The sequence below is a fragment of the Bos mutus genome, chromosome 11 (genome assembly GCF_027580195.1).
Source record: "Bos mutus isolate GX-2022 chromosome 11, NWIPB_WYAK_1.1, whole genome shotgun sequence".
Lineage (NCBI taxonomy): Eukaryota > Metazoa > Chordata > Mammalia > Artiodactyla > Bovidae > Bos > Bos mutus.
Window position 1 is genome coordinate 61805888 of NC_091627.1, and position 121679 is coordinate 61927566.

General features: G+C 45.2%; 4 protein-coding genes across 6 annotated transcripts; all 4 read left to right on the top strand.

Moving 5' to 3' along the window:
• Nucleotides 1-14471: 14471 nt before the first annotated feature.
• On the top strand, nucleotides 14472-29120 carry SULT1C3 (sulfotransferase family 1C member 3). Its single transcript, XM_070380156.1, has 7 exons — nucleotides 14472-14643; nucleotides 17438-17566; nucleotides 19080-19177; nucleotides 25214-25340; nucleotides 27115-27209; nucleotides 28592-28772; nucleotides 29008-29120. The coding sequence occupies exons 1-7, from the start codon at nucleotides 14472-14474 to the stop codon at nucleotides 29118-29120; spliced, it is 915 nt and encodes a 304-aa protein (XP_070236257.1).
• A 16277-nt stretch (nucleotides 29121-45397) lies between these two features.
• SULT1C2 (sulfotransferase family 1C member 2) lies at nucleotides 45398-50613 on the top strand. The gene is made up of 7 exons (XM_005889973.2): nucleotides 45398-45545; nucleotides 45820-45945; nucleotides 46866-46963; nucleotides 47473-47599; nucleotides 48040-48134; nucleotides 48281-48461; nucleotides 50501-50613. Exons 1-7 carry the CDS (start codon nucleotides 45398-45400, stop codon nucleotides 50611-50613), a joined length of 888 nt encoding a protein of 295 aa, XP_005890035.2.
• Nucleotides 50614-62311: 11698 nt separating this feature from the next.
• On the top strand, nucleotides 62312-74554 carry LOC102278117 (sulfotransferase 1C4). Of its 3 annotated transcripts, none has more exons than XM_005889972.3 (8): nucleotides 62316-62677; nucleotides 65616-65746; nucleotides 68196-68321; nucleotides 69810-69907; nucleotides 70198-70324; nucleotides 70858-70952; nucleotides 72230-72410; nucleotides 73310-74554. In XM_005889972.3, the coding sequence occupies exons 1-8, from the start codon at nucleotides 62646-62648 to the stop codon at nucleotides 73423-73425; spliced, it is 906 nt and encodes a 301-aa protein (XP_005890034.2). In that variant the 5' UTR covers nucleotides 62316-62645; the 3' UTR covers nucleotides 73426-74554. The 3 variants fall into 3 exon arrangements, with proteins under 3 accessions (XP_070235600.1, XP_005890034.2, XP_070235599.1); XM_070379498.1 differs by having other exon boundaries at nucleotides 62317-62677; nucleotides 64934-65746; XM_070379499.1 differs by lacking the exon at nucleotides 68196-68321 and having other exon boundaries at nucleotides 62312-62677.
• A 3731-nt stretch (nucleotides 74555-78285) lies between these two features.
• On the top strand, nucleotides 78286-115762 carry GCC2 (GRIP and coiled-coil domain containing 2). The gene is made up of 23 exons (XM_005889971.3): nucleotides 78286-78385; nucleotides 78481-78537; nucleotides 79926-80010; nucleotides 81084-81148; nucleotides 86685-86789; nucleotides 87795-90266; nucleotides 90901-90970; nucleotides 93095-93195; nucleotides 93290-93388; nucleotides 97470-97589; nucleotides 98241-98405; nucleotides 98740-98844; nucleotides 99645-99807; nucleotides 102382-102482; nucleotides 102570-102647; nucleotides 103104-103241; nucleotides 104021-104142; nucleotides 107261-107437; nucleotides 108335-108552; nucleotides 110075-110269; nucleotides 110819-110958; nucleotides 111112-111313; nucleotides 111645-115762. The coding sequence occupies exons 1-23, from the start codon at nucleotides 78380-78382 to the stop codon at nucleotides 111713-111715; spliced, it is 5055 nt and encodes a 1684-aa protein (XP_005890033.2). The 5' UTR covers nucleotides 78286-78379; the 3' UTR covers nucleotides 111716-115762.
• Nucleotides 115763-121679: the final 5917 nt, after the last annotated feature.

Sequence of the window (121679 nt, forward strand, 5' to 3'; positions counted from 1 at the left end):
AACTTGATAGCTTCATTAACCTCAGTGACTATATTAAGAAAATCAATATGCGTGAAACACACTTTCCCAGCTATACAGAGAAACTGGAATATTCTGTGGAGACTTCCCTGGTGGTTCAGTGGCTCAGACTCCAAGCTGCCAATGCAGGGGGCTTGGGTTCGATCCCTGGTCAGGAAACTAGGTCCCACAGGCCACAACTAAAGATCCTGCGTGCAGCAAGTAAGACCCGGTGCAGCCAAATAAATATTAAGACAGAGTATATTTTGTGTTCTAATGCCAAAACCCAAGCAACCAGACTGATTCCAGAAAATGAAACAGATTCTTTATTTTTCTGTTTTCATTCATTACCCTCTTAGCCTGTGTTTCTCAAAAACCTGAGCCTTAAGTGGATAGTATGAGTCACTGTTTTATTAAAAGGATAATCCTGTCAGCTGACGTGAGGGATGAGGTGACAGGGGCACGGAGGGCGGCAGAGCCAACACAGTGAGCCGGCCCCACGCAGCCCACCCAGCTCTCCTCCTTGAATGTGACTGACAGCTTGATCCAGGGAGACACACTGGAAAAAGCCTCAGTTATAACATGTGAGAGGGGCCCTCCGACGGGGCAGAAGGAGGACAATTCATCCATGGTTTTCCCACTCCCTCTGGCTGGAGGTCTACCTCTTACAAGATCAGCTTCCCATGCTTCTGGGCTACACACCTGGGCCGGGACGCAGAGGGGTACAGCTGGGCTGCAGGTGAGGGACGGCCAGATGGGACCTGCAAGAAGGCAGAGCTGGAACCAGAGACTGGGAGGGTCCAAGGAGATCCGGCGGAATCTGATCCAAGCCACTTGCCAGGTCTAGAAAAATACATGTGGTTCCTGCAATTCTTTAAGGCAAAGTCAAGGACACCTTTAAATATCAGCACCATCTGCTAAATCTTGTCCTAGAAAATGTAACATCCAATCCGTGCAGATTTATCTCAAGTCTGGGTGGGTTTCATCTGAGCATTCTTTTTGTGTGAAAAAAAATCAAAAAACAGAAACAAAATTAAAGTCTCCCTCTAGTGTCCAAACTGCTATCTCATGATTCTGTTGGATATTAAGTGGAGAAATAAAATCAGATGGCAGAGTATTGTTTAATCTTCTAGAGAAAAAATTTCAAGTTTCTGAGGTGATAATGAGTTGTTTAATGTAAGGCAGGGACAGTGAACTTTTTCTGTGAGGGCAGAGGGTGAATATTTAGGTGTTCAGAGAACATGCAGTCTGTTATATGTTTTCCTCTGTTTTTTGTTTTTCTTTGTTTTGCTTTAACAACCCTTTAAAAACATAAAAACTACTGTCACTTCATTGACCACACAAAAGCAGATCACACCTGGTTTACTGCTTGCTGATCCCCAGTAGAGGTGCCACCTATTATTAAAAGATATAATTTTTTATTTTTATGTTTATAATAAATACTATTTAGTTAATGCATTATATGTTTTATATACATATGCTTATAACACTGATACAGTTTGTCTTCAAAGGGAAACATTTATAATGCCAAATGTTTTACAAGTATTAATTTATAATGTTTATGCTTGTATTAGCATTCTGAAGAAGAATCATGGTATTTTGGTAGATTTCCAAGATTTACAAGAGCCTATGTTTCAGAGCAGAAATCCTTAGCAAAATTTCCCTAAAAAAATTTCCCTAGGTCTTTTGCTCTAACCAGAATGTTTCCATTAGACTTCTTTTTAAGACTTCCTGCCTTACAGCCAGATGGTGCTAATTGTTTTTGAATTACACTGTCTGTTGAAATTTATTTAAAACTTTAATCTACATGTGGCAATTCTGTTCTTTGGAGACAAAAATACTTAACACACAGCACTATTCAAAATAGCTAAGAAGTGGAAACCACCCAAATCCACTGACAAATGGATTGACAAAGTGTGTGCAGGAACTATTACTCAGCCGTGAAAAGGAGGGAAGTACAGATGAGCTCGGTCAGCATTGTGATCAGTGAGAGAACACACGCTCCCTTTGTGTGCAATGTTCAAAACAGGCAAGTCCACAGAGATATTGATAGAAGGTAGGGTCACGGTTTCTGGGATGAGGGGCTGAGTGTAGTGACTGCTGGTGTCTACAGGGTTTCTTTCTGGGATGATGAACCATCCTGTATCAGATGGTAATAGTGGTTGTACAATTCTGTGAATGCTTTAAAAAATACTGAATTGTACCTTTAAAATGGTGGATTTTATGAAACATGAAGTACTGTTGATCTTTAAACAATATGATGGTTGAGGGCATCAACCACCTCCTCCCCAACATCTAGTCAAAAATTGAATATAACTTTACTGTCAGCTCTGCTTTTGCTACTGAGTCCAGGCTCATTCTGGTCAGCCCACAACAGGGCAATAAATTGAGATGAGTTGTTGGGACAAGAAATAGTGACATTATCCAGAAGACCAGTAGACCCAGGAGATGGTGCGCTTGTGCGTCAAAGAACCATCATGTCTGAGTTAGGATTCAGAGCCCATTTATACTAAAGGGTGTTTATACTAAAGGAGTGAGGAAAGTCAGACACTTCTGGGTTCCCATCAGCCTCCAGGAGAACAGGTTAATTTCTTCGGCCTACAGGCACTCACAGGTGGGCCTCATCAGGAGGATTCTTGGAGCTAAACAAAGGTGTTTTAGTTTAATGCTCACCACCTGGGAGGCAAGGGTCCCCAAGATGGCCACCGTGTAGAATTTAGGCTGACAAGCAGTGTCCCTTTAGTGACTAACCTGTAATGGGTATGAAGGTTCTTCCCTGTTCACTTCCTGCCATTGCTTCCTGACAAAGTTTCACACCTACTGGTCATGTGGTGCTGCATGACTTACTATTAAACAAAATCCGGGGATAAAAGGACCATACCCCAAACCTGTGTGGTTCAAAGGTCAACTGTATATCTTAATTAACTGCTATTTAGAAATGGCTGCACACCAAAGAATTGATGCCTTCAAACTGTGGTGCTGGAGAAGACTCCTTGGACTGCAAGGAGACCAAACCAGTCAATCCTAAAGGAAATCAACCCTGAATAGTCATTGGAAAGACTGATGCTGAAGCTGAAGCTCCAATCCTTTAGACACCTGACTTGAAGAGCCAACTCATTGGAAAAGACCCTGATGCTGGGAAAGTTTGGGGGCAGGAGGAGAGGGGGGCAACAAAGGATAAAAGTTGGGTGGCATCATTGACTCAAAGGACATGAGTTTGTGCAAACGCTGGGAGACGGTGAAGGACAGGAAGCCTGATGTGCTGCAGTCCATGGGATCACAAAGAGTCAGACACAACTGAGCAACTGAACATCAAGGATTTGACAAGAAGAAAAGAAACAAAAACGCACAAATCCTAAGTGTAAGATAATGAATCTTAAGGGAATACATCCTCATCATCAGCACCCAGATCAAGAGATAGAATATTTCCACCACATCAGAAACAACCATCCTCTTCAATATTCCCCACTCTCCTGACACTGTGCATTAGGTTTTTTTCCCCTATCTGGCATTCAATTATTATCTTTTGTATAGAATTACAAAAGATATACCCGTTTGTGTCTGGCTTCAGCATAATATCACCCAACATAACATACATGAGATTCATCTGTATGGTTGCATGGCCCATTCATCCTCAATGATGGATATTATTCCATTGGGTAAATATAGCCAACTTCATACATTCTACTGTTGATGGATATTTAGGTGGTTTCCTCCTTTTTACTGCATAGCTACTGCATTGCTGTGATCATTCATATAAATATATGGATACTTTTGATGAATGTGTGTGCCTTTCTGTTGTTTATATTCTTAGGAATGGAAATGCTGGGATCCGAATTATGCAAATGCTGAGATTTAGTGAACTCTGCGTTTTCTGACAAGAAGTATATAGAAATTTCAGTCACTCCACTCCATCTTTGCAAATGCGTTTACATACCCATACGTGCGCACGCATGCACGTGAGCCTCAGCTAGGATTTTGATCAGGACAGCACTGAATCTATAGATCAGTTCTGAGGAACTGACATCTCAATATTTCATCTTTCAAATTATGAACATAGTGTATCTCCCCGTTTGTTTAGGTCTCTTTAATTCTCTCAAAATGTCTTACAGAAATTAACATTAGTCCTGCATGTCTTTTATTAAATCGTCCCTAGGTGTTTCATGTTGCAGGTAGTAACAGTCCTGTGTATTAGGCAAGACACCCCCAAAAAGAATGAGAATACACCCTTGAATTAGGGACAAGTGGGTTGTTTTCCACATGCCTGTTCACAACAGTGGTTCCCTCCACTCACCCCAAGAGGGCATGCGCAAAGAGCAGTTATGCAGCCAAAGAGTAATGAGGGGAGGGGCTCCAAGACCCCCAAACAGATTTTGCCAGGACTAGAGCGGAGAGTGTGGTCCAGGGACCCAGCGGGCGACCTCAGTCCACGGGGAACTGCTCCTACATCCCTCCCCCCGAACCTCATCTCCATTCTCTTTGTTTCATCTGTGGAGAGTTTTAGTTTTAAACCAACGTCTCAGTTCCGCTCAGGATTTCTTCAAAACTTGCCCTTGAACTCCATCCTCACTGTGCACAGTCTCTATCCTCCTCTTCCAGGTCTTGGTCTCACTGGGGACATTTGCCCAGAAAGTTCAACACTGCCCTCTGCTGGCCCCCATCCCAGACGTGAGCGCTGAATTTCTGAATTGTCAATCTAACTGCCTACTTAGGTCTCTGCTTCTATATCTGACAGTTGACCCCACAGGCAAAGGAATGAAACGGGACCACTTTCTCACACTGGACAAAAATCAACTTCAAACGGATTTTAAAGACTGGAATGGAAGAGCTGGAACCATAGGACCCCTAGAAGAGAACACAGGCTGTACACTCTTTGATATCAGTTTCAGCAATGATTTTTTTGGATTTTACATCAAAAACAAAAATAAACATGTGGCGCTACATCAAACGAAACAGCTTCTTCACAGCACAGCTGTGGTGCAAAAACCACCAACATAAGAAAAAGGCAACCTAATGGAAGGAAATATTTTCAAATCCTATATCTGATAAGGGGGTAATATCCAAAGTATATGGAGCACTCATATAACTCAATAGGAAAAAAATGAGCAATTTATGGCTCTGTCTATCAAAATTGTGAACATACCTTCCTATAGCCTGCAATTCACAGGGCATACCAGTTTACAAAATTTTCCAAAACACTTTTCCCAAAAAAAAAAAAGCCTTTATAGCAGAGGAGGCTCCTTAATTATGGTGCATCTACGCAATGAAATAGAGTCATCATCCAAAAGAATGGGTAAGAAGGAATAGATTGTAGATAGATGGATGGATAGATTGTGAAGAACAGTGAGGTGAAAAAACAAAAAATAAAAAACAAGTTACAGAGTAGTGTGTTTAGAATAAACTCTTTGAGTAAATAAAATAAAATAGTAAGAGGATAGATGATAGATGGATGATAGGTCAATAGACAGACAGTAGACTCACGCATAAACATGCATAACTTTTTAGAGGAAAGATACTAGAAATCTAACAACTTTTTTCCCTTAAGAAAGAGGAGCTGATAGTGGGAAACACAGGGAGAAAGACTTTATTTTCCATCCTATATGCCTCTGTGCTTTTAAATTTTTTCTTACTTTCAATTTTCAATTAATGCCAGCAAGTTCATCAAACCATTTAACAGTGTCCATTTTTTTCCCTGTGTCCCAGAAACTTCAGTAATTCTGAAAGAATCTACCAAGGAATTTGACCCTGCTGCTGCTGCTGCTGCTGCTAAGTCACTTCAGTCGTGTCCAACTCTGTGCGACCCCATAGACGGCAGCCCACCAGGCTCCCCCGTCCCTGGGATTCTCCAGGCAAGAACACTGGAGTGGGTTGCCATTTCCTTCTCCAACGCATGAAAGTGAAAAGTGAAAGTGAAGTCGCTCAGTCGTGTCCGACTCTTCGCGGCCCCATGGACTGCAGCCCACCAGGCTTCTCCATCCATGGGATTTTCCAGGCAAGAGTACTGGAGTGGTGTGCCATCGCCTTCTAGGGGAGTGAATTTCCGGAGGGTGGGACTCTGTGTCTCAGAACAAGTTTATTTTTCTCCCTTGGAATATTTTTTGTTCTGTTTGGTTTTCAGATACAGACTTACCCAAAATTATAGTCCTCCTTTGTGAGAGATGAATTTCACTGCATTCTTCCTCCTCACCTGACAAGGAAGGAGGAAGCTGAGGGGTGGTCCAGACAAGCCCTCTCCCCATGGCCCACACACCTGCTCTCAGGCCCCGTGTGCACTTGGCCCCCTCGAAACAGTAAACACACTCCTAATCCTTTTGTGACTGCACATGATTGAGCTTATGTCCACCAATGATGAGATTCTGTTATGTCCCCAGGGAAACTGAGCAGTGAGTCAGGCTTTCCCTGAAAAGATTTCTATTGTGGAGAGAAATGAGTGCCCGCTGCAGGGGTCCAAACTGTAAACCAATACACCCAACAGGTGTTCAGGGGGTAGAGAGCTGGCCCTGGGACTGGTTCTTTCTCCAAGGACAACATGGGACTGGTTCTTTCTCCAAGGACAACACAGGTCTGTAATAATATCAACCAGGGCCCACGTTCCCACAGCCATTGCCAAAATCTACCACCCAGGACATGCGTATAAAGTGCACACCTTTTTAGCACTGTTCCAAGGCTGAATAAATCCCAGTGGGCAGTGGTTTGAGTGCAGAAGAGTTTCTGAGCTGCTCCTGCTGTTGGCATTCTGCCCCCCACAAACCACCCTCCAGCACTAGCCAGTGTGCTCTCTGCCCGTGTCAATCAGAGCCTGATGTAAACAGGAGATGTAAGCCCCCCAGAGGGGCCCTCTCAGGTTAGAACAAAACCCAAACTCACTTCCAGACCCAAAGCATCTTGACCTGATCCTCACCTATGTTTCTGACCTTGCCCCTGATCATCAAACTCAGAGGCTCAGGCTCCTATAGTTCCAAGAGCTGCTCCAGCCCCTAGTCTTAGGACCTGCAGCCCTTTCTGCCCAGAATTCCACTGCCAAGTCTCCAAGCCTACCTGGCTCCTTCGGGTCTAAACCCACTCCCTTGGAGAGCGTGTTTGTGAATTGTTTCTTGGCCAGCATCCTGCTGCATCCCATCACTAACTCTCCTGGTCTTCCTCATGACAGAGCACCTTCTATAACCTTGCTTCCTATTTTGTTATTATCTGTGTCACCGTACCAGAAAGCTTCATCCTACAGCACCAACTTTTCAGCAGAGCCTAGCACATGGGAGGTGCTCAGTGACTCTTCTTTGGACAATGGATAGATGAATGGATAGAAGGATGGAAGCATGCACGCATAGATGGATACATGCAAGGATGGATGGATGGAGGAATGAATGGATGGAGGGATGAATGGATGGATGATGGATGGAGGGATGAATGGATGGATGATGGATGGATGGAGGAATGAATGGATGGAGGAATGAATGGATGGAGGGATGAATGAATGGATGATGGATGGAGGGATGGAGGGATGGAGGGATGAATGGATGGAGGGATGAATGGATGGAGGGATGAATGGATGGATGATGGATGGATAAATGGATAGAAGAGTGGAGGGATAGATGGAGGCATAGGTGGATGCATGGATGGAATTCATGCATGAACATGAACAAATAAGTACCATCTATCTACCTAGCGCATTCAGACAAAAAGCTCCATAGTGACCTAGTCCTCAACTATCTAAGTGCTTGTACCCTGTATTTCACTCCATGGATCCACAAACCCACCACCATTTTCAAATGCAATCCAGACATGAACAGCAGTCCAGCCTTCTCTGGCCACTTCCTCCTGGGGAATTCACCATCCTTCCCATTGACTAGTCCAGCTAGAAATCCTAAGGCATTTGAACATTGGTAACAGAAGCAATATAACTATTTAACATTTTAGCTGTGATTGACAATTAAACACACATCATTCAGATAATCATGATTTAAATTCTGGGTGTGCTCTTCAAGAGGTCATGAACATTAAGTGTCACTGAAACTCCAAATTAAAATTCCAGAAATTATCTTTCCTGGTAAAGAGAAATATTCTGTTTCTCGCATCTCACTCTTTTCCTCCAGAACAAACAGAAGCAAACGGACCTCATAAACTTTAAGTTTAATGCTACAGATTAGAGCAAGCATCTTTGGAAGACACTTGAAAGTGAAAGTATTGATCGCTCAGTGGTGTTCAACTCTGTGCGACCCATGGACTGTAGCCAGCCAGGCTCCTCTGTCCATGGAATTCTCCAGGCAAGAATACTGGAGTGGGTAGCCATTCCCTTCTCCAGGGGATCTTCCTGACACAGGGATCGAACCCAGGTCTCCTGCATTGCAGGCAGATTCTTTACCATCTGAGCCACCAGGGAAGCTCAAGGAGACACTTGGTGTAGTAACATACACATATGTAACTTGGTACACTTTTTAGATGACCAGTTTAACATATAATAATGTTATAGCTTATTTGGACCATTATAAATTTGCTAATCTAATTTCATAATCCAATTTATCAGTCACTCAGTCGTGTCCGACTCTTTGCGACCCCATGGACTGCTGCACCCCAGGCTTCCCTGTCCATCACCAACTCCCAGAGTTTACTCAAACTCATGTCCATTGAGTCGGTGATACCATCCAACCATCTCATCCTCTCTTGTCCCCTTCTCCTCCTGCCTTCAATCTTTCTCAGCATCAGGGTCTTCTCAAATGACTCAGCTCTTCGCGTCAGGTGGCCAAAGTATTAGAGTTTCAGCTGCAACATCAGTCCTTCCCATGAACATTCAGGACTGATTTCCTTTAGGATGGACTGGTTGGATCTCCTTGCAGTCCAAGGGACTCTCAAGAGTCTTCTCCAATACCACAGTTCAAAAGCATCAGTTCTTCAGCGCTCAGCTTTCTTTATAGTCCAACTCTCACATCCAAACGTGAGTACTGGAAAAACCATAGCCTTGACTAGAGGGGCCTTTGTTGGCAAAGTAATGTCTCTGCTTTTTAATATGCTGTCTAGGTTGGTCATAATTTTTCTTCCAAGGAGTAAGCGTCTTTTTATGTCATGGCTGCAATCACCATCTGCGTTGATTTTGGAGCCCCCAAAAAATAAAGTCTAACACTGTTTCCCCATCTATTTGCCATGAAGTGACGGGACCGGATGCCATGATCTTCGTTTTCTGAATGTTGAGCTTTAAGCCAACTTTTTCACTCTCCTCTTTCACTTTCATCAAGAGGCTCTTTGTTTCTTCTTCACTTTGTGCCATAAGGGTGGTGTCATCTGCATATCTGAGGTTATTGATATTTCTCCCAGCAATCTTGATTCCAGCTTGTGCTTCACCCAGCCCAGCGTTTCTCATGATGTACTCTGCATAGAAGTTGAATAAGCAGGGTGACAATATACAGCCTTGACGTACTCCTTTTCCTATTTGGAACCAGTCTGTTGTCCCATGTCCAGTTCTAACTATTGCTTTCTGACCTGCATACAGATTTCTCAAGAGGCAGGTCAGGTGATCTGGTATTCCCATCTCTTACAGAATTTTCCACAGTTTATTGTGATCCACACAAAGGCTTTGGCATAGTCAATAAGGCAGAAATAGATGTTTTTCTGGAACTCTCTTGCCTTTTCAATGATCCAACAGCAATTTGATCTCTGGTTCCTCCAATTCATAATCTAATCTAAATTCATAATCTAAAATCATTGCTATGAAATATGGAGGATCCAGTAAATCTAACAGATCTGATTCTGTATATTCAAAGCGAGCATCTTGCAACTTACCTGCCCACACCTCATTGTGGGAAGAACAAAGTAGTGGCTATGAGGTTTTGAACCTTGACCAGCTGGATTCAAACCCCTGAGTTATTCTGGGCTCTGGTGGGTTACTCTCCAGGATTCTTATTTCTTCCCTGTAAAACAGGTAATGATGGCAGCTATCTGGCAGGACTGAGAGGAGGATTTTTAAATCATAGTGATACAAGTAAAAATATCAATGTGATACATTGATATCAAATGTATCAAAAAAATTGATATCAAAAAAATCAAAGTGATACAACTTAAAAATAAAGAAAACAAACAGATTTTAGCAAATGTGTAAGGGCACAGGCAGTCTGACTGCAAGGACACTTTTTAGATATTTATTTATTTATTTGGCTGTCCAGGTATTAATTGTGGAATGCAGGAATCTCATCCCCTGACCAGGGATTGAACTGAGGACCCCCTGCATTCGGTGTGCAGAGTCTTAGCCACTGGACCACCAGGGAAGTTCCTGCAAGAGCATTTTATACAGCAGTTCTGTGTAAGCACCCAGGTAGTTCAATTAAACTAGCAAAAGGAAACAAAAAGCCTTGGTTAACAATAGTAAGTAGATGGAATCCTAAGCAAACAAAATCAATCCCATTGCTTTCTTAACCTTTTGACTTTTAGCCCATCGGAATTCTATGTACACTCTAGACCAGGGATGGCCACCAGGCTCTATGTTTTAGCAAACCCTTTTCAGTGTGGGGGTGATACACTGGAAAAAGGTTGAAAGAATTCCTTGGACTCATCTGGGTGCATTGGGAAGGTGTCCAGGCAGTTATTGAGGTCACTCCAGGAACAGGAGAAGCCACTGCAGCTGCCACAGAGCCACTGCTCTTTGTCCTTGTAATTCCAAATGGCTTGCTGGAACCAGGAAATAGGCAGCCATGGAACCAAGGGCCAGGCTGTAGTCTGGGAAGACGGACCATAGGGGATGACCAGGGTGCCCACTGGCCACTTCCCTCACCTCCTCGCCTCTGCCTGAACCCTGAGCGAAGCCGCATCCCCGCCTACCTTAAGCAGGTCCTATTTCAAGGGAACCAAGGGGCAGGACCAGAGAGGAGCTGCTCCCCAGCCTCCTCCACTGGCAGGTCCGGGCTTCAGGAAGCAGGTGGGAGAAGAGCCTGCAAGAGGGAGTCCTCGGGGCCAGCACACAGGAGCAGAGATCAAGGTTGGTGAGCCACCTGCCTGGGGTCCTTCCCCATCAGCTCAGCCCCCTTGCAAGAGGACAGAGCAAGCATCCAGGAGGGGGATATGCTGGCTGCTTGCTCCTGCTCATACAGAAATAACATTTTTCTCAAAGATAGGAGGCAGAAAATTACTTTCCACCCCTCATCCTAGACTTTCCTGAAGCCTCTGTCCCTGGATCCCAGGAGGCCTTCCTAGGGGTTCACCTGGGATCCCCTGAGAAAACTCCAGGTCTATCCTTCCCTGCAGGGGGCCAGGCCACCACCTCCACCCATTGAAGCAAGTCCCCGGGGAACACGGATGTGTTTCCAGTGTGGGCCCAGATCCCCCAGGAAGTTGGGCCAGGCTCTTTGCCCAGGGTCTTAGCCCAAACTCAAGTCCCTGCTGTTAGCTGGAAGTGTTTTGAAAAGAACAGACAGACAAACTGACGGCAGATTCAGGGCCCAGGCGGGCAGTCCACAGAGCCGGGTGACCAGAGGCCTTCTCAGCTTTGCTTGTGGCTTCAGGAAGGGGCCCCACACCCCAGGCCAAGAAAGGGCTGGGCAGTGGCAGACACAGAAGGTCAGGAGAGCCCTTTGTGGGGGGATGGGGAGAATGGCCAACAGGAGGGTGTCCCAGGACCCCCAAGCCTCAGCCCAAGGGGACGGATTGACCAAGGCCTCAGGAGATAAGGAGGCTGAGGCAGTGGTTTAACAGCTGTAACCAAGTCAGACTCCCATCATGTGAGTCCTCAGACCAGCACGGGAGGCCCCAGGTGAACGGGAAGGGGCTCCTGCCATAGAAGCTCAAACTAGTTCATTTCTGGATTTCTAGATTTCCAGAGCAAGGTTTGCTCAAGTTCCGCTATTTCTGTATGCCACTGAAATTGCTTTTTGCTAAACTGAATATGTGTAGATTACCTTTTAATTTCAGAAAGAATGTGTTTTTTAGGTTAATGTTTTTCTCTTTTGACTCAGTAGAGAAGTTTACAAAGTTTAAAACATATCCAGGGAGGTCTTTTCTGCCAATTTACAGGATAAAGAAGTTTTACATTAAGCCAAAAATAAGAGCTTAAGGAACTTCCAGTTCTACTGACAAAACCAGATTACTTGAAAACCTTCCCAATAGAAACAGCAGAAATTTCTGGATGCAGATAACAAGCAGCCCTTTAAATGTGCAGCCACATGTGGTGTGGGGACAGGATGACCCCTCATGTGCTCGGTGACAGCTCTCGGTCCAGGTGTCGCCTGCATGTCACTCCATCACGAAGGCACATTGTCCATCTGTAACCTCTGGGGTGAGACTCTGAGTCTGTGAAGAGCCTGTTTCTGCCCCTAGCTTATCCAGGGGTGGTCCGCATCCACTGGTGGGTTTTTTCTATCACTCCTCCCCCGTTTGTTAGCAGGCCTTTTTCATAGAGGTCAGCTAAGAGTCTTCAGCGCAGTCACAGAGCCGGGCAGGAGCCCACTATCTGAATGAGCAAAGAGCTCCCATGCGTAAAGGGCCGCCGGTCATGAGTGCAGGATGAGAAACTACACAGCACTTGGGGAAAGCGCACATGGAGCAGAGCTGGCTGAGTCCCACCTGCAAAGTACTGAAGTCAGAAACGCCAGCAACATGCAATAGTCCACTAAGATGTGTAAGAATGAGGTCATAACCCATGGGAAATAAGAAACAGACAAAATATCTACGAGTAAAAAATAATGACAATAATTGAAACTAAGAACGAGTTAAGTAACAGATTCAATACAATTCATACAACAGAGGCAGGCTGAAAAGAATGACATTGACTATAGCCAAAGACAGAGCGAGTAAAGGCTAGGAGATTTGAGAACAGAAACTGAAGGTCAGACACAGAGCTGGCTGGAGTTCCAAGGAAAGAACAGAGAGAAGAGGAAGAAGGGCTGAGAGTGTTCCAAATCGATGACACTCGTGATCCTGAAACCAAAAGTGCAAGTTCCAAGAAAGGTAAATAAAAACTTACACCAGCCTAGATAAACAAAGAGAAAATACTGTTTTTAAAACTAGAGAAGAAAGACATTCTACTTAAAGAACTGAGAGCAAAATTCTCAATAACAGAAAGAGGCCAGAAAACAATGGGATAATTAGGTTGACAATAAAAGGAGAGCAAAATGTATACCTGGCAACACTACCTAAGAGCCATGTGGGTCCATCAGTAAGGGAACAATATACCCATACATACTGGCTGCCCGCATGGCTCAGTGGTAAAGAACCTGCCTGCCAGTCCAAGAGATGTGGGTTCAATCCCAGGGTCAGGAAGATCCCCTGAAGAAGGGAATGGCAACCTATTCTTGCCTGGAAAAGTCCCACAGACAGAGGAGACTGGCAGGCTACAGACTATGGGGTCACAAAGAGTCGGACACGACTGAGTGACTAACACTTCTCAGACTGGCTTGTTTTGCTTGGTATACTCATTGAAGCTTCCTCCATGTCCTTTCATGGCTTGACAGTTCATTTCTTTTTGGTGCTGAGTAACAGTCCATTGTGTGAATGCACCATGGCTTTTTATCCCTTCCCTATAAGGGCTTGGATTCCAGGTTTGAGCACTTGTGAATAAAGTGCCATGGATGTCTGTGTTCAGGTTCTGTATGGACACAAGCTTTCAACACATGCTCACGCGTCATCTGTATCTTTGGTGGGGTGCGGTTTAGCTCTTTTGCCCACTTTTTGATCATGTTGTTTGTTTTCTTTCTGTTGTGTTTTAGGAGTTCCCTGCATAGTTTGGATAACAGAACTTTATCAGATATGCCTTCTGCAAATATTCTTCCTAAGCCTGTGGCTTGTCTTTTGTTCTCTAACAATCATTATATTTTAAGACAGAATATTTGATACTGGCTATGCCTATTGTCCACCAAATCCAGCTGGGTGTAAATGGAAAAAATGAGCAAGATAAAAATAAAAATATTGGCAGAAAAACAAAACAACAAAATATGCTAATGGATACTGTCATTCAAAAAATAGCTTCTACTTGTAAATAGACTGAAAAAATTAGGAATCCATTTGAACTCAGAAAATTGACATTATTCTTTAGCAAGTCAGATTTTTCCATGGTAGACATCCCAAAGTCATGGGGCACAGAGTAGCAGAAAGATAGCACGTATGGAAGCAGAATCACACAATACTGTTTGATAGTCTGTTGCCTGCAACCATCTTTTGAAAATTATTTTTAAAAATTTTCTAATTTCTTCCTAATGAAGAAGATTGTCTGCTTTATATTTGGGGGAAGATGTGAAGAATCAGCTTTAAATAAAACATTCTGTTCTTTCCAATTTATACATTTTAAATAATGAAGTTATTTAAAATGCTCAAGGTCCCACAGTTTTTACTTCTCTCACTTCTTAGGTTAACATTAAACATAATAATGAATTTCCAACACATCTCTCCTAAGTTTCTCGGAGAATCTTAAATTTAAAAAAAGGAATGACTGTTCAAAGCTTTAGAAATGACATAACCACCCCTTTCTTTTATATACCAGTGAAATAGTCTCACCGACAAAGATGTCTTTGGAGGAGATGAAAGATCTCCACCTGGAGGAGAAATACCTGCAACCAGAAACCAAGGAAGTGAACGGAATTCTCATGACCAAGATGATAAGCGATAACTGGGACAAAATCTGGAATTTCCAAGCCAAGCCTGATGACCTTCTCATTGCAACCTACGCAAAAGCAGGTAGCTTGAAGAAAGTTGAGGTGGGGGGCTTCAGCAGAGCCGGGATGCCTGGAGGTTCCTCAGATTTTAAAATTGCAGGTTTTCACCAGGGTCAGACGCTGGCTTCCCAGGTGGCACTAGTGGTAAAGAACCCACCTGCCAATGCAGGAGACAAAGGAGATGTGGGTCCAATACCTGGGTCAGGAATATCCCCTGGAGGGCAGGGCAACCTACTTCAGTATTCTTGCCTGGAGAATCCCATGGACAGAAGAGCCTGGGGGGCTACAATCGAGGGGTTGCAGAGTTGGACACAACTAAAGTGACTTAGCACACAGTTCCTGAAAAAATGAAAACCACTCTTATTGATGCACTCCAAACCCCCAGAGTCCATGAGCCTCCTTTTTATTTCGGTCCCTGATAGAGGAAGAAAAGGCCAGCCTCCCACAGAATCACATGAAAGCGCAGAGTCTTAGGAACAGCAGGAAGCTCCTAGGGGAAGCCTGTCCTCCCCAGGCTCTCCTGCACATGGAGATGGAGCTGGAACTGAGCGTTTTGCCCAATGGGAAAAGCGCAAGTGGTGTTAGTCCAAACCTGCATGCATACAGAGGGAAGGAATGGGGAGTGGGGAGGCGGTGGGGGTGAGGGAGGAGGTGGGCGTGGGGTGACACTTACAGAATCCTACAAAAGGGAGAGAAGCTTGTGGGGAGAACCAGAAGGGAAGAAGCAGAGAGGCCAGGCTCTGAAGCTAGAGGAGCAGAGACCTCACAACCCGGAGGGCTGGATGGAGTGTGAGATGGAACCCCCTGTTATGTATGTATCGTTCAAGCAGTAGGGCCAAGGAAGGCAGAAAATTTTTCAGCTGTAGCCAGCCTGGGAATGTCTCTCGGTGGCCAGTAGACGCTGCAAGAGGAGTCGGAGATGCTCAGAACCAGGAAGACTGCAGGGGGTGCCCCTGCCCCATGGTTCCTAACTGGCCATGTCACCATGCCTGTCTCTCCTCTGTAGCTCAGGATGCCTTCCCTAGCCTCACACTGCTCCTACCACACAGCACTGCCAACCAGGCCTGCTCAGAAAACTAGATGGTGGGGAGAGGGTGGGGTGGGGGGCCAGAAGTGGGGAGTGGCTCCTGCTTACTCCTATTGGAAGCTCTCAGTTTCTCAAAAATCATCTTTGTCTGGCTTGCATGTCTCTTGCTCAGATCTGAATTCAAATTGGCACTGCACCTCAGAGCAGAAATTTGTTCTCCCTTCACCTTGGAAATTATGCAGTCAACCCCCCAGACTCTCCCAGAACTCTCTCTGTAGCTGTGTTCTCCCACCTCCCCCACAGCCTCTCAATCCTCCCTACACCCACACCCCATCCCCCATCCCCTGCTTAAGCTTTCTAGCATGGGAATATGCCCACCTTAACCCTAGCTCTGAGGTTTCCTCCCTTGGATGCCCTGGCTTATTAACACAAGTGGACGCTCTCCTCCCCCTCTGACTGTTTCTCTCCAAAAGACCAGCTCAGCTGAGCCCACCTACCCATCCAGAGTGGGCTCCACTCCTCCTCTGAACTCCCAGGGCCCTTTGTACGGTCTTCATGGCTCTTACTGGAGACCTCTCAGTTATCTGTGTATTGTCTTATGTATCAGTGAGCGCCAGGCTTAGCTAAGAGTCAGGGGCAATAAATGCCTTTGATGTGAAAAGGAAAATGGACATGTGGTGGGTAGGGCACATGGGCTAGCTCTTTGCCCACCCACATGTCTGCATCCGTTAGGATTCAGTTTGGCTATATGTATCAGGAAACTCAAAAGTAAAAGCACTCTGGAGGTTAAAAGTCCAGGGCTAAAATGGCGGCTGTGCTGATCCTTAGAAACCCTGGGTCTTTGAACTTTCTGCTCCACCATCTACAGGCTTAGCTTTTGGTTTCATAGTCCAATATGACTGCTAGAGATCCAGCCATCACATGCATGTTCCAAACAGCAACACGGAGGCAGGAAGAAGGGAATGAGGTCATGTTCCTGCCCTTTAAAGACAGCTTCCCAAAATGTAATGGCATGGCCACCTTTAGCAGTAAGAAAGATTGAGAAAATAATCTTTTTATACAGTCTTTGGCTATGTGCTTGCATGCATGCTAAGTGGTTTCAGTCATGTCCAACTCTTTGTGACCCCATGGACTATAGCCTGTCAGCTCCTCTGTCCATGGGATTTTCCAGGCAAGAATACTGGAGTGGGTTGCCATGCCCTGCACCAGGGGACCTTCCCAACCCAGGGATCAAACCCACGTCTCTTGAGTCTCCTGCATTGGAAGGCAGGTTCTTTACCACTAGGACCATCTGGGCAGTCCAACCTTTAGCTATATGCTCTGCTAAAAATTAAGCATCTATTAACTTGAGAAAGATGGGGAGAATGGATATTAACTAGGCAAGAAGCAGTCTTCGGTGTATCGTATCTCCTCCAACAAGACTGGAAGCTTGTTGGAGTATGGACAGTATCTGCCTCAACTTTGTATCTCCTGACATTCCTTTGAGTCAATATTCTTTCTCTCAGGTTACACTTTTTAGGTTCAAAACCCTATGCCAGGTATGAGGTCTGAGGGACAAAGGGACAAAAGGCCAGCCCCTACTCAGTGGAGCTCTCAGTCTCACAAGAAGGCAGGTGTGGGGGAGACCTTGGCAGTGGGGACAGGGGCTCAGAGCAGAGGCCCATCCATCATGGGGGTCACGCAGGTGCTCAACGTAAGCAGAGGTAGGTTTTACTGAATATGGGAATAATTGACGAAGAATGGAGTTGCCCAGAGAGCAGGCAGAACTGAGGTTAAGTAACCCTTCCAGGCACCACCTGGACCCAGGAGATCGTGGACATGATCCAGAACGACGGGGATCTGCAGAAGTGCCAGCGGGCCAACACCTTTGACCGGCACCCTTTCATCGAGTGGGCGCTTCCCCCGCCCCTCAGCTCAGGTATGTGCCGCCTGGGCCTGTGGGGCTGTGGCCTCTGCTGGGAAGGAGTCTGAGGATGGTTTAGGTCAACATACCTCCGTCAGCTGTGAGAAAAGACCCCTCAGTCCCTCTGCTGAAATACGGACTGGGTGGCTTCAGACAGCACATCTCCTGCGATTTCTCAAGGACTCAAGACTAGGCAGGAACATTCCACACAGGGGAGGCAGGGTTGAGGACAGCTGGCCTCCAGTGACCAGGAACCTCACCCCTGGGTCAGGTCTGCCCACTCCGGGAGGACTGGCTTCTGCTGTGTTACAATTCTGACCTGTCTGCCAGGGATCCAAGTTAAATTATACATAGTCCCTCTGTTATTAATATCAACAAATGGTGTGCTTCACACCAAAGATACTAAGAAATGTAGGAGAGTGCACACTTGAAGAGCCGGCAACCAGTTAGGAATGGAGGGTGTGTTTTTTTAGATTTTTCTTCTAATTGGAGCATAATTGCTTTACAATATTGTGTTGGTTTCTGCCATACATCAGCCTGAATCAGCTATATGTATACATATGTCCCCTCCTTCTTGAACCTGTCTCCCAGCCCTATATCCCACCCCTCTAGGTAATCATGGAGCCTGGAGCTGAGTTCCCTGTGCTAAACAGCAGCTTCCCACTAGCTATCTATTTCACATATGGTCATGTATACATGTCAGTGCTCTCTCACTTCGTCCCATCCTCTCCTTCCCTCACTGTGTCCATAAGTCTGTAAGGGATTGCTTTTATAGAGTAAATAGCAGCAAAGAGTAGCTTTGCAGTAGGACCCAACCTGATGGTGAAAAGACAGAGACTTTGGACTCAAACAGTTCTGATTTGGATTCTTATCTGGACAACCTTGAGCACATTATTAAACCTCTCAAACTCTAATCATCCCTCATTTCTAAAAATACTGCCTGTTGAAAACCCATGATTGATTGAGCCAGTTATTCCAGCACCATCAGGCAAAAAAATTATCTTTTCTCACATCGAATTGCCTTGGCCCCTTCACAAAACTTGAATTTTACCTTCTACGTATGGGTTTCCCTGGTGGCTCACGTGATAAAGTATCTACCTGCAATGCAGGAGACCTGGTATCGATCTCTGGGTTGGGAAGATCTGCTGGAGAAGGGTATGACAACCCACTCCACTATTCTTGCCCGGAGAATTTCATGGACAGAGGAGCCTGGCAGGGGTCGCAAAAGAATGAGACGACTAAATGACTAACACACACACGCATATGGATGCATTCTGGATTTTCTGTTCTGCTCTTTTCCATTACGTGTCTCTCTTTGTGCCAATACCACACTGTTTGATGACTGTACTGTAGCTTTATATGAAAACATATAACTTGATGACACTGGGTGGGCCACCAGCCTAGGATGTAATTTGCAATGTGGAGTCGGGTGGAGGGTACCTGGCACATGGTGAGTGTGGCTCCAGATGCTGGCAAAACAACAGAAATATGGATGAGAAGTGTTAGTTGAGCAGTGCCCTTGTTGCAGGTCTGGATCTCGCCAACAAGATGCCTTCTCCGAGGACTCTGAAGACGCACCTGCCTGTTCAGATGCTCCCCCCTTCCTTCTGGAAAGAGAACGCAAAGGTAAGGACAGCTACACACACACACGAACAGAAGTCGCTCAGTCGTGTCCGACTCTTTGTGACCCCATGGATTGTAGCCCACCAGGCTCCTCCGTCTATGGGATTTTCCAGGCATGAATACTGGAGTGGGTTGCCGTTTCCTTCTCCAAGGACAGCTAAGCTTGATCCAAATACTCAGACTGTCTCCATCTAAGAGGAAACAACCCTGGACCTCAAAAGATAGGTGCCCGGTGCAGGTTCCAGTTGGGCAGTGAGCTGAGACCCCTCCCTGTACCCACCACTCCAGCCTGGATCCATCTTTCTCCCAGAATATTCCTTCTGGGTACCAGTAGACTAGACTCCAAGCAGCGCCATCCTCATCAACCATCAGCTGAGCCACGTTCACAGACAGTGAGCAACGAGGCAGGGCCCCTGCTTCCTGGGGAGGCAGTCATATCAGTGTGAATCCTCCAGGAGCCAAGCCAGGGCTGAGTAAGATGTGAAGGGGGTTTATTTAGGGAAAACCTGTGAGGGAAGAGGGAGATCCCAGAGGGTGGGGGGCCCAGGACCACATGTGGTGTCTGGAAATCATCTCCGTCATGGATAAGCTCCCAGCAAGAGCCATGCCTCTGTCCTCTATTTTTAAATTTTTGTTTTAGCAAATTGAGATCCTATAAATGCAGTGTACACTGAATGTACTAGTGTTTTGTTTTGTTTCTGATGTCAGCTTCATCAGTGAGTCTGAAAATCAGGCTTCTCCATCCATGGGATTTTCCATGCAAGAGTACTGGAGTGGGGTGCCATTGCCTTCTCCGAATGAAATACAGAATATACCCCAAATATCAGCTAAGAGATTTGCAAAGAAAAGTGTAACAAACATTTGCAGACTCAAATGCTTGTCTCGGCTGGACTGTCCATCTCTCTGTGGGCAGGCTACTTTGCAGACCCAACCACAGACCCTTCCATGCTCTGGGCTGAGCCCTTTCCAGGGGAGCTACACAGTCAAGGCTGTTTAGCCAAAACACTCTCTACTTAGCGCAAAGCTCGGAGATGCAATGTGAGTGGCTGCTTTTGAGTTTCTCTGCTCTGGTTTCCGTGGTGCTCCATCACCTCATCTCATCCATCTCCCATCAGAGGTGCCATAGGTTTCCATATATCAAATGCTATCACCTTATTTGCTGCCCTGAGATTACACCCAGATCACCATGACTTCGAAAACATCTTGATTTATTCCTACAGAGAGTTAACGTAATTTCAGTGCTCTAGAACGAATATTATTTCCAAATGATGTTTTTAGACTCAAAGTCAGAAGACACGCTAACATGTATTTTGTCATCAGATTAACAGCTTCTTTTTGAAACCAGGCCTTCTAAAATGTCACAGTCTCCATGACAGCACATTCTTTTATCTGCTGAGAACTGTGGATTGTTTGAGTAGGAGAAAGTGCGGGCGAGCTTAGTCCGAGCTTTTCCCATTATGATGGGGCAGGGAGCTAAATGGAGTTCCCCAAAGACACCTGCATCCCAGCCCCTCCCAAACCCTGCAAATGCACCTCACCTGTAGAGTGCACTTGGCAGGTGTGATTAAATCGAGCATCTTGAGACCGAAGATCTTATGGTTACCTGGACAGCCCTGAGCATCGTCACAAGGATCCTGATGGGAAGGAGGTGAGAAGGTGGAAGTACAACGTGAAGGATGTGACACCTGACACAGAAGTGGGGGCGATTCCAGGGCAGAGTTCATGCCCAGGCACACAGATGGCCTCAGGTTCCAGGAACTGCAGGGAAGTTTATCCCCTGCCCTGGAGCCAGCCCCACGGCCAGCTTGAATCCAATCCAGTGACCCTGAGCTCCAGACTGTAAGAGAGCCAACTTCTTGCTGTTTTAAGGCTCTCCACCTGTGGCAATTTGTCACAGCAGCAGCCAGAGACTCGCACAGATGGATTGCAGACTCAGAACATGTGAGTGTGTGGCCTTTGCTCCCACTTGGACATCTGACTCCAGACCGGATGCATTTCAGCAGGTCCCCATCCAGCTGGAGCTTCCCCGATTCTGATTACTCAGCTTCTATTTGCTTAAAAAAAAAATAAGTGATAACCAACATAAGCATTGAGAAATGTGTTTACTTGATCCTAAGACCTTGATGCTGGGCATCCCTTTGGGTTTTCCGAGAATGTTCATGGACACTGGAGGGCTGTTCAGTGGGAGGAAAGAGGCAAAGGGCAGGGTTCCTGCAGTGCTGGGCTCACAGGAGGAGCCAAGGCTGCAGGACCTGTGCTAATTTGATCAGATGGAAACACCTCCCCTCACCCCCTACCCAGGGGGACTGGTCTGCTGAGTATGCACAACACAGGGAACACGCTTGAGAAACCATCCATGGGCTCATCCCCCAGAGCGCCCTGCCTACTTTATGTCTCTACTTCTACATCTGACAGTTGATCCCACATGCAAAGGAATAAAATGGGACCACTCTCTCACACCAGACAAAAATGAACTCAAGATGGATCAAAGATCTGAATGGAAGACCTGGAACCACAAGATCCCTAGAAAAGAATACAGGTAGTACACTGTTTGATATCAGTCTCAACAATGATTTTCTTGGATTTGACATAAAAAGTAAAAATAAACAAGTGAGACTACATCAAACTAAAAAGCTTCTGCACAGTGAAGGAAACCACCAACATAAGAAAAAGACATTGTACAGGAGACAGAGATCACCATTCAGGTATGACCTAAATCAAATCCCTTCTGATTATACAGTGGAAGTGAGAAATAGATTTAAGGGCCTAGATCTGATAGATAGAGTGCCTGATGAACTATGGAAGGAGGTTCGTGACATTGTACAGGAGACAGGGATCAAGACCATCCCCATGGAAAAGAAATGCCAAAAAGCAAAATGGCTGTCTGGGGAGGTCTTACAAATAGCTGTGAAAAGAAGAGAAGTGAAAAGCAAAGGAGAAAAGGAAAGATATAAGCATCTGAATGCAGAGTTCCAAAGAATAGCAAGAAGAGATAAGAAAGCCTTCCTAAGCTACCAATGCAAAGAAATAGAAGAAAACAACAGAATGGGAAAGACTAGAGATGTCGTCAAGAAAATTAGAATACCAAGGGAACAGTTCATGCAAAGATGGGGTCAATAAAGGACAGAAATGGTATGGACCTGACAGAAGCAGAAGATATTAAGAAGAGGTGGCAAGAATACACAGAAGAACTGTACAAAAAAAGAGTTTCATGACCCAGATAATCACAATGGTGTGATCACTCACCTAGAGCCAGACATCCTGGAATGCAAGTCAAGTGGGCCATAGAAAGCATCACTATGAACAAAGCTAGTGGAGGTGATGGAATTCCAGTTGAGCTGTTTCAAATCCTGAAAGATGATGCTGTGAAAGTGCTGCACTCAATATGCCAGCAAATTTGGAAAACTCGGCAGTGGCCACAGGACTGGAAAAGGTCAGTTTTCATTCCAATCCCAAAGAAAGGCAATGCCGAAGAATGCTCAAACTACTGCACAATTGCACTCATCTCACACGCTAGTAAAGTAATGCTCAAAATTCTACAAGCCAGGCTTCAGCAGTACATGAACTGTGAACTTCCAAATGTGCAAGCTGGTTTTAGAAAAGGCAGAGGAACCAGAGATCAAATTGCCAACATCCGCTGGATCATGGAAAAAGCAAGAGAGTTCCAGAAAAACATCTATTTCTGCTTTATTGACTATGCCAAAGCCCTTGACTGTGTGGATCACAATAAGCTATGGCAAATTCTGAAAGAGATGGGAATACCAGACCACCTGATCTGCCTCTTGAGAAATTTGTATGCAGGTCAGGAAGCAACAGTTAGAACTGGACATGGAACAACAGACTGGTTCCAAATAGGAAAAGGAGTCCATCAAGGCTGTATATTGTCACCCTGTTTATTTAACTTATATGCAGAGTATATCATGAGAAACACTGGGCTGGAAGAAGCACAAGCTAGAATCAAGATTGCCAAGAGAATATCAATAACCTCAGATATGCAGATGACACCACCCTTATGGCACAAAGTGAAGAGGAACTAAAAAGCCTCTTGATGAAAGTGAAAGTGGAGAGTGAAAAAGTTGGCTTAAAGCTCAACATTCAGAAAACGAAGATCATGGCATCTGGTCCCATCACTTCATGGCAGATAGATGGGGAAACAGTGGAAGCAGTGTCAGACTTTATTTTTCTGGGCTCCAAAATCACTGCAGATGGTGACTGCAGCCATGAAATTAAAAGACGCTTACTCCTTGGAAGGAAAGTTATGACCAACCTGTATAGCATATTCAAAAGCAGAGATATTACTTTGCAACAAAAGTCCGTCCAGTCAAGGCTATGGTTTTTCCTGTGGTTATGTATGGATGTGAGAGTTGGACTGTGAAGAAAGCTGAGCGCTGAAGAATTGATGCTTTTGAACTGTGGTGTTGGAAAAGACTCTTGAGAGTCCCGTGGACTGCAAGGAGATCCAACCAGTCCATCCTAAAGGAGATCAGTCCTGGGTGTTCATTGGAAGGACTGATGGTGAAGCTGAAACTCCAATACTTTGGCCAGCTCATGCGAAGAGTTGACTCATTGGAAAAGACCCTGATGCTGGGAGGGATTGGGGGCAGGAGGAGAAGGGGACAACAGAGGATGAGGTGGCTGGATGGCGTCACTGACTCAATGGACATGAGTTTGAGTGAATTCCGGGAGTTGGTGATGAGCAGGGAGGCCTGGAGTGCTGCGATTCATGGGGTCGAAAAGAGTCGGACACGACTGAGCGACTGAACTGAACTGAACTGAGTGGGAGGAAATACTTGAAAATCCTATGTCTGATAAAAGGGTAATATACAAAGTATATGGAGAACGCACTCAACACAGAAGGAAAAAAGAAAAAAGCGAGCAATCTGTGGCTCTATCAAAATTGTAAACATATCTATCTGCGTCCTGCAATTCACAGTGCAGACTTGGTCACAAAATTTTCCAAAATACCTTTCTGGAAAAAAAAGGCCTTTACAGCACAGGGCAGCCGGGGTGGGGGGTGGGAGGAAGGGGAGTGGGACAAGCCCAGAAACAGCTCTGCCTCTCCCAGGAAGGGACAGGTCACCAGCAGCTCCAGTGGTAGATGTAGCACTGCACTGGGATCCCGCAATCTTATCAGGGATGATGGTCATTGTGAGGAGGCAATTCCTCGGGTGCTCAGAAGGCAGAGGCAGCCCTGCCCTACAAGTAGAGTAGACACCCTGCTCAGTGACAGCCAACGGGACCTTCCTCTCCTCACCTGAGTAACACCTCGGGGCCTCCCCTGTCCCAGAAATAGCAGAGGTAGCGTGACTGCAGCACTTGTCATGCTAAGCAGGACACCTGAGAGAAAGCGTGTGTTGTCCCTGACTCTGCTAAGACCACAGCTGTAATCAGAACTGTGCCAGGCAAACTGGAGACAGTCACAGAAAGCACAGGTCTAGTCACTCAGACAGGATGGTCCAAGACAGCAGTCCCTAGCCCTTCTGGAACCAGGGACCAATTTCGTGGAAGACAATTTTTCCACGGACCAGGGCGGAGAGCGGGGACGATGGTTTGGGGATGATTCAAGCGCATTACATTTTGTGCACCTTATTTCTGATCTAATGCTACTGATCCGACAGGAGGTACCAGTCTGAAGACCTGAGGTTGAGGAAAGTGAAAGTGTTAGTCGCTCAGTGTCTAGCTCTTTGCAACTCTATGGACTGTAGCCCCCAGGCTCTTCTGTCCATGGGAGTCTCCAGGCAAGAATACTGGAGTGGGTATTCATTCCCTTCTCCAGAGGCTGTTTCTGACCCAGGGACTGAACCTGAGTCTCCCACATTTCAGGCAGATTCTTTACCATCTGAGCCACCAGAGAAGCCCCCAAGAATACTGGAATGGGTAGCCATTCCCTTTTCCAAGGGATCTTCCCAACCCAGGTCCATCTAACAACACAGGCTAAGGTCTACGGTCTAAGTCCTTCAAACAACACGGGCTCTTCCCGAACAGTGACCTTTCCTGTATTATTTCCTCTGTGTCCATCCCTTTCTTGGCTGACTGCAGATCATCTACGTGGCCAGGAATGCCAAGGACTGCCTGGTATCCTATTACCATTTCTCAAGAATGAATAAGATGGTGCCAGACCCTGGCTCCTGGGAGGAGTATGTTGAGACCTTCAAAGCTGGGAAAGGTGAGCGAAAGGAAACTGAGGTCCACGCCTCCGTTTTTACCCTCCCACATATCAGAGAGGCATGGTTTCTGCTGAGCGACTGGGCTGCTCGAGGTTCTGGGAGGACACAGGTGTCGCCCAGACAGGGTTACTGTTCAGGGGTTACTGTCCCGAGGTCACAGTAAGATGCTACTTAGAACACTGTGGGTGGAGGGTCACAAACTCACAGGTGATGATGCAGGATCCAGGGGCGTGGCCAGGTGCTGAGGCAGTTCCTAGGGAGACAGTCAGCCACAGGGAGCTGCAGGGAAAGAATCACCCTGCACACCCCCCTGGCCCTGGGTGGGACACAGAAGACAGAGGATCCAGTGACACTGACCACAGGGTCAACCTCGCAGGGGGAGGAGGGTGGGGGTGGCTCGGGGGCCAGGGGAGGACACTGTGCACCCCCTCCCCCCATTCTCCATCACAGAGACTAAAGGGGCCCAAACATCTGGTCACTGGGATTCTTCAGAATGGATTCACAGCTTCTCTTCACAGTCAGCCTGTGTTGTTCAGTTGCTCAGTCGTGTCTGACTCTTTGCGATCCCATGGACTGCAGCATACCAGGCTTCCCTATCCTTCACCATCCCACAGAGTTTGTTCAAATTCATGTCCATTCACCTGGTGATGCCATCCAACCATCTTATCCTCTGTCACCATCTTCTCCTCCTGCCCTAAATCTATCCCAGAGTCAGGGTCTTTTCCAGTGTGTCAGCTCTTTGCATCATGTGGCCAAAGTATTGGACCTTCCAATGAATATTCAGAATTGATTTCATTTAGAATTGACAGGTTTGATCCCTTTGCAGTCCAATGGACTCTCAACAGTCTTCTCCAACACCACAGTTAGAAAGCATCAATTCTTTCGCCCTCAGCCTTCCTTATGGTCCAACTCTCACATCTGTACATGACTACTGGAAAAACCATAGCTTTGACTATACGGGCCTTTGTTCCCTTAATCAGTATGTTGGGGAACAGTATTTATCTCAAAACGCTGGTCTGGCCCCACGCGGTGATGTAAGGGGAACACAGACCTGCCCCCTGCCCTGGGGACAGTTTCTCATAGGGGAATAAGTTCAAGGGTGGGAACAGAAGCCACAGAATCCAGGGTACTTTTTATCAACTCCCTAAATATATCAGATCAGATCAGATCAGATCAGTCGCTCCGTCGTGTCCGACTCTTTGCGACCCCATGAATCACAGCACGCCAGGCCTCCCTGTCCATCACCAACTCCCGGAGTTCACTCAGACTCACGTCCATTGAGTCAGTGATGCCATCCAGCCATCTCATCCTCTGTCGTCCCCTTCTCCTCTTGCCCCCAATCCCTCCCAGCATCAGAGTCTTTTCCAATGAGTCAACACTTCGCATGAGGTGGCCAAAGTACTGGAGTTTCAGCTTTAGCATCATTCCTTCCAAAGAAATCCCAGGGCTGATCTCCTTCAGAATGCACTGCTTGGATCTCCTTGCAGTCCAAGGGACTCTCAAGAGTCTTCTCCAACACCGCAGTTCAAAAGCATCAATTCTTTGGCGCTCAGCCTTCTTCACAGTCCAACTCTGAAATCCATACATGACCACAGGGAAAACCATAGCCTTGACTACACGAAATATATATATACATATAAAAAAAAATCCCTGTCTCTGCAAATAAGAATTCTAGTTGTGTTTTTCAAATGTCCTCTTTTATTTGAGACGCCAGTGCTTATTTCAGAAGCTTCAGGTTAATACTGACACCCACTTCTGTCTCCCTCCCGTCAGTGCTGTGGGGCTCCTGGTACGACCACGTGAAGGGCTGGTGGCACGCCAAGGACCAACATCGCATCCTCTACCTCTTCTACGAGGACATGAAGGAGGTGAGGGCCATGAGACCACCGCCGCTTCCAGCCGTGTCCTTGAGGGGATCAAACTATAGTCACACCTACTGACCACACCAGGCCTCTCTCCCTGGTGCCCTGTCCAACTCAGCTTTATCCTCAAATGATGCAACTACTTTTTCTTTTTTTCTCTCTTGTTTTCTTTTTTCTTTCTCCAATCTTTATTTTTTCCTTAATATATTTATTTTATTGAAGTAGAGTTGACACTGTTCCAAGTGCACAGCAAGGTGATTCAGTTATACATATACACATATATTATTTTCAGATTATCTGCCATTATAGGTTATGACAAGATATTGACTACAGTTCCCTGTGCTATCCCTCTGTTGCTCATTGCATCTCTGTTTTTTACTTAGAAATCTAGCATTCTATTCATACTAAGTCATATAATACTATTCATACTAAGTCATATTCATACTAATAAGTGAAATCAAAATGTCATACATTTTTTCCTAAAAAATCTTCCAACTTTGTTTCTGATCACAATTTTCAGATGATCCTCCACTTAGGAAGTCTCACGCACTTTTACAATTTGATTAATCCTGCCACTTACGAACCATGTTTCTTCACCTACAAAATGCAAATCAGCTCTTTTTGTGCCTCAGGATATTACCGGGAAGATTTAGAAGATGACTTGTAAAGCTCCTGGCATCCACACTCCAAACCCACTCCACACACTGAAGTTTAGTCCACACACATGCTGGCAGGCCTGGTCCCATGTGGTTCCACTCATCGAGTGTCAAGGGCATCACCCGGTCACTCTCGCACCCAGGGATCAGTGCCCTAGAATTACAAAACCACCCCTGGGCCCTTGCTGAGAGGTTCTCTGGAAGCTAGTCAGACTCCAAAGGTCCTTCCTCTGCATGTCTGTGATTAGAAAGAACAGGCCACAAGGGCTTTCGTTCCTGGGTCAGTGTGAGGTCCCCTAATTCAGCCTCTGACAGACCTTGTGTTTAACTTGCAGACACTGTGCCATCTCTGGTCCTAGAGTCACTCCCCTCTTTCTGTCCCTCTGTGTTTCTTCCTCCAGGGGACATACTCCCTGCCCTGAAGCCCGTGCTCACCCTGCACGTGTGCACGCGGGCAGGACGTTTCCGGATGGGTGTCACAGGGCTGTGCTCATGTTTCTCTCCCCTCCTTCTCGGTCAGCCTCCCTGGGGCTAGGAGAGCCCTCATGTCTATGTCCTTCCTTCCCAAGACCGTCCAGCGCCATCCACAGTCATTCCCCCAAGGAAGACACATCGACTATAATTGAGCTGCTCCCTTAAGTCGTCCCTCCCCAAACAGTTTGCCTAACAGAACATCACCCCTTCGTGGAAAACCCCCAACTACTTGACTTTTTGTGACTGTTCCACATACAGGATCCAAGGCGGGAAATTCGGAAGATCCTGAAGTTTCTGGAGAAAGAGGTGTCAGAGGAAGTTCTGGACAAAATCATCCATCACACGTCCTTTGAGGTCATGAAGGAGAACCCGATGGCCAACTATACCACGCTGCCCACCAGCATCATGGACCACTCCATCTCCCCCTTCATGAGGCGAGGTACACAAGGGAGGGATGGAGAGAGGGAGCGAGGGAGGCCACACGCTCAGAGGTTGGACAGGACTCCAGCCCCTTTCTGTTTCCCAGTCATGCTTCCGGCTCCCGCACTTGTGCTGTTGGCAACACTCCCAACAGTGTCTGAGGAGCAGACCCCATAATCCGCCCTGTGCCAGCCCCTGGGTGCATCCTCACCCAACCCCCTCCCCAGACTCACTGAGGTTTCGCCTCCTTGCAGGAATGCCTGGGGACTGGAAGAACTACTTCACGGTGGCTCAGAATGAGGATTTTGACAAGGACTACGAGAGGAAGATGGCTGGGAGCACCCTGACCTTCCGCACGGCCCTCTGAGTTTCAGGACCCAGCGAGGCCTCCTCACTGACTTTAGACATGTGAGCCTCACCATCAGGATGCTGAAAACAATGACTCCCTCCCTTTCGTCCTGACCTTTGCATGCTGTCTGCAGATCCCATGTCCCAAGATACACAAAATGCAATCAAACGCTGAGTAGAAAGAAGTTTTAAGTTAAATTGCTCGGTGGTTCACAGAGGCTCAGCCATGTAAGGAGCTGGAGCAAAGTAAATGCACGACTTAATCCCAACATTAAATCACAGCACCTGGTGAGCCTCCCAGGGTCAAGGCTGGAGGAAAGAGAAAAAAGGGCCAGCCCAGAGCTTCAACACAAGAGAGATGCAAAGAGATGAGGAGTGGGCCCTGGAGAACATGAGAGGGATCAGGTCTTATCCCCTGAGGTCCAGAGCGAGAGCCTGAGAGGGCCTCACTCACAGAGACTCCAGGCCTCGAGGCTCAGGGCCTAGAGGGGTGCGAGGAGTGGGGTCTGAGGCTCAGACTGAGACACAGATGGTCCCAAGTCCAGGGACCGAACCATAAGGATCTCAGAGCAAATATAGGCCAGAAAACCAGGGAGGCTTTATTGATAAATTCCAGGTAGACTTCTTGGAGAGAGGAAAGAAGCCCTGAATTAGCCCAAGAGAAATGAAATAGAAGAGAACAGCCAGCACCATGGGCACCTACCTCCAGGACAAGGTGATTGTCCTGTCTCTGGAGGAATCAGCACCGTGTTATTCCTTGTAGACAGATGCTCTTAGAATTTTCAGGAAGGCTGAGTCTTTTAGTTTCATATGTCCTGATTCTCCTTGTTAAAGCCTGCTCAAGGAAGCGTCCACCCTCATTCACACAGGTTGTACTAAGGTCAGTGCTTTGTTTTAAAAGAGAGTCAGGAAATAGATAACTAATGAGAACCTCCTCTACAGCTCAGGGAGCTCTACTCAATACTCTGTAATAGCCTATATGGGAATATAATCTAAAAAGAGTGGATATATTCCCTTTGTTGTGTACCTGAAACTAACCCAACATTGCAAATCAACTAGACCTTAATAAAAAAAATTTTTAAAATAGATGTGTCAAAAAAACAAGTAAAGAAAAGAAAGAAAGTTGGGAAGTTTCCCTCTGTAGGCGTGCCGCTTTCACGTCAGGTGCCACCTCCTCCTCCAAGGACCTGAGTCAGCAGCCTGTGCTCTTTCACCTTCTAAGCAAGCTTGCAAATCATTAACCACAGGACAGATAATCCTGTGTGTGTGTGTGTGTGCCTGCTCCCCAACACATGGCCTCTCGGGTGGAACCACGGGGAACCCACTCCCCGTGGGGCAGAGGGAGGGGGCCCAGCTGGTGGGGGTCCCAGGATAGCACGTCCCCTACTCAGGGCACAAGCCCTTCTGTGATGGGGAGGACAGGCACAGACCTGGGTTAGGTCTGAGCCGAGGGACTGAGATACAGCACCTAGAGAAGACAGAGGTGAATGCCCCCATGCCATGAGAATTCACACTGAGGTTTGCTGAGCCCCTCAACCCCCAGAAGCATGTTTAGTTTTCTGAAGATGTTCCTTTATAAACAGCTCTGGGGCATTCAGGTTGGTATGCAGTTATGTCCATGAAAGTGTTAGTTTCTCAGTCATGTCCGACTCTTTGCAACCCCATGGACTACACTCCACCAGACTCCTCTCTCCATGGGATTTTCCAGGTAAGAATATTGGACTGGGTTTCATGCCCTCCTCCAGGGGATCTTCCCAACGCAGGGTTTGAACCCACATGTTCTGTGTCTCCTGTATTGGAGGGCAGGTTCTTTACCAATGAGCCACCTGGGAAAACAGTTTTCTCTACATGGATCTAAAATTGAAAAAACCACTTTGAAATCATGAAGCAATCTGAACAATCTTCACACAGGACGGCTGTCCACTTCCAGTGAGAGGTCTTGGACGTCAGCATTGTTTCTGGAAATCGTGACCAGTGTGTCAGCTGTCAGCAGGGAGAGCAGGTACCACCGTCAACTAGTCCCCAGGCATTTGCTTTTCTATTCTCCACAGGTGAATTCCACCAAACATTTATTTTGCTTACTTTTTTATTTTATATTGGAATTGATTAATGGGGCTTCTCAAGTGGTGCTACTTATTTATTTAGTAAAGAACCCATCTGCCAATGCAGGAGACACAAGAGGCACAGGTTTGATCCCTGGGGGAGGGTACAGCAACCCACTCCAGTATTCTTGCCTGAAGAATCCCCTGGACAGAGGAGCTACAGTCCAAAGAGTCAGACACGACTGAGCGAGTGACCATGCACCTGGCTGCGTGGGCCCAGGAGGGCCTAGAGGAGCTGTCCCACGTTGAAGGTCAGGAAGGGCAGCGGTGAGGAGATACCCCTCGTCCAAGGTAAGGAGCAATGGCTGCGCTTTGCTGGAGCAGCCGTGAACAGATACCCCACGCCCAAGGTAAGAGAAACCCAAGTAAGACGGTAGCTGTTGCAAGAGGGCATCCGAGGGCAAACACACTGAAACCATACTCACAGAAAACTAGTCAATCTAATCACACTAGGACCACAGCCTTGTCTAACTCAATGAAACTAAGCCATGCCTGTGGGGCAACTCAAGACGGGCGGGTCATGGTGGAGAGATCTGACAGAATGTGGTCCACTGGAGAAGAGAATGGCAAACCACTTCAATATTCTTGCCTTGAGAACCCCATGAACAGTATGAAAAGGCAAAATGATAGGATACTGAAAGAGAAACTCCCCAGGTCAGTAGGTGCCCAATATGCTACTGGAGATCAGTGGAGAAATAACTCCAGAAAGAATGAAGGGATGGAGCCAAAGCAAAAAGAATACCCTGCTGTGGATGTGACTGGTGATAGAAGCAAAGTCTGATGCTGTAAAGAGCAATATTGCATAGGAACCTGGAATGTCAGGTCCATGAATCAAGGCAAATTGGAAGTGGTCAAACAAGAGATGGCAAGAGTGAATGTCGACATTCTAGGAATCAGCGAACTCAAATGGACTGGAATGGGTGAATTCAACTCAGATGACCGTTATATCTACTACTGCAGGCAGGAATCCCTCAGAAGAAATGGAGTGGCCATCATGGTCAACAAAAGAGTACGAAATGCAGTACTTGGATGCAATCTCAAAAACAACAGAATGGTCTCTGTTCATTTCCAAGGCAAACCACTCAATATCACAGTAATCCAAGTCTATGCCCCAACCAGTAACGCTGAAGAACCTGAAGTTGAACAGTTCTATGAAGACCTACAAGACCTTTTAGAACTAACACCCAAAAAAGATGTCCTTTTCATTATAGGGGACTGGAATGCAAAAGTAGGAAGTCAAGAAACACCTGGAGTAACAGGCAAATTTGGCCTTGGAATACGGAATGAAGCAGGGCAAAGACTGATAGAGTTTTGCCAAGAAAATGCACTGGTCATAGCAAACACCCTCTTCCAACAACACAAGAGAAGACTCTATACGTGGACATCACCAGATGGTCAACACCGAAATCAGATTGATTATATTCTTTGCAGCCAAAGATGGAGAAGCTCTACACAGTCAGCAAAAACAAGACCAGGAGCTGACTGTGGCTCAGACCATGAACTCCTTATTGCAAAATTCAGACTTAAACTGAAGAAAGTAGGGAAAACCACTAGACCATTCAGGTATGACCTAAATCAAATCCCTTATGATTATACAGTGGAAGTGAGAAATAGATTTAAGGGACTAGATCTGATAGACAGAGTGCCTGATGAACTATGGAAGGAGGTTCGTGACATTGTACAGGAGACAGGGATCAAGACCATCCCCATGGAAAAGAAATGCAAAAAAGCAAAATGGCTGTCTCGGGAGGCCTTACAAATAGCTGTGAAAAGAAGAGAAGTGAAAAGCAAAGGAGAAAAGGAAATATATAAGCATCTGAATGCAGAGTTCCAAAGAATAGCAAGAAGCGATAAGAAAGCCTTCCTAAGCGACCAGTGCAAAGAAATAGAGGAAAACAACAGAATGGGAAAGACTAGGGATCTCTTCAAGAAAATCAGAGATACCAAAGGAACATTTCATGCAAAGATGGGCTCGATAAAGGACAGAAATGGTATGGCCCTAACAGAAGCAGAAGATATTAAGAAGAGGTGGCAAGAATACACAGAAGAACTGTGCAAAAAAGATCTTCACGACCCAGATAATGACGATGGTGTGATCACTCACCTAGAGCCAGACATCCTGGAATGTGAAGTCAAGTGGGCCTTAGAAAGCATCACTACGAACAAAGCTAGTGAAGGTGATGGAATTCCAGTTGAGCTATTCCAAATCCTAAAAGATGATGCTGTGAAAGTGCTGCACTCAATATGCCAGCAAATTTGGAAAACTCAGCAGTGGCCACAGGACTGGAAATTGTCAGTTTTCATTCCAATCCCAAAGAAAGGCAATGCCAAAGAACGCTCAAATGACTGCACAATTGCACTCATCTCACACACTAGTAAAGTAATGCTCAAAATTCTACAAGCCAGGCTTCAGCAATATGTGAACCGTGAACTTCCTGATGTTCAAGCTGGTTTTGGAAAAGGCAGAGGAACCAGAGATCAAATTGCCAACATCCGCTGGATCATGGAAAAAGCAAGAGAGTTCCAGAAAAACATCTATTTCTGCTTTATTGACTATGCCAAAGCCTTTGACTGTGTGGATCACAATAAATTGTGGGAAATTCTGAAAGAGATGGGAATACCAGACCACCTGATATGCCTCTTGAGAAATTTGTATGCAGGTCAGGAAGCAACAGTTAGAACTGGACATGGAACAACAGACTGGTTCCAAATAGGAAAAGGAGTCCATCAAGGCTGTATATTGTCACCCTGTTTATTTAACTTATATGCAGAGTACATCATGAGAAACGCTGGACTGGAAGAAACACAAGCTGGAATCAAGACTGCCGGGAGAAATATCAATAACCTCAGATACGCAGATGACACCATCCTTATGGCAGAAAGTGAAGAGGAACTCAAAAGCCTCTTGATGAAAGTGAAAGTGGAGAGTGAAAAAGTTGGCTTAAAGCTCAACATTCAGAAAATGAAGATCATGGCATCCGGTCCCATCATTTCATGGCAAATAGATGGGGAAACAGTGGAAGCAGTGTCAGACTTTTTTTTTCTGGGCTCCAAAATCACTGCAGATGGTGACTGCAGCCATGAAATTAAAAGATGCTTACTCCTTGGAAGGAAAGTTATGACCAACCTAGACAGCATATTCAAAAGCAGAGACATTACTTTGCCAACAAAGGTCCGTCTACTCAAGGCTATGGTTTTTCCTGTGGTCATGTATGGATGTGAGAGTTGGACTGTGAAGAAGGCTGAGCGCTGAAGAATTGATGCTTTTGAACTGTGGTGTTGGAAAAGACTCTTGAGAGTCCCTTGGACTGCAAGGAGATCCAACCAGTCCATTCTGAAGGAGGTCAGCCCTGGGATTTCTTTGGAAGGAACGATGCTAAAGCTGAAACTCCAGTCCTTTGGCCACCTCATGCAAAGAGTTGACTCATTGGAAAAGACTCTGATGCTGGGAGGGATTGGGGGCAAGAGGAGAAGGGGACAACAGAAGATGAGATGGCTGGATGGCATCACTGACTCGATGGCCGTGAGTCTGAGTGAACTCCGGGAGTTCGTGATGGACAGGGAGGCCTGGCGTGCTGCAGTTCATGGGGTCGCAAAGAGTTGGATATGACTGAGTGACTGATCTGATCTGATCTGATGTTGATTAATACATTAGTATGTTGATTAATACATTTCTTTTTGAGACAATGGGCTTTTTTATAAGGAGGAGACCAAAGACTATAGGCAGCCAACCTGTCTAAGCTTCCTGTACCTGGAACCTATAGATTTGGAATTCAACGTGAATACACACTCCACTCTCTTCTGAAACTCTAAATACCACCTCTGTGGATTGCTCCCATACCCCCAACCTTCTCTAGGGCTGTTCTTTCCAGCTTCTAGGGAGACAGTCCCACTGTCCGACCTCTGGCCCCTCAGACTCGGAGACGTTTATAGCCTGAGTCCCTCCTGACTCGTCCCCACCCCATCCTCATATACCGTCTACTGCCCCTCAGGTCTACCCCTATTCATGGAAGCATGGCTTTCCTGGGCATTTTTCTCCTTGATTTCTCATAACTTATGTACTCTGATGTTCAGTTCAGTTCAGTCTCTCAGTCGTGTCCAAATCTTTGTGACCCCATGGATTGCAGCACACCAGGCTTTCCTGTCCATCACCAACTCTGGAGCTTGCTCAAACTGATGTTATAATATAAAATTAATACTTAAATAATATGATGGAAAGTCAATGCATCATATGTTACATGATAAAGGACACAGTAGGGAAGGAAATAAAGATATTTGTATGTAAACACACACATAACACAAAAAGGAGGAACTCATCTGCTGACCACAGCCCTTGTCTCTGTAACTGCCTCTCCCACCACCCACTCTGATGCCACTTTGCCTCCAGCGAGGAGTTCGCTGCCATGATTCTGACCTGGGGCCTCAGGGTTCCATGCTGAAATGTCTGGGTCATGAGCTGTCCTCCTGGGAGAGGTTGCTGTTGTTTTCCATTGACCTTGAGCATGGGGTGTGGTAACACTGAGACACCCCACAGGGCCTCCTGGATCCAGACTCCCTCTTCCTCACCTTCCATGTGGATGGATGGAGGGATGGATCGATGGACAGATGGCTGATAGATGAGTACATGAATGGATGGATGGATGGACAGATAGGTGGATGGGTGGATGATAGATGGGTGCAAGAATGAATGGATGGATGGTGGATGGATGGACAAATGATGGACAGATGATGGACAGATGGGTGGGTGGATGAATGATAGATGAACAGATGATTGATGGATGGATGGATGGGTGGATGGATGATAGATGAACAGATGATTGATGGATGGATGGATGGGTGGATGGATGATAGATGGGTACATGAATGGCTGATGGATGGATGGATGATGGACTGATGGTGATGGCAGCCCCCAGTCTACTACAGAATCTCAGTACCTCTTTTTGTTCTCTCTCCTTGGTTTCTGAGGGCCCCTCATCTTTGTACAGAATCTCCAGCTTCCCCTGCCACCTCCCCAGCACTTGGCATCTTCCTAAAACCTTATAGAGATTCTAGGAGCAAGTATTCAAGCTAATAGTCATCCGCAGTGGCCCCTTAAGTCTCCCAAGAAATGGAGAGAAGGCTCGTCCTCTTGCTGTGGCCTGATGTCCACAAAGCTGTGCTCTCAGTCCCATCCCCCTACACTGGAGACAAGGCACCTAGTGGCCACTGGTCCCCAAAGGACAGAAGCCCGGCTCTGTACCAGGTGTGTCAGTGCTATCGAGAGTAAAGGCTGAGTCAGAGCCCTGATGAGAGGAGGCCAGTCCCTGGACAAGGAAGCTGTGTCAGGCCCAGGCGGCAGCAGCGCTGAGCATGAGCCCACGTGCCTTGAGGAGAGGCCCAAGGTCACCGGACCTCCTGCTGCCAGTCCTCAGCTGAGCTCAGATGGCCTGCGGCACGCTCAAGTCTCCCTCTGCCAAACCAGGACCCAGTCCCCAGTCTGCTGGAGACGCCAACTGTGAGTAATAAAAACGCAGAGTGGATGGACTTACGAATCTTCCTTCAGTTAGTCCTTCAGATGAAATGGATTGAAACATTGAAAACAAAATGGTATTAATTTGGATGGTGGTGGGATTGTTAGCCCTTAAAAAGCAAGAACACAGTTAGATGATCTTGACTAATGAAAGATGTTTTTTTTAACTTATTTTCTAGATGTGTTCATATATAATTAGTATGTTACATGGTGTAAGTTTAAGGTATAGAATGTGTCCATTTGACACAGGTACACATCACAAAATAACCCCCACCAGAGTGTCACATAATTACAATTCTTTGCGGTGAGAACGTTTATTATATACTTTCAAGTATATGACAAGTATTGTTAACTCTAGCCACCATGCTTTGCATTAAATCCCACAATTTATGGGCTTCCCAGGTAGTACTAGTGATAAAGAACCCGCCTGTCAGTACAGGAGACATAAGAGCCGCGGGTTTGATCCCTGGGTTGGGAAGAGCCCCTAGAGGAGGGCGTGGCAAACCACTCCAGTATTCTTGCCTAGGAAATCCCATGGACAGAGGAGCCTGGCAGGCTACAGTCCTGGGGTTGCCAAGAGTCGAACACAAGTGGCACGACTCAGTACACACATTCCTCTTTTAACTGGGAGTTTGTATCTTTTGACCAGCATCTCCCTATTCCTCCTGGCACCACCATTTTACACTTTGACTCTGTTGTGAGTTTGACATTGTCTAAAGATCCCACATGAAGTGATTCCATACAGCGTTTGTCTTTGTGTGTCTTACCTGACTTCACACAATTCCCTCAAGATCCACCCACGTTGTACAGTGTTGTGAACATCTAGTTTATGGTGTAGAATGAGGAGCCATACATCCTGCGGAACAGTTCTGCTTACTGGAAAGGTGCTTTCCTCCGCTCCATCATGGAGCCACTGCTATCCTGGAGCATTGAACCAAAATCAAAATACAATTACGATGAAACTAATATAACATTGCATGTCAATTATACTTCAATCTTAAAAGTCCAATCATGGAATTGCAGAGTTCTCAGTTAAGGTAGTAAGAATCCTGTCAATTAACTAAAAGGGAGCAGAAAAATCATGGCAACTGGCCCCCATCCCACCCAGGATTAAGGTAAAATAATCCCAACTGAAGAACAAGAGCCAGTCTCATCACACACTTGACATAAGACAGGTTGCTGTGAGCTTAGTCGTTTAGTCATATCCAGCTCTTTGTAACCCCATGGACTGTAGCCTGCCAGACTCCTCTGTCCATGGAGATTCTCCAGGCAAGAATACTGGAGTGGGTTGCCATGCCCTCCTCCAGGGGATCTTCCCAAACCAGAGACAGAATCCAGGTCTCCCACACTGCAGACAGATTCTTTACCATCTAAGCTAGCGGGGAAGCCCATAAGACAGGTTAACAGGAGAAAAAACTAATTTAATTTTTACACACAGGATCCCATAGAAATATGAGACTTGAAGAAGTGACAAATTGACAGCTTTTACAGCTTTAGACAAAGAAATAAATTTGTGAATAACAAACAAATTTGTGAGTAACTGACAGAGAGTTTGGGGCATGCAGTAAATTGATGAGAAAGTATCACCATCAGGAAGAAGGAAGTAGGTTTATTTACCCAGCCTTCTTGGCCCTGAATCCAGGTCTCTGGAGGTAAGGATGCTTCATCCTCTTATATGGGGAAGTGGAGGGCCCTTCATCCGGGGGATTTATCTTTAAGGGGGACAGAGTGAGTCAGTGTCTTTCTTATATCACCTATTTCTTAAGTAACTTTGACTAAAAAATTCTGGGGCAGCTGCTTGTGCCCCTGACAGCAAAAAGTTCCGGGTTACCACATGGGGGACACGAGCCCCCCACAAGGTCCCCACCTCCTACAAGCCCTAGGACCCCTGACTCAGGTAATTTGAGCCTTGGCAGTTGCCATCCGGGCAGCTGGCCACATCCTTGGAAAGTGTCCTCTGAGCTCCCTGACCCTTGGTCCAGCCTCTGGGCTCTGATTTTCAGCTGAGACTTGAAGGTGAGGATATGGCTTAAAAGAAATCCTTTACTTAACTCATTGGTTTACTTTTTTAATCTTTACTGTTAGTAATGTAGGTGTGGCTATGTAGACAGGACTGATTAGCTCAAGCCAGAAAGAATTTTAATGAACCTAAAAAGGTAGAGATATTTTTGGTGCTGGATTTTGAGGCTTAACCAGGTTCATGTTTGGGGCAGAACCACATCGTAGGATTCATGTCCATCACCAAGGGGTGCAGTGTCTGCTTGTCTTTCTTTCCGGGATGTCAGAAACCACGAATGTTAAATGCCTAGCTTCTTTCACCACTTTGGGCTGCAAGGCAACATTACAATTCTATGATTTATTATTCATCTATTGGCTAGAATGATTCTATGAAGAGAAACTTCTTTTATCTGCTATTAACTATTCAGCAGAACAGTCATATAGAAAAGTCAGGAAGAACCATTTACTCTTTCCCTCCATTTATGATTTAAAACTAAACAGTTGGTTTCTAAGCTTCAGCAAAGACCTTTGTCATAGTCCCCTTGGGCTGTCGTAACCACATACCACAGACTAAGCAGGTTACACAACAGAAAGGTGTTTTGTCACAGCTCTGGAGGTGGAGGGCCCGGATGTGGCCGGCCTGGTCTCTCCCGAGGTCTCTCTCCTGGGTACGCAGGCTGTTCCTCACCCAGCCATCACTCTGTGCAGCGACAGCCCTGGCTTTAATCTCCAGCTCTAACAAGAACACACTCAGGTTGGAGAAGGGCCACCCTACTGGCCTCACCTTAACTCAGTCACCCCCTTAAAGTCTTGTTTGCAAATGCGGTCACACACTGAAGCCCTGGAGATTAGAGCTTCAGCATATGAACCTGGTAGGGACGGCATCCGTCTATAAAGGTGACCAGTGAGTGAATGCCATTGCCACAGAGACAGAGCACCACAAACTCGGCCACTTGAGAGGGCACACACTAATCATCTGATGATTTTGGAAGTGGGAACTCCAAGCAGGCATCTCAGGTCAGAACCATAGTGCCAGCAGGACCATGACCCTTCCTGCAGGTCCTAGGAGCACTGGCTTGGGACTCATGCTTTCTGTTGGCAGAATTCAGCCCCTATGACCATGGGCCAAGGTCCACGTCCCTGCACTGTCGGCTGGGAGTCCTTCTCAGCTCCCTGGGACCGTCCCTGGGCTCCTGTCCCCTCCCGCTTCAGTCAGTGGTGTTCTGGGTGTCCCGCCAGGCTTTGAGTCCCTCTGGCCTCCTGGGCTACTGCATCCCTCAATTGGCTTTTCCATGCCTCCTGCTCTCTTCTATCCGTCCTTGGGATCATGTTAGCCCCTCTGCCTGAGATAACCCAGGACAAGCCTATGGCTTTCGTATCCTTAACCCTAATTCCATCTGCCAAGTCCCTTCACCAGACAGTGGAAGGAGCAAAAATTAAGACTTGGATACCTTTGGGGCTATTATTCTACCTAACACAATATGTATTTAAAAAAAGAAATATATCAAAATAATAACAACTCATGCAATAGGTTTTTTTTCCTTGTGTATCTGGGCTTATTTTAAATTTTATGTAACATATATGTTTATATTCATAATGAAAAGAGTAGTTCTTTTTTTATATTTATTTTTGGTTGCACTAGTCTTCGTTGCTGTGCACAGGCTTCTCTAGTTGTGGTGAGCGGGAGCTACTCTTTAGTTGCTGTGTGCAGGCTTATCATGATAGTGGCTTCTTTTGTTGCAAAGCACAGGCTCTAGAGCACATGGGCTTCAGTAGCTGCAGCAAATGGGCTTAGTTGCCTCGTAGTATGTGGAATCTTCCTGGACCAGGGATTGAACTTGTGTCCCATGCATTGGCAGGTGGATTCTTAACCACTGGACCACCAGGGAAATCCTAGTAATTTTTTTTTTTTAATAACTGAAGTGTAATTGATTTACAATGTGCTAATTTCTGCTGCACAGCAAAGTGATTCTGATAAGCATATGTATACATACTTTTTTTTTTTTTTGCATATAAGAGGTAATTCTTAATGAAGGAATGTGGATTACCAGGCAGGCTTTGGCTGCATTCCTGAGCAAGTATTGTTCAAGAGGCTCTGAGCAGCCTTACTTGTGTGAGGGTGTTAACACTCCTTCCTAATAAATCCTTGATTCATTTACAAATTAAAAGAGAAAAGTTTGTAGAAGACCTACCGTGAAAGGCCCATTAGAAGCTTTGTTCTCTTCCCTCCTCCCTCCTGAAACCTACCATAATCTCAGGACTTTTGTCCAAACTCTACCTTCTCTGACACTTTGCAAACACAGCTGCCCCTCAGTCTCCATTCTGAAGGGCTGGGCTTGCTCTGAGGTCAGGAACCCCTTAATGGCAGGCCTGGGTGTGGTGAGCACTAGCCTCCCACCAGCTCCCCAGAGCAGCTGCACCAGGCCCCCACTCAATTTCCAATAACCGTTTATAGGCTCATCTTCAGGAAGGAGATGGCAGGAAGAGAAGGCAGCTTCTCCTGCCTTTCATTTCTTTTAAACTTTTTATTTTGTACTGGGGTATAGTGGATTAAAAATGTGATCATTTCAGGTGAACAGCAAAGGGACTTAGTCATACATATACATGTATCCATTCTCCCCAGACTCCCCTCCCATCCAGGCCACCACATAACATTGAACAGAGTTCCCTGTGCTAGACAGTATGTCCTTTTTGGTCATCCATTCTAAATATGGCAGTGCATACATTTCCATTTCAAATTCCCTAACTATCCTGGAAGGACCCTTTCATTTTATTCAAGAGTCAGAATGAGTTAACAAGTACAAGGTATTCAGCCAAGCACATGTGAATCTAAGTATCCAGTGACTGTTGCTGCTGCTGCTGCTAAGTCGTGTCAGTCGTGTCCGACTCTGTGCGACCCCATAGACGTCAGCCCACTGTTAGATCCTGACTATTGCCAGTGTCCCTAGTGGCAGCAGACAACATCTCTGGAATCACAGTAGCCAGCTATCCTAGGAAATAGCAGCAGCTCCTCCTGCCTTTCTCATTTCATGCATTTAAGACTCTTTCAACAGAACAACAAAAACAAACAACGTGATTCTAAATCGGCCAGAGAATTGAAATAGACGTTCTCCAGAGGAAACATACAAATGACAAATGAGCACATTTGGGGGGAAATGAAACTCAAAAGCACAATGAGATGTCACCTCACACTCTTTAGGCTGGCTGCTATTACATTAAAAAACAAAACAAAACAACAACAGAGAATAACAAGTGTTGGTGAGGATGAAAAGAAATCAGAAACCTCATATACCGTCGGTGGGGATGTAAAAGTGCAGCCACTGTGGGCGATGGGATGGCAGGTCCTCAGAAGAGAGAATATAGACTCATAAATGGTCCAGCAATCCCACTTTTGGATATTTACCCAAAAGGACTGAAAGCAGGGTCAGTTCAGTTCAGTTCAGTTCAGTCGCTCAGTCATGTCCAACTCTTTGCGACCCCATGAATCGCAGCACGCCAGGCCTCCCTGTCCATCACAAACTCCCAGAGTTCACTGAGACTCACGTCCATCGAGTCAGTGATGCCATTCAGCCATCTCATCCTCTGTTGTCCCCTTCTCCTCCTGCCCCCAATCCCTCCCAGCATCAGGGTCTTTTCCAATGAGTCAACTCTTTGCATGAGGTGGCCAAAGGACTGGAGTTTCAGCTTTAGCATCATTCCTTCCAAAGAAATCCCAGGGCTGATCTCCTTCAGAATGCACTGGTTGGATCTCCTTGAAGTCCAAGAGACTCTCAAGAGTCTTCTCCAACACCACAGTTCAAAAGCATCAATTCTTCAGCGCTCAGCCTTCTTCACAGTCCAACTCTCACATCCATACATGACCAATGGAAAAAACATAGCCTTGACTATACGAATCTTTGTTGGCAAAGTAGTGTCTCTGCTTTTGAATATGCTATCTAGGTTGGTCATAACTTTCCTTCCAAGGAGTAAGCGTCTTTTAATTTCATGGCTGCAGTCACCATCTGCAGTGATTTTGGAGCCCCCCAAAATAGAGTCTGACACTGTTTCCACTGCTTCCCCATCTATTTCCCATGGGGCAAAGTGATGGGACCGGATGCCATGATCTTTGTTTTCTGAATGTTGAGCTTTAAGCCAACTTTTTCACTCTCCTCTTTCACTTTCATCAAGAGGCTTTTGAGTTCCTCTTCACTTTCTGCCATAAGGGTGGTGTCATCTGCATATCTGAGGTTATAGATATTTCTCCCGGCAATCTTGATTCCAGCTCGTGCTTCATCCAGTCCAGCATTTCTCATGATGTACTCTGCATATAAGTTAAATAAGCAGGGTGACAGTATACAGCCTTGACGTACTCCTTTTCCTATTTGGAACCAATCTGTTGTTCCGTGTCCAGTTCTAACTGTTGCCTCCTGACCTGCATAAAGGTTTCTCAAGAGGAAAGCAGGGTATTGAAGAGATATTTGTACACCCATGTTCATAGCAGCTTCATTCTCAACAATTAAAAGTTGAAAGGGTCCATGCATGAATGAATGAATAAAATTCAGTCGTAATCAGCTTGTTTGTTTACAAACAGTTCTGTTGTTATTTTTACTGGGAATGTGTTAAATCCCTGATGTTGAGATTTTCTATGCAATTTTCTTTCCACTTATGTACGTCTTTTCTTTTTTTTCCTCTGCATCTCACGGGAATGAAAAATTTCATTTATTTGTATGAATAAAGATTTATAATGACTTCCCTGATAGTCCAGTGATGAAGACTTCACCTTTGATGTGGGTTCGAGTTCAATCTCTGGTCAGAAAACTAAGATTTCGCATGCCTCTCAGCCAAAAAAAAAAAAGACAAAATATAAAACAACAGCAATATTGTAACAAATTCAATAGACATCTTTAAAAATGGTCCACATAAAAAATGTATATCTTTAAAAAAAATTTATATCTTATAGATTCTTTGTGAAACTCAATACCTGTGTTTATATACATAATTTATATGTATATTTACATTTATATTTGGATTTTTCTTTTCTGTTGTTGTAAACAAGATCTTTTCTACCACCATATCTTCTAACTAGCTGTTGAGCTTGTATATGAACAATGTTCATGTTTTACATAATAAATTGGTACTCAGCCAAAAATAAATAAATAAATGAAATGCAGTGCTTTCTGAGGATGAATTCACTCTCAGAAAGGAAGGAAATTCTGACATCTGCTACAACATGGATGGATCTTGAGGACATTATGGCAGGTCCTCAATGGACAAGCATTGTCTGATTCCTCTTGTGTGAGGTCCCTGGAGGAGTCAGGTCCACAGAGACAGAGCATAGAATCATGGGGGCTGGGGACAGGAGAGGGGATGAGGAATTAGTGTTTAATGGGTGGTTTCACTTTGGGATCATGGAAAAAGCAAGAGAGTTCCAGAAAAACATCTATTTCTGCTTTATTGACTATGCCAAAGCCCTTGACTGTGTGGATCACAATAAACTGTGGGAAATTCTGAAGGAGATGGGAATACCAGACCACCTGATCTGCCTCTTGAGAAATTTGTATGCAGGTCAGGAAGCAACAGTTAGAACTGGACATGGAACAACAGACTGGTTCCAAATAGGAAAAGGAGTCCATCAAGGCTGTATATTGTCACCCTGTTTATTTAACTTATATGCAGAGTACATCATGAGAAACGCTGGACTGGAAGAAACACAAGCTGGAATCAAGACTGCCGGGAGAAATATCAATAACCTCAGATATGCAGATGACACCACCCTTATGGCACAAAGTGAAGAGGAACTCAAAAGCCTCTTGATGAAAGTGAAAGTGGAGAGTGAAAAAGTTGGCTTAAAGCTCAACATTCAGAAAACGAAGATCATGGCATCCAGTCCCATCATTTCATGGCAAATAGATAGGGAAACAGTGGAAACAGTATCAGACTTTATTTTGGGGGGCTTCAAAATCACTGCAGATGGTGACTGCAGCCATGAAATTAAAAGACGCTTACTCCTTGGAAGGAAAGTTATGACCAACCTAGATAGCATATTCAAAAGCAGAGACATTACTTTGCCAACAAAGGTTCATCTAGTCAAGGCTATCATTTTTCCTGTGGTCATGTATGGATGTGAGAGTTGAACTGTGAAGAAGGCTGAGTGCTGAAGAATTGATGCTTTTGAACTGTGGTGTTGGAGAAGACTCTTGAGAGTCCCTTGGACTGCAAGGAGATCCAAGCAGTGCATTCTGAAGGAGATCAGCCCTGGGATTTCTTTGGAAGGAATGATGCTAAAGCTGAAAGTCCAGTACTTTGGCCACCTCATGCGAAGAGTTGACTCATTGGAAAAGACCCTGATGCTGGGAGGGATTGGGGGCAGGAGGAGAAGGGGATGACAGAGGATGAGATGGCTGGATGGCATCACTGACTCGATAGACGTGAGTCTCAGTGAACTCCGGGAGTTGGTGATGGACAGGGAGGCCTGGCGTGCTGCGATTCATGGGGTCGCAAAGAGTTGGACCCGAATGAGTGACTGATCTGATCACTTTGGGAAGATAAGACATTCTGGAGATGATGGTGGTGTCAGTTGCACAACAATGAGCTTGCGCTTACAAGTGGATCAAATGGTAAATGTCACGTTATGAGTACTGAACCACAATTTTTCAAAAACCTCCTCTATCTCTGCCCATAGGGACTGCCATCTCATCCCCAGACCCCATGGCCCTGACCACGGCGGGGACACAGCCCTTACTAGGGGAGGTGGCGGGGATCCCCCTGCCAGCCACCACCGTGGACAACTGGCACCAGATCCAGGGCTTCAAGGCCCAGCCGGACGACCTCCTCATCTGTACCTACCCTAAGTCAGGTAGCTGTGGGCTGAGTCAGTAGGCTCCCTTGGGGTCACGGTCCCTGGAGGGTTGCCTGTGGGGATCAGAGGGCCCTGCTCTCCTGCCCCAAGGACAGGCTCCTTGGGGAGCTTGAGCCCCTGGGTTTATGGGCTTACAGCTCTGGGGGCCCACCTGCTGGGCTGTCAGCCTTTGGGTGGGGGAGAGGTTGACTTGAACACCCATCAGTCTACCAGGGTGCAGGAGGCAGTTGTCTGACCAGTTCCTGCCTCTCATCTCTCCATCTGGCCGCAGGGACCACGTGGATCCAGGAAATTGTGGACTTGATTGAGCACAGTGGGGATGTGGACAAGTGTCAGCGGGCAGCCATCCAACACCGCCACCCATTCCTCGAGTGGGCCCGGCCGCCCCAGCCCTCCGGTGAGTGCTCCTCCCTGCTGCCTCACCCCCGGCCAGGGCCCTGGTTATGACTAGTGACACTGCATTGACCAACAGGTCATCTCCCAGAGCCCAGGGTCACCTGCCAGCTCCTCCAGGGGGTTTGGACACAGGTGCCAGGACATGTGTACTCTTGCCTGGAAAATCCCATGGACGGAGGAGCCTGGTAGGCTGCAGTCCATGAGGTTGTTAAGAGTCGGACACGACTAAGCGACTTCACTCTCACTTTTCACTTTCATGCATTGGAGAAGGAAATGCAACCCACTCCAGTGTTCTTGCCTGGAGAATCCCAGGGACGGGGGAGCCTTGTGGGCTGCCGTCTATGGGGTCGCACGGAGTTGGACACGATTAAGCGACTTCGCAGCAGCAGCAGCAGCAGCAGCCAGGACATGTGTCCTCATCACAGTATCGTCCGGTTGGCTTAAGAATGCAGAGGCATTTGCATCAGCATCTGATTCCCACACAGGAGCAGCTGCTTCTAGAGAGAAGGTCACGCCTTGTTGATCTCAGGGACGCACTCTCCCCCCACCCATAACATGTTGATCACACAAAGGCAGGTGACGGGTTTGTGTCTCCAGGAAGTGAGTAGGAGTCAGGACCCATAGGCCATCAGGGTCATGGTTCTCAGAGAGGAAGAAAACAGCCAGCACACCGGGCAGGTCGGTGAGGATGGGGGCATGTGCTCTGGGACCCCTCTCCCCTGGAACTCAGCTCCTCATCCCCAAACTGAGCTCCTGCAGCTGAGAGTGTGTGTGCCACCTGCAGGTAAAGGTCATGGTCCCCCCACAAAAGGCCCCAAGAGCAGAAAGGTAAGCAGGTGACCAACACTCTGGATAGAGCCCTGGACAGAAGTCCCCCTGTGATGCTTGTGGGACAAGATCCTCCTCTTGACCTCTTTAAAGGTGTGGAGAAGGCCAGAGCAATGCCCCGGCCCCGGGTGCTAAGGACCCACCTCCCAGCCCAGCTGCTGCCTCCATCCTTCTGGGAAAGCAACTGCAAGGTATTAACATCTCAGGACGGAGGGGGCGAATGCTCCAACCCCAAACATCCTCCGTCATGCGTGCTTCCCCACCTCCCGGGCTGAGGATCCAGGGTCACGGTTGAGATGAAACCCATGGGATGCCTGGTGGAGACAGCAGAGGTACTGAGCGCAGGAACAATAGAGCCCGTGAGGCCTAGAACGTAACCACACTGTTACCATGAAGCTGACCTCCAGGGAGACCAGGATGAAGGCATTTGGGGGCCATCACAGCCCTTATCACAGCTTCTGTCTGTCGGGAGGTCCTGGTTTCTGGATAAATATTGTTCTAGGAGATCAACGGGGCCACAAGGAATCAGCTTGTGCCTTGTGGGGAGGAGCCAGGAAGGGAGGTGGGGGCCCCGGGGAGTGTGAGCGGCACAGGCCAGGTGAGCAGCAGGCACAGGCCCCCGGGACAGCTCAGCATTGGTGACCCTGTGAAAACCACCCTCTATGCCACTTCACCCCCTCTCTACACTCTTTCCTTCAAGTTCCTCTATGTTGCTCAAAATGCCAAGGACTGTCTGGTTTCCTACTACCACTTCCAGAGGATGAACCGGACACTTCCTGACCCAGGCACCTGGGACCAGTACTTTGAAACCTTCATCAGTGGAAAAGGTAGGGGGCCCCCTCCCATCTCGCCACCACCACCGCCGTGCGGCTCAGCCAGGTCCCCGACACCACGTGACCCCCCAGGACACTGAGTCCTCCCACGGCCACAGCAGACGTCCCCACCAGATCCGGAAGCTTTTATTCCTGGCCACCCGACCGGCAGGGTCTCCCATTTCCAAAAGCATCCCTGTCCCATCATAAGGGCATTATGATGACAGATAATATATGTGAAGCCATATTGGTAGGCAGGTTGGGATAAATTCCCCTGAGGCTGCCCCATTCCGCCTCACCCCCCACGTCAAACAGCTCACAACTCATGGATGTTTCTGGCTGGTAATCTGTTTCCCTCTCTCTCCTATGCACTTGAGGTCAATCACATCCCTGAGCATTGGAAGGCTTTGCAGGGCCCCGCATGGGCTCTCTGCTGTGTTCTCTGTGTCTTACAGTCGCATGGGGGTCCTGGTTCGAGCATGTGAGAGGCTGGTGGGAGCTGAGAGACAACGTCCAGATGCTCTTTCTCTTCTATGAGGACATCAAGAGGGTGAGTAGAGGCCACGTGGGTAGAGACCATGTCAGACCCAGCTCTGAGAGACCCTGGGCTGCTTCCAGGCTGCACGTTTGGCAGGGGAACAAGTGTGACCTTCTGACATGATGCGCCCTTCCACTGCCATGTTACTCTCCCCACAGGACCCAAAGCAGGAAATTCAGAAGGTGATGAAGTTCATGGAGAAGAACTTGGATGGAGCCGTGCTGGACACCATTGTCCAGGAGACGACGTTTGAGAAGATGAAGGCAAACCCCATGACCAACCGTTCCACGGCTCCCAAGACCATCCTGGACCAGTCCATCTCCCCCTTCATGAGGAAAGGTGGGTGGGCTGCACAGACTGCACAGAGATGGGTGTAAACCAAGTATTCTATCTGCCCAGTAGCATGGCACCTGCCCTGCTGATAGGAGGGCGCTGGGCTTTACCAGTCCCAGGACAGTGCATCGTGCATCATGCCTGCTGCTGGAGGCCCTCAGAGAGGAGAGCTCGCTGGTCCTTTGGGGGCCAGTCCAGACATCTTGGGGATGCCTGGCCTGAGGCCTGGGACCCCAGCAGTAGCAAGGTCTGGGTCTTTGCTCCGAGGTTCTACACAGAGAAGATGAGGGCTTTTCTCCACCAACCAGCTTCCTGCCTTACTGCCCGTTGCTTTTTCTTCCTGCTTCACAGTCTGCTCATCAGCCAGTCTCATCATGGCTGAACAGCATAACTTTCAATGGCAACTACTGCTCAGATCTACCTCCTTCCATAATACTTCTTCATTCCAAATCCTAAGAGAGGGATCCTAATTGGCCCAGCTGATGTTTTTTATGGGGGCTTCCCAGGAGGCTCAGCGGTAAAGAACCCACCTGCCAATGCAGGAGACCTGGGTTCAATCTCTGGGTCAGGAAGATCCCCTGGAGAAGGGAATGGCAACCCACTCCAGTATTCTTGCCTGGAGAATCCCCATGGACAGAGGAGCCTGGCAGGCTACAGTCCATGGGGTCACAAGAGTCGAACATGACTTAGCAATTGAACAACAGCAACGCCACAATGTTTTCAAAGGGAAAAAATAAAACCCTTTATCACCATTTAATTTAAAAAGTAATATATGTGATTATAAAAACATAAATTCGCATTTTAAAAGTTCTCTTTACCAAAACCCTGCTCCACGAAGCCCCTCTGTAGCAGTTTTATCGGCACAGTCTCAGCTGTGGTGACCGTCGCTTTGCAACTTCTTTTCTTCTTCTTTCTTCACACACAACTGGATTTCTTTTGCTGCATTTTCCAGTCTACAACAGCTTCCCTGTTACTGAAACAAGCCAAGCAAATCCACTTCTCTCCTTGGGTAGTCTCAGGTAAGGATCTGGTGAGTGGCCCAGCTTTCCGCAGCCCCTCCCCTCAGCTCTGCAGAAATACAGGCACCACGGTGAAAGCCAACCCCACAAAATTCAGGCAGGTCCCCTACACACATTCCTCACTAGAGTCTCAAATGCGCCACAAGGGCAGGGCACAGTGGGACCATGAAGCTCTCTGGGGGCTCATGTCCAGGTGCATTATAACTCATCAACTCTTCCCCAGGAGTCAGACTCTCAGCTCTGGCTGTTTTCAGTCCTTGTCTTTGTGAATCACACTCCAGCAAACTGCTCTGTGCCTATGTTCTCACATCCTGATACTCTTCCTTCTCTTGCATAATTTTCCAGAAGAGGCACTGTTGGGGCAGAGTATTTCCCTCTTTTGAAATTATTTTCATAGTTACTGTTGGGTGAAAAATAGTACTTCATTCATATTTTTCCCCCAAATCTTTTTCCTTTGGGCTGGAATTTACCTCCAGTGAACTGCAGCATACAATTAACAAGACTTGATAGATGAGTGCATACATGCAACCAGCACCTTAATCAAGCCTTAAACATCTTCCTCCTCACAAAGTCACTTCTCCTGCCCCTCTCCAGGCCATCTCTGCCCCAGAGACGATCCCTGTGCTTGTCCCTATCCCCACACCCATTGTGCCTGATCCTAGGCTCCCTTGAACAAATCAGGCAGTGGACTGTCTTGTATCTGGAGTCTTTTACTCAGTGGACATTTGGAGATTCTCCCAAGTGGCTGAGTGTTAGAAGCGCATGCTTTCTCACTTCTCCATGGTTGCCCTTCATGTGAACAGACCTCGGGTGGGTCCCAGTTGCAGCTCCTTTGGGTTGATGGTCCTCTGATTTAGGGGCCCTGACCTCTGATCAGGTGCTCCGGGGCACATCTCAGCCAAGAGCAGCAGGAGGAGGGGTACCACCAGGGATGTGGGTGAGGCAGTATGCAGGCACACATCCCTTCTTCACTTGGGTCACCAGGACTCCCAAGCAGTGATGTTCGTCTGGGCTTTCCCCTTCCAGGAATCATGGGGGATTGGAAAAACCACTTCACGGTGGCTCAGAATGAGAGATTTGATGAAATCTACAGGCAAAAGATGAAAGGAACCTCAATCAACTTTTGCACGGAGCTCTGAGCCAAATAGCAGTAAAGAGGCAGCTATCAGGATACAGCCTTATCCTTCATCCTGACCCAAGAGCCTCGGAAAGCAGGCTGTCCACCAACTCTGCAGTCATCTCAACCATTCTTTCCAAAGTAAAAAACTAGATAGCTTTATAAACTAAGTCAAATACAAGACTCGAATACTGCAAGGACTGTTAAAATTTCCATTATTCTGGAAAGCGCATCCTAGTTCTCTAGTCTGTAACATAATTATATCTTCAGTGTCCGTGTGCAAATACTTGGCTACATCTCTATTGAGAGTATGAAACCTCTGACGTCAGGAACTCCAGTTGTGCTCGGTCCTGGGTCCCACCTGGTCACTGTGGGAAGGGACACCTGGAGGATGGGCCAGTGCGCAGTCCCGAGGGTTCACATTCTGACGTCCTTCCCTGGGACAAAGGGGAGGGGCAAAAGGGAGGGACCAGATGCTAATGCCTGACCCAAGGAGTCCTGGTGCTGAGTTGCATAGGAAACAGAAAGCTCAGGCAGTGAATTTTAATGGAAGAGGGACCTAGGAGACAGGGGAGTGGCATCAAGTGTCAGCCCAGACACGGTGGTCAGATTTGGAGGCACCAGAGTCTCACTCCAAATGCCGGGCCCTCCGGGGACCCCGTCAGCATCCGGGCCCTTCACGCTCCCACATTAGCTCTGCTGCTCTGTCCACACTCAGCAATTCACTTGTCTGTACCCACACTAGATCGTAAAGTCTTTTGTGTCTGGTCCCACATATTAGTCAACATTCACTCCAGCACTTAAGGCAGCACCTGGCCTGGAAGGTGTGTGCAGAAAGTGCTTGAGTGCCAGTGGATAGCATGAGGGTGAATGACCACAGGAAAGTAGTTACATGGCAGGTCACCAGTTTCCAGCTTTTAGTCCCAACTTCTGTCATCTAAAGCTGAAGGCAGTGGGGACATTGACCTGGGGACCCAACGGTGAGGATGCATTAAGGCAAATGAAATTCTAACTTTTCATTACCACCCTTCACTGGCAATTCTCAACAATGTCAGGGATAAAATACTCTTACGCAGCTGCGGGCATGGTAGGGGGAGGGCGGGGCAGGGTCTATTGGCCGAAGTTCTAAACAACTGTTTGTTTACTACTGAGTTTTTAATTGGAAGATAATTATGATATTGTGATGGTTTCTGCCATACATCAACATGAATCAGCCAAGGTATACATATGTCCCCTCCCTCTTGAACCTTCCTCCCACAGCCCACCTTATCCGACCCCCGTAGGTTGTCACAGAGCATCAGCTTTCAGTTACCTGTGTTATCTAGCAAATTCCCACTGGCTATCTATTTTACATATGATACTGTATATGATTCAATGCTACTCTCTCAAATCATCCCACCCTTATCTTTTCTGACCACAACGCTATAAGACTAGGTATCAACTACAGGAAAAAAAAAAAACTAAAAACACAAACACATGGAGGCTAAACTACACACTTCTAAATAACCAACAAGTCACTGAAGAGTCCAGAGAAGGCGATGGCACCCCACTCCAGTACTCTTGCCTGGAAAATCCTGTGGACGGAAGAGCCTGGTGGGCTGCAATCCATGGGGTCTCGAAGAGTCGGACACAACTAAGCAACTTCACTTTCACTTTTCACTTTCATGCATTGGAGAAGGAAATGGCAGCCCACTCCAGTGTTCTTGCCTGGAGAATCCCAGGGACGGCAGAGCCTGGTGGGCTGCCGTCTATGGGGTCGCACAGAGTCAGACAAGACTGAAGCGATGTAGCAGCAGCACTGAAGAGTCAGAAAAGAAAGTAAAAAATACCTGGAAACAGATGACAACAAAAATACAACGACCCAAAATCTATGGGATGCAGCAAAAGTAGTTCTAAGAGGGACGTTTATAGCAATACAAGTTTACCTCAAGAAAAGAGAAAAATGCAAAATAAACAATTTAAACTTACACCTAAAGCAACTAGAAAAAGAACTACGAGAAGATAAGATGGTTAGATGGCATCACCAATTCAAAGGACTTGAGTTTGAGCAAACTCCAGGAGATAAAGAAGGACACACGAGCCTGGTGTGCTGCAGTCCATGGGATCACAAAGTCAGATACAACCCAACAACTGACAACAGCAACTGAGTTTTAATCATGGGTACGTAAACGTCTATGGGGTCGCACAGAGTCGGACACGACTGAAGCGACTTAGCAGCAGCAGCAGAAACTTCAAAGCAGTGGCTTTTTATTACATTAAAAAGTTGTCTCTATCCCCCACAGATTGAGATTTTAGATTATAATTTTTTTCTGTTTGGTTCCACATCTTACTCCTCTTTGTGAAGATTATTGATAACTAAGAGGACCCCCAGCCCCCAGCGAGATGAGTTTGTAACAGTTCAGAACTCTTCAAGCTCACTTCAGGTACAATCAGGGAACCTTCAATACCGAAGTGTTTCTATAACTAAACTTAGTGGTGGATTCAGAATGAATAATGATGCACAGTTGGTTTAAAGACAGAGAAGCAGAACTTATTTGTTCACCTCTGTCAATTGCATGACTCCTTGGAATTTTTGCTTGTATTCTGATTTTAAAATGGTAAAATTTAAATGGATGTGAATTCTGATGTATAAAATTTTTGTTTAGTGAGTTCAAAGTTTTGTTCACACAGAAAATAGTTTACTGATTTTGAATAACTTTAAAATTGAAATTTACTTTTCTAATAGTCAGTTATTTGTTTTAAAACTCAAGAATGAATCAAGAAAATGAAATATTACATGAGTGGTATGATTTAGTCACTGTCTGAATTGTACTTTTTCTGGACACTTTTGTTTTAGTAAAATAGACTTGTGATTTCTTTTTAACTGGAATGAGTCTATACACAAAGTGGAATAAAAATTTCATTGACTATGTTTTCTTACTGATGTTTTATTATTTGTTTCTATACATGATTAATACAGAAAATAATTATTTGTATATGGGAAGGAAGTGTTTTTTTAAAAAAATGATTTGTTCCAGAGTCAGATACAGTCCAACCCATAAACTGCATTGTGGTTTGTTTGTTAAGTTAAACTCTTTCCTATTCCTCAACAACTAGGAACCAAGCACATGGACTTCAGTCTTAGTGAATCAAAGGGTTTAAAAATCTGTTCTGGGAGATTAGATGACCTGGGTATGCATGTGTGCCATGTCACTTCATCACATCAGACTCTTTGTGACCCATGGACTATAGTCCACCGGGCTCCTCTGTCCATGGGATTCTCCAGGCAAGAATACTAGAGTGGGTTGCCATGCCTTCCTCCAGGAGATCTTCCCCACCCAGGGATCGAACTCATATCTCTTATGTCTCCTGCATTGGTAGGCAAGTTCTTTACCACTGAGCAACCTAGGAAGCCCTTAGATGGGCTGCAGGTTGTTAAAATACCTGCAAGTCACCTCTACATCCACCTTTCCAACAAACCCAGGGAAACCCCATGCTGACTGGAGCACATTCTAACCAACGTCCTAACAGAATGCAGACTTGCAGGTAAAAACAGAATGTCTGTAATTGGACCAGCTCTCAACAGCTCACTAGGGAGAGCTCACAGGAGCAGAGATGTAGAAATAACGCCCGTCCCAGGGTTGGGTATTTAAGCAATAACCCGAGATGAGGAGGCTGTAGCATGCTCTCTGGCTGGACGCCTGGACTTGTCAACAGCCAGAAAGGGTGATTTTAAGAAGACATTTCATCTGAGAAAGAGTTCCATCCATGCTTCATTGGTTCACGACTGGACAGCAGCTTCATAAATGCCTATGACACAGCGGTGAGGAAGACTCCTCCCAGAGGCCGCTGGGTGGGAAGTGAGACCAAGGTCAGGAGAGTGAGGACCCTCACACGTGAGAGAGGGGTGGCCATGGTTCTCGGAGCACAGAGCTCATCAACTGCGGTTGGGTCTGAGGGTTTAGCCTCCCCAGAAGCTGCAGCAATGGCCTTGACCAGGAAAAGAGGACAAGCCAAGGGAGGGGATGTGGGGAGAGGCTCGTGGTGGAGGTGGTGCCATGCCTGTTCCAGGACAGAGGGAAGAACCTGAGCTCAGGGGCCACAGAGGAGGTGAGAGGAAGACGGGTCTTGACCACAGTGCCCAAGATGCTCTTCATAATCCACGAGCCTTGAGAACCCCTCAAGCCTTGAGAACCGGCATTTCAGCATGTGCTCTGTGGGTGGAGGGGTGGGAGCAGGGCGGGCCCAGGGCATTGAGGATGAGCTGCCTGTTCTCCTTGCTTGATATTCTCCTACAATAAACCCTGCACTTGCCTTCACCACAACCTGGTGTCAACAGATTGGCAGACAGAACCCAGTTCTGTCAGTAATATAACCCTTAACCCAAAGGCATCCTGTGCTTGTCTTCAGGACTGAGTGGGGTGTGGGGGTGGGGGTGGGGGTGGAGTGGTGACCTGATGCACTGGACAAGCCCTGGAGCCACAGATCAGGGCTGAGCTGAGCCAGTCACTTGCCTGTGCTCACTGCCTCACTCTCTTGCCTCAGCTTCCTCATCTGGAAAATGGGGTCCATGATCATAGCTACTGTGATGTTGTAGTTTACAATAAGAAATACATATATTTGATCTTTATCTCATTCCTAGCATGGATCTCCTAAAACCCTGGGGGTTTCCTAGCAGCAAAAGAGTCTTTTGTTATATTAATGTGTTGACTTTTGGAAAGTCCACACGAGGGTGATCAGGAGTGAGAACTTTGAGCCTGGCCCTGGACCTCTGGGGAGGGGTGGGATGGCTGGAAACTGAGTTCAGGCACCGGTGGTCAGTGATATAATCAACCAACCATGATGGAGCCTCTGTGTAGCCAGTTAGAGTCAGTCACTCAGTCATGACCAGCTCTTTGAGACACCATGGACTGTAGCCCTCCAGGCTCCTCTGTCCATGGGATTTCCCAGGCAAGAATACTGGAATGGGTTGCCATTTCCTTCTCCAAGGGGTCTTCCTGATCCAGGGGTCAAACCTGCGTCTCCTGCATCGTAAGCTCACCATGTGAGCCACCAGGGAAACCTGCGTGAGCACAAAGGGAGAGGTTTGGAGACCTTCTGGATTGGGGAACCCAGGAGGTCAAGGAGTTAATTTGGGCAAAGTCGAGTTTAAGGAAGGAATGAAGCAGATAGAGTTCTTAGATCTAATGACTAGGAGAAAAAGGAGACCTGAGCAAATCCCTACAGTTAGAGGACCCAGGATGCACCTGGAGGAATCAACACTTCTATTTACCAAACAAAGAAGAAAAGTCCTGAGCTTGTGCAAACCAGGAATAGGGCTTCCTGGCCCCAGGTCTCCTCGGATCTGCCAAAGGGCACTCCAGGGACCTGCTCTCATCTGCAGACTCTGGAGGGTACACCAGGGTTTTCTATCTTGCGCCCCTGGCTCACCCTCCACTCCTCTCCCCTCCCCTGCAGACCACTCTACAGAATGACACCGGTCCCACCGGCCTGGAACATGGAGTCAGCCCTTAGAAGCTTCTGTGAACAGGGAGGGTCCCACACTCAACAGAGTCTCCTCTTCAGGGGAGGAAAGTCAGCCAGACCCATCCAGACACAAGGCCCCAGCCCTGCCCAGGGAGCCTTTGTGTACCAGCTCTTAGGCAAGTCAGTCCAGGCCCACCCACGTTTACGGGTCCTAACACGAACCCATAAAAGGGTGATGAAAGAGACAGGCAAGCCCACTAGAATCCTCTCCCTCTGCTGCGAGGACATGACCCTGCACACATGTCCACAAAACACATTCACACATTCTGCAGGCTGTGGGAACTGCACTGGCTCCTGGATCCTTGAGATTAGATAAGCCAGCTGAACCACAATGGCTGGAAAAGTCCAAGAAAAACAGTGTCCTTCCCATGTTCTTCCCGTCACAGAGGCAAGAATTATGCAACTGGCTCTACAGCCTCTTTGGGTCTCAGACATGATTTGCTTCTTGCTTTATGAGACCAATGTAATATTACTACCTCCAAGTACCTACCACCACACAAAACAGTTTCTACTCCACCTGTTGCTGCTCTCAGTTCAGTTCAGTTCAGTCACTCAGCTGTTGCTCTACTTGGCTCAAATCCCCCTGGTTATTTGTTCAACACCGTGCAAGGTTCTGTGTGTCTTTGGTACAGACAAACATTGCCTAATATTTGCATTATCCTCCTTGGATTATAAAAATTCCTGCCCCAAAATGACTTCACTGCTTTGTTTTCTCCAATTTGAAAAATTCAGAAGCAGAGGTCATCTGCCTCTATGGTTTATACTGATCATAGCACTCACCCTTCTTGGAACCTAAAATAAACATGCAAGGACATACCCATAAGGTAGGAGAACACTTAGGTAGGGGGAGCGGATATCTTCCCAATGTAGGGGCATCCAGTGTGGAATAAGGAGGAGGAAGAATCTGTAGGAAGGAGCAAGAGGTGGCGGTGGGGAAGGTGAGCCCAGGGGGCAACCAGGGACCAAGGATAATGTGTGATGCAACCAAGGGGAGGTTCCCGCGGGGAGACACTCACCCGTCAGAACAGAAGTCAGAACAGGTGGTGAGGGTTTGGACGGAAAGGAGGGCAGGTGGTGGAGGTGCTCTGCATGTTGACCTGGGGGAGGTCACAGGACATGTACAGGAGGGAGAATCCATCAATTTGTACACTGAAGCTCTGTGCTTCTTACTGTCTGTTAATTATGCCTTGATTTTTAAAAGTCTATCTGTAAGGATACCGCAAAACTCTTAGAGGAAAATATAGACAGGACACACTTTGATATAAATCACAACAAGATCTTTTCCCAACACCCTGCCTAGAATAATGAAATTAAAAACCAAAATAAGCAAAAGGGACCTAATTAAACTTAAATGCTTTTGCACAGCAAAAGCAACCATAAACAAAAGGAAAAGACAGCCCTCAGAATGGGAGAAACTATTTGCAAACAAAGCAATGGATGAAATACACCGACAGCTCATACAACTCAATATCAAAAAACAACTCAAAAAATGGTCCAAAGACCCAAACAGACATTTCTACAAAGACATACAGATGGCCAAGAGGTGCATGAAAAGATGCTCAGTATCACTAATTATTAGAGAGATGCAAATAAAAACTACAATGAGGTATCACCTCACACAAGTCAGAATGGCCATCATCAGAAAAAATTTACAAACAATACATGATGGAGAGGGTGTAGAGACAATGGAATCTTCCTACTCTGTTGGTGGGAATGTATATTGATACAGCCACTATGGAGAACAGTATGGATATATCTTTAAAAAAAACTAAAAACAGAAATAGAAAAACCTAATTCAAAAGGATGCATGAAAACCATAATTCAAAAGCTATATACATTGCAGCACTATTTATAATAGCCAGGACATGGAAGCAACCTAAATGTCCATCAACAGAGGAATAGACAAAGAAGATGTGGAAAGGAATATACAGAGGAATATTCAGTCAGTCCAGTCACTCAGTCATATCCGACTCTTTGCGACCCCATGAATCGCAGCAAGCCACGCCTCCCTGTCCATCACCAACTCCCAGAGTTCACTCAGACTCACATCCATCAAGTCAGTGATGTCATTCAGCCATCTCATCCTCTGTCGTCCCCTTCTCCTCCTGCCCCCAATCCCTCCTAGCATCAGAGCTGCCTTGGAAAAGACAATGAGTCAACTCTTCGCATAAGCTGGCCAAAGTACTGGAGTTGCAGCTTTAGCATCATTCCTTCCAAAGAAATCCCAGGGCTGATCTCCTTCAGAATGCACTGGTTGGATCTCCTTGCAGTCCAAGGGACTCTCAAGAGTCTTCTCCAACACCACACTTCAAAAGCATCAATTCTTCGGTGCTCAGCCTTCTTCACAGTCCAACTCTCACATCCATACATGACCACAGGAAAAACCTTAGCTTTGACTAGACGGACCTTTGTTTGCAAAGTAATGTCTCTGCTTTTGAATATGCCATCTAGTTTGGCCCTAACTTTCCTTCCAAGGAGTAAGCGTCTTTTAATTTCATGGCTGCAGTCACAATCTGCAGTGATTTTGGAGCCCAGAAACATAAAGTCTGACACTGTTTCCACTGTTTCCCCATCTATTTCCCAGGAAGTGATGGGCCCAGATGCCATGATCTTTGTTTTCTGAATGTTGAGCCTTAAGCCAACTTTTTCATTCTCCTCTTTCACCTTCATCAAGAGGCTCAAGAGTCTTCTCCAACAGCAGAAGACATTAAATAATTGTAAGCTCACACGACTCCTGAGGGACAGGGCCAATCCAACCCCAGATGCTTGGAATTCCAAAACAATGTCTGCCAGACACAGACTTGACACTGGACAATTTTATAACTAAGTGCAACATTTATTTAATTCTCCTGCATTTGTGAGAAAGTATTAATGCTGCAGTCCATGGGGTCACAAGGAGTCAGACATGACTTGGCGACAGAACAAAGGAGAACAGGAAACATCTGTGCAGCCATGATAATTTTTCAAGTAAGGTGATGCCTTCAGCTTCCCTCGGTTTTGTCTCAGCCCATGTCCCCAGCACACAAGGGACTAAACAAAACTGCCAGGATGTGGCTAAGCTTCTCGTTCTCTGTGCTGCAGGCGCACAGACTATGAAGACCAGAGGAGATATGTAACCAAAATTATAGATGATTTTTCTAAGGCTTTCCAAATGCATGCTAGGGCCAGGAATTCCACCTGGTAATCTTGATCCCAAGTGTCCCTCCATCTCCCAACAGCCGACAGGGAGGCTGAGGGGCAAGAAGGGCCCAGGAACCACCGAGGTCACAGTCACGGGACACTACTCACAGATAAGGTTGTTGACTGCACTCCCTCCCCGTTGCCAAGCAGTAAACACACTTTGTCACTCACAGGGTCGGGGGCTGTTATGATCCCTGTTTTCACAAAGGAAAGTCGGGGTTTGAGGGCAGAGCAGTCACCACCCTGTGTCCGGCCCTCGGCTGGGGGAGCTGGTGCAGGGCTCAGGGCAGGCGTCCACATCTGGCTGTTATCACAGAGACTGGCCAAAGCCACAGGCTCACCTGAACCTCCCCCTCTCACCACGGCTGTGGCCCATAGACCTCACCCTCAGTTCTCCAGTTAGTTTCACTCTTTCCTTCTTCCCAGGACACACGCACCAGACACAGAGCTGCCCGCAGTGCGGACATGGCCAGTGGAGGACACGGGACTGAGTTCAAACCACAGCCCCAAAGGACAGGAAGGGGCCACCAGCAGGGACGTGGGAGACACCCAAGATCAGGGACAGGCTCTCCAGAGAGGGCACTTTGGGGAGGATATTAGAGAAGACCTGAAGGGGGCACAGGGCATTGGGCCTACAGAGTGGGGAATGTGCATGGCCTGAGGTCCTGGGTACCACAGAGGTGCCCACCTAGAGGCCCCTGTGGGATGCTGTGAAGCTCTGGGTGGGAAGGGATTGAAGCAAGAAGTGAGACTCCTGCTATAGGAACAGCATCTGGAGCTGTTGGGGGCAGGAGAGGCATCCCAGGGAAGTTCTCTGTCCATTCAACTCAATTCTGTCTTAACACTGACGACCCAGGGTTAGCACAGACCTGCAGGTCAAGGATAAAATCTTTCACAAGACTCCCCCACCACCCTTCACATGCAAGCACAAGCCTTGTGGACCATCTGTGCTGCTAATCAACCTGCTCTAAGTTGGGGCGGGGGGAGCGTCCCAGTGGAACCCCTATAGGATCCACGATGATAAATAGAACTCACTGAAAGTGCTACACCTACAATTACAGTTGTGTCGGACATAGACAATACATATCGGGACAGGTGAATGTTACAGGTACAGGGGTCAGGCTTTTGGGGGAAAAGGGGCAGAGCTGTCGTGCCCTGTCCCTCATCCTCAAGGAGCCTCCAGGCAGCCCCTCCCAGAAAGCATCCACACGTTCAGCAGGTGTGATCTCCCTGACAACCCAGGTGGGGTCCACAGGGACTCAACACAAACAGCCAAAGGCTCCAACTGCTCAGGAACTTCCAAGGGTTTTTGAGACACAGCATCAGGAACCAGAAACAAAGACCAGATGTACTTGATAATACCGCAAGGAGAAGCAGGAGGACTGAGTGGGTCTGCTCTTGTTTTGCTTTTTTTTTTCATGAGTTTTTTAAAAAGTTAATTAATTAATTTTAATTGGAGGTTAATTTACAATATTGTGGTGGTTTTTGCCATACACTGACATGAATCAGCCACAGTGTACATGTGTCCCAACATCCCCATCCCATCCCTCTGGGTTGTCCCCGTGACCCGGCTTTGAATGCCTGGTTTCATGCATTGAACTTAGACTGGCCATCTACTTCACATATGGTAATATACATGTTTCAATGCTATTCTCTCAAATCATCCCACCGTCACCTTCTCCCACAGAGTCCAAAAGACTGTTTTTTACATCCGTGTCTCTTTTACTGTCTTCCATATAGGGTCATCGTTACCATCTGTTTAAATTCCATATATATGCATTAATATATCGTATTGGTGTTTTTCTTTCTGACTTACTTCACTCTGTATAATAGGCTCCAGTTTCATTCACATCCTTAGAACTGACTCAAATGCATTCTTTTAATAGCTGAGTAATATTCCATTGTGTGTATATGTACCACGGCTTTCTTCTCCATTCATCCGCCAATGGACATTTAGGTTGCTTTCATGTCCTAGCTGTTGTAAACAGTGATTCAACGAACATTGGGGTGCACGGATCTCTTTCAATTCTGGTTTTCTTGGTGTGCATGCCCAGCAATGGGATTGCTGGGTGGTACGGCAGTTCTATTTTCAGCTTTTTAAGGAATCTCCACACTGTTGTCTGTAATGAACAGTGGCTACACTAGTTTGCATTCCCACCAACAATGTAAGAGGGTTCCCTTTTTCTCCACACCCTCTCCAGCATTTGTTGTTTGTAGACTTTTTGATGGTAGCCATCCTGACCGACATGAGATGGTACCTCACTGTGGTTTTGATTGCTCTTGTTTTTGAAGCGGTCAGCCAAGAAGGGTTGTGGAAACAAGAAGGGGGAAAAGAAAACAAAACTGCAGGAGCCAGGAATGATTCCAAGGAAAGGAACAAGCAGCATAAACAAACACTAGGGCTTTTAGGAAAACAAGGGGCTTGTGGGGATTGTGAGGGAGGCATTGTTGGGGTGGGGTGGAATCCAGCATGAGCCTGGATGGTGAACACCAGGAAGAAAAAGTCAGAGGATGGGCATTCTGTAACTCTGTGGCTTTCGTATCCACTTGGCTTCTAAGGGACAAATATGTTTTATTGTCTGTGAACAGACCAGGGCTGATAATGACACTAAACAGCCTACAACAGGAAGAGAATCATTCCTATTGGAGCCTCCTCTATTTCAGTCTTAAAAATAACACTGCTGATCTCCCACCCCCACATCTGCACTGGGAGGTTGGGTCTAAGCTCTCACTGTTGGCAGCACAAGCTTCCTTCCAGCCTTTCATGGCAGTGAGTCTCTGCTGCAACTTGTAAGACCACCTGCAGATTTCCTGCAACTTTGTAATGAGCTTAAAATTCCCAGAAGAAAGAATTAAAGAGATCTGTGAATTATTATGTGAATGCAGAGTAGGACTGCAAATGAGGTGGCCCTGACCATCGCTAAGGGCACAGAAGAGTGGCTGAAGGCACAAGGAACACAGCCAGGGGCGGGGAGCCTCGGAGCAGCCCAGAGCACAGGGCTAGGCAGCTACGTCACTGCCCCTCCCAGAGGCGGCTACAGCTGGTTAAAAGTGCTGTGTGCAAAGTCCTAAGCCAGAGTTGCCACCCTCTGGCCAGGCCAGCTGGCCCTCGTTGGGCAACTCCTGGCAGGACCTGAGGTCTCAGCCCTCCCCTGTCTGTAAGCCGCCGAGCACGCAGCTCTGAACTGTCTCAGAGTAACATTTTCCCGAGCTGAAATTTCTGACCCCTGCCATTGGCCTTGAACAACATGGAGGCTTTGAAATCTGAGGGCATGAGTCGAGTGGCTGTGGACTACGTGGAAGGCATCCTGCAGCCCAAGCCCACCTGTGACACTTGGGATCAGATCCAGAGCTTCCAAGCCAGGCCTGATGACCTGCTCATCTCTAGTTCCCGAAAGCAGGTAGGTGGGAGGGACAAGGGACAGGGGAGGTGGGAGGAGGGGCAGGGACAGAAGCAAGCAAGACGCAGCACTGAGGATGTTGAGAAACCCACTGGGGTTTCAGCAGAAAACCATTCAGTGGGCAGAGGGATACGGCCAACACAAATCACGGGGGCGGGGCGGGGGGACCACACAAAAAACATTAAAATGACCTACACATCTTAAGATTTAATACTTCCTGTGAAGTACATGTTGTTTACTTTCCTGTAAGAGAGTAAATCAAACAGTCTGAAACAAAGGACCCAGACTTGTTGATTTACTTGTTACCAGGTGGGCTGCAGTTTAAATATAATCAGTTTAACAAAGTTACTGTAGAAACAGGACAAACTTGAGCTCAGCCACTGTGTGATGTAATTTGGGGGTGAGCCGGGACGAGAAGTTCTCTGCAGCTATTTGTCTGCATCTACAGTAAGACCAAGAGAGAAGGCAACAGCACCCCACTCCAGCACTCTTGCCTGGAAAATCCCATGGATGGAGGAGCCTGGTGGGCTGCAGTCCCTGGGGTCGCTGCGAGTCAGACAGGACTGAGCAGTTTCACTTTCAGTTTTCACTTTAATGCATTGGAGAAGGAAATGGCAACCCACTCCAGTGTTCTTGCCTGGAGAATCCCAGGGACGGCAGAGCCTAGAGGGCTGCCATCTCTGGGGTCACACAGAGTCGGACACAACTGAGCAACTTAGCAGCAAGGAAGGCCCTTACAGCAGATCCAGACTGGGCACCCCCAGCTGGTTGGGGGAGCAGGCAAGCGGAGAAGGGGGCTTATGTTCTGCAAGGCTGAACTCATGAGTCCTCCTGCTCAGGGTCCCAGACCTACTCTCTGTATCTCCACCCTCCCGGTGGTATGTTGTAAACCTGCATTCTTATTTCAATATAATCAGTTTAACAAAGTTACTGTAGAAACAGGACAAACTTGAGCTCAGCCACTGCGTCATGTAAATTTGGGGGTGAGCCAGGACGAGGAATTCTCTGCAGCTATTTGTGTGCATCTACAGTTAGACCAAGAGAGAAGGCAATGGCACCCCACTCCAGCACTCTTGCCTGTAAAATCCCATGGACGGAGAAGCCTAGTTGGCTGTCGTCTCTGGAGTCACACAGAGTCGGACACGACTGAGCGACTTAGCAGCAGCAGCAGCACTGTTAGACCAAAACACAGTACTCATATCCCAACTGCACATACATTTGCTCTTTGCAAAATCAATAACTGTCAATAATTTCTGCTATATGCACTCATGGGCACACACATATACTCCACCCACCCTTTGACTTTATCTGTATTGATTTGATAAAAGGCTCTGTAGGCAGTTGGGGCCTTAGACTCATGTGTTAACTGGTTTCAAATCAGCCCTCACTTTCTGATATTACTTCTCATGAGTTTGTTCAGAATTAAAATTTTCTAAATGTGAGTTTCTGAAAGTAACCACTGGTGGGGAATCACATCTCACTGCCTTATTTCACTCACAATTCTACTCTATCACCATAATTTCAGTACAATGCTTAATCTTTCATCTTTTTCCACCTACCAAAAGTGAGTATTAAAGTTTGATTCATTTAGAGTTTTCATGAGTTAGGGGTTACAATCTAATAACAACAGAAAGAAAAGCACTTACCAGCTAATGCAGTATTTAATCAGTCATGAAAACTGCATATGCTAATAAAGGCTGTATTGATAAAAGGGAACAAGAAACAAGCTCAGATGCTGTAAAGGTTTTCACTGAGATTTTTAGCAAAATAGTAAACACTCTGTGACTGAGCAGAGATATACACATTGTAGAATCACTGACCTCTGACCCCAAGGACCAGGTGACTTTAAACCTCCCCAATGTTAGCCTGTGCCTATAAATTCAGAGTTGTTGTTTAGTCGCTAAGTCATGTCTGACTCTGAAACCCCATGGACTGTAGCCCACCTTTGTCCATGGAATTCTCCAGGCAAGAATACTGGAATGGGGTGCCATTTCCTACTCCAGGGGATCTTCCCAACCCAGGGATTAAACCCACATCTCCTGCTTGGCATGGGGATTCTTTGTCACTGAGCCACCTAGGAAGCCGCCAAAATTCATAGTAAACACACAAAACTAGTACAGATGACTCCAACTTCCTTTGAGTTGATAGCTAAAGAAATATTGGTCCTTTAACCCGTAATGAAGAGTTCTGTAACTCTGTGGCTTTCGTATCCACTTGGCTTCTAAGGGACAAATATGTTTTATTGTCTGTGAACAGACCAGGGCTGATACTGACACTAAACAGCCTACAACTGGAAGAGAATCATTCCTATTGGAGCCTCCTCTATTTCAGTCTTAAAAAAACACTGCTGATCCCCCACCCCCACATCTGCGCTGGGTGGTTGGGTCTAAGCTCTCACTGTTGGCAGCGCAAAAACTTCCCTCCAGCCTTTCAAGGAAGAGAGTCTCTGCTGCAACTTGTAAGACCACCTGCAGATTTCCTGCAACTTTGTAATGAGCTTAAAATTCCCAGAAGAAAGAATTAAAGAGATCTGTGAATTATTTTGTGAATGCAGAGGAGGACTGCAAATGAGGTGGCCCTGACCATGGCTAAGGGCAGAAGAGTGGCTGAAGGCACAAGGGACACAGCCGGGGGCGGGGAGCCGCGGCGCAGCCCAGAGAGCAGACGGCTAGGCAGCTAGGTCACTGCCCCTCCCAGAGGTGGCTATAGCTGGTCAGAAGTGCTGTGTGCAAAGTCCTAAGCCAGAGTTGCCACTCCCTGGCCAGCCAGCTGCCTGTCGATGCGCAACTCCAGGCAGGGCCTGAGGTCTCAGCCCTGCCCTGTCTGTAAGCCGCCCAGCACTCAGCTCTGAGCTGTCTGAGGGTAACGCTTTCTGGAGCTGAAATTTCTGACCCCTGACATTGGCCTTGAACAACATGGAGGCTTTGGAATTTGACAGTGTGAGTCGCCTGGCTGTGGACTACGTGGAAGGCATCCTGCAGCCCACGCCCACCTGTGACACCTGGGATCAGATCTGGAGCTTCCAAGCCAGGCCTGATGACCTGCTCATCTCTACCTACCCGAAAGCAGGTAGGCGGGAGGGACAAGGGACAGGGGAGGTGGGAGGAGGGGCAGGGACAGAAGCAAGCAAGACGCAGCACTGAGGATGTTGAGAAACCCACTGGGGTTTCAGCAGAAAACCATTCAGTGGGCAGAGGGATATGGCCAACACAAATCACGGGGGCGGGACGGGGGGACCACACAAAAAACATTAAAATGACCTACACATCTTAAGATTTAATACTTCCTGTGAAGTGCATGTTGTTTACCTCCCTGCAAGAGAGTAAATCAAACAGTCTGAAACCAAAGGGCCAGACTTGTTGATTTACTTGTTACCAGGGCAGGCCCTTACAGCAGAGCCAGACCGGGCACCCCCAGCTGGTGGGGGCAGCAGGCGAGTGGTGAAGGGGGCTTATGTTCTGCAAGGCTGAACTCATAAATCCCCCTGCTCAGGGTCCCAGACTACTCTCTGCATCTCCACCGTCCTGGTGGTATGTTGTGAACCTGCTTTCTTATTTCAGTAATCAGTTTAACAAAGTTACTGTAGAAACAGGACAAACGAGCTCAGCCACTGCGTCACGTAAATTTGAGGGTGAGCCAGGACGAGGAGTTCTCTGCAGCTATTTGTTTGAATCTACAGTTAGACCAAAACACAGTACTCAGCTCATACCCCAACTGCACATACATTTGTTCTTTGCAAAATCAACAACAGTCAATAATTTCTGCTACGTTCACTCATGGGCACACACACACACACTCCACCCACCCTTTGACTTCATCTGTATTGATTTGATAAAAGGCTCTGCAGGCAGATGGGACCTTAGACTCACGTGTCAACTGGTTTCAGATCAGCCCTGGCTTTCTATTACTTCTCATGAGTTTGTTCAGAATTAAAATTTTCTAAATGTGAGTTTCTGAAAGTAACCACTGGTGGGGAATCACATCTCACTGCCTTATTTCACTCACAGTTCTACTCTATCACCATAATTTCAGTACAGTGCTTAATCTTTCATCTTTTCCCACCTACCAAAAGTGAGCATTAAAGTTTGGTTCATTTAGAGTTTTCATGGGTTAGGGGTTACAATCTAATAACAGAAAGAAAAGCACTTACCTACCGGCTAATGCAGTATTTAATCAGTCATGAAAACTGCATATGCTAATAAAGGATATATTGATAAAAGGGAATAAGAAACAAGCTCAGATGATGTAAAGCTTTTCACCTAGGTTTTTCGCAGAATAGTCAACACTCTGTGACTGAGCAGAGATACACACATTGTAGAATCACTGACCTCTGACCCCAAGGACCAGCTGACTTTGAACCTCCAGCTGCACTGGAACCCGCCCCAATGTTACCCCGTGGCTATAAATTCAGAGTTGTTGTTTAGTCGCTAAATCATGTCTGAGTCTTTGAAAACCCATGGACTGTAGCCCACCAGGCTCTTTTGTCCATGGAATTCTCCAGGCAAGAATACCACATCTCCTGCTTGGCAGGCGGATTATTTGTCACTGAGCCACCTAGGAAGCTGCCAAAATTCACAGTAAACACACAAAACTAGTACAAGTGACTCTGAGTTGATAGCCAAAGAAATATTGGTCCTTTAACCCGTAATGAAGAGTTGGTGCCAGATAATATTAGAGACCAACTCGTCTAGGAAATAAAACGCCACTGCTATTCGATCTCCTCCTGACATGGACGTGGTCAGACCTCTGGTTCAATAGGTCTTCGAGGCTGCAGAATAGGTAGCAGCCCCCACGCTAGTCAGGATGGGGCCCATATAAGTGACTGAAACTGCAGACGGAAGCCCTCCTCCAGGGGTAGTGCGGCGGGTGCAGCTTCTGGATCGAGCTCCGTGCTTGACCCAGATGTGTGGAGTGGCTTCCACACACCTTGTACCCGGTGGGGCCACCCTCAGACCTCTGTCTCCTTCCTTTAACTCTCAGAAGGTAAATCAGTCTCAGGGTGTTGAGAATCTCAGTGGCAAAGGAGCCTAGGAAATGCACTTTCTAGCCTTCAGGAATAACAGGACAGCGTGAACACAGAGACTAAGCCCTAATCACTCGCTCATTTAGCCAACACACAACAAAGCCTCCTGGGTACCAACCTCAGGCTGTGCACTTGGAAAACAGTCTGAAGATCACACAGGGACGACCCCACATCACAGCTGGGAGAGAAAGACTTCCACTCCACCTTTCTAAGGAACAATGCCACCAACTCTGTAGCATGACAACCCTAATGAATGGTTGTGACAGAGAAAAGAAGAACTGTCTATTTATGAATCTTATGTCCACTCCAAACTGGAGTGTTTGCCTAAAAATCCGTATTGTGATAACACAAGATGTAAACAAACAAGGATGTTTTCTGAATTCCACTATACAGCAGGCTTCAATGTTCACACAGCTACTCTAACCAGCATTTGCTCATATCCTAAGAAATGCGGGAGATAATGTCTGTGCCTCCTATTCTTACCCACGGAATAAGGAACAACATGGACACAAGAGATTGTGGACTTGATACAAAACGGGGGTGATGTCAACCAAAGCCAGAGGGCACCCACGCATGAGCGATTTCCCTTCATCGAGTGGATAATCCCTTCCCTAGGATCTGGTGAGTACATCACGGCTGCACCTGACCCCAGGTCTAGACGTACCCAGAATTTTTACTAGCCAGCAGCCCTCTCAGGCTTCCGAGGTGGTGCTGTGGTAAAGAATCTACCTGCAAATGCAGGAGACGTGCGTTCCATCCTTGGGTTGGGAAGATCCCCTAGAGAAGGAAATGGCAACCCAGTGAAAGGTTGTTGTTGAATCACGCGAATACACCGGGATTCTTGGCCCCCGGAGGAGAAGAATTCAATCCGGGGCCAGAGACGGGGCTTGATCGCTCAGAGCTTTTGTGTAGTAAAGTTTTATTAAAGTATAAAGGAGATAGAGAAAGCTTCTGACATAGGCATCAGAAGGGGGTAGAAAGAGTACCCGCTTGCTAGTGTTAACAATGAGGTTATATAATCCAAAGAATGTCTGGAGGTTGTAAAGACCTCCTCCGACCTACTCCCATAATTTAAATTTTAAGATAACACTGTCCTCAGGCAAGATACATCCTTGTAAAGACCAGGTATACTCCCATAACTAACATTTTAAAATAACAGAAGGTTGAATCCAAAGACTGTCCTTAGGCAGGATACATTATTGGTATATAATCCTAAGGAATGTGGAAAAAGAAAAAAAGTTTGTCCTTTCTTCCTCCTTGAGAATTCCAGACCCCTCTCTCCTTGGGGACCCCTAGACTCCCTATCAACCTGCCTAGGAACTGACTCTCTCACCATTGCAGTATTCTTGTCTGGAGAACTCCATAGACAGAAGAGCCTGGCGGACATGACTGAGTGACTAAGCACAGCAGCCCGTTCAGAATCCCAGGTGTTCAAACCACCATCAATGGGCTTCAGGACTCTTTTTCACTGTCTGGCCATGGCTATACTTCAGACATTTTCTAACTGAGTTTCTGTTCATACAAAAGTAAGGTAAAGGACTTACCCGTGGTCCAGTGGCTAAGATTCCAAGCTCTCAATGCAAGGGACCTGGGTTCAATGCCTGCTCAGGGAAACTAGAATGCACATGCCACAGTTAAGACCTGGTGCAGCCAAATAAATATAAATAAATATTAAAATAAATATAAATATTTTAAAAGTTTTAAAATAAAAGTAAGTTTTGATTCTCCAATTAGAAATTAAACTCATTCCACAAAGACGAGCCTAGGAAAGATAATTTTATGGTGGAACGGTTGGAATTTTTTAGGTTCTTATTTACTTGGTTCATTGTATGGTTAAAAGGTGTTCTAGAGACTTTGTTGGGGGCCAGTGTTTAAGATGATGCTCTCACTGCAGGAAGCATGACTTCAATCCTGGCTGGGGAACTAGAATGCCACAAACTATGTGGCAAAAACAAAAACGGCTCTAACCAAAACCCCCATTCTCTCATATGAAAGCCACAGAGAGTTACAGGTGGTCTGGAGTGTTCCTAATAGACTAAAAATGGGGCAGCAAGTTTCTGAAGCAAATGGAAAAAAATAATGGAAAGTTGTTCAAAACTAATTTCACAGGCTTGGAACAAGCGAATGCAATGGCCTCACCCCGGATGTTGAAGACACATCTCCCCTTCCACTTGCTGCCACCATCTTTCCTGGAGGAAAACTGTAAGGTAGGGAGCCAAAGGAATGCAGATTTGGGCCCTTAGAAGGCTCTCAGACTGGTCTTCAATTTCCTCTTAAAACATGTCACTTGTTAAAAACAGAAACAAAAACAAAAAGTCCACTGGTCACACATCATCAATACGCAGATTGACGTGAATCCTTTCCACCTCCCACTAAAGCCACAGTACAGAAACACAGCCTCAGGAATACCCACCTGTGTGGAATACGCCCACCCTCACATCATTGTCTGCTGTTCTAATCCTGGTTTTGCTTCTCCCCTTCCTCTCTCCACTTCTAGATGATCTATGTAGCCAGGAATCCCAAGGACAACATGGTGTCTTATTACCACTTTCACAGGATGAATAGAAACCTTCCTGCTCCAGGCACCTGGGAAGAATACTTTGAGAGTTTTCTGGCTGGGAAAGGTGAGCCCTTGGTTTCCATCCTGTCTCAAAATCCTCAAGCATTCTACAAAAAAGGTGTCAGTTTCTGAGAACAGCAGGGGCTCTGCTGGCTTTCAGTTCAGTTCGGTTGTTCACTTGTATCCGACTCTTTGCAACCCCATGGACCGCAGCATGCCAGGCCTCCCTGTCCTTCACCTACTCCCAGAGTTTACTCAGACTCATGCCCATTGAGTCAGTGATGCCATCCAACCATCTCATCCTCTGTCATCCCCTTCTCCTCCTGCCTTCAGTCTTTCCCAGCATCAGGGTCTTTTCCAATGAGTCAGCTCTTCGCATCAGTATTGGCCAAAGTATTGGAGTTTCAGCTTCAACATCCGTCCTTCCAATGAATATTCAGGACTGATTTCCTTTAGCTGGCTTTACCATGAAGGAATCACAAGGGGTACCTCCTCCCTCCCTTCAGGATCCTCCTCCTGGGGCGGCGGTGGGGATGGGGGGTGTACTTGTCACTGGGTTTCTGTGACTCACGGCCCTGTTCTGGTCCCATCCTGCAGTGTGCTGGGGCTCCTGGTACGACCACGTGAAGGGCTGGTGGCAGGCCAAGGACCAGCACCGCATCCTCTATCTCTTCTACGAGGACATGAAGGAGGTGAGGACCAGGCCACCTAACAAGTCCCCATTTGACCATAAATGCTTCAGTTGCAATGTGTGCACCCCATCGGGGACCCTCAGATTGCAGTTGGGCACAGGAGATGCTGTGTTTCGCTGGTTGCCCCGTCCACCCATCACAGCGCACCTGGCACATCATGAGTTTCCATAGCACAGTCTCACCCGAGCTTCCTAGAACTCTGGGCTGTGGGATACCTTTTCCTTACAGGCAGAGGATGGCAAACACGAGCGATGCTTTTTCTCCCCCCTTGCGGTGTGTATTTTAAAATTCCCATTAGAAGGAAAAAACTCTCTAGTACATTTTGGTTTCTTTCCTTAGTGCTAGAGGAATGAGAGAGTTTCAAGAAACAGTTTAAGAAATTTGGTGCAGTGGGAAACACTATGTAGTCTCGAACCCAAGTTCTGGCTTACTGCTTGCTGGCAATTCTTCTTTGTGAAGATGTATGACATCTAGGAATTTTGATGTTAGAAGTCACTAGAGAGGAGATAGTAATATACACCCCAAGAAATGCTATCAGGACTGAAGGAGGTGGTGTCATGAGAGTTGATGGTAAATGGTCATCTACCCAGCACTTTTGTGACTCCACTGGGTCTGTATAGAATGACAATCTCTGTCCTTGGATTTGTAACTGAGAGCCTGATTTTTGAAAGGTACATCAGAGACAGAAGCAGGCAACCGGCCACTGTTGCCAGGTCCCCGAAGCCACTGTGACGTCTGCTTTCAGCGTCAGTTCAGTGCCTCCCCTGGGGGCATTTATCAGATGGGCTGGAGCAGGACATTTGGACCTGACCTTGGACATACTGCTCCATGGAGTCTGTCCCACGCACTCCAGGTCACTGCGTTTCGAGCATCTTACCAACATGACCCAGTTGACATGTTAGAGCAAGAACAGTGTAAAGACTCTAGTTAATACAGAGAACCGGAGAAGGAAATGGCAACCCACTCCAGTGTTCTGGCCTGAAGAATCCCAGGAATGGGAGTGCCTGGTGGGCTGCAGTCCATGGGGTCGCGAAGAGTCGGACACGGAAGCAACTTAGCTGCAGCAGCAGCAGCAATACAGAGAACAGTATGAGTCACCACCCCTAAATGAGTCATTTCTGAAAAGCTGAACATTTGTGAGATACGATTTTTAAAAATTTTAACTCGTGGCATGTTACTGATTACTATTATTAACTCATTTCAATATTCTTTTAAGACTATTATTCATTGATATACATTATCTTATACCAAGTCTTTTAATTTGACTTTGCTTGTAGAACCCAAAGCATGAAATTCAGAAGCTGGCAGAATTTATTGGAAAGAGCTTAGATGATAAAGTTCTGGATAAAATTGTTGACCACACTTCATTTAGCGTCATGAAGCAGAACCCGATGGCAAACTACACGTCGATTCCGAATGAATACATGAACCAGTTGATTTCTCCATTCATGAGAAAAGGTTTTCAATGTTTCCTTTTGGCCATCATCCTAAAGGAACTGTCCAATATTTCATAGTCTCTGGGGAATTTCTTTTCTATAGAAAAGAAAAATAGGATTGATAATGAAGGATTCTGGGAAAAGAACAATTTAAGAAACCACAGATGAAATTAACATTCAGCCCCAAGTGGAAAGTGAGATTTGGTGTCTAGGTCTAACCGCCTATCCCCCTGTTCCCTCTGGAGTTCTGGCTGATAAGGTGAAAAGATACAGAATCGAGTCAGATGGAGCAAAGGACCCACTTTATAGAGAGTTCCAGGCTGTCAGAAAGGTCCATTCATTCAAAACTACTTTTCAAGTGGCTACTATGTGCCGGGCTCTGTTCTGGGTAATGTTCAGAGCAGTGAACAAAACACAGGAAAGCTCAGCCCTCGTGGAAACTATATTCTAGCCGTACACAAGAAAGCAAATGAAAAAACATGCCGGATAATAGATGACCGTATGGAGAAAAACCAGCCTGGGAAAGGTAACAGGGATTGCAACTGTAGAATTGCGGGGAATCTTCTTTTCTCAAAATGGCACGTGCAGTCCCTCCACTAGCAGGCCCTGCTTGCTCTCCAGGCAACATTATGTTGGCACAGACCTTGCTTCGATGCGCAGGAAGGGCACACAGGAGTGGCCCTCAGTCCTGCTGCTCACACAACCTTGCCATATCCCGACCCACAAACCAGACAGGTGATGCTTCCTCCCTCCTGGAGGAGGCCCTGCTGGGCCAGCCAGAGGAATGTCTCCGGGGCAGGGGGTAGAACTCCTCATACAAGAGCAGGAGAACAGAGAACCACCCCTCCCAGGTCCCCCTCCCCTACACCCCCCCAACCCCACTCCCACCACAGTGCTGACTCCCTACCACGACTGTTCCAGGGGTCGTCGGGGATTGGAAGAACCACTTCACCGTGGCCCAGAACGAGAGATTTGATGATGATTACGGGAAGAACATGGCTGACACCACTCTAACTCTCCACTTTCGATTCTTGTAAGGAAGAAAAAGCACCAGATTTAATTGGTATAAAGTTGATTACCCTGACCCCATGATATTGAATTCAGGTGGAGGGACCAGTGCTTCTTGTGTCTGCTTTTGTTCACCCTAAAAAAAGATGGAGCTAACAGAGGCTGGGGCCAGGTGGAAGGCGGAGACCTACAACCCTGGCATCCTTGCTAATGATCATGATGCATCAGTTTTCTACAGACCATATGTGTGTGAACACATTAAATATGCTCTGGTCATCACATAAGAATATACTCAAGTTTTCAGATTCAGTGTTGGTTTAAGCAAATTTATAAAAACAGCACTAAAGTGTGTCAGTAGTTACTATTTCTTGCAGGTGACTGTTTTCCCCTGAAACGTCCTCATTCACTCCAGGCTTCTTCCTTCAGTGCCTCCACCCCCATCCCTCACCTCTGCCTCTGCATTTCCCTGGACTCCCCTCCCACTCCCTGCCAACCCCTCCCAGACTTGCACCTTGACCCACCTCCCTCTAGCCCCTCCTCAACTGTGTTCTAATCCATCAGCAACACCTGTCAGTGTGTGTTTCCAGGATGCCTTACCTCTGCAGACACCCTTCTGGTTCAGAAGCCTCTCCCTTGCCTATGAGCTACAAAACTTGTTTCTCTGTTCATCGTACATCTGCCAACCTTCTTTTCCCACAACAAGACTCATTACATTTCTCTTTAGCTCAGAATCTTTCGATGATTCTGAATGTTTGCTGCCTACAAGGTACATCCCAAGCATTTTTAGCCATCGATTCAAAGGCAGCTACATGGGTGACTTACCTTATGACATAGGTGACTTACCTTCCAAACCGCCTGCCAGGTGGATTTCATGCTGCCAAACCCCCTCCTAACTCCAGCAGAGAACCACCTCGCTGGGTCCAAGCGCGTCTTGCAGACTCCTCCCCACCCCAACTGGTTTACTGTCATCCCACCTTCTCCAGACGTTTCCTTTCCTTTCTCCCCACCAGTTTAAAACTTAAATAGCAAGTTCACTAACCAGCACAGGCCTCCCATCTTCCTGCCAATACTGCAAACTGAAGGACCATCTGCTCTTTGGAAGTCTTTCACACATAATTCTTATGTGATTAAGATTAAAGTGTGTCATTAAATCTCTTATAGGTCTGTATTGTCTCCTTTGTGCTTATTTAAATTTTCATTTGCTCATTTTTTCCCAAGACAAGGACCTTGCTAAATACTTCAATGCACACCAAATGGCAAGAACTGAGAACTAAGTAACTAAAATACTCTGTCAGTCAAGGAAATCTAAAAAGCCGACTTCTTATATTTTAAGTAGTCTTATACCAGTTATCTTCTAGAGCTTACTGTGTTAGCCACTAGCTGCATGTAGTTACTTAAATTACTTAAAATTTGAAAAGACACCTGTACCCCAATGTTCATAGCAGCACCATTTACAATAGCCAAGACATAGAAACCTAAATGTCCATTGACAGATGAATGGATAAATAAGATTTGGCGTGCGGTTGTGTGTGTGTGTGTGTGTGTGTGTGTGTGTGTGTGTGTGATGGAATATTACTCAGGCATAAAAAATGTGATCTTGTTATTTGTGACAACATGGATGGACCTAGAAGATTTTAGACTAAGTAAGTGAAATAATCAAAGACAAAAACCACATTGTTTCACTTACATGTGGAATCTAAAAAACAGAAACAGACTCACGGGTACAGACTGTAATATACAGCATAGAGAATATAGTCAATAATATTGCAATAATTTTATAAGGTAACAGATGGTTACTAGACTTATTGTGGTGATCAATCCTCAATGTATATAAATGTCAAATCACTGTACAGAACACCTGGAATTAATACAATATTGTAGGTCAACTATACTTCAATTAAAGAAATAAACAAAATCTGGTCATTTTCAGTTTATAACCTTGGGTTTACATAAATAAATTGTATTGTTTTCAAAAGAATTACATTTTTAAATGTTTAGACTATTACACTGAAATATTTAAATGAAAATAATAAACTGTCACACACATTTTAAAAAAATTAAAAATAAATTTACAAGTTGAATATGTAGAGGCAGAAAGCAAAACTGCGGCTACTGGGGACTGGAGGTCGGGTGGGGGGTATAGGAATATTCATCAAAGGGCATAAAGCTACAGTTATGTAGGACAAGTAATCTAGAGATCTGGCGTCCAGCATGATGACTATAGTTAATAAGACTGTACTGGGAACTCCCTGGTGGTCCAGTGGTTAAGACTCCATGTTTTGCTGCTGTCAGTCTGGGTTCGATCCCTGGTTGGGGAATTAACATCCAGCATCCCTCACTGCACAGCCACAAAAAAGTACTGAAAACTGGAAATTGCTAAGAGAGTACATTTCAGATACTCTCATCATACATATAAATACGTGAAGACGTTAATTAGCTGCAGTAGTAATCACTCTGCTATGTATACATATATCAAATCATCATGTATACTTTATAAATAAAGTAAGTGAAAGTCGCTCAGTCATCTCTGACTGTTTGCGACCCCATGGACTATAGCCCAACATGCTCCTCTGTCTAAGGAATTCTCCAGGCAAGAATACTGGAGTGGGTTGCCATTTCCTACTCCAGGGGATCTTCCCGACCCAGTTGTCGAACTCAGGTGTCCTGCACTGCAGGCAGATTCTTTACCATCTGGGCCACCAGGGAAGCCCTGTACACCATAAAGATACACAATCAAATATATACAATTATTGTTAGTAAAACTTTTAAATGAAAATGAAACAGGTTCGATGCACAATACTGGATGCTTGGGCTGGTGCACTGGGATGACCCAGAGGGATGGTATGGGGAGGGAGGAGGGAGGAGGGTTCAGGATGGGGAACACATGTATACCTGTGGCAGATTCATTTTGATATAGGGCAAAACCAATACAATATTGTAAAGTTAAATAAAATAAAATTTAAAAAATAAAGAAAATGAAACAGATCCTGTTATGTAACATTGCATTACTTTCTCCATAACTCATACCTCTGTTAAATTAACGGTTTCCATGCTTATCATCTGTCTCTACCACTAGTCCAGTGAGGAGACCTTTTTTGTCTTAGTTACAGTTGCACTTCCCCCAGCAGAGAACTAGGTGCACAGAAGATGCTCTGTTACTGTGTGGACTGAATAAGCCAGTACAAAGCATCAGCCTGCACCCCCAACACACACACGCACAGGCACACGCACACTTTCACTGTTCCTGTTCTAGCCCAACCCAAGTCTGGAACAACTAACTAGGACTACAGGATGACCTCCTTGGTCTCTGAGCCAGTGGGAAGCACCATGCTGACCTCCTTGCCCCCTCTACTGGCCAATCTAGCACATGGCTGTTTTGACCTGCTATCCTCGCCCAGAGGAACCACCCTGCCCAGGGACCCTGGTGTCTGCAATCCTCCCTTGTGCTTGAATTACCTGTGCCCAGTTTCTTTGCCAGTTATCTGGAAATAGGCAGAGAGGGACCAACTGTACCTAACAGACCCTGGCCTGGATCACCTGACTCCTCTGTGTCCAAGGCTTCCTATGTATGTGCTAAGTTGCTTCAGTCATGTCTGACTCCTTGCGACCCCATGGACTGTTCTGTCCGTGGGATTCTCTAAGTGAGAATATTGGAGTGGGTTGCCATGCCCTCCTCCCTGGGATCTTCCTGACCCAGGGATTGAACCCACATCTCCTTTGTCTCCTGCATTGGCAGGCGGATCCTTCACCACTAGTGCCACCCAGGAAGTCTCAGGCTTCAGATGATGCTTAAAAAAACAAACAAACAAACAAACACCATATTCTCAAGTAGCAGGAGAAGGTCCTGAGGCCACTGCTTTTCTGACACATTAGAGATGAATCCACCTAAACACACACCAGTCCCCTTATTCTGAACCCCACCCAAATCCAATCCTATAATAATAGATCATCTGAAATGAGGAGACCTAAAACTCAACCTGCAATGGGTAAAGAAATGAGACTATAGCTGTGGTTTCTTAAAGTTCTTTCAGCTGGACAAATGTCTCTTGTGTCTGGTTTATTTCATGTGAATGGAAACAAGAAGTCTTTAAGGCCTGTGAACAACGCACTCTGAGATATGTGTAGAATTCGATGGGTTAAAGATAATTATCTAAGGGATAGTCGTATACTCCTGAGATTCTAATATGATTTTTCAGTCTTCACAGAGGGCCATGAGTAAAATTCCGAAACCAAGCAAACGTTGCTTGCTTCGAAAAAGTAATAGCATCTGAATCAGGGGAGGAGAGAGAAGATGGGAGAAGTGAGGGGACCAGAGAGTGGACAGGAAAGGGGACAGGAGAAGGACAGGAATGGGGACAGGAGATGGGACAGGAGACGGATAGGAATGGGGACACAGGTGAGGGGACAGGAAAGGAGACAGCAGAAGAGAGAGGAGACAGGATACAGGACAGCTGAGAAGACAGGAGATGAGAGAGAAGAGGGACAGGAATCAGAACAAAAATGGGGACAGGTCAGGGGACAGGAGATAGGATAGGTGAGGGAACAGGGCATGAGAACAGGTGATGGGACAGACAACGGACAGGAAAGTGGACAGAAGATCGGGCAGGAGAAGGGACAGGACATGGGAAGAGAAGGATAGGAATGGGAAAAGGTGAAGGAAATGTGACTACGGCGGCCGCCACCGGCCGAGCTGCGCTGGGCCTGACCCTCCTAGGGCAGCCCCACGCCCCCACACCCTCGTAGAGCACAGGGCCCCGCCCCGAGGACCGCCCAGCCCGCCCCGCCTCCTCGGGGGCGGGCCCAGCGGGGCGGGGCGGGGCGGGGCTCGCGGGAAGCCACCTCCTGAGGCGGAAGCGGAAACGCGAGCGCCGCGGGGCCGTGGCCTTGGAGACGCGGGGGCGGGGCCGGCGGAGAAGCGCGACCTTTAACCCGAAGCGGCGGTCCGTGGGAGGCGCGGGGTGGAAGTGCGGGCTGCGGGCGGCCATGGAGGTAACGCGAGGGGTTGGGGGCCGAGGGACCACCTCCCCACCTGCCAGGGTCTGCAGGTCCGCCCGTGACCGGCCGGCTTTCGTTGTGTTTTGCAGGAGCCTGTTCACGAGGGGGTGGCCTCGCCGGCCGCTCGCGGGACCGGGAAGTCCAAGGTGAAGAGACGTCTGAGAGGCGGGTCCCACCGGGAGGGGACCGCCTGGGGGACAGCTTTCCTCGGGGTCCGGGTCTGAGCGGTCAGGGGCTTCCTCTGAGTTCGCTGGGGTGAAGCCTGGCTTTCCTTGCTGCCCCGGGTCAGCGTGCCTCTGGGATTCCGCAGTTTCCAAACGTTCAACGAAACAGTCTGGTTTCTGAAGTCCGAACGGCGACCGGACCAAGCCTGACGGGCGGGTGGGCGGCGTCGGGGGCTCGTTCCTGCCGACCCCTCCTCTGAGGTTCACACAGGTCATCCCCGTGGCATGGGTGGGGGTCGGTCCAGAGATGGTGACTTGCTCCTGAGGTTTCCTGCTACGGCTGAGTTTCAGACAGTCGTCCAAACTCTCTGTTCCCGGAAGCTTCACGGTGACCCGGAGTTAAATACTTCTCTGATCACAGCTTTACCCATTAGAATACTGAGCCCACAGGCGCTGAGTAACTTTCCTTCATTTTTTCAGTTAAATCCTAAATGCGCCCTTGATTCATCTTGTTGTAATTAGGGCTTAACGTGTTTTCCTGTGGCCAGAGGCGTCTTTCAGCCTTGAATAGGACGAAAGTGTCACACAACTAGAACTTTAAGTAGAGTTAGTCCCAGTTCCTTGATTTTGCAGTTAAAGAAATTAAATCAAAGAAACTGTCTTAACCTGTAACAAGGATATTCTGTAGCTAGAGGGTGTGTGCGGTTTTTTTACATTTCATTGTAGTTTAATAATTACTGAGTTAAACTTGAATTTGCTGATCTTAAAAAACAAAGGTCTATGTAGTCAAAGTTATGGTTTTTCCAGTAGTCATGTATGGATGTGAGAGTTGGACTGTAAAGAAAGCTGAGTGCCGAAGAATTGATGCTTTTGAACTGTTATTTTGGAGAAGCCTTTTGAGAGTCCCTTGGACAGGAGATCCAGCCAGTCCATCCTAAAGGAAATCAGTCCTGAATATTCATTGGTAGGACTGATGCTGAAGCTGAAACTCCAATACTTTGACCACCTGATGCGAAGAACTGACTCATTAGAAAAGACCCTGATGCTGGGAAAGATTGAAGGCAGGAGAAGGGGACAACAGAGGATGAGGTGGTTGGATGGCATCACTGACTAAATGGACATGAGTCTGAGTAAACTCTGGGAGTTGGTGATGGACAGGGAGGCCTGGTGTGCTGCAGTCCATGGGGTCACAAAGAGTCAGACATGACTGATGGACTGAACTGAAGTGAATATTTAAAAATGTGGTATTTGGTTAATATAAATATTCAGTAGGATTTTTAAAAAATATTTAGGCAGACTTTATGTTTCTTTTTTGTGGTATTTTTGAAACATGAATTATACTAAGTTGGTAATATCTCTGCATCTTCCAGCTGGAAGCCTTGCCCAAGGAAGATCTTATCAAGTTTGCCAAGAAGCAGATGATGCTAATACAGAAAACAAAATTGAGATGTACAGGTATCGGGTTGAAAATACTCATCTTGACCACAATCTTGTTTAATCATGGTTGCAAATACTAGTTTCTTAATAGTACACTGGCTTGTTTTATCAGTGAATCCAATAATAATTAGAGTAGTGGAATCTTACTTAATATTCTAACCACTTATTTTGATATTTTTTTATTATCTCATAAGCCTAAACTGCAGTTATCTTTGGATTAATAAAAAAGGTCAGGGAGAAGGATTTTAAGAAATAGTGTGTTAAAGTTAAGCACTTTTTTTTAACTTCCCGTGGATTGTATATTCTTCTGAGTAAGGCATTTTTTCCTAAAGTTGGCAGTTGATATGTTAGAGACGTGAGGTTCTGAGCCCAAACAAGTTTAAAAAAAGGCCTTAAATAAAGCAATAAAAGACTTCTTTTCCTGGATTTCTGAAGCATGTTTACTGAAGTTGCTTGATTCCCTATTCAGTTTCTGTTTCTTTATATTCCACAAGGATTAGGTGTTAGTTTCCTTTTGTAATATGTGTGGGTGAGCTCTTTTCAGTGACTTAACTGCCCAGTCTGAAAGCCAAAGTTTTCAAAGGTTGGATCCACTTATGATAAAGAGAGTAATTTATTTGGAAGTATGTAGGCACCAGATCTGGAAATGAGTTGATGAAATAGATTAACGTGTACGTTTAATATGAGATTAGTTGTTGCTCTAAGGTTATACAGAAAGAAGTTATTTACAGCTGACATAATGTCTGAGATTTGTTTCAGAAATGTCAAGATGCATAAGAGAAGAGGGAAAAGAAGTAAAGACAGGTTGGGATAAAATAATATCGCTCATTTAGTCAGTATTAAACCAAGATGATGGAGCATAGAGGTTAATCATACTATTCTCTCTAGTTTTTTTAATTTGTAGTTTTCCATGATAAAAAGGGAAATGAAATGCTAGGTGAACTTAATGCTTTCTCAAAAATATGTGCGGTTTCTTAAAAAGTATTAACAATTTATAGTGTTTTTTTTTTTAAAGAATGTACTTCTCACTTTAGCCGTAATTCCTTCTTCATTTCTAAACTAGTATTTTTTATTTTTTTATAATTGTTTAGAGTTGGAGAAAGAAGTTGAAGAATTGAAGTCAAAGCTGGTTGCTGGAGGAGCTGACATCATTAAGGTAAGGACACAGTGTGAGTGTTACTTTGATTTTTGTTTTTCCTAGATGAGATGCCTGATGATAATTCAGATTTCCTGAGGGCTGTCAGCTGCTCCCACCCAAGGTTACATGCTCCATCTCTCTGGTTGAGTGTGTGGAGAGAGGTGGATGAGCGCTTCTGCCCTTTCTGTTCTGTCCTCTCCATCCCACTCACTCTCTCCTTAATGCTTGCTGCCTTGGTCTCAGTCCTGCTCTTCCCTTGCCCATTAGGAACCCAGCCCCGAGCAGGACTTTGAGGAGTCTCTCCATTGCCAGGGCTCTTTGTGAAGCACTTCATGTCATCCTTGTGAAGCACACCTACCTAGATGAACCTGTAACTGGACTCGCTCTCTCTTCTTAGTTTTACATACTCTTGTCAGATCACAGAATACTGTTTTTATCTTGTTACTCCCTGTTTAGAAACCTGAGTTGCTTATTCTTACTCACAGGCCCTTATTTTAAAAATAATTCTTAAAATGTGTCTGTTCATTTTTTACTGTGCGGGGTCTTTGTTGCTGTTCAGGCTTTCTCTAGTTGTGAACCGGATCTACTTTGTTGTGATGTACGCAGTTCTCATTGCAGTGGCTTCTCTTGTTGCAGAGCACGGGTTCTGTAGTGTGTGGACTTAAGTAGTTGCCGCACATGGACTCATGGATCATTGGTTGTGGCCTAGGGGCTTAGTTGCTCCAAGGCATGTGGGATCTTTCTGGATCAGGGATCAAACTTGAGGCCTCTGCATTGGCAGCAGGTTTCTTTACCACTGAATCACTAGGGACGCCCTCACGTTCCCTTAACTCTAATTAAATGCTTTTCCTTCCCCCACTTGGCCTGGCCGTCTTTAAAGTGTCTTTGCTTCTGAAAGCTCTACAGTAATTTTTTTTCTTGTTTTTCCATGTTTGTAATTTGAGTCTTGCTGTCTGTCTAGTCTTTGATTGTATATTGTCTTATTCTCCCAGCTTGGGGGTGGTGGACAGTCAAGGGGCTCCCAGAAAGTTATTTCAAGGAGTCTTTAAATCCCTGTGTATACCTCGTACTGCCATTTTGTTCTTTATTTAGTCAAAACAGTATATGAATTCTGAATGGTGTGCACAAATAACATTTGGATTTGTAATGTACAGATTGGTTTAAGCATTTCTGAATCATAATGATTTTATTTGATCATTACGTATTTTCCTGATTATTAATAGCCAAGGTTGGCCACTAAATTCATTCCAGTTTTTCATAACACCTTACAGAAAAGCCTGAACAAACTTTGTGGCCAACCTAGTAAGTAATTGGGTCTTTGCTGGTGGCTCAGATGGTAAAGAATCCTCTTACAATACAGGAGACCTGGATTTGATCCCTGGGTTGGGAAGATCCCTGGAGGAGGGCATGGCAACCCACTCCAGTATTCTTGCCTGGAGAATCCCTATGGACAGAAGTACCTGGCGGGCTACAGTCTGTGGGGTTGCAAAGAGTCGGACAAGACTGAGTGACTAAGCACGGTAATTAATTGAAGAACCTGACTCTAGAGCCAGACTGCCTGATTCAGATCTTGAGACCCTGCTCTGCCACATGCAGGCTGTGTGACCACGGCTATGTTTCCTAACTTCTCTGTGACTCTTCCACTGGAGACTAGAGAGAATAACAAATAATAAGACTTGCTTTCCTAGAGTCAGTACACACAGTGCTTAGAGCTGGATCTGGCCCATAAGTACTCAGTGATTTTGTTATTACCGTATATTATTTGTAGGAGATATTGTATGCATATATGTATGCATATGTACATACATGCTCACCCACACACTAAAAAGCAGGTTTTTGTATCTGAAAAGAACATTGCAGATGCCATTGTGTCAGTGAACTCTTAGCCCTTAAAATATTTTCCATACACTTACATTTCAAAATATTTAAATATTAAATATGTGTCCCTTGTTTCCTCCTTGTTGATGTATTCTCCTGTCAAAACTACTCTTAAAAATGAGGGTAAAAATTTCTCTTAAGTTAGCTAAGTTTACCTTTCAGGTTATTAATTTAATATCCTGACCACTCAAATCTCAGAAAGTAAAAGTTTGCTAAAATTAAATCAAGATTGCCTGGTGAAATATCAGTAACCTCCGATATGCAGATGACATCACCCTTATGGCAGAAAGCGAAGAGGAACTGAAAAGCCTCTTGATGAAAGTGAAAGAGGACAGTGAAAAAGTTGGCTTCAAGCTCAACATTCAGAAAACTAAGATCATGGCATCCCGTCCCATCACTTCATGGCAAATAGATGGGGAAACAGTGATAGACTTTATTCTCTTGGGCTCCAAAATCACTACAGATGGTGACTGCAGCCATGAAATTAAAACACATTTGCTCCTTGGAAGAAAAGCTATAATCAACCTAGACAGCATATTAAAAAGCAAAGACATCACTTTGCTAACAAAGGTCTATTTAGTCAAAGCTATGGTTTTTCCAGTAGTCATGTAAGGGTGTGAGAGTTGGGCCATAAAGAAAACTGAGTGCCGAAGAATTGATGTTTTTGAACTGTGGTGTTGGAGAAAACTCTTGAGAGTCCCTTGGACTGCAAGGAGATCCAACCAGTCCATCCTAAAGGAAATTAGTCCTGAATATTCATTGGAAGGACTGGTGCTGAAGTTCCAGTACTCTGGCCATCTGATTCAAAGAACTGACTCCTTAGACCCTGATGCTAGGAACTACTGAAGGCAGGAGGAGGAGGGGACAGCAGCAGATGAGGTAATTGGATGGCATCACCGACTCAATGGACATGAGTTTGAGTAAGCTCTGGGAGCTGGTGATGGACAGGGAAGCCTGGCATGCAGCAGTCCCTGAGGTCACAAAGAGTCAGACACGACTGAGCAACTGAACTGAAAATTAAATGAGAATGAAATCTTTTGATTTCCAGTCCTAATGAGAAGATTACACTGGAGAGTGATTGGAGGAGCTTGAGCATCAGTTAATCAGCTGCTTTGAATTTTCTGTTTTAGAAAAACCACAAATTGCAGTATAATACATCATCTACACATCTGAGAAAGGGAATAGACTTTCTTGCTACGTTTTATTCCTTCATTGGGAGAAAGTACACTGGAAAAACATGACTTTGAATGCAAAGTTTTCTGTTCTTCATAAAAATGTATGGCTTTCTGGGGGCTTCCCAGGTGGTGCTAGTGATAAAGAACCCACCTGCCAATGCCAGAGACACAGGATACCTGGGTTCAGTCCCTGGGTTGGGAAGATCCCCTGGAGAAGCAAATGGCAACTCACTCCAGTACTATTGCCTGGAGAATTCCATGGACAGAGGAGCCTGACAGGCTACAGTCCATGGGGTCACAAAGAGACGTACACACTGAGTAATTAACACTTTAACATTTTTACAAGTTTCAATTATTAAATTTGTGATAGTCATCTTCTAGTGCATTGAAATATATCTGAAGTTATATTGCGAACCTGACATATTTGACTTAAAAAATCCATATTTTCCATGTCAAACTGAGAGGTGTGTGGTATTACAATGAGCTTATATCCTGCTTCCAAATGCACAAGGAAGGGAAAGATTACGAGTTAGGATGTGAAGTTTCTTGTACATATCCCTCTTGTTTTCTTGTTGTTGGAATTTGTATTTCCTGGGAGATGACTGTCCATTTTGTGCCTCTGATCTCTAAGTATATTTATAGCTGTTTTCAGATAATGCCCTCTGTATATCTCCTAAAATTATTGTTTTCAGGCTTCCCCTGATAATTTATCAAAAAGTTTACATTGCAATACTATGTAGTGTGAAAAAAATTAGTTTTAAAACTAAAATTGTTTTAACAAAAGTAATGTATGCACATAATTTAGAAATAGTGCTAACAACTAATAACTGTAATACTTAATAGTTGATGGAAATTATGTTTCTAAATAATATGTTTATCCTGCTATTCTTTGATTTATTCCTTGGTGAGACATTTAGCTATTAACTTCCTGTTATAACTGATGAAAACTTAGCTATCTTTCACAATGACGCCTACTTTCCAAATGGTTAAACAGAGCAAATAATCGTTTATATACTTTTTCCTGGACACCTGCCTCCTCAAGCCTTCTGTCCTGTGCTCATTTGGTCTGGTTGTCTCTAGGTCTGCTGTGGTTTTGCTGGAGCCAACCTTGTGCCATGACCCAGTGAATATCTGTCCTGCTTTCTGCTTCAGCCCCTCACTTCCACCCCACTTGCTGGGTGGAATGCAATTTACTTTTCTGGTTAACCTTCTCGTTCTGTAGACCATGTTCTTCTCCAAGTTCCTGAGAACAGACGCATAGGAGGAAGATTGTTATCATCTTGTATTGAAAAGTGGCTGTATTCTACTCTCATGTTTATAAATAGTGTTTAGTGTTTATAACTTGATATAGAACTCTTAATTTTGTCTATATCTGCTTTGTGTTTTTTTTTGGATCTGCTTTGTTTTTATATTTTTGTTTTTATTTCACATTCAGAAGTTCAGAGGCAGTTCTAGGGTGATAGTTGATTACTGTTGTTTAGGATTTTATCTAGGTTTTAAGGTTTAGGATTGACTAAATTCACAGTGAAATGGGTCCATGATTATCTTGTATTGTAAAGTCATTGGATATTGTTATCAAGTTATGCCAGTTGTGAGAATAACTTGAGAATTCTTCTTGTTTTTTATTTTCTCTGAAGAATCTCATATGTAATTGGGATAATCTGTTGTTTAAAAACTTGATAGAACTCACCTGCAAAGCTCTCTTTTCCTCCTGTGTCTTTGGTAGACCATTTTCAACCTCTAGTTTAATTTTTAAGTAGTTACAGTGTTGATTTGTGTGTGTGTGTGTGTGTGTGAAAGTTACATTTTTCTAGGAATTTTTATCTGTACCGTTTTACTTTTCGGTATTATTGGCAGGTTAATAATTGATCATAATATTCTTCTTAACTATTTAATCTGTAGTTTATATATGGATAGATTCCCTTTCTGTTCACTATGTTTGTGACTTCCGTCTTCTCTTCATCAGTCTCATAAGAGGTCTGCTTTGTTAGCTTTATTTTCAAGAAACTGACTCTTGGCTTGTTTGGCTTCCACTTCATTGAGTTCCTCTCCCATTTCATCTCTGCAGTGTGTAAACCTTTTCTGGGGGTGGGAGGGACACTGGGGTTTGCTTGCCCATTGTTCTAAGCACTCCTGATCAGGACTGTCAGTCCCAACTAGAACCTACTTCCTGTACCTGCCTCAGCAGTATCTGCTGGCTCCATTCCTGAGCGTTTGGTTTTCTAGTGAGTGTTTGCCAGCTTCTTGCATGTTTCTCCGTGTGAGCCCTCAGGTTCTAGCTTGCTGCTTCTTTCTAATTCACTTCCTCCACCTCCTCCACTGTCAGTTTTTCAAAGTTGTATTGAAATTTCTCATATCTGCATGTCTTTTCTCCTTTTCTCTTGGTTCTTGTGTATAGCCTTTTAAATATGCTTACATGGTTTGGAGAGGTGAGGAGATAATTATGGGTAAAGTCAATCCACTGTTTTTAACCTCAAACAAATTGTCCTGTTCCAAAACAGGCCTTGACTGAACGTCTGGATGCTGTTCTTTTGGAAAAAGCAGAGACTGAGCAACACTGTGTTTCTCTGAAGAAGGAAAGTATTAAAATGAAGCAAGAGGTTGAGGTAAGGCAGGATTTTATTTATTTATTTATTTTTTATTAACTTATATAATATAGTTGTAAATTTTAGAACCAAGATCTTAAAAAGCATCTCATTGGACTTCCTGATGGCTCAGTGGTAAAGAATCTGCCTGCCATTGCAGGAGACCCAGGTTCAATCCCTGACCCGGGAAGATCCCACATGCCACAGAGCAACTAAGCCAGTGCACCACAACTACTGAGAGCACGTGCCACAACTACCAAAGCCTACATGCCCTAGAGACTAAGCTGTGCAGTAGGAGAAGGCACTGCAATGAGAAGCCCCTGCTCACCACAATTAGAGGAAAGCCTGAGTAGCAATGAAGACCCAGCACAGCCAAAAATACATAAATATAAATAAGACTAAAAAAATACTAAGGGAAAAAAAAGCATCTCATCTCATTTAAACTACAATATTTGCAGATAAGGAAACAGACTGATATTTTAAAAGAAGGATAATTGAAATCACTGAGCTACACAGAGAGATACAGTTAACACTTACCTGGTCATTTTAATGTTTATAATCTTTTTAGTTGTATCATTTTTTAATAAAATGGGAAAAATACTGATTTTATGAGAAACTACCAATTTAAATGTTGATTGTCTAACATACTGTACATACTGTTGCTTGTTCACTTCTCGGATACTTGCCTACCATTGGGTCTGTGCTACTTTTCTCCCCAAAACTTTATCACTCTATTCAGGAGATGTTCGTTAAAGCCTGTAACTTAATAGAACTTATGTAATTTATTACCATTTAAAACAAAATTAAACTCAGAGATTTCCTTGCTTTGAGTAAGACTTTAATACTACTGCTGGATATCATCATTATTAAGGTGCTCAGAGCTTCTAAGCAGAATTTTTGGAATGTAAGGATTATATTTCTCTGTGTACACTGCTACTTGTTTCCTCTTTATGAGACTGTGTCTCTTATTTTTCCTGAGGGCAGAGGTTTTGTCTTAAATAATTTTTGTGTGCTTAACGTTTATAGGATTCTGTAACTAAGTTGGAAGATGTGCAAAAAGAGTTGGAACAATCACAAAGAAGCTATGGAAAAGAAATAGAAAATTTGAGAAATGAATTAACAACAGTACATTCCAAATACAGTAACGATAAAGCTGATTGGCAAAAGGAAGTGGAAGAAGCAGCAAAAAAACAATTAGAGCTTTCAGAACAGCTCAGATTTCAGAGTGATTCTGAAGATAGTGTTAAAAAGCTGCAAGAAGAGATTCAGAAAATTAAGCTAGCCTTTGAGGATCAAATTTTATGTCTGCAAAAGCAGTTAGAAACCGCCACAAATGAAAAGGAGCAAGAAATTACTCACCTCCAAGGAGTGATTGAGGCTAATTGTCAGCAGTACCAAAAAGATATTAATAGTTTGCAAGAAGAACTTGTACGGTTGAAATCTACACACCAAGAAGAGGTGAAAGAATTGATGTGCCAAATTGAAACATCTGCCAAAGAACACGAAGCAGAAGTGAATTATTTGATCCAGCTAAAAGATAACTTAGTCAGAAAGTGTGAGGCAGGTGAGATGAACGTTCAGAAGTATAAATGTGAATTAGAAAATGAAGGGAAAGCCTCAGGTGCAGGCCAAGAAAATCAGGTGTGCTCTTTGCTCTTACAGGAAGATTCTCTTGTAGAACAAGCAGTGAATGAAAAAGTTAGACACTTAGAAGACGCCCTAAAAGAACTAGAGTCTCAACATAGCATCTTAAAAGATGAGTTAACTTACATGAATAATCTAAAATTAAAACTTGAAATTGACGCCCAACATATAAAGGACGAGTTTTTTCATGAACGGGAAGATTTAGAGTTTAAAATTAATGAATTATTACTAGCTAAAGAAGAACAGGGGTATATAATTGAGAAATTAAAATCTGAGCTAGAAGATGCAAATAAACAGTTTTGCTGCACCATAGAACAACATAACAAGGAAGTACAGAGTCTGAAGAAACAGCATCAAAAAGAAATAACAGAACTAAATGAGACATTTTTGTCAGATTCAGAAAAAGAAAAGTTAACATTGATGTTTGAAATACAGGGTCTTAAGGAACAGTGTGAAAAACTACAACAAGAAAAGCAAGAAGCAATGTTAAATTATGAGGGTTTACGAGAGATTATGGAAATTTTACAGACAGAGCTGGGGGAATCTGCTGAAAAAATAAGTCAAGAGTTTGAATCAATGAAGCAACAACAAGCATTTAATATTAATGAACTTCAGCAGAAGCTCCAAACTGCATTTAATGAAAAAGATGCTCTTCTTGAAACTGTGAATTATCTCCAGAAAGAAAATGATAACTTACTGTCCCAGCAGGAATGTGTACCAGAACTTGAAAATACCATAAAGAATCTTCAAGAGAAGAATGAACTGTATCTAGTTAGTCTCAGTCAGAGAGATACCATGTTACAAGAATTTGAAGCAAAGATAAGTTCTCTTACTGAGGAAAAATATGATTTCATAAGTAAGATGAAAAGTTCTCATGAAGAGATGGATAATCTTCACAAAAAATGTGAAAGGGAAGAAAGGTTGACTGTAGAACTCAGGGAAAAAGTGGATCAGACTGCCCAGTACAACAGTGAACTAGAGCAGAAGGTGAATGAACTAACAGCAGGACTAGAAGAAACTTTAAAAGAAAAGGATGAAAAGAACCAAAAACTGGAAAAGCTTACAGCTCAGTTGAAAATTCTCTCCAAAGATCAGGAAGCCACGTCATTGGAAGTGAGGTCTCTTCGTGAAGAAAATAGCAGACTGAGTTCAGAGAAGAACCTGCTGAGCAGGGATCTGGAAGCCCTCCTGTCTCAAAAAGAAGGAGATGTTACATTTCAGGAGCAGATCAATAAATTAGAAGAGGAACTTCGGTTAGCTGTCAGAGAAAGGGATAATTTGAATAAACTGTTGGAAAACGAGCAAGTTCAGAAGTTGTTTGTCAAAGCTCAGTTGTGTGGTTTTCTTGAACAGATGGAGTCAAAGGTTTCACAAGAAAGGGAAGAACAGGATGTTGTAAACATCCTACAAGCCATGGGTAAATCCTTAGATAAAATAAATGAAGAAAAACACAACTTGGCTTTTCAGTATGATAAAAGAATAGTAGAGTTAGAAGAAGAGATTAAGCTCCTTCAAGAAGAGCACATGGTTCAGTGTGAGGAACTTAGGTCTCTACTAACAGATTATGAGCAAAAGAAAGTTGTCCTAAGGAAAGAGTTAGAAGAAGCCCTCTTAGAAAAGGAGGCCCTGCAGTCTGACCTTCTGGAGATGAAGAATGCCAGTGAACAAACAAGGTTTGAAAATCAGAATCTCCTAATTCAAGTTGAAGAAATGTCTCAAAAATTGTGTAGAGAAAATGAAAACCATCACAAAAAAGAAAAAGATTTTATAAAAGAACTTGAAAACCTAAGGCCATTATTGGAACAAAAAGAATCTGAATTGCAAGATGTGAAAGCGGAGTTAATATCATTAAAGGTAATATTAATGTGAATTTTATTTAAATTCTTAAGACAATACCACTATTTTTACACTTTGAAGTCAGATTTTTAGCATTTAAGCTCAAATGCAAATCTTTGAAAAGTACATTAAACATATTCACACTTAATCATACTGATTACTGTTGGTTTTAGATCATTTTGGAATCTTGATTTTACATAAGATTAAGTGGCGGGGGGTTAAATGTTGGTCAAAAGTAGTCACCAGCAAAACTACAACTAAATATGAAAAAATTTATATTACCTTAAAGCACACTGTTAAGCAAAAAAATAGGCTAAAGCAATATTTCATTTTAGCCAAAACTTCAGATTTTCCTCCCAAGATTGTGGCAGGATAAACTATGGTCATCATTTAATCTCTTCCTTATTACATCATGTATTTTATATCCCTTGGGTGGGTCATTTTGGGTTTGGCTGCTATTGTTTTTAATAGTAAATGCTATGTGCATGATGAGATCAGAATTACTGGGTCTTTAAATGGAAGAGAAAGTCTGTTCAGGTGATTGGTCTCTGTATGAATTCTCTTTAATAATATTTTTTTTTCATGCTTAGCATAACGGCCAGTTCATCATGGGGAATGCAGTGATTGTCTTTATTTTTCCTATAAAATCTAGGATTCCTTCAAGAAATCAACTTCTGTAGAAAGTGATCAACCTTCAGTAAAAGAGTTTGAAGAAAAAATAGGTAACTATGGTTTTCCATGTGTTGTTACAGTTAACTGAACAGATTCTTAGGGTTAGAACAGAATGGGAAGTTCTCTCGCCAGTTTATGAGGTGTTAAAAGCATAGTATCCTTCTTCTGATGGCCTCTGCCTTCTGCTCGCCTTCCCTTTCAAAACTCTCACTTTCTGTTGTTTCATCCAGAGGACTGTTGTGATTCCTTTTATAAAAAGTGCCATGATTGTTTTGGGGTTTTTCATTCATTTAGCAAACTTGGCTTGAAAGCCCAGCTACCTAGGCACTGGTGATAGGAAGGTGGCTAAGATGCAGTCTTTGTCTTCAAGAACACACTGCAAGAGAGGGCTGTTCCTCCCAGAGTTTGGGGTGTGGACGAGGTCTTCTGGTGGCAGTGCAGGAAGATGTGAGTAACTGCTTGTTGAGTTGGGAGAAACATCACAGGACAGGCTGTCCTTGTCTTAAAGAGTGAGTAATGTGACCCAAGAAGGAGGATACTGTAGCAGGAGGAGACGGCAGGTGCTGGTATGTTCACACTCCTGACGTCCGGGGGGCCCTCCTGGGAGGTTCTAGAGTGGGAGAGGCCACTCCCAACAGTGCTGGCGTGATGTGTGGAGAAGTCCGGCTTCATCACTCCTGCTTATCCGTCAGAGTAACCAAGATGGGGTTGTGTGAAGTACCTGTAATTCCTCATTTTAATGCTCAATTGTTGCGGAGGTAGTGGGAACAATCTAGAGTGACCCACAGTCTTCTGTGATGGACGGTTGGAATGGTTGGGGTGACTGGGAGAGGGCTGACCAGGTAAGACACTGTTCTCTGCATTGTTAGCATTAGAAGCCCTGAGGTGGAGATCACCAAGGAAGTGAGTGTAGAAGAAAGACGAGGACCAGAAACAGTTCTCTATCGAGTAAGAGTCAGAAAGATAGAAGTGGCAAAAGAGTGAAAAGAAATAGCTGGAGGGTTAGAAATACCCAGAGCATAAGATGTCTTGGAAGCTAAGACCAGTGAAGTGCATTTGGAGGAAATGTTGAGGAGGTAAGAAAGGCTACTTTAGTATTCAGGCCCAGCCTGAGCTAAGCAGCATCAAGGTCATTGGTAACTTGATAACAGTTGCCATGGTATGCAAGACAATGACTGGAACGGATTCAAGGAGAAAATGGGGAAGAGAAATGTGAGAACAGACATAGACCATGCTCAGAAGGAAGAGATGGGACAGAGTCCAGAGGGGTGGTGTGGATTTGTGTGTGTGTGTGTGAGAGAGAGAGAGAGAATGAGGTCTCAACTGTCTTCTCATGTCTTCCCTCCCCTCTCCTCCTTGGCTGCTTCCACTCTTTGTTCCTGACCTTAAGCTGTTGGTGACATTTCTCTTGTTGCATGTCTGTCGACTGTTGGGATGAATCCATTAGAGAGAGTGGGTTTTGCTGCACAAGAGAGGGGAAAATTGTGCACTGATGGCCCGAGTAGGTGAGGGTGTGGGGTGAGACACAGAAGTGGAAGAGTTGGCCTGTGTTACACGCATAGACGGTGCCCCGTCACAGCTGAGGAAGGCAGTGGTGAACAAAGGCACAACTCAGTGAATCAGCAAGTGCAGAAGTTCAGATCATTACCCAAGTCCATCAGAGATACAAGAAGTAAGATTTGGAGCGTGGAGTTTACGTCGGGGAGACGGCCAGAGAGGTTAAGGGAGAGTCACACTGGACATACTGAAGTCCAGCTGGAAAAATCAGACCCACCCACTAGAGGCACCTGTGGATCATGAACGGTGAAGAGCGTCTGACATCTCTGCTTCATCCTGATTGGCTGTCACCACCAGGAGCCCAGCATACCTGCATTTCCAGGAGGTTCTCTGCCATGCAGGGGTCCAGATGGCCTTTCCATGTATGGACACTGAGGAGATGGGCTATTCTGGAAGACCGAAGAAAATGAGAATTCTGTTCATTGTTTGCCTTGCTTAGAAAATGCATAATTAAGCTTTTACTTAAAAATAGATACTTTGCTATTTATTTTAATTTCAAATTATATATTTTGTGTACTAGATTAAAATTCCATTTCTAGGACTAAATGAGTAATTCTAGTATTTTCCCCTAGTTTTCATTTGAGTTTATGTATAATTCTTTCATTTTATGTTTTTAGGATACTTGGAAAAAGAAGCCAAAGAGAAAGAGGAGAAAATAAATAAGTTAAAACTAGTTGCTGTGAAAGCAAAGAAAGAACTAGATTCTAGCAGGAAAGAAGTAAGTTGACTTAAAAAATGCAAGATTTGTGAACCTTACCTTTTAGAAAACAAGTTTTTCTGTGCTTTAATAAGCTATCATATATTTAAAATAGGCCCAGACGCTCCAGGAAGAACTTGAATCCGTTCGCTCAGAAAGGGATCAGTTGTCTACTTCCATGAGAGATCTCATTCAAGGAGCTGAAAACTATAAGGTAAAAATAGTTACATTAATAACAAGTTACATTTGTAACTTGTAAGTAAGAAATGTACTTGAAATATAAAACTTTTTTTAGTTTATTTATTTTAATTGGAGGCTAATTACTTTACAGTATTGTAGTGGTTTTTGCCATACATTAACATGACTCAGCCATGGGTGTACACATGTTCCCCATCCTGAACCCCCTCCCACATCCCCTGTCATCCCATCCCTCAGGGTTGTCCCAGTGCACCAGCCCTGAACACTCTGTCTCATGCATCGAACCTGGACTGGTGATCTGTTTCACATATGATAATACATATGTTTCAATGCTATTCTCTCAAATCATTCCACCCTTGCCTTCTCCCACAGAGTCGAAAAGCCTGTTCTTAATATCTGTGTGTCTCTTTTGCTGTCTTGCATACAGGGTCATCGTTACCATATTTCTAAGTTCCATATATATGCGTTAGTATACTGTATTGGTATTTTTCTTTCTGACTTAACTTTACTCTGTATAATAGGCTCCAGTTTCATCCACCTCATTAGAACTGACTCAAATACATTCTTTTTAATGTCTGAGTAACATTCCATTGTGTATATGTACCACAGCTTTCTTATCCATTCATCTGCTGATGGACATCTAGGTTGCTTCCATGTCCTGGCTGTTGTAAACAGTGCTGTGATGAACATTGGGGTACACATGTCTCTGAATTCTGGTTTCCTCAGTGTGTATGCCAAGCAGTGGGATTGCTGGATCATATGGCAGTTCTGTTTCCAGTTTTTTAAGGAATCTCCACACTATTCTCCATAGTGGCTGTACTAGTTTGCATTCCCACCAACAGTGTAAGAGGGTTCCCTTTTCTCCACACCCTCTCCAGCATTTGTTGTTTGTAGACGTTTGGATAGCAGCCATTCTGACTGGCATGAGATGGTACCTCATCTTGGTTTTGATTTGCATTTCTCTGATAATGAAAACTCTTGTCCATAACATAGTCACCTTGTATGTTTTAGTAAAGGTGTGCACTATTTGTGTGTGTGTGTAATGTGTCATCCTAGTGTCAAGCTTTTAAGTGGCTAGGCTTTAAATATGCCTTTAAGGTATTGTCTTTTAAAACTACTATTTCTGTTTGGTATTTCTTAATAAAATCAGTAATAAACAAAGATGGCTACTATTACAGTCCTCTGGCCAAGGAAATGTGAAAGTTAGACATGTGTGTTCTTGCCTGGAGAATCCCAGGGACAGAGGAGCCTGGTGGCCTGCCGTCTATGGGGTTGCACAGAGTCGGACATGACTGAAGTGACTTAGCAGCAGAAGCAGCAGACATGTCTAACACAAAAGTGAAAACACTATTTGGAGGTATTACTGCTCATCAGCCTAAATAACATGAGGCACTATTATAGGAAAATGTAAAAATAAAACATAAGAACATGCCATTTTGTTTCTTCATGCATTCAAATATTTCTACAGCCAGGCTGAGCCTGAGTACTAGGGAGACGGTGGTCAACCAGGTAGGTGGAGTTTCTGCCAGCTTGGCCTTTAGTCCCAGTGGCAGTAAAAGCAGACAGACAAGGAAATAGTGTGTAGGAAAGTTAAGGTGGGTAGGGTGACTCCTGTGTAACAAGCAGCACTGTAGGCCAGGCAGTCTTCTCAGTGCTTGACATGTCCTTTCACATGTGATGTGCGTGTGTAATAAGCATGTTATTAACGTTGCTGGTTTACCAGCAAGGAGTCAGGTCACAGAGCAGGAAGCCAGTGGAGCAGGGGTTAGGTTCAAGCATTTGGTTCCAGATCTCTTCTTCCAGCAAATAAATAAGCTGTGCTGCCCCAGTGAGACCTGAAAACAGAGAAACCAGGAAAGGAGGAATCAGAAAACTGCTTCAGGAAAATCTAGTTCCACTCTCCAAAATGAATTCTGAGGTTTCGTCAAAAATGAAAGTGATTTTTAAAAATTAGAATAAAATACTTAAAATACTTGATCATGTGATCTCTAGATACAAAATACTTTTCTAAACTTAAGTTACAAGGGGAAAGAGACTGAACTAGATAAAACTAACAAATGAAAATATGACAAGGGATTAGTATCCTTAACATAAAGATATCTCATTCATTTAAAAAAATGCTTGTTTGAAATTTATATATGGGTTTATCTGTCTTTTATGAATCATTAGGAGCTTGCTTCTTTACATTTTGAGAACCATATAATCTAACTTATTTTCCTGTAAAGGTAGACCAAGCATACCAATTTACTTCTTTAAAATATGTATTTCAAAGGACCAGGGGGGGAAAAATGTAGAACATCCAAGAACTGTGGGGCAGCTACAAATGTATAGCATGTGTGCAATATGAATGCCATAGGAGAAGAGAGAGAACGGAACACGGAAATACTTGGCACAGGGAAGACTGATTACCCGGTTTAATGTCAGGTGCCAAGGTACAGATCCGGGAAGGAAGTTCAGAGAACACCACACGTGGCACAACCAGAAGAGGTGCACCGTGGCATGTCATTTTCAGATTACAGAAAATCAAAGATGAAAGTCCTGAAAGAAGCCACAGAAAAAACACCTTATGTATAGAGGATTACATCAAACTTACAAGGAGCCATACAGAAGAATGTAAAATGCATTGCTTAAGGTGTTGAGAGAAAAAAACCCACCAACCTAGAATGCTTTGCACTAGAAGTGAAGGAGCAATAGAGTTTCTTAGAAATGGAGGGCATTTGTTGCCAGTAGACATGCCTGTCAATAAATGTTAAAAGAAATTCTTTAGGACTTGCCTGGTGGTGTGGTAGATAAGAATCTGCCTGCCAGTGGAGGGAACACAAGTTCAATCCCTGGTCCAAGAAGATTCCACTTGTTAAGAAGCAACTAAGGTCGTGCTCCACAACTCCGGAGTCCGTTGCTCATAGAGCCCATGCTTTGCAACAAGAAGAGCCTGTGCACGACAAGGAAGAGTAGCCCCCATGCCACAACTAGAGAAAAACCCCTGCAAAGCAGAGAAGACCCAGTGCAGCTCCCCCCCAAAAAAAAATTTAATAAGAGTTCTTTAGAAAGAAGAAAGATAATACAGGTCAGACCTCAAAGGGGCAACACAGTATTGGGGAAGAACAGAATGGGAGGATTAGCCCTGCCCTACTGCTAGACTTAGTGTGGAGCTGCAACAGTCAGGATTTGCGAGTGGTGGTGGTGAAAGAATGAACAGACAGCAGTGGAGCAAAAAGCCTAGAATCAGACCACAGGTAGAGTCAGCTCCTCTCTGTTGTCAGAAACAGTCATGTTGTTGGGCACAATTCCAAAGGCACAGTCCATGCAGGACAGCACAGGTGTGATTCCTTGAGGCCACTTTCAGGGAAAGCCAGAGACATGTGTTAGTTATTTTGTACAGGGCTGCATTTTTGTGAAGAACAGTCAGTAGTTGACCAGGAACAAGGGGAAAACAGGATTTATCAGAAAGGGGAGAGGAAACACAGGCTACAGGGAAGAGTTGAGTCTCGCTGCACATTGGAGGACGTCCTTGTTGGCTGGTGTGGATCACAGAGGTCGGTCCTGGGGTTCTCTCCTGAGCAGGGCCGACTAGGAACATCAAAGGAAAAAGCCACGTGGTTTTAGGGTCTTTGGAAAATCGTGAACGTTCTGCTGCAGAGTATGAGACTGTGTGTGGGGTCCTCTCATATTCCTTGAGCGCCTCTGCTTCATCTGGGCCAGGCCCAAGATGGAGGACATCTTGCCTGTCTTCAGCAAGACTCTGTAGGTGGAGGTAACAGGTGACAAGGGTAAACTTTTTCTCCTGCCCGCTTAAATGTTCATGTTTCAGAAGTATTTTTGATGACTAGACAGATAACTTGGAGATACTGCATTGTATATGTTTTAAATCCTCTTCGAGCCTTTAAGAGACTACCTCATACTAAAAGTCATCTAGATTATGCTAATTTTATTGTATGATGCCATGGGGTAGTCTGTCAAATGTTGAATCTAGGTAAATATTTCAGGCTTCCAGAATGAACTCTTAAGGCTTGTGTTAAGACGGCCCAGTCATACAGTCTGAGGAGTTGAGTGTACGATAATATCCTGAAGTTAAGTCCTTTTGTCTTTTGTTGAAGAATCTTTTATCAGAATATGATAAGCAGTCAGAACAGTTGGATGCAGAGAAAGAACGTGCCAATAACTTTGAGCATCAAGTAGAAGACCTTACAAGACAATTAAGGAATTTGACTTTTCAGGTAACTTTAAATTGAGTAAATTCATGGTGACTCAGATGGTAAAGAATCTACCTGCAATGCAGGAGACCCAGGTTCAATCCCTGGTTTGGGAGGATCCCCCTAAGAAGGGAATGGCATACTGCAATATTCTTGCCTGGAGAATCCCATGGACAGAGGAGCCTGGCAGGCTACAGTCCATATGGTCACAAAGAGTCAGACATGACTGATTGACTGACACTTTCATATGTAAAAATTGTAATAAGTGTATTTCAATTCGAATATTTTTTTGCACAAAAGTTAAAATTAATACATAGAAACTTAATTTTATTTTCTTTTTCCCAATGTTGAGAGAAGAATATGACCAGAAAACTGGCAACCATCCTGTCTTACTTACAGCTGTAAACTCAGCTCCCCTGAGGTTTTTTGTTTTTTTCATTTTTTGCCTTTTCATCTGTTAGTGCTCCTGGTCTCTTGAAATGTTTTCCAAATTAACATCAACAGTGACTGTGTTTTAAACTTACTCTTGATTTTTGCATTTTTATTTCGTGGACTCGATTCTGAAAACTTCACTTTTTTATACTGTGCCAGTATTCTCATTATGTTCCATTTTATTCTTCCTCTCCTGTGTGTATTTTCTGTGTGTTTACAGTAGTGAATCATTTGTCATTGTAGTGTGAAAAATTAACCTCAGATAATGAAGACTTCCTGGCCCGTATCGAGACACTGCAGTCTAACGCCTGCTTATTGGAAGCGCAGATTCTAGAAGTCCACAAAGCCAAGGCTATGGCAGACAAAGAGCTGGAAGCTGAAAAACTTCAGAAAGAACAGAAAATAAAGGTCAAAACAGTTCTGTGGGGTGAATTCATTTCACACAGTGGTGTTTTTATTGCAGTACAGTGAAGGAAAGACTTGCTGATGAGCATTTGTTAAATCATCAAAGTTTATTAATTCTTTAACGTGGAATTAAAGTTAATTAATTGAAGTTAATTAATTCCAACTGTGAAGTTGAGAATCCACAGTATGATTTTTCGGTGTATATTTTTTAAATATGGAAAGATTTCCAAACTCTGTACTTTATATGTCAGATTTATTTTATAATCCTTTATGAATGCTTTTTTTTTTTAAACATTGGTTGGCTTAGGGGTCCCAGTGTTTCTATTTTTAATTTTAGGAGCATGCCAGTTCTGTAAATGAACTAGAAGAACTGCAGCTACAGCTTCAAAAGGAAAAGAAACAGCTTCAGAAAACCATGCAAGAATTAGAGCTGGTTAGAAAGGTAAAGAATCTGCCTGAAATGCAGGTGACCTGCATTCCATCCCTGGGTTGGGAAGATCCCCTGGAGAAGGGAACGGCTACCCACTCCAGTATTCTGGCCTAGAGAATTCTACGGACTGTATAGTCAATGGGGTCACAAGGAGTCGGACACAACTGAGTGACTTTCACTTTCAGAAAGCTAAAATGAAACACTAGACTTAGAATAGCAATGTTCTCATTTTTAAACTATCCTATAGGCCCTGAAAAGTAAAATTTCAAAAACAAGGTTATTTGTGATACTGAAGTACTTCTTTATAAATTATTTGCCTCAGAATATGGAAAATTTAACTTAGTTATCCAGTGCCCATCTCTCTGGAAGAATTTAGGCTTGGTTTGCTGTTTTATTCTTTGTACATGATTATTCTGTGACACATGAAAAATTTAGTTAATGTTAGAAACTGAAGTTTATATTATGCTGAGAACTTTGGTGAATTTTTCTCTGCTCTTCCAACAATGGGAGCAAAAATAAAGGTACCATAAGAGCGGCTTAAAATAGGAATATTTTATAAATAAGAGTAGACCAGTTGTAGTTAATGAAAATTATACAATGAAACTGAGAAAGTTAAACTGTTTACAAAAGTGGTCTATTTTATGAAATTACAATCTAGGAAGTACCCCAGCATTTTCATTAACATGTGAAGTTTCTATGCTACAGAAAAGTATCCTAGAGTAGGTGTGCTGCGATCCTTGATCCTTTCAGAAATTCCTAGACAGAGTTAGCTCATCCACTGTCACATGGACCTCTCGTTGAAACCTGTGCAGGATGCCCAGCAGACCACTCTAATGAACATGGAAATTGCTGATTACGAGCGCTTGATGAGAGAGCTGAATCAGAAGTTATCTAATAAAAACAGCAAGATAGAAGATTTGGAGCAGGAAATAAAAATCCAAAAACAGAAACAAGAGACCCTGCAAGAAGAAATGAGTGAGTAAAACAGAACCCACTGCACCTCATGGTCACTGTCTTCAGCAGAAGTGGGGGATGGGGGTGGGGGCCAGTGCTGATGGTTTCCTTGACCAGCAGCCCAGTCATCCTCACAGTAGGGACTGAGACTGGGGACTAAAGAGCGGGGCTGTAAGACTACCCACTGTGCCCTTGTGTACATTCAGTCCTGTAAACATTTCTCAGGGGTCCTGTTGCCAGCAGAGCAGGATGGTTGTAATGCCCATGGAATCTTTCTGAGGTGATTCTGTTCCATTTTATCTGTGAAATAATTTCCAGCGTAAGCACTAGAGCTGTGAGTGTCCCTTAGGCAGTCCTTCAGCTAACAAGCAGATACATTGTGTTTTTATTTTAATTCAGCTTGAGATGTTTTTAATTTTCTTTGAATCTCTTCTTTGAGCCATGGGCTTTTTTTCATTCTTAAGTAATTAACAGAGTTTTCAAATACTCTCTGTGCTTGGTTTCTCTGGGCCCTTCCCTGTGCACGCACCCATCTTCCAGCTGCGTTCTTGTGCATACTGGGTAGCAGGGCTCCAGGTCACAAACACTTGCAGACATTTGACTTTGAGTTAGCCAGCTAGCTGAAAAAGAGGCTCAGGTCTTGGGAAAACTTCAAAAGAGCTGCTTGATTAAGAAAGCCAGCACCTCTCGCTGGTGAGTCAGCACAGACACGAGAGGTCCAGGCAGTGGGTGTCAAGAGTGCAGAGGGAGAAGCTTCTGTGGGTGAATGGTTGGGGGTTGGGGCTTGTGTGGACTCTTAGGATTTGGAGAGAAAGAGGAAATTGGGACAGGGCAGTCCTTTCTGCAGCCATAATTAGGAGCAGAAGTGGAAAGGAGTAATGTAGTGTGGAAGTCTTTAAGTCTTTACAAGTTGGAGGAAAAGGCTTGACTTGTGAGGAAGAAGTATGCATGGAAGATCTCCTTGATCCATTTCAGGAGGGACCTGAACACAGGGTGGACTTGGGCCTTTGTGATGATTCAGCCCATTGTGGGGTCTGGGAAATGCAGGCACCCTGGGTGGCAGGGGCCCTGAGGCTTGAGCTCGGGGCTGTGGCTGGACGGGGAGGAGAGTGGGGACATGTGAGAAAGTATCTGCGCAAAACTGTTAGCCAGCTCACTCTGCCATGTGTTGTAGCCCCAGCCCTGTCCCTCTGCAGGGCCCATCTGGCTCCTCACTCACCCTCCTCACCTCGGGGGTGCAGCGGCCCTTCCTCTTCGGAAACATGGCGCCTGCTTTTCCACAGCCTTGTCATTCATTTGCTGTGCCCTCACCTTCCCACCCCATGAGCACCTTTTGGAGTCCTCCGTCTCCAGTATCTGCTGTTCCCACAAGCCTTCCTTGTCCCATGCAAATGTAACCTGGCTATGACCGTTAGTCCGTGTGGGTCCCCACCGCCTTTTTATTTCTGGTGAACATTTCTATTTTGCTTTACATCATCACATTATCCAGAGATTATCCTTAATTTTAGTCTGTGTTCTTAAAGGTCAGGAACTCTGTCACGATTCCTGGAGCACTTAAAGGCTTTATATGTAATGTGTGCCTTGTATAGTCTTTGCAGGACTGGGTAAATAGTTGCCAGGAAGTTACTGGTGGTGACATATCATAAAGGCAAGTCAAGGTGTATTCTTACAGAACACCTGCTCTTGTTTACTGAGTGATGTAGTCAGTGTGTGTGGATTTAGCTTCATGGCGGTAGTCGTTGCTCTTGAGGCCTTCTAGCTGCGGTCACACTGCCCCATGTGTTACTTGTTCTGTCAAGGACCAAGTTGTGGTCTCTGTCAGATGCTCTGTATTTGCTTCACGACGGCTGCAGCCAGGTTGGCCTGCTTCTGTGGTTGGTCCTGTGATCTGAAAAGTGCATCCACTTACTCCTGTTTGATACTGGCTTCCTCTTTACCTCTGTTACATAAAAGTGTTTTGTTTGGATCACATTTCAGTCTTCCTTTATTGAACTTTGTCTTACAAAACAATTAGTGTCACAAAATCAGACCAGGTGATTGGAAACACAGCACATCTTTTGAGGTATTTCTTATTGTGAAGTCTTTAGCTTTTAGATACGCAATAAGTATCTGCCTTTATTTCAGAGATGTGTGCTAAAATACTTACAGACAAGTGGGTTTCAGGGGTGGGGGGTACCTGTGTGTCACAGGAGTTGGGTCAGCGGGTGAATCTGAGTTGCAGTAAAGGGCAAGGACACATGTGTTCTCTGCGTCACGGACCCTGAGGTCTCTGTCCTGTTCCTCCTGCACTAAAGCAGCCATAAGCAGCGTGCAAACAGCCTGTTCCCAGAAGCAGGCAGCAGCCACGGTGCATGCAGGTTTGACACCTTGCTTGGTGGGATGAGATCGGCCTGTGTTGGTGGTCGTTAAAGGTGGTCATGGGTACAGTGGGATTTACTATATTATTGTCACTAGTGTCGTATGTGTTTAAAGTAATTCGTAGTAAAAAGCCAAGACAGGTTCCTTTCAGAGATAGGCTAATACAAAGAAAAGATTCTTATTCGGTTACTTATATCCACTCATAAACCTTTCTCCTGAAATGATCTTTCCCACTAGCTTCGCTGCAGGCTGTGCTACAGCAGTATGAGGAAAAGAATACCAAGATCAAACAGCTGCTTGTGAAAACCAAGAAAGAACTGGCAGATTTGAGGCAAGCGGTATGCGCATTCCTGAGTTCTATCTTTGAGTCCAAGTATTTATGAATAGCATCGTTATTTAATTTAACCAGGTTTCTTGTTCTACAGGAGACTGATCACTTAATGCTTCAGGCATCTTTAAAGGGTGAACTGGAGGCCAGCCAGCAGCAAGTAGAAGTCTATAAAGTAAGATTGTTTTTACTGTTAAAGGCTTTTAGAAATTTCCATGTAGAAGTAAGCTGCCACATGGGGGGTTTTATACACACACGCATACACACAAAATACACGTTTGCTCACACACATTTCTTCCCCCTAAATATCCTTCATCAGCCAGCATTTTGAGAAAGTAAAAGCAATAATTTATTTCTGTATCCGTTATGTTTGTGTATAACAGCTTGAGTTATTTAATTAAACATTGAACTGTAACATGTGTTATTGATTTAAGGAAAACCAAATTAATTTATTGAGAAAATATTCTACTCGTGTTGGCTCCATTTTTTGAATAAGCATAAGTTAAAATTCCTACTCTTAGGTCTCTTACACATAGTCCCCTCTCAGACCCCAACTTGACATTTAAGGGAAGTCTGTTTAACCAGCAAAGATCTGGTTCCCTCGCTCCTCACCGAAAGCCTCTGCCCCCAGATTCAGCTGGCGGAAGTGACGGCAGAGAAGCACAAAGCTCATGAGCACCTGAAGGCATCGGCGGACCAGCACCAGCGCACGCTGGGTGCCTACCAGCAGCGGGTATCAGCCCTGCAGGAGGAGTGCCGCGAGGCCAGGGTGCGTCCTCGGGTTGTGGGGTGGGGATAGGCTCCCAGCAGTTCGACCCATCCACCTGACCCCAGCCCAGCCAACCCAGACCTATACTAGCACAACTTGTTTCTGCTAAAAGCAAAGACAGAGGTATACATTGTTTCCACTTTAACCTTGTTTTGCAGTTTCTGTGTGCAAATAAATTTTTAAAAAGTTTTTTCGTTAGAAAGGTTAAGAGTTCTCTCCAAGGGCTAAATGACTATGAAATCGTATTCTAATAGAAGCACCACTTTCTTCAATGTACAGAACAGACCCCTGCAATTGACTTGTTACAGGCATGGCTCTTTCTAAGCATCCTGGGCAGTAGGGCTGAGAGGTCACAGGGCACTTTAGGAAACCCGGGACCCAGAATTACACTTTTCCCACTCTCTTGAAAACCAAAGTGCAAGTAGCCTCACCTGTTTGAATTAATTTTTCATGTATTTATAAAACAGGAAATATTGTAAGTGAAAATCGTTCTAAATAGTGCTATTATAAAAATATGGGCAGTAATCTACCAGGATGAAAACAGGTAGAAATATACCTCCTGTCAGACAAGATATGTCATTCAAAGACCTTAAAAAAGTGTAAGGTCAACAGAAGTACACTATTTAGGGAAAGTTCGTTGAGGGACTAAGGAGTGTCAGAGGCATTACTCATCTTCAGAGAAAGGTTTTCATCTTCATTCACAATCTGAGAGAAAGCAGGAGGACCACGTGACCTAGAAAATGCAGTGGTCAGACTTCTCTGTTTCTGAACCATTACAGGCAGAACAAGCTGCGGTCACCTCTGAATTTGAGAGCTACAAAGTCCGGGTCCACAACGTTTTAAAACAGCAGAAAAATAAGTCTGTGTCTCAGACTGAGGCTGAGGGGGCCAAACAAGAAAGGTGAGGTCTTCAGGATGGGGAGCACCCACGGGGTTGGGAACTCCTGCTCCCGTGCCTTTGGACAGTGAGGGTTACACGTAACCACTAGTTACCACCAGTGTTTCAATAATATGTTGTTTAATACTTCTTAAAAATTAGCATACAGATCGCTCTTGTGAATTATTCAAAAATATACTAGGAATGAGAGTTTGCTGTGGCATTCTATAGCATCTGTGCTTTGCTTTTATTGGGAGAGGGCTGGTGTTCAGAACAATTTTACATCTGGCTCTTATATTCTCAGTAGGAGTAAATATCCTGCAGAGTTTGTATATTTATGCGTTACTTTTTCTTGAACTTTTTATTTTATATTGGGGTATAGCTGATCAGCAGTGTTGTGATAGTTTCAGGTGAACAGCAAAGGGACTCAGCCATATATAGAAATGTATCCATTCTTCCCCAAACCCCGCCTCCCAATCAGGCTGCCACATAACCTTAAGCAGAGTTCCCTGTGCTGTACAGTAGGGCCTTGTTGGTTATCTGTTTTAAATATAATAATGTGTCCATGTCCATCCCAAACTCCCTGGCAGCCATAAGTTTGTTTTCTAACTCTGAGTCTCTTTGTTTCCTAAGTGAGTTCATTTGTATTATTTCCTTTTAGATTCCACATATAAGGGATGTCATACAGTATTTTTCCTTCTTTATCTGATTTATTTCACTCAGTATCCCTCACTAGGTCCATCCATTTGCTGCAAATGGTGTTATTTCATTGTTTTTAATGGCTGAGTGATGTTCCATTGTATATATGTACCACAAGTTCTTTATCCATTCCTCTGTTGATGGACATTTAGATTGCTTCCTTGTGGCTATTGTAAACAGTACTGCAGTGAAGATTGGGGTGAGTGTATCCTTTTGAATAATGTTTTTCTCTGGATATATGTCCAAGAGTGGGATTGCAGGGTCATATGGTAGCTCTATTTTTAGTTTTTTAGTTTTTAAGGTAAAGAATCTGCCTGCAATGCAGGAGACCCGGGTCGGATCCCTGGGTCAGGAAGATCCTCTGGAGAAGGGAATGGCAGTCCATTCCAGTATTCTTGCCTGGAGAATCCCATGGACAAAGGAGCCTGGTGGGCCACAGTCCATGGGGTCGAGAAGAGTCAGACATGACTGAGCGACTAACACATACTCTTCTCCATAGTGGCTGTACCAATTTGCAGTCCCACCAGTAGTCCAGGAGGGTTCCCTTCTGCCCACCCCGTCTCCAGCATTTGTTGTTTGTGGGTTTTTTGATGATAGCCTTTTTAGCTGGTGTGAGGTGCTGTCTCATTGTAGTTTTGATTTTGCATTTCTCTAATAATTAGTGATGATGAACATCTTTTCATGTGCCTCTCGGCCATCTGTATGTCGTCTTTGGAGAAATGTTTCTTTAGGTTTTCTGCCCATTTTTTAAATAGGTTGTTTGTTTTGATGCTGTTAAGCATCATGAGCTTTTTGTAAATTTTGGAGACTAATCCCGTATCAGTTACATCATTTGCAAATATTTTCTCCCAATCTGGATTGTCTTTTCACTTTGTTTATTGTTTCCTTTGCTTTGCAAAAGCTTTTGAGTAGGTCCTGTTTGTTTATTTTTGTTTTTATTTCCATTATTCTGGGATGTGGATTGAAAAAGATGTTGCTGTGATTTATCTCAAAGAGTGTTTTGACTATGTTTCCTCTAGGAGTTTTTTAGTGTCCGGTCTCAGTTTTAGGTCTTTAATCCATTTTGAGCTTATTTTTGTGTATGAAGTTAAAGAGTGATCTAATTTTTATTTTTTAACATGTGACTGTCCAGTTTTCCCATCAGCATTTGTTGAAGAGACTGTCTTTCCAACATTGTGTAGTCTTGCCTCCTTTGTCATAGATGAATTGACCATAGGTGCATGGACTTATTTCTGGGTTTTCTATCCTGTTCCCATTGGTCTATATTTCTATGTGCCAGTACCATACTGTTTTGATGACTTTTGGTTTATAGTGTAGGCTGAAGTCAGGGGGCCTGATTTCTCCAGTTCCATTTTTTTTTCTCAGGATTGCTTTGGCTATTCAGGATCATTTCTATCGTTTGAGACTTTTTGTTCTAGTTTTATGAAAAAAGCCATTGGTAATTTGATAGGGATTTCATTGAATCTGTAGATTGTCTTGGGCAGTATAGTCATTTTCACAATATTGATTCTTCCAGTCCATGAACATGGTGTATCTATTCATCGTTTATTTCTTCTTCGATTTTTTTCATCAGCATCTTAATAGTCACTAGAGTACAGGTTTTCTGTCTCTGAGGTAGGTTTATTCCTAGGTATTTTATTTTTTTTTGATGCAATGGTAAATGGAATTGTTGCTTGAATTTCTCTTTCTGATCTTTCATTGTTACTGTATGGAAATACACCAGATATCTGTGTATTGATTTTGTAATCTTATGGTTGTATTGCTTTTTAAGTATTTAGTAAATAGATAACTCTAGGCTAAAAACTGATGAGGTGTTTTTTTCTATGAATTGCTCGTCTTAAAAGCTGAAGTTGAATACTGACACATTTAATATAAAAATACCACATTTCCAAGAGTCAGCTTTGATTAAAAGTTTTGAGTTAAGATTACTTTAATATAAATGTTTTAAGTTTCTTCTACTTTCTTATATATTAAATATCTTTTTAAAAAAGAAATAGTGTATTACACCAGTTGTGACAGAAATACAGTTTTTAACTTTTTCTCCAAAGACTTTTCTTTAATTTGGTGTAACAAGCTGTTCTCAGAATGGTTAGCTTAGAACTGTATGATTTCTGTTTTTCCCCCAACTAATGTCATAGTCCTATAACATAAAACAGACTGTTTTGACACACTGCATGGTCTGCTCCATTTGAATGTGAAATCTGTAAATTCAGACTTGTGTAAATGTGTAGTGTCTGACATCTAAAGTCTGACTGTAGTGTTTTGTTTCACACTTAACCCTGTTCTCCAAATTCCTCAGATTGTTTTTTTTCCTTTAGAATCATCCATAATAATGGCAAGAGTATGGTATTGAAAGATTAAATGATTAAAGTAAAATTTGTTTGAAACCACAAAATCAGGTTCACATCTTTCAAAAACATTTTTTGAACTATTTGTGTTTCAGAGAACATCTAGAAATGCTGATTGATCAACTGAAGCTCAAGTTACAAGACACCCAGAACAGCTTACAGATCAGCACCTCTGAGCTGCAGGCCCTGCAGTGTGAACACTGTGCCCTGCTGGAGAGGCACAACAGGGTGCTGCAGGAGGCCGTGGGCAAGGAGGCTGAGCTCCGCGAGAAGTAAGCCAGTGGCGCTGACACACGGGCAGCGAGTGGGCTTCTTGGCGCTCCGGCTGGGCACCCTTGGGAGGGTGTGGGCTGAAGTTAGGAGTAGGTTGTCCACACGTTGGTGGCTGCTTCTGCCTAAGTGCCCCTTCCTGCTGTGTCTGTACTTGGCTTTACCTGCTCGCCCACCATTCTGTCCATTGTGCCCTCATGGCCTTGCATTGGAGGCCGGCACTTCTTCTCTTTGGAGGACATTCGGGCAGCTGCTGATGGAGCCCTTACTTTCTTTGGAAACAAGAATTTACAGCAAGCGCTCTCTGTAGGACAGGCAGAGTTTACTAGAAGCACAGCGTGTAGGGAGCACACAGGCAGAGCTGTGCTCCCTGCCCAGGGCATGGGCGTCCTTGCTGACAGGGAGTGCCCAGGGGTGGAATTGCTCATGTAGACGCCATCTTCCAGTCTCTCTTCCTCCGGCTGCTCATCTTGCTTCATTTCCCACCCTGACCTGACCCAGGGCCCTCCTGATATGCTCACGCATCCTTTAGCCGAGGTGGAGTCCAGTGCAAGGGTCTCGAAGGTGGACAGCACTTATTACAGGATCGCACCCCCCCCCACCCCTCACCCCCGCCCCCCACTTCCAGATCCCGAGAAGTGTCTGCACATGTGCAGTGGAGGGGTGTCTCCTCATCTGGAGAATAGCAGGCGTGTCACCTTCTCCTTCACTCCAGCAGAGCTTCATTTCCCTCTGCTCCTGCCATTAATCCTTCGCTTGAAATGTCAGGGTAGACAGCCTCCAGTTGGTTCATCCAGCTCCCCATCTGCCTCCTGCCTGAGTCCCCCAGGGCACATCTGGTCCCCATCTTGGCCGAGCCAGTCTGGGGTGGACACTTACGTGGCACGGTCTCTCCCCAGGCTGTGCTCCGTGCAGTCGGAGAACTCCGCCTTGAAGGCTGAGCACGCGCAGATTGTTGATCAGCTCACGGCTCAGCACGAGGCCCTACGCACTGGCTTCCGGGAACAAGTGCGCCAGCTACAAGAGGAGCACCGGAGGACGGTGGAGACGCTGCAGCAGCAGCTGTGCCGGCTAGAGGCCCAGCTTCTGGAGCCCCGCAGCGAGCCAGCCACGCGGAGTACGTATTTGCGATGAGGACACGTGCACAGAGTGCGTACATGCAGTGGGAATGCACCCGTGGAGTGTGTATGTGCGATGGGGACACATATGGAGTACGTACATGCGATGGGGCCTGCTGTCTAGCCACCTCCCCCCCCCGCCACACACACACACACGGTGATGAGACAGCAGGTGTTGTGGTCAGCGACATGGTGTCTGCTCGCTGAGTGGAGCCTTGGACGCTGAACCCCCTGCTGCTCTTGCAGCAGCCCATGACCCCTGCAGGGTACTGACTTCACGTAGTTGGGTTTTTCTCTTTGACTCAAACATGCGGTCTCAAGCCCGCATGTGTACTCTCAAGTGTACAAATACAGTGTCCACTGCATCCATTTAGTGTTCTTTAGCGTTTTCTCAAATGCATTTTTTTTTACTCAGAAATTCTAGAGAGTGCTGAAATTGTAGGATTGTTTGGTCAAACACAGCATCTTCCCTTCCAAGTTTCTAATTAGTGGAGCTTTTGTTCAACCACACACACGACTTTGTTCTGCTTCCTGGAAGTGATGAGAGCCCATCAGCCGGAACGAGGCCACATCTCAGTGCAGAGTATCAGCTTCGTATTCAGTACTGATCCCTCATCGCCAGGGTGCTGGCAGCGACAGGTCACTCCTCAGGACCAAAACCAGCTTCCAGACAATGTAATGTAAACCAAGAACTATCAGAAGTGACTAACCAGGGAACACTGGAGTCAGGAGTCAGCAGTGGAGCAAGCAGTGAGCAAACGGTCAGAGACCCGGGCAGGCACTTCCGCAGAGGGAACTGAAGCGGCCTAAGCGAGAGGTGAGGTTGACAGGCCTGGCTGAAACAGGCTCTGACTCCTTGGACCAGGCCGTGTAATTGTTCCAACCTTGAGCTTTTTTGGAATTCATAAAGGAACTCCTTCGAAGTGTTTTATGACTCTCCTGGTTGTATCCTGGGCTGGTGGCCAGCGAGCGCAGAGCCCAGCCTGGGCAGGCTGGACCAGGCAGGTCCAGCGAGGCAGGACCCAGCCCAGTGGGATGGGTCAACCCACCGTGGATTCAGGACTCTTCTTGCCTGCATCCTGACAACAGAGTGGGTGATGGCCTGAACCCTCAGGGTGGAGTGTGAGGCCCATGGTCAGCGAGCTCAGAGCTGCCCTCAGCAAGGGTATGGTGTTCCAGGGTTAGCAGTACTGGAAACACCCATCCTCTGACAGGCAGAGTCTGGTTGGAGGGTTTCTGTAGCAGCCAGGCCTCTACATTGTGCTGTCCGATAGTTTACCCTAACTCAGTGAGCAAGTGCTGCCTCTGGTGAGTGGACTTCATGGTTAGAGTTCAGTAATTGGCTGGTTAGGGTGGTCTTAAAGTTGCCTCTTTCTGCATCTTTCCTTGTCTTTCAGTTATTCAGGTTCCCTGACATGCCACTGGTCATCCTGAGTCATGTTATCTTTGCTTGAGTGTCTGCTGGTGCTGAGTCCATGAGTCTGAGCATCTCCCACTTACTGTTTAAAAATCCTGTAACAGGCCCAGCTTCTTCCCAGCAACCTTTGAGGAGCCTTCGAGAGAGGAGAAGCGCAGACCTCCCATTCCTAGATGTGCAGGTCACGGCCCGGGAGGAGGGGGAGGGGATGGAGACCACGGACTTGGAGCACGGCTCTCCCGCCAGCACCCCTGCACAGTCCCTGGAGCAGCTGCTCAGTTCTCCTGAAGCCAGGCTCGGTGAGCTCTTCTGTGTGATTGTGTCATCCTGTCTAATTAATGTCACTCTGATTTATACGTGCTCTTTTGAGCTACTGTCGGAAAAGTATTTTCAGTATTCTCCTGTTTTACAAATGGAAAATTCGGCTATGGTCAGATTTGGCTTTCTGTTTTTTGCTTGTTGACTTTGAGCCTGTTCCCTCATGTATTATTTGAGTAATAATGCCCCCCTCACCTTTTATGAAATCCTCATGGAAGACCACTGAAATTACGGTCTCCCAGTAACTGCTGGTATTTCCTCCCTTATGAGCAAAGTAACACCAGCTCTCAGGATATGAACAGATGAAGGAGGGTGAGCTGGTGCTGACTTGGTGGCCTCACAGCTTCCAGGCCAGCAGCCTGCTTCACGGCAGAGTCTGTCTTCCTGTGTCACGTGCAGCCTTGTAACTAGGGCGTGGGGGTGGACCTGCAGAGCCAAGTGGCCATTCCAGGGTATTTTCTTGCTGATGTATTAAAATTTTCACTTGTGACCCCTCATTTTGGGAATTAACATTGGATGATTACTTGCAGAGCCACCTGCATGGCACAATGAATTCACCAAAGAAGAGTTGGTTCAGAAGCTCAATTCCACCACCAAGAGTGCCGACCACTTAAATGGCCTGCTTCGGGAAACGGAAGCCACCAACGCCATCCTCATGGAACAGATTAAGGTGGGGGACACTGCCTCCAGGAAGCCCTCCACACTAGCTTGTGTGTCCTCGCCGCACCTTTGTTGTCATTTTAAGGGCATTTCGGGGGAAAAGAAGGAGACACAGTGTTCATCTTTCATGTTAACCCCTTTCCCCTCGCTTCTCTGACACCAGCTTCTGAAGAGTGAAGTCAGGCGGCTGGAGCGGAACCAGGAGCGGGAGAAGTCGGCAGCCAACCTGGAGTACCTGAAGAACGTGCTGCTGCAGTTCATCCTGCTGAAGCCGGGCAGCGAGCGGGCGCGGCTGTTGCCTGTGGTGGACACCATGCTGCAGCTCAGCCCTGAGGAGAAGACCCGGCTGGCGGCCGCCGCCCAAGGTGGGCAGGGCACCAGACAGGGTTGTGCTGTGGGCCAGTATGTCCTGTGCTTGGTAGGAAACACTGGCTCTGCTTCCTGGGGATGGCACCATGTGTGCATCCCTTCCACGTAGAAGGGAGCACGCAGTGTCAGTGTGATCTCCAGTTCCTTGAAACTGGACTTGTGACCCTAGTTTGGGTTCTCCCTGTGAATTTGGTTTCCTTCTGTGCTGTGCTGTGTGTCATGTGTCAGACGTCCTTGATCTGACCCTCAGAGGAAGACACTGGGTGCTGTAGGCCTAAGGCAGGCAGGTGTGCAGCGTAGAGAGTAACCTTCTGTTTCGCCCCACAGGTGAGGAGGAGAGCGGGTCCCGCTCCTCGGGCTGGGCATCCTACCTGCACAGCTGGTCTGGACTCCGGTAGACTGATGGGAGAGCGCTGTTTATGAACCAAATAGTCTGTTTGGCAAAAAAGGCTTGTATATGTCACTGTCATTGTTTGGTCCGAAACCATGTGTATGTAATTCATATCTCCGTGTGTGTATCCGTGCATGTGTCAGATGAATTGAAGAGGCTCGGCCCATGGTGAACGTCCAGCAGTTGGAGTGTGGACATGGCCGTGGCCCTGAGACTCTGTGCCTCTCCATTGCCTCCAGACCCAGGAGCATCACCCTGCCCTCCTCTGGACTCTCAGGCTGCCTGAGTCAGGGCTGTCCTGTGAATTCTGAAGTTAAACTAAATTTTGGTACCATACCAGCCAGAATTTAGACTTTTAAAAGAATGTTGTAAGACCATTTATCACAAGATCAGACTGGAAGGTCGATTGTTATCATTGACAAATTATTACAGAAAACTTGTGAGTTAGAATGTGAAGGAAGATGCTTTCCTGGTAAAGCTGACGTGTTTATGAAGGAACATCAAGTAAATGTGCTGCAGTCCACCCCCAAGTCTAAGTTAACGTGTGACTGTTTCCTTATTCCCTTTAAAACTCCTGGGTCTGGGGGCGATGGAGAGGGCCCCACTCCACCTGCTGCACCTTCACCACGGGCTGAGCGTCTTCAGTTCATCTGACACACGCAGTGTGTGGACACACACACAGTTTTGGACCAAACAATGAGCTGCTCTGTCTTCTCCAAAGTACGTTATCTCAGACTGGTTCTGTGGTCACAAGCCCTGGTCACTGTGCTCCCAGATGGGGCGCTCCTGGGGAGTCTGCCCATATTCCTTTTGTGCTTCAGCAGCCTCTATACCGGCGTCTGTCTGGGGAATTTGCTCAGTTTGTCCAGAGAAACTTTCCAGTGCCCTGGCTGTGTCACTCGGTGTCCTGTCCAGAGGCAAGCTGGTGCTCACGAGTCCCAGCACACCGGTCACTCACATGCTGCGAGGGGCCCCGGGCTATAGCTCCTGGTGGTGGTGGTGGTACTTGGCTTGATGCCTCTGAATATTCTGTGGACTGTGTCAAAAACATGTCCTTAAATCATCAATGTGAACACTCTATTTTTAATATCTATTTGTTAAAAATCACCTCAGTATGCTCTATGAAGTTGTTTCGGCTTCTAGTCTACCCTGTGATCTTCGGTCTCAGCTGGTGAACTGACTTTGTATTGCGGTTACGGGAACATTGGTTTCCAGTTTACTTTAACTGAAATTTGCTGCTGACATGTTGAGTTTGTTCTTTAACAAATAATCTCAATATCTGACTTTCCTCTTATTTCAGAAGAACAGACCTAACTAGTGAATGTATTAATGAAAATGCTTCTATTTCAGAGCTGACTTCTAAGAATTTAGTTTTTTTACTTGATAAACTGTGAATATGAGTATGCCAGAAGCATACCAGGTAACTATTATAATATTTAAATAAATCTCACTTTCTCTCTGAGTCCAGGCTATCAACCTGTTTTGAAATACGGGCTCTACCTATGGACATAATAACAAAAATGTCTTGTATGATCAGAAATTACTACTTCAATTACAGAAGGGATCCCCCTTCCTGGTTTCCGCAACGAGAGGAAATGTAATGATTATTTTAATATTTCTATTAAATGTGTTAGACTGTATGTCACATTGTTAACACCTACTCTTCTGTTACATTAGCCTCGGCCTCCTAAGGGTCTTGAGTTGGTTTATGAAGTGCATTTTGGGATCCTTCTCTGCCATCTTGACCAGTCAGGACCTTGGACCCCCCCAGTGCTGGGCTCAGGGGCCTCAGGTTGCCTCGGGGTCCTGTGCGTCCAACACCCGCCTTCTGGCTGAAGCTGGAGGCCACTTGGCCCTTTCATGGGTGCTTCTCAAGTTCTGCCCTCTGTGGTGTGAGGGTCTCCCATACTACGAGCTCTGCTTACATTCCAGACAGTGTACATGGAGGCTTACGTTCCTTTAAACAGAAGTGAACCACTCAGCAGCAGAGCAGGGGTCCTGTACCCCACGGTAGCTAATGACGAGAGTGAGAGGTCCCATGGAGACATGGCTTTGGTGTTCAGTGAACAGAGCACATGAAAATACTCACATGTGGTTAGTAGGAACTTGGCAGTGGCACTTGGTGCAAGACTTCTGTTTCATGTCTGGAAGGTTTCATGTCAAAATCAGTTGTGGCAGGGATTCCCCGATGGCTCAGTGGTAAAGAACCTGCCTACCAGTGCAAGAGATGCAGGTTCGATCCCTGGGTCAGGAAGATCCTCTGGAGAAGGAAATGGCAACACACTCCAGTATTTTTGCCTGGAAAATCCTATGGACAGAGGAGCCTGGCGGGCTACAATCAAGTGAAAGTCACTCTGTCATATCTGACTCTTTGTGACCCCATGGACTGTATAGACCATGGAATTCTCAAGCCTAGAATACTGGAGTTGATACCCATTCCCTTCTCCAGGGGATCTTCCCAACCCAGGTATCAAACCAAGATCTCTTGTATTATGTGCAGATTCTTTGCCAGCTGAGCCTTCAGGGAAGCCCAAGAATACTGGAGTGGGTAGCCTATCCCATCTCCAGCGGATCTTCCCCATCCGGGAATTGAACCGGGGTCTCATGCATTGCAGGTGGATTCTTTACCAGCTGAGCTACCAGGGAATCCCTGGAGTTGGTGGGGTGACAAAAGAGTGAAACGTGACTGAGTGCACACGCACCCCATGCCACTCAGTCAGCTGTAGCTTCAGAAGAGAACAGCTGACTGTTCAGGAGAACAGCCTGATAGAACTGGCAGTGCCTTCCAGCTGATTTCACCAATGGATGATAAAGAGCATTTGGGTGTTTATGTATTGGTTCACCTGCCTGCAAAATGTGATTACATGGGAAAAAGAACCAAGTCCTGACATTGAGTTGTTACTGTTTTAAATAATAGGCTCTTGTGAGTTGAACACTGAATACGGTGTGGAAATGTGATTTCAGTTCAACAGTGCAGGTGACTGCCTGGTCTCCCATGGAGGACAGGCCCACTCCCACCCACGTGGTGCCCCTACCACGTGAGTCTGCCCTCAGCCTCCTATCTGGGGACAGAGGCCACCCCCCTATAAGAAGGCAAGGAAACCTGGCCATAGTCATCTGGACCCAGATGCAGGGTTCCACCCTAGACGAACCAATCAGTGTCTGACTCTGCAACCCCACGGACTGCTGCATACCATGCTCCCCTGCCCTTCACTATTCTCCCGGAGCTTGCTCAAACTCACATCCGTCAAGTCAGTGATCCCATTGAACCATCTCATCCTATTGTCCCCTTCTCCTCCTGCCTTTAGTCTTTCCCAGCATCAGGGTCTTTTCTAACAGATCAGCTCTTCCCATCAGATGGCCAAAGTATTGGAGCTTCACCATCAGTTTTTCTAATGAATATTCAAGGTTGATTTCCTTTAGGATTGATCCTGTAGTCCAAGGGACTCTCAGGAGTCTTCTCCAGCACCATAGCTCAAAAGCATCAATTCTTCAGTGCTCTGCCTTTTTTATGGTCCAACTCACACCTATACATGACTACTGGAAAGACCAGAGCTTTGACCAGAGCTTTGACTACAGTTTACATGCCACACAATTCATTGTTTAAAGTCTACAACTGAATGGCTTTCGTGTAGTCATGGTGTTGTGAAACCATCTCCATGTTAGAAGTTTAATCATTCCAGAAATAAACTCCCTACCTATGGGCAGCCTCTCCCCCACTAACCCTCCCACCTTTGACAGCCACTGATCTGCTATGCAGATGACACCACCCTTATGGCAGAAAGTAAAGAGGAACTAAAAAGCCTCTTGATGAAAGTGAAAGCGGAGAGTGAAAAAGTGGGCTTAAAGCTGAACATTCAGAAAATGAACATCATGGCATCCGGTCCCATCACTTCATGGGAAATAGATGGGGAAACAGTGGAAACAGTGTCAAACTTTATTTTGGGGGGCTCCAAAATCACTGCAGATGGTGACTGCAGCCATGAAATCAAAAGACGCTTACTCCTTGGAAGGAAAGTTATGACCAACCTAGACAGCATATTCAAAAGCAGAGACATTACTTTGCCAACAAAGGTCCATCTAGTCAAGGCTATGGTTTTTCCTGTGGTCATGTATGGATGTGAGAGTTGGACTGTGAAGAAGGCTGAGCACCGAAGAATTGATGCTTTTGAAGTGTGGTGTTGGAGAAGACTCTTGAGAGTCCCTTGGACTGCAGGGAGATCCAGCCAGTCCATTCTGAAGGAGGTCAGCCCTGGGATTTCTTTGGAAGGAATGATGCTAAAGCTGAAACTCCAGTCCTTTGGCCACCTCATGCGAAGAGTTGACTCATTGGAAAAGATTCTGATGCTGGGAGGGATTGGGGGCAGGAGGAGAAGGGGAGGACAGAGGATGAGATGGCTGGATGGCATCACTGACTCGATGGACGTGAGTCTGGGTGAAATCCGGGAGTTGGTGATGGACAGGGAGGCCTGGCGTGCTGCGATTCCTGGGGTTGCAAAGAGTCAGACACAACTGAGTGACTGATCTGATCTGATATCTGTCTGTAGATTTGCCTGTTTGTGTAATTCCTGTTACATTGCAACTAACTTGTTCCTAATCTCCAAATAATAACCAGGTAAGATTAAATGAAATGATACAGTAAGAGGCTGACTCAGCAGTGTCTGGTATGTAGGACACATACGATAAATGTTAGATGGTTTTAATTCCTACTTCACATGTCTAATTAAAGCTTCCCAGGTAGTGCAGTGGTAAAAGGATCTGCCTGGCAGTGCAAGAGACACGAGATGCGGGTTCAATCCCTGGGTCAGGAACATCCCCTGCAGTAGAAAATGGCAACCCACTCCAGTATTTTTGCTGGGAAATCCCATGGGCAGAGGATCCTGGTGGGCTACAGCCCATAGAGTCGCAGAGAGTCAGATACAACTGAGCACATACACACATCACATGTGTAATCACAAACTAGTTTCAGTGCATTCTGGTTGCTGTCACTACCAAGGAGATTAACATCACTGTTACCAGTGAAGTTATTATGGCTATAAATCTTTTTCTGAGGGATGTACTAAATTCTAAATGCAAAATTAAAGATGCCAACATCAATGACATTTGGGTCATTATGGTTACTCCTTTCCTAATTAGCAAAAGCCATCTTTTATTTTTTAAAGCAATTAAAAATGTAGGACACATACAATAAGTTGTTAGATTTTATTTTCCACTTCACATGTGTAATTCAGGCTTCCCTGATGGCTCAGATGATTAAGAATCTGCCTGCAATGCAGGAGACCCAGGTTTGATCCCTGAGTTGGAAAGATCCCCTGGAGAAGGGAACAGCAACACACTTCAGTATCTCTGCCTGGAAATCCAATGGACAGAGGAGCCTGGCGGGCTACAGTTCATGGAGTCACAAAGAGGCAGACACAACTGAGTGACTAATACTTTCACTTTATCCAGAATATTGCAATTTCAGCTGGCCATGTTTCTTGTATCTTTCTTGGTAACTTAGAAGAAAATGCATTTGGTTTTTGTATCGACTTTAAGTGCTATGCTGTTTCTTCACCTGTTTGCTACTGGCTAGATACAGGGTGTGCTTTCCTTGAGGGGCTCTTGAGAACTGGCCATGGCTTCGTGTTCCTTTTTTTTTTCACCCCAACTGGTTACCAGAAGGCCACACTCCCTGGACAACCCTTCTGTTTCCACTTCAGTCTTTATTCTCACTAACTTCCCAGAGGGAATGGGTCTGTGCATGAAGCCTGACCTACCAGGCTTCAGAAAATCTCCATTATCTTGGAATGTATTTTCCGGTTGCTTTGTTTGAGCTTAGGTGTAATTGTGACTCACCGCACCGAGGAGGGGAGGATGAGGACAAAAGTCTGGTGGAGCAGACAAGAAAACAGAAGACGCCACAGGCTTTCAGAGAAAGGGATTTTTTTAAAAATTAAAATTCATAAATATGAAAAATAGTAAACCGACCTGTACCATGTCAGGTTCTAGAAAGAGTTGCCATCTGCTAAGAGCATTGTTTGTTAATCACAGTTGATTACCTTCGATATCTTATTTGTACACAGAAGCATGCTTTTTATTATTTCTCTTATGATCAAAGTAGAGGTTAGAATTAAGACCCATTCTGAGCAATCTGTTTATTTCAGTGCAATTTAAGATTATAAGAAGACACTCTTTGCAAATAGTGAAATACAGTTTTTCACAAAGTTTGAATCTGTAGCAGTCCGTGGAACAATGTATCAATATACTTTCTACATCAAGTGTAATTAGTAAAGCTCTACATTTTGTGATATAAAGTGATCCTATTGTAAGCTGAAAACTCATATTCAGCACTGGATGGTGTCCAATGTTTAATTCCTGTGATTCAGTCTGAGTTTCTGACTGAGATCACTCTCTGGCCTTGCACGTTTCTCCTGGGACCCATAAAATATGGAACTAACTTAATTTCATGACTGTACTATTTCTGCTTCCTTTCCTGGAAAAGGAATCATTCAGATCAGCTTTCAAACTGCCTTACAGACGACAACTTTGAAATATTTTAAAAGGAGCTCCTCTATTCTAGAACTGCTCTAATACAGTAGTCACTACTCACATGTGGATATTGAAAGACTGAACTGTAGTTATTCCAAACTGGGATATATTGTAAGTATAAAATATACACCAGATTTTAAAGACATATGAAAATAACTTGTTTCTTAGAGACAGCTAAAAAAATAGAAAAGTTCTGGCAGGATTGACCAAGAGGAGAAAGATGACATGTATATAAATAATCTCATTAATAAACAGGAGACATATAAGAGATAGGGGCTTCCCAGGTGGCACAGTTGGTAGAGAACCTGCCTGCCAATGCAGAAGACATCCCGGAGGAGGAAATGGCAACCTGCTCCAGTATTCTTGCCTGGGAAATCCCACGGACAGAGGAGCCTAGCAGGCTACTGTCCGTGGTGTTGCAAAAAGTCAGACACAACTGAGGTACTGGGCAGGCACACATATAACAGATTCAGTAAAATTTTAAAAGATAGACTAATATAAACAATTATGTGAAATGATTTTGAAACTTTGGAGATAGAACTAATTTCTTTAAAACTTGAAATTTACTCAATATACTGTTAGCCTATGATGATTGTGTAGAATTTAAAAGCTTGAAAAATCCTGTAACTGGAATAGAAATTGAAATGGTGCTTAAAATCTGAGTTCTCAAGAAGAAAACACAAAGTCCAAATGGGTTTGCAGTCATGTTCCATCAAATGTTCAAGTAATAACTGTCCCAATTTGATAGGTTCACTCAGGCAATAAGAAATATTCTCCAAATTATTCTAGGAGACCAGCATAAGCCCTGATAAGCTTTTCTCTTCCCTGAAATGGCAGCATACCATTTAAGCAAACTTCCCCCATTGTTTTATTTCCTAACTTAAAATATATCTTGGAGGTGGTGGTTCAGTTGCTAAAGTTGTAGAAGTCATTCTTTATTACTACGAAGCATCTGTCTTTTTTAACTGTGGTGAAATATACATAAAATTGACCTTAAACATTTTCAAGTGTGAAGTTCAGTAGCATCAAGTATATTCACATTGTTGTACAACCTCCAGGGCTTTTTCATCTTGCAAAACTATAAGTGTATCTGTCAATCAGAACTCCTGACGTCCCCTCCCCCAGCCCCTGACGCCCACCATCTACTTTCTGTCTCTGAGTTTGACACCTCTGGGGACCCAGTATTTGTCCTTTTTCATCTGACTGACTTCACTCAGCATAGTGCCTCAAGGTTCTTCTGTGTTGTAGCATACATCAGAATTTCCTTGCTTTTTAAGGCTGCATGATATTCCATTCTGTGGATGGACTCCATTTTGTGTATACATTTCTCCATCCATGGACCTGTCTCCACATTTGGCTATTATGAACAATGTTGGGAATGAAGATGGGTGTACAGATAGCTCCAACTCTTCAGATGTCTGCTTTCAGTTTTTTTGGATATATACTCAGGAATGCGACTGCTGGATCATATAGTAGTTCCATTTTTAGTTTTCTTGAGCTTTCATACCCTTTACCACAGTGGCTGCAGCAACTTACACTCCCACCAAAAGAGCACAACGGCCTCAATTTCTCCACCAAAACAACATCTTGGTCAACACATGTTGACAGCAGCATCACCCTGGACAGGTTTCCCTGGTGGCTCAGACAGTAAAGAATCCACCTGCAATGCAGGAGACCTCAGTTTGATCCCTGGGTGGGGAAGATTCCCTGGAGAAGGGAATGGCAACCCACTCCAGTAGTCTTACCTGGAGAAACCCATGGACAGAGGAGCCTGGTGGATTACAGTCCATGGGTTTGCAGAGTTGGACACCACTGAGCAACTAATGCTTTCACTTCACTTTCCTCCTGGACAATAAGGTGGTTCTGATTTGTATTTCCCTAATGACTAGTTCAAGCTGGTTTTAGAAAAGGCAGAGGAACCAGAGATCAAATTGCCAACATCCACTGGATCATGGAAAAAGCAAGAGAGTTCCAGAAAAAAACATCTATTTCTGCTTTATTGACTATGCCAAAGCCTTGGACTGTGTGGATCATCACTATTGTGATCCACAATAAACTGTGGAAAATTCTGAAAGAGATGGGAATACCAGACCACCTGACCTGCCTCTTGAGAAACCTATATGCAGGTCAGGAAGCAACAGTTAGAACTGGACATGGAACAACAGACTGGTTCCAAGTAGGAAAAGGAGTACGTCAAGGCTGTATATTGTCACTCTGCTTATTTAACTTATATGCAGAATACATCATGAGAAACGCTGGGCTGGAAGAAGCACAAGCTGGAATCAAGATTGCTGGGAGAAATATCAATAGCATCAGATATGCAAATGATACCACCCTTATGGCAGAAAGTGAAGAGGAACTAAAAAGCCTCTTGATGAAAGTGAAAGAGGAGAGTGAAGAAGTTGGCTTAAAGCTCAACATTAAGAAAACTAAGATCATGGCATCTGATCCCATCACTTCATGGGAAATAGATGGGGAAACAGTGGAAACAGTGTCAGACTTTATTTTGGGGGGGCTCCAAAATCACTGCAGATGGTGACTGCAGCCATGAAATTAAAAGACGCTTACTCCTTGGAAGGAAAGTTATGACCAACCTAGACAGCATATTCAAAAGCAGAGACATTACTTTGCCAACAAAGGTCCATCTAGTCAAGGCTATGGTTTTTCCTGTGGTCATGTATGGATGTGAGAGTTGGACTGTGAAGAAGGCTGAGCACCAAAGATTGATGCTTTTGAAGTGTGGTATTGGAGAAGACTCTTGAGAGTCCCTTGGACTGCAAGGAGATCCAACCAGTCTATTCTAAAGGAATCAGTCCTGGTGTTCTTTGGAAGGAATGATGCTAAAGCTGAAACTCCAGTCCTTTGGCCACCTCATGCGAAGAGTTGACTCACTGGAAAAGACTCTGATGCTGGGAGGGATTGGGGGTAGGAGGAAAAGGGGATGACAGAGGATGAGATGGCTGGATGGCATCACTGACTCGATGGACGTGAGTCTGAGTGAATTCCGGGAGCTGGTGTTGAGACAGGGAGGCCTGGTGTGCTGCAATTCATGGGGTCGCAGAGAGTCGGACACGACTGAGCAACTGAACTGAACTGAATGACTAGTGATGTGGAGCATATTTTCATGTGCTTATTGACTATTCTTTTTTTTTTTAACAGATGTGTTGTAAGTAGAAACTGTGATTATTTAATGTCCTGGTTAAACAAACTTTCTCAATTGCTCTTAAAAGCAAAACTGCATTGGCCCTCCTGGTAAAACTGCTGTGGCCATTTCTGTACCACTGCCGCACGCCCGCTCTGCCCCACCCCATTCCTTCTTAAGGAGCAGCTTTACCCGCTGGGCTAACAGGGTTCTCTGGAGCCTTTCCTGAGGACCATCCTAGAATGGGGTCTGCAGCGCTGCTGAGACTCCAGGAGTGACCCCATCGCCAGGACCTGGTCAG

What these genes read in the sequence shown, in the direction of transcription:
- SULT1C3 (XM_070380156.1), top strand. Translation starts at nt 14,472, where the DNA reads ATGTCTTTGGAGGAGATGAAAGATCTCCACCTGGAGGAGAAATACCTG. An exon ending in TCCCCCGCCCCTCAGCTCAG is followed by an intron (nt 17,567 to 19,079) that starts GTATGTGCCGCC and finishes CCCTTGTTGCAG; the next exon opens with GTCTGGATCTCGCCAACAAG. An exon ending in TCTGGAAAGAGAACGCAAAG is followed by an intron (nt 19,178 to 25,213) that starts GTAAGGACAGCT and finishes GGCTGACTGCAG; the next exon opens with ATCATCTACGTGGCCAGGAA.
- SULT1C2 (XM_005889973.2), top strand. Translation starts at nt 45,398, where the DNA reads ATGGCCCTGACCACGGCGGGGACACAGCCCTTACTAGGGGAGGTGGCG. An exon ending in CCGGCCGCCCCAGCCCTCCG is followed by an intron (nt 45,946 to 46,865) that starts GTGAGTGCTCCT and finishes ACCTCTTTAAAG; the next exon opens with GTGTGGAGAAGGCCAGAGCA. An exon ending in TCTGGGAAAGCAACTGCAAG is followed by an intron (nt 46,964 to 47,472) that starts GTATTAACATCT and finishes CTTTCCTTCAAG; the next exon opens with TTCCTCTATGTTGCTCAAAA.
- LOC102278117 (XM_005889972.3), top strand. Translation starts at nt 62,646, where the DNA reads ATGACCTGCTCATCTCTAGTTCCCGAAAGCAG. An exon ending in AATCCCTTCCCTAGGATCTG is followed by an intron (nt 68,322 to 69,809) that starts GTGAGTACATCA and finishes CTAATTTCACAG; the next exon opens with GCTTGGAACAAGCGAATGCA. An exon ending in GAGTTTTCTGGCTGGGAAAG is followed by an intron (nt 70,325 to 70,857) that starts GTGAGCCCTTGG and finishes CCCATCCTGCAG; the next exon opens with TGTGCTGGGGCTCCTGGTAC.
- GCC2 (XM_005889971.3), top strand. An exon ending in TAGATTCTAGCAGGAAAGAA is followed by an intron (nt 93,196 to 93,289) that starts GTAAGTTGACTT and finishes TATTTAAAATAG; the next exon opens with GCCCAGACGCTCCAGGAAGA. An exon ending in GAGGCTGAGCTCCGCGAGAA is followed by an intron (nt 107,438 to 108,334) that starts GTAAGCCAGTGG and finishes GTCTCTCCCCAG; the next exon opens with GCTGTGCTCCGTGCAGTCGG.